Genomic DNA, 144,179 nt, shown 5'->3' with positions numbered 1-144,179 from the left:
TGAAGACTTAATGTAAGACTGAAATCTGGAAAAGTACAGAAGAAAACATAGGGGAAAGGATTCTTGACATTGGTTTTGACAACAAGTTTTTGAATCTAACACCAAAAGTGCAAGCAATAAAAGCAAAAATAAACAAATGGAACTGCACAAAGCTAAAAAGCTCCTGCACAGCAGAATGACAATCAGCAAAATGAAAAGGCAGCCTACAGAGTAGGAGAAAATATTTGCAAACCATCTACCTGATAAGGGGTTAATATCAAATTATATGAGGAATTCTTATAACTCAATAGCAAAGCAAAAAAAAAAAAAAACCAATCTGATTAAAAAATAGATAAAGGATTTGAAAAGACATTTTCTAAAGAAGACCTACAAATGGCCAACAGGTACATGAAAATATGCTCAACATCACAAATCACCAAGGAAATGCCAGTCACAACCACAGTGAAATATCAGCTCATACCTTGAGACAACAAGTGTTGGCCAGGATGTGGAGAAAAGGGAACCCTTGTGCACTATCGATGGAAATGTAAATTGGTGCAGCCACTTTAGAAAACATTCTGAAGGTTCCTCAGAAAATTAAAAATAGAACTATCATGGGGCACCTGGGTGGCTCAGTTGGTTAAGTGTCTGACTCTTGGTTTTGGCTCTGGTCATGATCTCATAGTTCATGGGATTGAGCCCCGCATTGGGCTCCATGCTGGGAGTGCAGAGCCTACTTGGGACTCTCTTTCTCTTCTTCTCTTTCAGCCCTTTCCCTGATCATGCTCACTCGCTCTCTCTCTCTCTCAAAATAAATGAATAAACTTAAAAAAAAGAACTATCATATGATCCAGTAGTCCCCCTTCTGAATATATGTCTGAAGAAAATGTAATTACTATCTTGAATAGTTATTTGTACCCCCCATATTCACTGCAGCATTATTCACAGTAGTGAAGACATAGAAACAACAAGTGTCCATCAGTGGATAAATGGATAAAGAAAATTTGGAATACATTTACAGTGGTATATTATTCAGCCAGAAAAATGAAGGAAATCCTGCCTTTTGAGGCAATATGGATGGACCTTGAAGGCATTATGCTAAGTGAAGTAAGTCAGAGAAAGACAGATACTGTATCTTCTCACTTATATGTGGAATGTAAAAATGCTGAATTATAAAAACAGAGAGTAGAGTGGGGGTGGTGACCAGGGGCTGGGGGCCAAAGGTTATAGACTTCCAGCTATATGATGAATAAATTCCAGGGATCTAATGCACAGTATGTGGTGATTATAATCAACAATACTGTATGTGTGTGTGTGTGTGTGTGTGTGTGTGTGTGTGTGTACTTCAAAGTTTTTAAGAGTGTAGATGTTAAATGTTATGACCATAATAAAATGGTAATTATGTGAGGGGATGAAGCTGCTAACTAACTTTGTTGTGGTAAACAATTTGTAATCTGTATGTGTATCAAATCATCAGGCTGTACACCTTAAACTACATATGTTATATGTCAATAATATCTAAATAGAGTTGGAAAAAAAGAGTGAATGTGAAACCTGTATTACTGATCTCAGTCATTTCACATGTGATTTTCTGCCGAGATGCCAATATTCAAGTGAACATAGCTTGCCATTTACCATAAATGCATTGAATATAGTCCATTTAAAATGGGGAAAAGATATGGGGTGCCTGGGTGGCTCAGTCAGTCAAGCGTCCAACTTAGCCTCAGGTCATGATCTCAAGGTTCCTGAGATTGAGCCCTGCGACACGCTCTGTGCTGACAGCTCGGAGCCTGGAGCCTGTTTCAGAATCTGTTTCTCTGCCCCTACCCCTGCTCATGTTTTATCTCTTTCTCTCTCAAAAATAAATAAATATTAATTTTTTTTTAAATGGGAGAATATACCAAACACCATAACATATACAGGAATATAGTGAAGTGGACAAGAGCATGGGTTCTAAAGCCAAACTCTCAGAATTCAAATCCTGATTCTCTGGCTTACTGGGTGCATGGCCATGTGCAAGTTATTGAATCTCTCTGTGCCTCATTTTGCTCCTTTGTAAAATGGAGATAATGATTCCTCCTTCAAATAATGTTATGATGTGTGTGTGTAAATTTATATAAATCATCTACAGCAATGCCTTGCGTGAGTGTTAGGCTCTTACTGTTTTGTGGCTGTTCCTAGGAAAAAGGACAGGCTATGTCAGCTTCATTAGGGCTCCAGTAGCAAAAATGCTCAAGTTCCTCCATGGCTCCTTTTTGGAAAGCTGAGAATGAGGAGCTTTACAATATTGTCAGTTGATACTTTTGCTCAGTAAATTGATTTGATTTTTTCAGTTCTCACATTTTAATATCATGCAGCTAGTAATGGAATTCTATTGTTTTCACACCAAAGTTGACTACAACTGCTGGAAGGCCAGCAAAAGCTAACAATATTGAGATGATACTGGTTGTGGAGAATTATTGGAGAAACTTCACAAAAGGGTGTGGGAGGGCCCCAATGCTACTGAATTCGGCTCCTCAGGGGAAGTAAGTGGGTGTGTGTGTATGTGTGGAGGAGGGTGTGGAGGCTACGGGGCTGGAGGCGATAGGTTTATGTGTGTAAATTTTCAGCTTTATACTTGGGGGTGATATATACCCAGAAAGGACATGCACATTCTAAGTATCCAGATTGAATTTTCACAAGTAAACACATTCAAGTAACCAATGCCTAGATCAAGAAAGATAACAGGATCAGAAGCCCTTTCCAGTCACTCATCCCCCTGCTGTAATCACTCTCCTGACTTCTAATACTACAGATGTGTTTCGCCTGTGTTTGGTGTTTATTTAAAACATATAATCATACAGCTTATACTCCTTTGTGTCTGGTCTTTATCCTCAATATTATGTATATGAGATTCTTCCATACTCTTGTGTGTAGTTGTATATCATTCATTTATCTGCTGTATATTATTCCATTGTGTGGAAATGTATTTCCAATTCCCATTCTATTGTTGGTGGGCATTTGGGTGGCTTCCAGTTTGGGGCTACTGTGTGCTGCTCTGAGCATCGTAATACATCTGTAAGTGCACTTATGTGTGTATTTCTGCAGGGCATATGCCTCAGAGTGGAATTGGTGGGTCACAAGGTATGTGGCTGTTAAGCTTTAGGTTTTATGTGATTTTTTTTTTTAAAGTTGTAGATGTGATTCTGATTCCTGGCCAAGGCTGAGAACCACTGATCTATAATATCTACCCAAAGGAAGGTTTAAAGCCACACTATCAAAGCATGGATGAGCTCATTAAAGATGTAATATTAAGAAGATGAACTACAAGGATCATCCAAACTGTCTCACAGATAATGCCAATGTCTGTTGCTTCAATAGTTCACTTGCCTTTTCCGTAGGGGTTTGGGGTGGGTGGGTTAATGCTAGATCCCGGCTCTCTCATTTTCGTTCCTCCCTTGGTTCGACCCTCATTTCTCTCAGGTTCAGCAGAGTAGAATGCTGACCGAGAACTGGGTCTGAAGGAAAGCAGTGCCAAGTACTGTTAATTATTAATGAAGTGAATTTGCATCAAACCAGAGGGGATTAAAGTGGCTTGAAATGAATAGCAAGTTCTTGATAAGGCTTTTCCTATTCTCAGGTGACTGGAATGATGCACTCGTGTTGGAGCATATTAATTTACTAGAAGCCTGCTCCCCCCCACCCCTTCTGAGTGCAGCTCAGAGCTGGATGTAAGCCCAGCCCAGGGACGACAGGTTCCAAAGCAATTTCTGCTTATGTGGCTGTGGTGAAACAGAGTGACGTGAGCACAACACGGTGGTCTGAAAAAATGCTTCAAACATACCTCAGAGCAAAACATCCTTTCACTACCCTGCCGCAAGCACTGGGGAGAGAAAAGGACCTTGCTGCGGTGCCAAACAGATCTCCGTTCAAACCCCAGCTCAGCTTTACCAGCTGTGTGACCTTGGGCAAGTTACCTAACCTCTCAGAGTCTTTGATTTCTTCATCTGTGAAATGGGATAATTATATATACCTCAAGGGATTGTATGTAAAGTGCCTGGTTCTTAATAGGCACCTAGAAGTAGCAGTTATTGCTTATGCTGCTGTGAGAGACTGTTGGGAATATCCCTCTGTGGTAAGAGAAAGGCCATGGAGAAAAGGTGGTGCTCCAGAAGCTAGCTTTGGACAGATGGCAAGCCCATATTGAAAATGGAAATGTTTCCTGCTGCTATAGATTCAAAAGTCTTTGAGTCTGTGTAAAACATAGAGGGATTAGCTACCAGAATTTTCTCTTCACTTACTACACAGGCACACAAATATGCCCAGGAAGTATAGAAAACTAACTAAGCTTGAAGATTGGTAGGAATGTCAGGGTGGCTCAGCAGGGCATTCTGGACAAGCCCATGTTATAATTAAGCATCCTCACTCACAGGAAACCCATTTAGGTGGCCGTGTTCTGCTCTGTGTGTCCTCAGTCATCCTTGATGGCAGCTGACTAGACCATCGATGAGTGTGGAAGCTGGGGCTCTTTGGTCTAGCTCGCTCATCTTTTCAGATCTAGTACAAGTGTTAACCATTTACAGAAAGTGTTTCCTAACAGTTCAGGCCATTAGGATGGAACTTGCCTAGATGGTGTTGTGATATGATCTGTGGGAGCTAACAGGCAGAGGGATAGACTACTTATCGGATCCAAGCCGCAGACACTAATTGGCATGCAAATGTGAAAGTAACAACATTACAACACTTACTGAACACTTGTTTTGTGTCAGGTATTAAGCTCAACACTTCTCTCATGTGATCTTTTCTGATAACCCATTAAGGAGTATACAATTATTTTCGCCATTTTAGAGATGAAGAAAATGAAGGTTCATGTATTTCAGTGACTCTCCAAGCTGGAAGCAAGCGCCAATCTTGTTTTTTCTAATCCCATGCCCTTAAATCACCCCCACACAGTGTCACCATTGGTGGACAGTCATGACTGTGTGGCATGAGAGCAGGGACCTGGTTAACATGTGATTTAGTAAAAGCCATGTTCAGATAGAGTGTGCTGCCATTTTTGTATGCATTACTTTAAAAAAATTTTTTTAATGTTTATTTTTGAGAGAGACAGAGCGTGAGCGGGGGAGGGGCAGAGAGAGAGGGAGATACAGAATCCAAAGCAGGCTCCAGGCTCTGAGCTGTCAGCACAGAGCCTGAGGTGGGGCTCGAACCCACGAACTGTGAGATCATGACCTGAGCTGAAGATGCTTAACCGACTGAGCCACCCAGGCGCCCCCTATGCATTTTTTGTATTTGATTATTTAGACTGGATTATTTCCAGTTGTGAAAAAATTACACTTGTTCAATTGATAGAAATTCATTTGTTTTGTGATTTAAAGGTCATTCTTTTACATTTAAACAACATATAATTCAATGAAAGAAATTCCTGTAGCAACATTATTAGAACCAGGACCATGTAATAAACATTTGAAAAGCACTTGGTATTTTTTTTTTAAATGGCCAGGTCATTAATTGATTTCTTAAAACACCCCTTATGTGGTGGGTGAGTAATAGAATAATCCATGTTTTAGGGAGAAGTTAAGGAGACCCTAGGATATTAATATGTACCCAGGTTCCCTACTGAAAGAGATAATGCAGCCTCAGAATCCAGCATCGCTAACTAGTCATTCAATCAATTCCTTGGTACTGAAAGGAAGTAACCCCTGGAGTGGCCGCACACACAGCAAAACTGTTTCAGTATTTGAACTATATGCTATTTGGAGTTAGAGACAATTGAATACTATCCTCAACACTCCCATTCTGTGATTTTAATGCTGGTAGATTTCCATCAATTCTTTCCACAAATATTTATTTTGTAATTATTATGTGTAGACATTGGGTTCCATTTTGGAGACACAGCCCTGGGCAAGATCGAGCTTACATTGGGAGGTGCAGATGGTAAATTGCACTTAACGTAGGGCTGGTGTGAGTCGTGATGAATAAACACCCCGAAGAGAGGGGATATAGCTGTAATGTGTGAAGCTTATGTCAGCGAAAAGAGCTGCTTTGCTGTCCCAGACTCTTTTCTACCAGTCACCAGAATCCAGAACCCTGAAGACAGTGGTTCTCAAACTTTGGCAGATATAAGAATCATCCGGGAACCTGATAAAATACCAAGGCCCAGGCCCTGCCTGCCTCACTTGAACAAAAAATGGGCCTCTGTGTTCTTTATCAGCTTTCCAGATGATTCTGACACAAGCCTAAGTTTGAGAACCACTGCCATGGACCAACACCACACTTTCACTGAGTATAATGGCATGACATATGACATATATAGCATATATGACATATATAACAGTTAAGTTATTTTCTGTGTTTTCTTTCTGGAATGTGGAATTGGACCTGCTACAGAGTATCTGATTTCAAGAGACTTTGGCTTGTTTGAAGGTGAATTACTCAAAGTGGGAAACTACGCTTGTGTATCTCTTTTCCTATTGGTTGCCTTGACCCTGACCTACATCTTTGGTTTATCGCCACTCATTTTCTGTGGAGGTGTTTTATAAGTAGAAACGTTTTATTGAAAAGTGCTCTTAGGAATTCAAGATGTGGGATTAAGTAGGAGATACCAGCACCAGAGCAGATTCAAATACTCGATTGAAGACAACATTCCTTCAATCGACTGGGGCGGAAGGGAGAAACCCCAATTTCTTATTTCTTTGTCGCTTTTCCATTTCCACTGAGTTGAGACGGCGTAAATCACAGCTTTCCACGTGTGATTGTGTGACTATGGGGAAGTTGCTTAACACTTCCGTGCTTCGGTTTCCTGATCTATAAAGTGGGAATAGTGATAATAATAGTGCCTACTTCACAGGGTTGTTGTGATGATCAACTAAGTTAACATACGAAAGCACTTGGTACCAGCACCTGGTAAGTGCTAAATACATGTTCTTGCTGTTATTTTGTTCATCCTACCTTTTAAACGTCTCATTCTTCCTTGTGTGCCTGTTGTTTCATTTCTGGATTATGTTGAAGCTAAAGACCAGTGGGTTCCATCAAGATTAATTCTATAAGAATTGGGAGCTCATAAAGGATGAAAATGAAATTAAACTAGTCTATGGGGCGCCGGGGTGGCTCATTCGGTTAAGTGTCTGACTTCGGCTCAGGTCATGATCTCACAGCTGGTCAGTTCCAGCCCCGTGTCAGGCTTTGTGCTGACAGCTCAGAGCCTGGAGCCTGCTTCAGATTCTGTGCCTCTGTCTCATTCTGCCCCTCCCCTGCTCACGCTGTCCCTCTCTCTCTCTCTCTCTCACAAATAAATAAACATTAAAAAAATCTTAAGAAAGAAAAAAAAGAAATTAAACTAGTCTCACAGTTACTGTCAATACTTCTTATAAACATACAGTGTTTAGAAACTGGGGATTAGAGTTTAAGAAGGGAACCTATTGTCAATCAATGTCAACGTGAAACTGCTTTGGAATGGTGGGCCAAACACCCACCTGAAATCGAGTCCCCAGAAATCCCCCAGAGGAGCCCAGCAACCTCTTACATAGATGGGCCTTTCTACCATGGCCCACATCACCCCCTGCCCTTCCCCTTCCCGGGATGTAGCAGGAGGGCCAAGGTGAGAACCATGTGCAGACTGTGTGTAGGGTCGGGGTAGGACACTGCTTCTGAGGTGGAACTTGAATTTCAATAAGATGGCTGTGTTTCCATTTTGCTTATTGCAGGCTAATATGAAAATTCTCCATCCAAATGCTTGCTGCCTGTCTGACTCTCTCAGGGTCTCATTGTGGTCCTGCAGACACAGCCCTGAGCACCTGTTCTCTGGCAAGCCTCGGTGCACGTCTCCGCTCCCTCCTTCCTCAGTGCCACCAGGGGGACCAGGTCTCTGTGCCCTCAGCTTTCCTCATCTGTCCCAGCTTCACTGTGAAGCCCTCTACTACTGCTCTACCATCCACTGTAATTCTGTGTTCTTTTTACAAGCTGCCGTTGTAAAGCGAAATGTACTCTTTCAAAAATGTATATTCATTGCTACCCACCGTCTCTGAGGAGGAGTGATATATATACTTTGCTTTCATATACAGAAATAAAACCACAACTATAAGGATTTTATGTGTGGCTAGTTTGGGAAATAAGAAGGATTGGTACACTATATAATTTAAAAAAAAATAGTTAACTTACAGTTTACTAGTTTTATGTTTGGCCACTTCTATCGTGGGCACATTTTGTATCAGGCTCCTATATTTTCATGTTTGTTCTTGCACAGCAGTTCTTAAAGGAACATTTCTTATGCTATAGTATAAATTTATTTGGTGGTCACCCTTATACCATATTAATATTAATATTTTATGAGAAATGTCCCATTTGCTAAAGAGGAAAGATGAAATATGTGCATAGAATTCATGTACCAATTTAGACATGTTTAAAATTTTTGTATCTTGAAATAATTATAGGCTCACAGAAAGTTGCAAAAGTAGTATGTAGCATCCCGTGTATCATTCCTGCAGCTTTCCCCAGTGATGACGTATTATACAGCCGGAATATGATATCAAACCATGAAATTGACATTGGTACAATACTGTTACCTAGACTGCAGATCTCTTTTGGTTTTCACCATTTTTATGTGCATTCATTAGTGTGTGTGTGTGTGTGTAGTTGTATACAATTTTATTCTGTGTAACCACCAACACAATTGAGATGAAGAACTGTTCCCTCACCACAGAGTAACTCTCTTGTGCTGGCCCTTTACATTTGCATGCCTTGGCAACTCCTAATTTCTGTCTCTCTGTCTCTATAGTTTTACCATGCTGGGGATTTTATGTAAATTAAAGCCTACAGTATGTAACCTTTAGAGAGTAATTTTGTTTTTCATTAAGCATAACGCCCTTTAGATCTGTCTGGGGTGTTGCGTGTGTTGATAGTTTGTATTTTTTATTTTTATTGCTGAGTAATATTCCATTGTGTGAATAGACCAGAGTTTATTTAACTGTCATTGTTTTATTCTCTCCCATTTTTGAACTCATTTTTGTTAGTCCTTGAGCTGCTGATTTTCTATGATAGCTCTTACATCTAAGGAAGCCAACCTATCCTTCAGTGCACTGAAATAGAATTCTAGCATGTCAGAGCTTATGCATGAATTTACATTCCAGTATATTCTCACCTCTTTCAGTAGCATTTGGTGACCAGCTATTCTCTAGTCTTTACTTTCTATCATAGATTCATCACTTTGCATCTGCTTTTTTTTATGTACTCATATACATCATCTATATGTGGAATGGTATCAAATTTTTAGCACAGAGTTCTTTGTCCAGCATGATAATAATAAATAATGAAATGTTTTAAATAATTTTAATTTCTGTTATTAGTAATGGAAATCATATTCATTATAGAAGTTTCCCATGAACAAACAAGATTTTATTTATTTATTAAAACATTTTTTAATGTTTATTTTTGAGAAAGAGAGAGAGAGAGAGACAAGAGCATAAGCAGGGGAGGGCCAGAGAGAGAAGAGAGGGAGACAGAGAATCTGAAGTAGGCTCCAGGCTCCATCCAAGCTGTCAGCACAGAGCCCGATGTGGGGCTCGAGCTCATGAACTGTGAGATCATGACCTGAGCCTATTTTGGATGCTTAACCGACTGAGCCACCTGGGCATCCCAAAGAGAAGAAGATTTTAAAATTACCCAAAATCCTGCCACATGGGAAAAACTGGTATTTAATATTTTATTGTAAATGCCTCTAGGGCCTTTGGAACATTTCAGTTTCCTATTCCTCAGTAATAAACTGCCTCTCCTCTAGACCTTACCTGTGTTAGGTGTCTAGGTGCAGAATCAGACTGTGTGTGTGCACCCTGTGCTTGAGGGTCTAAGATGTGACCAAAGGAACCAGAGCCATGTGCTCTCTCTGTTTTTCTAGTCCAGACCTCAGTGTTGAACAGAAGCCCATCTTCTTTCCTTATTGGTGAGCTGATTCAGAATTTGCAGGAACCTCGATAAATCACTTTGTATCCTCCTCTCCTCCCTACTCTTCCCTGAGACTTGGGGCACCTCCAGCCCCAAGCTGACACCCTTTCCTGAGAACCCCTCCCTGGCCCAGCTTGGCCTTTCAAGGTAAGGGTGCCCCTCTCCCAAGCCGAAGTCACCCACAGTTTCCATCTCTCGATACGAATCCCAAGGGAAAGAAGGGATCCAGCAGCAGGAGGAAGAAAAAGGTTACATATGTCGTTCCTGTCATAGAAGCCTCTGATGCCAGAGCACTGGATTTTGGGGTCCTAAAGATGACCTTCCTCAGTGTCTGGCAGAGTTCTCCCCCTTGAGGTTAGAGGGAGAAGAGGGCTGTGGTCTGACTGCCTTTCCTTCCATTGTTTTGCAATGTGCCTTTCCTTCCATGTGTTTTGCAATGTGGGTCAGATGGCCTGAGGTGAGGTGAACACGATTCCTGGCCTGTGAGGTATATATCCTGTTGCCCCTTGCGGGCATCTGGCACTCTCCAAGAGGGAGGGTTCACATTCCCATCCTGCCACTGCTGTGTGCTCACATGCCTTGCTCAGAGAAGACGTTCGGCAGTCATTATGGGCTCACCAAGTCCTTCTTCTTCCACTCAGGGGAGCAGATTGAAATGTGAATTGACATTATCACAGGGATAGCCTTAAGTTGTCTCTAGTTTATGAAAATAATGAAATCGGTTGCCAACTTGCTGCTAATATTGGTTACAAATTGCTAGGGCCCATCCCCCAATTGATCCCAGTGCCCCGGTGTCTCAGTCCTGTCGTGTCCTAGGCCTTGCCACCCTTTAGAAATGCATCATTCCTGCATTCCTGAGCTCGGATGTCCTAGTCCTTCACTTAAATTGAGGCCACCTTTTCCTTACTGCTTCTGCCAGCTGTCCTTGCTGCCCTCTCTTCAACCCATTCACTGCAGGACTAAGACAGAGTGGTCTTTCTGAAGGGCACAGCTATGTGTTGCTGGTCCTCCCTGGCTCACCAGTATTACCAGGACGGCACCCAGGGTCACTACGAGGTGTCTACTAGTTAGTTCTCTAGCCTCATGACGTCTCCCCCCAGCCATTCTAAGCCTCCAGTATTTCCCAGAGGGCAGTTCCTGCCTCCACATCTTCCCACGTGTCATTCCCTCTGCTGAGATGTTCTTTGTCTTTTGGCCTTCAGAGTCTAACTAAGCATTACTGTCTTTTGAAAAGAGGTCTGTGGTGCTTTCTAGTGAAACTCTATGCTCCCTTGGCTCCTTAGGTGAGCCCGTAGCACAGCTCTGCCGACTGTTAGTAGATTGTCATCTTGTCCACCGTGCCCTTATTACTGTACTGCAAATATTTTCAAAGAGATCATGTTCTGTTTGGTCTTGCATCCTTAGTGTCTGAAAAGAGTAGATGTTCAACACCTATTTGCTGAATCAAGCAGTATAATTAAAAACCTCCCCATGGTTTTTTGTTTTTGTTTTTGTCTTACACCGGTGTTCAGATTTAAAACAAAATTCTTTCTCAGCAGTTTTGTCAAACAGATCACATTAGACCCACTGTGTTTGTTTTCCTCAAGTTTGTGTTTCTCCCCGTGAGAAGTGATCTTTACAAGCACTGCGCCAAATAGCACTTGTCTTAGGGGAGTTTCTTGAAATACCGCCTGCGAAAGTTTTGAACGCATGTTATGAGTTGACCCCTCTTGACACTCACGATTTCTCTCATTATCAGAATAAAACTATGAGAATCACACCCGTGGCTGGATGATTCTTCAATACAGACAAAATTCTACCGTTGAATATCATTGCCCAGCTTTGTTGATACCTGAGCATGTTTTATTAATTATTTTTTGACATTCACTCTACTGGATTTTCTTCCCCCTGTAAACTGTCTTTGGTCTTTACTAGTTCTTTAAAAGCACCATTGTTAGGGCTACTTATTGTGACTTTGCCTTGCCACAGTGGCCTTATCTTTCCACTTAAACTTTAGGTGACCCAACCGCAGCGCTTCCCAAACTCGAGTGGGCATCAGAATCACCTGAGGCCTTGTTAAAACTGCTGGGCTCCGCCCCAAGTTTCTGATTCAGTGGGTTTGGAGCAGGGCTGGGAATTTCCATGTCTTAACAGGTCCCAGTGATACTGCTACGACTGATACGGGACTGTGCTTCGAACTCTGCTTTCCCGGCATGCCTAGCGCGCCAGTTTTCACAGCTGTGGCCACTCAACTCACACTTGCTGATCCTCTGGCGCACAGCTGGGAAGGAAGATAAGGCCTGTAGTGGGTCCGGCACCACGGACCAAGCGGTTCGCTGTAGTTTGCTCCATGTTCTGGCTCCCAAACTTTGTCCTTTCCTGGATTCCTTGCTGACAGATTGCTTCCCGTGGGACTACGGTACTTGGATTTCCCTTCTTCCTGTTTGTTAAGAGTTGAGAGTTTCCCTGTTGGGTGCCAGCATTTCTGGCATCTAGGCCTTGCTCAGTTCTTGCCCGGCGCTCCTCCTTGTTAGCTGGGCTTGGCAGCAGCAGGTACTCCAGGCTACCTTGTTTTTGCTTTTCAGGCGTTGAATGTTTATTCAGTTGAACAACTTTGTTGTTATTTATATGACTGTCGCTTTATTTCCCCCTTTCTTGATTTCAGTGTTGTTTTTAGGCCCCTCAGCCCCGGGCTTCCTCTCCCTCGTGTCCTGAGACTCAATTCTGGCTTTTCCTATAGGATGAGATCATGCAGTGTGGCTGAAAGGTTTTAGTGCCACCTACATCAGAACTTTGATCAAGATAAGTATGGTTGACTCTTGAAAAACATGGATTTGAGCTGTGTGTGTCCCCTTGAGGATTCGTTTTGATAAGGTGCTGGAAATGTATTTTCTCTTATGATTTTTCTTAACATTTTCTTTTCCCTATATTACTTGCTTATAAGTGTACAGTATATACTACAGATGATACGCAAAATAGGTGTTAATTGGCTGTTGAGGCAGGGCTTGGAGTCAATAGTATGCTAATAGTAAGTTATTGGAGAGTCAAAGGTTAAATACAGATTTTCGCCTGTGTGAGGGGTTGGTGCCCCTAACTTCTGTGTTGTTCAAAGATCCACTGCACAAGGGCACCTGGGCGGCTCAGTCAGTTAAATGTCCGACTCTTGATTTTTGCTCAGGGCGTGATCTCACAGTTCGGCTCTGGAGATTGAGCCCCACGTTGGGCTCTGAGCTGACAGGGCGTAGCCTGCTTGGGATTTTCTGTCTCCCTCTCTCTCTGCCCCTCCCCTGCTTGCCTTCTCTCTTTCTCAGAATAAACAAATAAATTTAAATGCATAGCTTCAGGCCATACTTCAGACCTACTGAATTAGCATCCACGTTTTAACAAGAGCCCCGGGTGATGTGTATGCACGCTGGAAAGAACTGATCTCTGGTATAGCTCCTATATGGTCAGTTGCTACTGCCCGACTAAGCGTGACTCAGTCTTAGCATATACCTTTTTTCAGCTTAATCACCACTGATGTAATTACTGCTACCTTTTGTTGGACCAATTTCCCGCTGACAGTGTGGACTATGACAAACAACCCATAATCGGGCAGGAGTCTAGAAGCGCTTTGTGTATGTTTTGAGATTTTTTACTTGGGATATTTCTTTGGCAGGACTTTGCCAAAGTTACCAACATACCAAAGGAATCTTTCTATATGTTTGTTTGCCATGATCTTAGGTGCACTTGGATGGGAGGCAGCCCGAGGCTCCATGGTGGACGAACACTACCCCACATGCAACACTATATTACAGGTGCTTAATTTAATGCTGGCCCATAGTAGGTGGCCACTGAAACATCTCTCACCAGCATTTAACTTGGAGAAAATGTTGAAAGTGGATCAGGTTGGGGGAACTAATTGTACCCCAGGGCTTGTGTGGTGAATGGGGTCAACAGTAGTGGTCTGAACAGTGACAGGTGACTGGTCTCGTTGCCCGATGTTTATCTTTCTAGGAACAGGACTCCAGCCTGTGACTAAGAGTCAGGAGGTCAGCCCCAGTCACTGTGGGGAGATGGTTATGAAGACGCATATGGAGTGTCAGGACCTCAGTCAAGACTGCCTGGGTTCAGAATAGGGCTATGTACTCAAAGGCAGGAAACTGGAACATTAAGCTGGAAAGGCCCTTATTTATTAGCAGTGCAGTGGAAAGAACATGGGTTCTGGAGTCCAACTTGGGTCCGCACCATAGGCCTGCTTCCTCCAAGCTGTGTGACCTTGACTAACTTAACCTCAGATGGTCTTCCTAGTCCAAAGAGATTGCATGTAAAGGGACTAATACAGGGCTTCAAATAGATGATTAAGTAAATGGTAGTTGTTAATATGCTTATTATAATTAAAGGCAGTCTTACTCTTAATTGACTACATGGACCTCAGGAATGTTCAGGTTCTTTGAATTCCCAAGGTTAGATCAAAAAGGCTTAATTGTGACAGTTTGTTGGAAGATTGGGTAGCTGCTGTACTTTTGGCCAGCAGCTGGGCAAAAGGGAGCATGCTTACTCAAAGAACCGGTACTTAGGTGGGTTGGAGAAGATGATGATAGTTCTTAGTGCCAACTGGGCAGCACTAAAAAACTGAGAGCAGTATGGGGCCGCTGGCAGTCACAAAGGCTGGGTTATATGCATCGGCTGCTGTTGAGGTCTGTGGCTTTTGACAAGTAGGTTTATTACTCTTGTCTCCATTTGTCCGTCTGTAAATAGGGGAATTGAAGGAGATGCCCCTGCAAGTAATGGGCAATTCATATTTTTACAGGTGTTCATAGTAAAATGGAATTGAGTGGGAATTCTGTGTGTAATTTTAATCAGTACAGTTTTCATGATTGTATGTAGCATTTGTCAGTGGTTATTTATAGACTTAAATTGAAGTGCAGCTAACCTCAGGTCCTCAGGCAGTCAGTGAGGTGGAGCCCTGGTGATAAGGGAGATGGACTGAGGCTAAATGTCAGAGTTGAATTTCATCCTTGTTCTTAAACCTCCTGAAATTCTGGAACCAGTCCCCTCCATTGCAGTAGCAACTAGATTGAAAGGGACTGTTAAACCTTCACCTGTAGTATTTCTTTTCAAAAAGGATTAAGTCTGAAAGATTGAAATGTTTTTTTATTACAATGAGTTCTTAGACGTACAATATGCATTTTCATCAGCATGCTCTTTCCGTATGGGATCTGTTTGGCTAGTGAATTTGTGTAGCATATGTGAGTAGCAGAACCTATGCCAATGGAAGAAGACTTCAGGTCACACAAGGACTAGGTGAGAGCCTTTCAAGTCTCCTGGAATCTTGTGTATTTCACTGTGTGGATGCTGTAGATGGGTTTGGTTAGTGCTTCTTCTTCTGGAGGTTGTGCAAAGGCAGCACCTGGAGGGCTTGCTCAGCTCAAATCCTGGCCCCCACCCTTACATGTCATTTGTAGTCCCAGCAAGCTCCCAGGTGATGATGATGATGTTCTGTGGCCCCAAGTTGAGTAGCATGGAAGTATTCTGTTTTCAGTATTGTCTTCTGTAGTCTTATCTTCCAACTTCTAGTGGCATCTTCCTTTTTCCCTCACCTGCTTTCCTCCTAAGGTAAGGGAAGAAGTGGCCAAGGTGACCCTCGAGTCAGCCTAGAGAGGATTTATCCTTTATTCTGAAGGTCCCATGGCTTGGATGCCTTGTGGATAGGCAATTTCGAGCATGGAAGATAAAAAGGTTTATTTCATGGCAGAACTTGAGAGTCTCTCCTTTTAACATCCTGGAGGCTGGGTGAAAGCATCAGTAGACAACTCAGTAACCAAAGGTTTGCTGGATTTGTTGCTCTTCTTGAATCACTCTGTTGGATCCCAAGGAGCAAATAAAAACAAGTGATAAATGTCAAACTTTAGTATTACAGATTTTCTTTTAGTAGTCTTCTTCATCTTGCTCTACAGCCTGTTGGATCCCAGTGAAGGCTCGCTGCTGGGGTGGGATTGAAGTCTGCAGAATACTCCAGGGTTAGGTAAATTTTCTAAGTCTAAACCACGCATCCTCAGAGCAGCCACTCTACAGAGATCTAAAACTTGATTTGGGGAAGATCCCTTACTGCCTCTTGGTCCTCTGGCAGGTAGATTCCCAGGGTGCTCACTGTAACAACAAAGCAAAAAACACCCCTGGCTCCCATATCCTGCACAGCTTTGAATAGCTGTGTGACCTGGAATTTATTTCTTCACCAGCTGGCTGCAGCTTTTACCTCTACATGTTCTGGATCTAATCCTAAGCCTGGAAGTTAAACTTCTACCAACCAGGCAGGTAGGAGATGCGGGGCGTGGTGATCTACTTCCTGGCTGTATTGTAAATCTAAGGCCTAAGGTCTTGTTTAGCCTCATTGTCGTTGTCTCTGTGGGCTGTTAAGGGGGTCTCCTCCTATTGGAGAACTGCAAAGCCCAAGGCCCTGTCTGGCTAGGATAGTGGGTGGCTAATTCAGATACTTACAGTGGCCAGCATGTTAAATAAGGGAAGTGAGCTGGGAGTGATGGTAGGGAAGAGAGGATTGCAGTGAATGGAGACCTGTGCTGTGTCTTTAGAGGACAGCAGCTAAGGAGACCCAGCTGACTGCTGCCATGTAAAAATGTTGCCTAAAGTTGCCAGATCCTTCAACTTGGCAGGAAATGCCAGAGCTCTAGGGGATTTCTCCCACTTCCCAGTGTGAGATAAAAAGTACTTTGGAAAGTGACTTCAACAATGGCTTATTGAGCCGGGAAGCAGAAATTTAGTTTATTGGCTATTGGTAATCATTTATCAATGTTCATCTGTCTTACATCAGAGGCTTTTGATCTGATTCCCCAGCTTGGGTTTACTTCAGTCTTTAGCAACAGATAAGGATTTGACAACAGATATTTTAATACTTATCAAAATAGAACTCATGATTCTGTTTCAAGCTTGTACAGAAATGGATCTAGAGAAGTATATTCTATATTGGATTCTATCTTTCTCTTGGCTTACTCCAACAGTTAGATTAAAATGAAAGAATTTAACCCAAGGATACTATTGGCATATGGAAGGTACTAATACAAATCTACAACACTTGTAATTTGAGCATAGGAAAATGAGGAGTGAACACCCCTGGTTGAATGACAATTAGTCTATCTAGGGAACTGCTGTGATTCTAAATTTTCAGTGCTATCTTTCTTCAGAGACCATGTTGAATCATTCTTCTGAAACGTGTAACAGCAAAAGAAAAAGGGAAGGGCAAGGCAAAAGACCAACTTGAACTTGATGAAAGACCTACTAAAAAGCACATGTTGCCCTGCCTGTTGCTGTTGCATTGCCTGTGCTGCTCTGGGTCTCTGTAGCCTGAAGAGGGAGGAAGATGAATAAGCAGGTACACACAAATGGGAAACAACTTACTGTGGCATTGTCTAGAGTATGTAGCAGAATCATGTTAAAGCCAAATAACTCTTCCTAAAACAATGAGCTCAAGATTTGAAGACTTAACTTGGTTATCCCTAAGGACTCTAACACAAATGGGCAGCATAAATGGGTGATACACTACATTGTTTTAAAATCAAGGGCCAACTAAAGTTAGTTTCAACAACTCTTAATGTCTAGAGTTTTTAAACTATCAGAATCCATTCTTAAGGCCTGAATTGAGTTTCCTTCTTTGTGGGTGTGATATACCCAACTTCAAAAGGTGGAGAAATTTTCTAAGAAATAAAATCCCCATTAAAAAAATGGATTAAATACTCCGGGCTAGAAGAGGCTAAGCAGTTTGTTTTTGTTTTTCATGTGGATTTATTTTTGAGAGAGAGACAGGCAGACAGACAGACACAGAGTGTGAGAGGGAGAGGGGCAGAGAGAGGCAGACAAAGAAGCCAAAGCAGGCTCCAGGCTCCAGGCTCCGAGCTGTCAGCACAGAGCCTGACTCGGGGCTCAAACCCATGAACCATGAGGTCATTACCTGAGCTGAAGTCGGATGCTTAACTGACTGAGCCACCCAGGCACCCCTGAGCAGTCCAAGTTTGGAAGTGATTCAAGCCCTTCTCAGCCAGGCAGAACAACCACCTGGCTGGGGTTATCTGGCTCTGTATGTTATGATAGTCTTGATGCCACGTAACCTTGGAGCCAGGCAATGCTGTAGATATCCTGATCTCAAGAGACTTTGGGTGGTTCCCTCCCAAAGGCATCAGTCAGCCACGTAACATTGGAGCAGGCAGTGCTGTAGATACCCTGATCTCAAGAGACTTTGGGTGGTTCCCTCCCAAAGGCATCATTAATCAACCAGAAGGTTTTTTTGCAGCATTTACCATCTTCGTTAGACTTCAGAGCCGTGGAATCCCTGCCTTTTGGTGTTGGATTTCCCGTTCTCCCCAAAGCACAGACATCATTATCTAGGTAGCTGTTTATGCTGCTTCTCTAAGAAGGTTTACTTTTACCTGCACCTAGGCCTCCTAGGATTGTCGGGCCACATGATTCTTGTCTTAAAATCCTCTTAGTTTTATAGACTCCTTAAACAAGGAGCTTGTAGCTGGTCAAAAAAAAAAAATAAACAGAAAACGTGAGTGTTTTAATGATCACACTGTGGTTACATTGGGTGATGGGTGGATCAGGTTCTGAGAACTCCAGTATCCAAGCACATAGCATGGCTACCCAGCACTGTTGGTCATTCTGTCTCTCCCTATCTCGCTAGCCATGCTCTCCAACACTCTTGATCGGCTGTCCACTTGGAACCCCAAAGAATGAGCCCAGTTTTACATAAAAGTTATATTTGACTTCCACAGAACTCTCTAGGCCACCGAAGATGGAGAGCAGACATTTGCTTCCTATTTGTAAGCTCAGTGGTTTCTCCCCTTAGCGATTCTATGAAGACCATGACTGTCCTGGGGACAGGAATGAAGCTAAGTCAGGGTTCTCCTGTCCACTTAAAATGATAACACATTTTTTCACCTTAAAATGGGAAGAAGGCTTTGGCAGGGAGATGAGAGATATGTGGGGCTTATCAAAGCAGGCCTTGTAAATATCCTGAGTACAAAAGGGACTATAAATTAGTATAATTGATCTCAAAAGGCATCTAGCAATTGTCCTAGCTAATAATTTAGCTAGAAATTAGGCTTTCTAGAAATTAGGTTAAGGTGAATGAAGTTATGTGTACCAGACTTTATTTTATTAGTGTAGTTAATAGTAGGAAATGGCCAACAAAGTGTTATCCCCTGGGGTATTACATACTCATTAAGATTCAAATGTTTTGAAAATATTTTGGAGAAAATAAAGTCTCCTCCTAGATGTGTAAAACTGCATGTAACATTACCTTTTTTTTTCTCCTGGGTTGTCATTAGGTAATAGAATTGCATGTTGCCTGTGTATTTTTTTCTTCACTCTCTTAAACTTCTTAGTATTGCCTTTAGAATCAAAGTGGTGAAAGAGTTCCTTGAATGATCTGATTCCTTGCCTGACCCTGTTGCTGTCAGGACAGATGAATGAGTATAGCTTTGCATTGTTCTTATTCCAGGGCCTGGGAGAGTTGGTTCAGTTACGGTGTCTAAAATCTAGCACATGTGGGTTTGACTTAGCCTGGTGTCACCATGAAGGGAAGTGATAAAACAGTGGGAGTATAAACAGGTGGTGGCATCTAAGAGTCAAGGGGGAGATGGCTATTCCTGGAAGTGTACTCAATATTTGAGGACTGCTTCCTTCATTTCTTAGCGTTGTCATGCTGTGCTTACCCTTGTTTTTGATTTCCTCTCTGTTCTTAGCACTTTTTTTCCTGTACTAGACTGGATTGTGACTTGATAGGAATTACATGTGGTGCCATGCCCAAGGCTTATTCCATCCTGAATGATTGGCTGCTGTATGACAGGTTTGTGGTGGAGTTCCAAGACTTTATCCATTAGGAGATGAAGTTAGCAAGATCTGCGTGATGTAACATCCTGCCAAAGTCAACTGTGGCTCGGGATGGGGCTCTACGCTTAGAGGATAATTGAGTATTTAGAGAGGTAGTCCAGGCAGATGCACCATTAAATGATAAGCTAATTCTTAGAGGTAATTTGCTAATGTATTTAAATGGCCTATATAATCTCACAATTTTATAATGTGGTTTTAATATTCCCATATTAACAAGGGGATACACAGATTCTGGAGGGTTGCTCAAAAAAATCCAGACTACCTGGTTGTATTTGCATTTCAGATAAACAACAAATAACCTGTCAGTAAGAATGTACCAAGTATGCTTTTGTTTAAGTAGGCCTCAGATATTGCATGGGATATACATACACTGGCAAATTAGTCATTGTTCATCAGAAATGGAAATTTAACATGGTATCTTAGATTTTGATTTGTTAAATCTACCCTAAATTTTGTGTAACTTAATTTGCTTAACAAGTGGCACATGTACAACTCAAAGGTAGTTTTGGTAGAGTTCAAAACTTGTTCTGATAACCTAGTATGCTGTTCCTTTTTTATTTCACTTGAATGGGTTGGGCCAGTGTGGGAGAGGCTGAGATTTGGCATGTGAGTGTACAGAACTCAGAGCAGATACTGGGTTTGTATCGGCAAGATTACCCTGCATCTAATAAACTGCTAACTGACTCATTCTGTGGGCTGTGGTAGGGGTGTTGGCTGCTCTGGTTGACAGCTTGAACGTTGTCATTTAGTTTTTTGCACCCCTGTTTTATTATCTGTTGTCCCCAACCGTTTTTTCAACTATTGAGAAATAATTTATATGCCATAAAATATACCCATTTGCTGTGTGTGTAATTCAGTGACTTTTAGTGAAATTACTGAGTTGTATGATTATAACCACATCTTCAGATGCTGGTAAAATGCCTTAAATAACTCTGTACATAGTTGGTTATGAAAAACTGAGACGAATCAAGTCCTATAAGGGTCTTAGGGTCTTTTAAAATCTAATTTTGTTAAAATCCATTGGATTGGTGTCTGAGGGGGGGGGTCAGAGCTATCTGAGGAAGCTGAGATATCAGATACAACATTCTGTACACATACATAGCATTTAGGAGGTTGGGGTTCTAGAGAGGAACACCCGAAACATGGTCCAGAAGCTACCACACTGCAGTAAAAATGGGTTGGGGAAAAGGTAGAAGCAACTGGAAATTCTGCCACCTGGTGAATAGGTAAACAAAATGTGGTATATTCAGCAATAAAAAGGAACAAATGAATGATACATGGATGCATGTTACGAATATTCTAAGTGAATGAAGTTAGGCACAAGAGGCCACATGATTGTTTTTATGTGAAGTGTCTAGAAAAGATAAATCTAAAGAAGCAGAAAGTAGATTAGTGGTTGCCTAGGGTTGGGGGTGCAGGGAAGTGAAGGGAGTATGTGTAAATGACAAGAGGGATTTTATTGACTGGATGAAAATGATTGAAAACGGGATTGTGGTGATAGCTGCTGATATCCCAAAGAAGTTATCCCATTGGGTGGAATATCTCTTAAATCATGGACTACACAGGTGGCTGTTTAAATGCAAGGTAGATGTGATTACAATAACCAGCATCTAGTAGTTTTGTGCCAGTGAACTCTTAGAGCAAACTTTAAGGGGTCATTAAGTGAATCTTGCAAGTCTTGTTTGCTATAGTACCTCCCCCCCCCCCACTGAATTAATTTAAAGAGCAGGACTGGAAGAGGCAGCAAACACCCAGGTCTGAGTGTCATAAATGGGAGTACTGGTTCAGCCACGGACTGTCTCTTGACCTCACTTGGTCTTAGGAAAACAGTAAAGGCTTTTTGTGAAGAGTAAGTTTCATGTATATAAAAGCACACTATAAAACTTATTCAAGAGAGTTATCTTAATCCTCCTGCAGTTAGAACCTTCTGACTTATTCAACAAAATTTGAATAAAAATAGAAACTGTTTTAAGGACTAGAACTCTCATGTTTTAAAGAAAGATAATCCCTGTAAGACTCCTCAAAAGTCTGGTTTTTGGAGGTGAGTGTTCGCAGGACGTGATTTCATTGACATTTGGAAAGTCTTAATTCTCACGGCGAAGACCATTGTCCTAAAGATAAGGAAATACGTGGCGGTTCTGAGGGATATTGTTGTCAAAGAAGAAGATAGACAACATGAAGATTTTGTAGACAAACTTAGGTTAATATAATGACTGACTTTTATCTTGAGGTGTTCATAGATAATTGTGTACTATTGACAGAGTTGGAGAGATCTTACATTTGTAATGAAATGCAATTTCTTTGCAGTTGTGAGTACACCTGGTAATTTTTCTCTTAGTCTCTCAAAGTTAGTATTTGAAAGAAAAACAAACTTAAATAAGCTAAAGCTTTAGGAATAATCCCTAGAAGTAAAGAAATGGACTCTGGCTCTTAATTGACAAGGGGGAGAAAAATATGAGAGGAAAAAAAGTCACTGTAAGGGAAGGGAGGAACCCAGAAATTAAAGTGAAGGCATGGTAAATAGAAAAAGAGTGGCAGGGTCGCCTGGGTGGCTTGGTTGGTTAAGCGTCCGACTTCGGCTCAGGTCATGATCTCACGGTCCGTGAGTTCGAGCCCCGCGTCGGGCTCTGTGCTGACTGCTCAGAGCCTGGAGCCTGTTTCAGATTCTGTGTCTCCCTCTCTCTCTGCCCCTCCCCCGTTCATGCTCTGTCTCTCTCTGTCTCAAAAATAAACAAACGTTAAAAAAAAAAAAAAGAAAAAAAAAGAAAAAGAGTGGCAAAGTTAAGTTGAAATTCAGTAATCCTAAAAACACAAGTGGATTAAGACACTCAGGGGTGTGCCTGGAGTATAAAATCCAATTACATGCGACTTGTAGGAGAAGATATAAGAACTGCTAAGTTGAAAAATAAAGGGGTTGTCAGGATAAATAGGAGAGTAATGCTAAGAAAACTGCCTTAGTCATACCAGACAAAATAAAAACAGGAACACAAATGTTAAAAGACCCAAAGAAGGGTGGGCATCTCACAGTGATAGGACTAATGGATGTCATGCAGCAGTTATAAGCCTAAGTGAGCCTTACCACGTAGCCTAAAGATAAAGAACACAAAAACCGACAAATGACATGAAGAAATCAGCAAAACTATAAATCCTGGTGGGAGACAGGAGCACAGTGCAGCTTTCTAAGAAAATCAGTCGGGTAGAGAGGTATGTAAAAAAAAAACAAACAAAACCCCCCAAAGTCTCAATAACAGAATCTTAAACATAAAAAGAATATACATTTTTCAAAGTGGACATAGGGTACTCTAAAAAACGAGATTTGTACAAGGCCCAAAGGTTAGTCTTAACTTGTGAAAACTAATCACAAACCACTTCAAGATCAAGATAAAAACAGTGAAGAAATAGATTAACCTCCTTTGAAAACTGCCTTCATTTTAAAAAGCTCAGGTGGTCTCTTAAGTAAAATGCTATTTCAAATTAAAAGGTTAAAAAGTTCTACATTTTATAACTTGTGGAGTGCCAAAGAAGTTTTAACAGGGAGTTCATGGTCTTCCTTAAAAATGAAATGAGTTTAAGATACAACTCTAGAATAGAAATGGGTAAAAAAAAAAAAAACCCAGTAAAGCCAAGAAGGAAGTCAATATAGAAAATTTAATAAAATAAAAATCGGCTTAGATCTACACAATCAACAGCTAAATCTCTAAAGAGGAATAGAGGCATATCTTTGGTGAGTGAGAAAATAAGAAAGGGCGAAAAAACAGTATTTGGAATGAAAAAAGCTAGCCTATACACATGGACACGTATAGTTAGAGAAACTGGTCCATGAATTTAAACTTGCCTAGTAGAGATTTCAGAGACGTATGCATATAGACACCCTACTCTGTAAATATATGTACACATGTGCACACATAATAATCTTGACCCAAGAGATAGCAAATATGAGTAAAAATTCAATGAAACAGAAAACCTGTGCTTTAAAATACACTTCTTCCTCAAAATTTAAAAAACAAGGCAGCGTTTTTTTTTTTTAAGACTTGCCATTGAGCATATTTAAAGGAAAATGCATAAAACATTTTATATGGCTATACTACAACCACATACGGCCACCTGAAACCTGTGGGCCAGTCTTGTGAACATTGATATGAAAACCCAAATAAAAATTGGTTAGGTAGTAAAGCTGTAAAACCAAGTGGGAATTTATACCAGGAATTCGAGAATGTTTGAGACACTATAAAAGCTATCAGTGGAGTTTGCTACCTTAACAAATTAAAACAGCTGTATATATCTATTCCAATCAATGGCAAAAAAGAAAGAAAAATTAAAAAACCCATTAGTGATGAAATCTCATGGTAAATAGAAACTAAGAAGGAGTGAATATCCTAGTTTGTGTTAAGTATTCCCATTCAGGTTGGGTGTGGGAGGTCCTTAAAATTGAATACAATAGGGAAAACTCCTAAGCACTTAAGTCTGAATTTGATTATTTGTGGACTGTTGATAGAAAATCCAAGAGGATATACCTGTAAGAGTTCAGCCAGGTTTTTTGAGAGAAGGTCAATATTAAAAAAATAAATAAACAACATGACCATATACCAGCAGCAATCAATTACAGAGCTAAGAGAAAATATCCTTTTAAGTATAGCAACAACAATACAAACTTGGTAAAACTACAAACCTAATAGGAAAATATGGGATCTCTTTAAAGAAAGATAAAACCTTATTGGAGGATATAAAAATATAAATAAATGTAGATAGGAGCTACATGCTCCATATCAAAGGTGTTGATTGTCCACAAATCAATCCAGGAATATATTATTAAACCAAAATCTCTCAGATTTTTAATGGAACTCACCAACCAGATTCTGAAATCCTTCTAGAATAGTAAATGCTCAGAAAATGTTAGTAAAAGGAACTTATCAAAGGTTAGGCCTTATCATGCAGCTATGGTAATTAGCATAGCCTGCTGGTGGTGCAGGAGGAGACAAGTAGATCAGGATCCAAATAGACAACATAGGAAGAGACGGGAGGTAGTTCTATTAAAAGTTAATGTGGAAATGATGGGTCATTCAATAAATCCCATTGCAAAATGATTATATGAGAAAAGTAGATTGCTTCCTCAGACTGTGTAGGTTCACAACCCTCTTGGAAGCTTTCTCTGTGTAATCTGAAATTGGTCCCCTCAGGCAGAGGCAGAGAGAGACCAAAGAAAGAGGAAGGCCAGTCCGTGGTGGTGGGTTGCAGTTGTAATAATAGTAAAAGGAGTGTCCAAAGGAGGCTTTTCTGGAGCCACAGCAAAATGCATGGATCCCCACACCCACCCTCCAAATCTTAGAATTGTATAAAGATGTCCCCATTGGACTCAGTCCCATGCACCACACAGGGGTTTTCAACATAACATCACCATGTCAAGGCTGTGTTTTTGGAGCAGTCTCTGTGAGCCGGAAAGGCAAGCAGAAGTCACATTCCAAGGACAGGGGAGGGATGAGTAGTCTTTGAGCTCACGGATCCAGTGCCTGGGTCACGAGGCTGTCATGTCTTTTTTGATCATGTTTTCCAGCAGATTGTTGACAAAAAACAACTCCAGAGAAATTCGATGTTTAAGTAGAAAAAGAAATCTTTAAAATATTCACAAGACATTGTGAAATAACATCTTTATGTCCATGAAGAATAGAAAACATTTTAAAACACAAATGACAAAGCCTAGAAGGAAAAGAATACATTTGAGTATGTCAGGGCAGAGACTTTTGTTAAGTCAAAGGACACTATTCAACACACAAGTGAGAGAAAGGGAACATGTGGGAGGATATCTTTCGCATATGTAACAAAGGATTAATATCCACAATGCATAAAGAGAACCCCTGTACCTCACTAGAAGGAGAAACCTGTAAGAGAAATACGAGTACAAGTGTACACAGTGAATTCAGAGAAGAAATTGAAATGCTTAATACAATATCTGAAAAGTTCATCTTCACTATTAACCAGTAAACTCATTTCCTCCTTATTAGAATGACAAGATTTAAGTCTGAAAAGCCTGAAGGTATGGGCATATGTCAACTGCTGGTGAGTGTGAACTGGTAGAGCCCCTTTGAAAAGGCTTTTGCCACCATGAGTTGCATGTATCAAATGCCTGTACCCTACTGACCTAGGGGTTCTGCCCTGGGTGTGTGCCCTGCACACTCAGCCTGCTGCCCAAGTAGGGCACAAGGATGTTCAGTTGGTCTCAATCTTACTTATGTGGACAAAATATAAGAGACCCTGTAAATATCTGTCAAGAGAAAAGTAAATATATAAAATGCAGTCTCTCCACAAAATGTAGTAACAAACTGTAGTTACAGAATATAGAAGTAGGTCTCTCTGTACAGTGTGGTCAGATGCTCAAAAGACATGCTTTCCAATGAACTCCTGGTAATGGTTGCTCAGTGAAAGGGGAGATGCATATTGTGGTTAAGGCTGGAGGTCTAAGGGGATTTTGGTTTTATTTATATGTGTGTGTGTGCATGTTTAAAAAAAGTGTATATGTAATTTGGGCATCGTGAAAGTACGTATGCATAGGGAAAAATGCAAAACTCAAGCTAGATTGAATTTAGGCACTTCCTTTCTTTGAATGGTGTCATTTGAACTCAACACTCTGTAGAGAAACAGATATTAATTATTTCTATGTTCCAGATGAGAAGAAGGAAGCTTAGGGTGCCTTATGACATGTGTAGGAAGCAGTGTGGTTCAGAGAAGACTCCAGCCTTTTTTCCTGCCCTCACAGTACCCTCTTCCCTGAAATTGAGTCATTTATTTTTACCAGCCATGGAGTTGGGTTTCATCTCTACTCTCCTGCAGTTTCCATCACAGTGGGGTATCTGAGTAGGCCTGTGTTTATAGAAAGGAACGAAGTTGAGTTCCCAGTAAAGAGATTAAACTTCCAGCCCCCTTTTTTCCTCCAACTGGTTTCCACCAACAAAATGGTTGGCAACAAACAGTGGTTGATAAAAACAAAACAAAAAACAAAAAACCCAAAATGTGCCTGGTTTCTTGTTACGCTTTATTTTGCCAGACTTCAAAATATCAGGAAAAATGTGCTAATCACTAACTAACATTGATGAGATTTGGCACATGATAGGGCTATTATTTAAAAAATATTTTTTTTAATGTTTATTTGTGAGAGAGTGAGACAGAGTGTGAGTGGGGGAGGGCCAGAGAGAGGGAGACACAGAATCCGAAGCAGGCTCCAGGCTGTGAGCTGTCAGTACAGAGCCCGACACGGGGCTTGAACCACTAACCATGAGAACATGACCTGAGCCAAAGTCAGACACCTAACCGACTGAGCCACCCAGGCGCCCCAGTGCTATTATTTTTAAGAAGCAATTACAGTTGCCTCAAGGAGAAAGCAAGGAAAGAGGAGACAAGCTAGGGCTTCTATTACTAGATGGCAAAATCACCTAAGGAAAAGAGAAGGTGGCTGGTTGGTTACTATGATTAACTCTTGTGTTAGGTATTTCTTACTCACATTTGAGTCTGATCACCCTCAGTAGAAAGCGTATATGTTTTTATCAGAAGAGGAAAGCCTTCTAGAAAGAGTCTGCACTTGTTTTTGTTTTTCTCATTGCAAGCAAAATTGTATATGTGAAAGAACTTTTTAAAATGTTACAGGGCATTTAAAATAATAACTTTGATTGGTAAGAAGTTTTCCCTAACTGTATATTGTTGGAACGAAGACCTTGGAACTGAAAGAAAAAGGACAGAGCTTAAGTGAATTTTGAGTTTGCTAATGTTTCAGTGGACTATAGATCTACCTATAATCTTATTTCTTTGTGAATAAGGGATATGTTTTCACTCAGGGTTTTCCCACAGTATTAGCATATCAAAAGTTTTAGACCCCAGAAAATATTTTAGGAGAAAACAAATATTAGTGTGTTCGCTTCTTACTATAAGTACTTTAATGAAAGATTTTTCGTCTGTAACATTTGGCAGAGACAAGTGGCCAGAAAATAAGTTTGATATGAGAGAATAACTCAGCGGCCATGAGTTCAGTTAAATATAATTTTGATTTCAATCTAAATGACTACTTATGATACATGGAAAAAGTGATATATAATCTGTGGTATGAGCCAAGACTTGGCAATGAATAATACATGGTGCCTTATAAATTTAAAAGAAGTATATTTAATAAGAATATAAAATTTAGAGTAGAGAGAAGTACTGTATTAGCATCCTGCACAAAGTGATTAAAAAAAAGCCATCTCATGAATAAAGTAATGAAAAGTGAGAGAAAAATTGTAAGCTATAACCTGGAATGATCATTTTTTCCCCAAAATATCAGAAACATTCCAGTTTTTCATTTATTTGTCTTGATATTTGCAAACAGGACATTTTGAGGTGCATCACACATAGAGATTACCTGTGAGGGGAAGTTAATTTTTGCTGAGTAACTCATTTGTTAGTAATTGTGTTTTGCTTTTTGTTTTTTTTGAGTGGCTGCTCTGTTTTCAAGTGAAATTGGAGGTCAAAAGTGAACAAGATGGAGTCCCCCAGTCCCACAGGAGCTCTGCCCTAGCAGGGGGAGTTTTTATAGATACAAAAGGCTATACTTCAGTGTGATAAACATAAATACCATGGCTTTTATGGCTTCCCCACTTAAAAAGAAAAACTAATGAAAGCCAACTCTGAAGCATCCATTTTACTTAAAGCCCCAGTTCCTTAGTTTTGCATTCCCAATCCTTCTCCTATATCTACTGCTTTAGAGTTTCTCTCCCAATACCCTACTTTACCTCCCATGGATTTTCCCCTCTTTAGCCTCCTTCTCAACACATGAACTTTTCTTTAGCCATAGTAATTCCCTCATCATTCTCAGAACATAACTTTCCCTTTCATAGATGTATGACTTCGCACATGCCTCTTCTCTCCACCCAACTCCCACCTTCAATCCCAGTGAGCGCCTCCAGTTTTTTCAAGACTCCCCTCAAACGCCACCTCCTCTGAATCCTTCCCTGGCTTCTCATCTTGGTTATAGCAATAATCTCTATGAATTATAGTTTTTTATTTGTCTGCTGTCTTCACTGGGCAGTGAATCCAGGAGGGCAAGAATCATTTTTTTAAACAGTGTTTGGCATGCAGTGAGAGCTTAATAAATACATTGCTGAATGAATAAATGAGTGCAATATTGGAGTATACAGAGGGGTTAGGATGAATTCTGTCAAGCTTTGTACCCAAGATCATGCAGCAGACGCCTGCACTACCTAAAAATTCTCTCTCAGTTGGGTATCAGGATAATGGATTTGGCATCACTGTGGTAATAGGTGTCAAAAACTGAAGGGCCTGAGGTTTTTCCCTGCTTGCAAGCTAACAGCTGAGCCAGCCACAGTTTCATGGATGCTGAAAGCAGTATCAGGTTCCTTAGTCAGAGACGAGGGACCTTACTACTCACGATACAATTGTCAGTGTCAGCTTCGTGTTTGTGTTAGTTACCTCCAGTCTTGTGGAGGTGATGCAGAAGTGGGCCTGGGTGGGTGTTGCACACACGGTGTGTTTATAACCCAGGTTAGGAGCTCTGAACATAGGAAACACCATCTTTTAAAGGGGACTGTTGGCAAACTTGCCCAGCCTTTGCCCCATGGGGATAAGGTACCTTTATTATCCTGGAGAGCAAACACATCTATCTGCCTTCTGCTCTGGAGGGAAACATTGTATCCATCTGCCAAAGCAGTTTGCTTTCTAGGTCCAGGGCTAGGGTAAGGCAAGTGAGGAGCCAAAGTATAACATTTAAGAGGATGGTCACTCTCCAGTGCTGGCCCTGCACTTGCACAACCCTTGGGGTGAGTGTCCGTCTGAGTTTGGAACCCTAGGTGCCACGTTTGCCTCTTTCTAGTCCTGGCTCTGTGATCCACAAATAGCCTTGAAGAGATACTCTGGAACAAAAGCTGTAAATGTCTCTGCTCAGAAGACCTGCCAGAATGTGAAATACACATGGAGAATTGTTTCCAAGCCATAAGTAATTCCCTGGTTATAAATGCATGATATTAAGTGTCTCTCCCCTCTGTACTTGTTAACAGAGCCTCTGATGCTAATACCTTGGAAATGGCTGAGAAAATCCTTAGTTTTCAAAGATAGTCATACATTTCAAAGTTCTCATAGGATCCAGCCATAGATAATCATCTAATAGCAATGAAAGTGTATGTCCAGGGTGCCTGGGTGGCTCAGTCGGTTATGTGTGCGACTCTGGTTTTTTGAGTTCATGAGATTAAGCCATGTATCAGGCTCTGTGCTGGGCATGGAGTCAGCTTAAGATTCTCTCTCACCCTGGCCCTCTGCCCCTCACATGCATGTGTGCACTCTCTCTCAAAAAAGAAAGTACATGTCCATACAAAGACTTGTACTTGAATGTTTATAGCCACTGTATTTACTGCTAGTAAAACCCAAATATCCAAATATGAATGGATAAGAAAAAATACGGTATGTCCATATAATATTCAGCAACTTAAAGGAATGGTATATTGATATATTTAAAAAAAACATAATGGATATCAAAGTGATTATACTGATGGAAAGAATCCCAAAATAATCTATCTTCATCCATCTATACTTTGATTCCATTTATGTACAGTAAGAAATGAAAATATATAGTGACAGAAAGCAGGTCAATAGATAACAGACGGGAAACGTTTAAAGGTGTTGGAAATGTTCATTGTCTTGTTGATGATTTCATGAGTATTTACACATCAGAATGTACCACGTCGTCCACTGAAAACATGGACAGGTTATTGTGTATCAACCATACCTAAATACATCTATTTTTTTAAAAGCTATTTTAGGTTCAGAAATAAAGGAAGAGTTGATGCTTGACCTGCCACCAGGTTCAGAGGAGAGGTATTTTACGTGATACCTGATGGTGTCTTACATGTAGTCTGTACTTCCTCAACTTGCATTCGGAGGGAAATTTTTAAGAATTGAAAGATAATATGTTAAAAAAAAAAAAAAAGACAGGAGCCCATGGGACCCATAAAGGGGCTCTCAGCCATGCATAGCTTGTGTGAATCAGCACAGTCAGATTGCTTTTCTCCTAATATGTACCTGAGATCACTGTCGGAAATAATAGGCCCTGGGGTGGGGTGTAGATCACTTAGGCAATATGAAGCAGGAGAGAAAAAGTCTGAGTTGGAGCTTAGGATCACAAAAAAATGTGTGTATTCTAGAAAGTAGTAGAGAGGGAGATAGAAGTGGAGATGTGTTAGGATAACTCGTGGGAATAAGTTGTTCCATGACACAGGCATCTGATGATTATTTCGTGGATGAATGGACAAGTGGATGAATATTGCCTTGGGCTGAGGATATGCCCTTCCCTTTGCATATTTACATAAGTAGATTGGTTGGATTTTCTATGGAAAGTAAATTCTAACTTTCCGACAACTGACGAACCAAAAACTACTTATGTACCAGCCTGTTGGTATACTAGACACTATTTCCTGTTAATCATAATCAACATGAATTGTGCTGTATTCTAAGACCTGTACCATTTTGAATCATGGGAATCCATCCATAGAAAATGGTCACTCTTCTTAAATGTTAAGAAGCAGTCATCTAAGCAACATTTAGAACTAAAAAACTAAGCTGGATTTTTGGAAGACCAATTCTCAACTGTGTTTCAGAAAAGCAAGAGTTTACTTTGGGTTGAACTTCTTGGATGAAGTTGGATACGAGCGTTGGAGGATAGATTGTAATTGGATTGGCAAAAGATGAGGAAGAGGGCATTCCAAGAACAAAGACTTGGGAGACAACCAGTTTGACTTGAGTGAGCATGTTTGTTAAGGATGGGTGGGCATATGGAAACCAAGTTAGTAGGGATACGGAAAGCCAAGCAGAAGAGTTTAGATATTACCAATAGATGACCAGGAGCCTGTGTAGGTTGCATTCATTTACAAGTAACACAGAAGTGACTTTAACAAATAAGGTTTTCTTTACTTACAGAAGACGCCTAGTGATGCAATCAGGGAACCAGTCCTGAGCATGCTGGCCTTCTGTTCTCAAGGTTTCCATGTCATTGTCATAAGACGGCTGCTGTAGCTTTAGGCATCACTTGTACATTCATGCTGGGGAAAAAGGGGAACATGGTTTACCTGCCAGCTCTCCTTTCCTGCCTGTATTTTTCTAAAGGGATCAAAAGCTTTTCTAAAAGTCTCTGTCAGGTTTGTGGTTTTGTTTCATTGACCAGAACTGGCCACATTCCACATGCTAACCCCTAGAAGCAAATGAAACTGAGAAATGAAGTATTGGGCTTTCCAGCCTCCACAATGGAGATGTCAAGGCAGAAGGGGGTTATTAATGGCTAATGGGTTAGTTAATAAACGTGTGCTAGAGAGCTGTTGTGGTTCTTGAGTAGGAAAATGGTGTGTTTAAAGCCTATATCCCACCCAAGATTGTTCTTCCAAAACTTTTAAGTAGAGAAAAAGAGAGCTGGGATTATCTAGATTATCTTTCAGAAAGTATTTACCGTTTTTACCTTGCCACTGTGGACATAAATTTCTCCACCTCACTGATGCTGGGTTTGGCCACGTGATTGTCTTTGACCAATGGAATGTGGGTAGAAATGACAGCGTACTAGTTCTGAGCCTAGGCTTTAAGAAGCCTCTCATGTTTCTGCTTGTGTTTATTTTGCCCCCGCCCTAAAAACAACATGCCTCCCTAGGAGCCCACTGATCGCTATACAGTGAGGGGTACATAGAGTCATGCTGGTCAACCCAAACATGTTGCAGCATGAAGTAGAGCTGGTCTGGCTGCTCTGCAGACCTAGGAGAATAAATACAAATGGTCATATTCTGTTCTACTGAGATTTTGTGGTCTTGTTACACAGGAATAGTGATGGATATAGTCCTTACATTGAGGTAATGTGAAGGCAATCTGTTATTTAAAATTCAGAATAATATTGGCACAAGACTTTTGTACTGTGCTCACACATAAATGACAATTGACATAGTTTTCTATGATAGGAAAGTGGATTAAGTATCATGTCCATTTTACAGATGAGTAAATAGAATCAGAGAGGTAAAATGATCTCCTTAAGCCCAATTGGCTAGTATTTGTGAGACCACTGTTATTTTTGGCTCAAAGCACATCTTTTTTTTTTTCTTAACAAAAATCAGTTAGTTTAGTCTCATGTCTACAAAAGTTTCTGTTGTGGTTCATAATAATACTTCACCTTCTAGCCTGGGACCACAGTGCCTGTAACATTACAGACATTTCGTTGGTTGAATGAATAAATTTGGGAATGAATGAGAGGAATAAATATTCAAGGAATACATCTTTGTTAGAGGGCAAAATCTTTCTAATCTTTTCAAGTGTCAAATGAGTAGACCCTTCCATTGTCCTACCCTTCCCACTTGTACCGTGTCATTCAAAATCCATTCTGTCATGAGGATGAAACTCAGCAAGCTGGTTCTCACCCATGCCCTTCTCACAACTTGGGGGTAGCAAAGAGATTGTATTTGTTGGGATATTAGGGGGAGACACAGAGTTTTACTTGCATAGAAAGAACTGTGTTTGTTGTGCTATCATTTGTAGTTTATGTTGTTGGCATCACTATGGCATCCAGGTAGACAGGAACGGTGAGATGCTTGGTCCCTAGAGATGGCCTAAATCATGTACATCAGCCTGTTAATATAACAGGATATAGCGAGATGAGAAAGGGAATGAAGACAGGCAAAGTTGGGGCAGACCAAAGGAGTGGGGAAAAGACAAACTAAAAATCCCCTTTCTGGGGCAAGATCTCAATAGAACTAGGGCAGACACCACTTACAGCATCATTTTTAGTGATGCTAAATTCAATTTAGCACCTTCAATTCTAAATAAATCATTTAAAATGATGACCATAAATTCAAATTAAAATAAATATTAAGAAAGTAAATAATAAAATATTAATAAGTTTGATCATCAATGTTACTAAAATTCTAATTAAATTAGATCAGCAAAATTTTCCGTGTAAGTATCTTCTCAGTGTGCTGAATTCCCGCCCAGGTATAGACAAGGAGGCCAAAGCAAACTTGGTTGGCATGGGTCCCTGAAGGTAACGTTGTAATGAGGTGTAGGGGCCAGGTGGTTTGGGGAATCTCTGAATACAAAGTCAAAGGGGCTTCTGTAGCTCCCCATGATTACTGCCTAAGCCTAAATTCTTTGGAATGGTTCTCAAGGTGTTTTCTCTAACCTCACTTTTGGGTACTTCTGTCACACTGCACGCCAACACTCTAAGAACAAACTTGGAAATGTTTTTTTTGAAACACATTTATTTAATGACTTCAGTTAATGCAGCTTTGACATAATAAAATTTCCCATATCGTAGATGGAATGAATTATCTTAAGTCTCTACTTCCTTGTAAGAGATTTATAAACCTGCACACTTGCTTTGTGGTACCTCCACCTAGAGGAAACAGTTCATTTCACTCTCCTGTTGATGGAAGGCTTGGCCATGTGTCTTAGTTTGGACAATAGAATGTCACTTAATGGATGAGTCAAAGGTTCAAGTGTGCTCAGATGGTTTGGCTTGGTCTCTTGAAATTCTGCCATCTACCATGAGAAGAACATATCCCAAGTAGCTCCTGGCCCCAGAATGTTCAAGACATCTGTTACACACATGAACTTGATATAAAGCCGGGAGTCTAGCCTGGCTCTGCCGAGCCTAGGCAAGAAATGTAGCCTACCCACAAACCCATGGGCAAGAAAAATTTTGGGCTTGTGGGCTAACTGAAATTGAGGATTGGTCATGGTATAATATAATATTAAACCATGGGAATTTTGCCTAGTGATTTGGATAGCAGGTCCAAGCTTGCCTAAATGTAATATTACAATTCTTCCATAGGCCTTTTTATAGTAAGAATTCTCAGTGGACAGAGTATCTCCTATATCTCTACTACTTTATTAAATCTAACATCAAGCACTGTGGAAGCAGAATGCGTTTAGGAAAAAGTATTACACATATTCTGAGATACGATTTTCTTTTTCATAGATTATTAAATCCCAAATACTTAAAAACAATTTTTTTAATGTTTATTTTTGAGACAGAGGGAGACAGAGCATGAGTGGGGGAGGGGCAGAGGGAGAGGGAGAGGGAGAGACGGAATCTGAAACGGGCTCCAGGCTCTGAGCTGTCAGCACAGAGCCCAATGCAGGGCTCAAACCCACGAACTGTGAGATCATGATCTGAGCTGAAGTTGGATGCTTAACTGACTGAGCCACCCAGGCACTCCCCCAAATACCTTTAAAAAATTTTTTTTAATTTAGGGTATTTATTTCCTTTATCATCATTTAAAAATACATACTTTATATATATTTTTAAATTTAAATCCAACTTAGTTAACATATAGTATACTTTATTTTTAACTGATTTTTTTTTGTCCATAAACTCTAACCAAAGATATATCTTTTAAAAATCAGCTCAAATACTAATTTGATGCTAGATGCATTGGGCGTGACCTGACCTCTGCTTAGGAATAACTTGACTGCAGGTTTTTTTTTTTTTCCCAGCTGTTTTTGAAATTGTTTCTCTTTGGCTCAAAACAAGAGGAAGTAGTAGTGTGTTTTCCCAAGTAGAGACTTGAGGTCAGAAGGCTTGGCATTGACTGCTGTCTTGCAGTTTAACATAACATCCTTTTTTTTAAGTTGATTTATTTTTGAGAGAGAGAGAGCATGAGCAAGTGAGCGAGAGTGAGCATGAGCAGTGGAGGGGCAAAGAGAGAGGGAGGGAGAGAATCCCAAGCAGGCTCCGCACTGTCTGCTCACAGCCCAATGTGGGGCTTGAACTGTTGATGCCTTCCTGACTGAACCACCCAGGTGCCCAAACATAACAACCTTGAAGTCATACTTGCAATGAAAGAATATACCTCATTTTGTTTTCTTTAATAACACAAACAACCACTCCAGTTAAGGCAATATCTTATTTGTAGAGAGGAAACCTAAATCCAAAGTATATTTCATTGTTCAAGGAGTTATGAAAAGGCTGATAAATCTATCCTTAAATATAGATTTCATAAGAATTGAAGAAAGCATCACAAAACACCCATCCTTCTTTTAAACAAATAGGACACTATGCCTAGCACAGTTTCTGGGATCTAACACATACTCAACTGATATTTCAGTCTCTTGTAGTGGTAGCAATTATTCATGCTAAGACTTGTATTGATTTGCATACATGCATAGTTCTAATTTGCAAAGATTGGGATTAGACAGCCTATTGATGGAAGTCCAAGGACAATATGGGAGAGTTGGTTGGACTATTGCTTGACCTACTAGATCCACTTAGAATATCATTTTGAAGTCGGCCTTTAAGAAGGGCCCTGCCTTCTCCACCTTGAAGCCTCCCCAACTGCAGTCCCCAGATACATTTGGTTATACTTATATACACTGTCACAACCCAGTGCTCTGTTGTAAGTACTGATTACACTGCCCCCTCTCATTAGTCTGGCATCTCCTCCAGGAAGGCCACTAGCTTTGTTCATCAGTGAGGCCACAGCACTTAACACATGGCAGGCACAGAGTAGTCATTAAGTATTTGAATTTGGTTTGTTGAGTGGATAAATGGAAGAAGGAACAGATCTCAAGAGGTTTGAAGCTTCATTGCTTTTCACTGGATTCATCTGATTTCCTCTCATTCTCTGGACTAACTTGCTGGCATCAGGAAACCATTAAAAAGTGGAGCAGATGGGGGGGTGGGGGGGTGCCTGGCGTGGCTCAGTTGGTTGAGCATCTGACTCTTGGTTTTGGCTCAGGTTATGGTCTCATGATGGTTTCGTGTGTTCGAGCCCTACATCGTCAGGCTCAGCACTGACAGTGCAGAGCCTGCTTGGGATGCTTTCTCTCCCTCTTGGTTGTCCCCTGCTTGCACTTGTGTTCGTTCTCTCTCTCTCTCTCTCTCTCTCTCTCTCTCTCTCAAATAAATAAACTTAAAAAAAAATGGAGCAGAAGGAAAAGGTTCAAGGAGCCAGGGTCTTCCCACCTCTCACAACATGAGGAAAGGCCCTCTAAACCTATCATTTCTTTCCTCCTTCCTCTACCACACACCCAAGGAAGGTTTGTGAGTGGGATCGCACCTGCTGAAGATAGACACTGGTGATTTCTGCCATAGAATGGGGGCTGCATTGGAGCCGGACACGGATCAGAATATAAAAACTAGAAATTCTTCACATTCTCTCAGAGTGTTTTTCCCCCTGTTTGAAGTTATTGTCAATCAAAGAATGCATTCCAAGGTCGTAATAAAATAATTCAGGGATTTTTCACTCCATTGTTCCCTGATTACTGCAGTCAATCAAGAAGTCATTTTATGTTATTTCAACATGTTACTTGGTTTACTCAGCTGCATACCTAACAGGGTCTTTGATTAAACACATGGTGTGGAATTCAGAGAATCGTCTCACTTATGTAAGAGACTGTCCCTTTGCAAATGACCATCTAACAACCCCCCCCCCCCCCGCCAACAGAAGCACTTCTTATTTGAAAGAATGGAACCCAGCTTTACAGGAAAAGAAACATATTTCCATTCCCGTTGGGCGCATTGTCCATTTTCCAGTTATGTTTTTCTTTGTACAGTATAGTTGCCAGGTGAATGAAGGGCTCATCCACATACATTTTCAAGGTTTTTTGTTGTTGTTCTGCAGCGATTCATTTATTACTTTTATGGTAAGCTGGGGAGTGTGGTGGTACTTGCAGCTGTTATCCTCTGTTCTTGCAGTCAGTAGCACAGACTCACTGGGGATCACCTGCCCTGTTTACCCTCAAGCCCACAGTTGGCAAAAACTGCTTTTACTATTACAGCTATTCAGCTGCAATTAACAGGGCACCTGAGAATTTGCAAACTCTTCAGTCCATTAGTTGGTGCAGTGTTTGTGACTGCAAAGAAAGCTCGTGTGTCTCCTTGTAATTACTTCGATTTATTTTACAACGGGATTGGCTGGATACTTTCCAACTTTCATGTAGCTTTAGAATCCCGTTGACCTTACCTTGTGGAATGTCCTGGGTTTTATTTGAGTGGCTCTCAACTATGACGTTCCCAAGCTTGCATTTGCTGTGTTGATTTTCACATCATCCTATATTCCATTTTTCTCTATTGGCTTTTGACACCTATTTATAAGATAATGTGACAAAATGCTGATAGAATGAAAGTCCTTGATTAACGGGATCGGCACTTGTATCACTTATTTATCACCACAGTAACGACGTACAACAAACACCCTTCGTGACATACAACCACATCCATTTATTTGTGTGATCCAGGCAGGGCTCACGCTTGCGGCTGCGTTCGGCTGCTGGTTCACCAAGGCAGCTTCGTTGATACTGGCCGGCCTTGCTCACATATCTCTCAGTGTGCTAGCTGTCAGCTGAGCCAGGATGTACTTGGCTGGGAAGACAGGAGCGCATCACTTCCGCTCCAAGGGCCTCTCACTCTCCGGCAGACTGGCCTAAGAATGTCCTCACAGCAGTGGTGGAGGACAGGAGCACGCAAGCCTGCGGCACAAGCCCTAGTCGCGGCCTCTACGTGCATTGGCTTTGCTCATATCCAATAGGTCAGAGCACGTCCAAGTGCAGGGGGAGTCCGTGGACATAGCAAATCATAGGGAAGAGGGCATGGAAATAGGACAGAGGGGAGAACTGGAGCTAATGTCTACAGGCTACTCCACAACCATCCATTCTCAGCCTGTGTGAAGCCTGTCTCCCTTCCATCCATCACGCATGCTTTTCCCCTTGTCTGCCCCTCACAGATCCAGTAGCTTGCCCCCTCTTTTGATCTTTTGCCCACTGTCCTTCTCTCTGTTTTCCTTTCCCTAGCTTCCTTGAAGTCATTACCTCCTTCTCTTGTTTCTCTCCTCCCTACCCCCTCTCCTTCTTGCCCAAAGAGAAAGTAAAAACCTAAAAATCTCCTGCACATGGGTAATTGTTTGAAAGGAATACTTTTCTTTTCGTCCCTGGAGCTCTCATTACTGATTAACTCCTTAGAAAAGGAAATGCTGAAACCTCTCTTTCTCCAGAAACTTAACAGTGTGGGTGGTTCTGGTGTGGGCAGGAAGAGATAGTCAGACTTAAGTTGTCCTGAAAGGAAAAAAAAAATCTTCATGAACCAAACACAGAAGCAAAACCTAAATAGATCTCCCAACATTTTTTTTTGAAGTTTTCTCCCAAATTTACCAACTGGAAATTTGAACTGGGCTTTTCTTTTTAATTAAGGGTTTAGAATAGATGTAGATGCAGGTGGTATTTTGGTTGGGAGTATGTGGTGCTAATCATTGTTGCCATAGCTACCCGAAAAGTGTTCCGCAGAATATCACTTCATGTTACAACTTGAAATAATAAAGGCTGTAAAAGTTCTATGCTTCTCATATAGATTTGATTTAAAGGAAAAAAAGAGTCTGCTATATTCAGGATGGAATCTGTTTCTTAATCTGTCCCTGAAAATATGGCCCAGTGTTCAAAACGGGTCACTTTGGGGGTAAGTACATTTTTTTGAGAGGTTTAAACTGAGTTCAGCTAGCTACTTCCACAGACTTGGCTTTCAGTATACTAATTGGATAACAACTTAGCAAAGTGAGATATTAAGGTGACTTATTATGGTAAACACTTACTGAGGTTTCAGGCTTCTAACTGGTTTCAGGGAAAAGAGCCCTGCCTTTATATAAAGCTCATACAATGTGCCAATCCTTGATTCAGGAAAAAAAGTAACAAAAAAATTATGTAAAAGTTTCACATACAATACCCTGTGCTTCAAGAATGCTCAAAGGCATTTTCTTAAATTCTGCTTCCATTAATCTGCCTTGGGACAGCCTGGGCTGGCTTCCATGTGCTTAATTCAGTGCACAATGGTAACTGTACTTCTCAAAACATACTCCATTTAAGAGAGTGAGCACTTTGATGTGATTCCCTAGCTCTCTGACCCAAGCCTACTTTGCTGCAAATGAGACTGAGATTTCTTTTCTACCTACCTCCCTGTTTGAGTGGATCATTTCCTTATCAGTTCAAGTCTGAGAGCCTAAATTTCCTCATCTATTAAAGTGAGACTCTAATACCCACCTCCCAGTGTTGTGAGGGTTGATGGTCAGTGTGTGTGAAGGCAAGCAGTAAGGTCTTAAGTACCCTGAAAATATAAGGTCTCAGGAACACAAATGTTCTGGTAAGCACTGGGAAAACCCAGATTGCCCCCAAAGAACTTTGGCCAATGGTAGGAATCCTAGGTGAGGGCAGCGTTATTGGATGACAATTAAAGATAGTGAGATTTAATGCTTTCTATTTTCATGGCATGGATTTCAAGGCCTTCACAGGTACGTGTAGTCTCCAGTAAGATTCAAAATTCACACATTGTAAGCCAGCTCAAAAGTCTAGGGTCAGGGAAAATTGAAGTTTCTTGAATGAGAATCTGAGGCTGCACCATCTGAAGGGTTGTATCTTTTTTAAGTTACTTTTTGAGATATAATTGATATACAAAGTTACGTTAACTTCAAGTATACAACATAATGACTTTATTTGTATAAATTGCAAAATTACAAACACAGGAAGTCCAGTTAACATCATCCATTGTCATACATAGTTGTAATTTTTTTCTTGTGATGAGAACTTTCAAGATCTACTTTTAGCAACTTTCACATATACCCATCAAATAGTTATTAACTGTAATCACCATGTTGTGCATTCCTCCCCGGGGCTTCGTTATTTTGCAACTGGAAGTTTGTACCTTTAGACCTATTTCGCCTGCTCCCCACTCCCAGATCTGGCAACCACCAGTCTGTTCTCTGTATCTGACTTAGTGTTGTTGTTGCTTTTGTTGTTTGAGTCCACCTAGAAGTGAGATTGTATGGTATTTGTCTTTTTGTGACTTACTTCACTAAGCATGATGCCCTCAATCTTCATCCATGTCATTGCAAATGGCAGGACTTCATTCATTTTTATGGCTGAATAATATTCCATTGTATGTAGTACATCACATTTTCTCTTTCCATTCATCCATCAAGGACCCCTGGGTTGCTTCCATGTCTTGGCTATTGTGAATACTGCTGCAAAACATGGCACATAAATGTTTTCAAGTTAGTGTTTTTCTTTCCTTTGGATAAATACTGAAGTGAGGAATTGCTGGATCATATGGTAGTACTAATTTTTTTAAATGTTTATTTAGTTTTGAGAGAGAGAGAGAGAGAGAGAACGCGCGTGAGCTGTCAGCACAGAGCCCGACGCAGGGCTGGAACTCAGTAACCGTGAGATCATGACCTGAGCCGAACTTGGATGCCCAACTGACTGAGCTACCCAGGAGCCCCTGTATTTCTACTTGTGATATTTGAAGACTTCCATACTCTTTTCCATAACTGTTGTACCTTTTGTGCGCAAGGGTTCCTTTTTCTCCACATCCTTGCCAGCATTTGTTATTCCTTTTTTTTTTTTTTTTTGATGATAGCTATTCTAACAGGTGTGAGGTGACAGCTCATTGTGGTTTTGATTTGCATTTCTCCCATTACTGATGTTGAGCACCTTTTCATGAATCTTTGGGCCATCTGTGTGTCTTCTTTGGAAACATGTCTGGTCTGTTCCTGCCCATGGTTTCAAGTAGATTGATTTTTTGCTATTCAGTTGTGTGAATTGTTTATACATTTTGGATATTAACCTCTTATCAGATATCTGACTTACAAGTATTTTCTGCTTTTCATCAGGATACCTTTTCATTGTGCTGCTGTGCCCATGCATTTTAGTTGGCTCTAGTCCTACTTGTTATTTTTGCTTGTGTTGCTTGTGCTTTTGGTGTCAAATACAGAAAGTAATCGCCAAGACCTATTTATGAGTGGTGTAAGATAGTGGTCCAGTTTCACTCTTTAGCGTGTGGCTCTCCAGGTTTCTTGATAGCATTTATTGGAGAAATTGTCCTTTCCCCATCGTATATTCTTGGCTACTTTGTCATAAATTAATTAAACCCACCATTTATGTGGGGGGTTATTTCTGCGCTCCCTATTGTGTTTCCTTAATCTATATGCCTATTTTTATGCTAATACCATACTGTTTTGATTACTACAGTCTTGTAATACAGTTGGAGATCAGGAAGTGTGATGTCTCCAGCCTTGTTTTTCTTCCTAAAGACTTCTTTGGCTAGTAAATGTCTTTTGTGGTTTCATACAAATTTCAGGAGTTTGTTCTAATTCTGTGCAAAATACCATTGGGATTTTGATAGGGATTGCCTGGAATTTGTAGGTGACTTTGGGTAGTGTGGACATGTTAACAATAGTATTCCAGTTAATGAGTATGGTATAGTGTATAGATCTTTCACCTATTTGGTTAAATTTATTCCTAGATAGTGCATTCTCTTTGACTCAGTTATAAATGGGATTGTTAACATCTTTCTGATAGTTGTTAGTGTATGGGAATAGAAGAGAGTTTTGTATATTGATTTCGTATCCTCTAACTCTACTAAATTTGTGTATTCTAACAGGTTTTTTTGGTGGACTCGTGAGGATTTTCTGTATATAACATCATGTTATCTGCAAATAGTGACAGTTTTTTGTCTTTTCTGATTTGGATGCTTTTTTAGGGGTTTTTAAATGCGGGGCTAGATGATGTTTCCTCTATCTTTTAGAAACTGTAACATCTTTCCAGTTCACTTAGTTTCTCACACTAACTTTTGAAAGAGGCTGCATGGCATGTATTTGTTTATTTTGAAATTAAAGTGAGATTAAAGTTATTTTTGTTTGAGGGGTTCTTTGAATTTTTGGCACCCTCTGAGAACCCAAGGAATCACAAAAACAGGAATTGAGGTCCTTTGTCTGGAGACTGCAACCAGACTCACGGCTTAGTAGCCAGGAGGGTTCAGAGTGATTGGTTGTGTCTGCTAATGGATCACGGGGATGTTGGCGCTGCCTCTTCCTAGTCCCTGTTCGAGTGAAACAAACAGAGCTGGTGTGATTGATACACACAGATGGTTATGTTACTCCCTGGAGAAAGGAATTCAGCTCCTAGGTATCTGGTAGAAAAATCTCTTCGTCATTTGACATGGCTTTATTTACAATTACATTAGTAGTAGTAGTAGCAGCATGCTAAATCAAAAAAAATAACTCCTTGTGCAATTATGAATCAGATTCAAGAAAAGGTTACAGAAATAGATTCATCTCTAACATTTTTTCTGTCATGGTGATCTAACATAGCTTGAAAGATTTAAAAATGCATTTGCACCCTATGCATAGACACTTCATATAATGTTCAAGATAGATAATACAGAGCTGCAGTGTTGAATATGGTAGCCACTAGCAATATATGGCCACTTAGGCTTAAAATCGCTTAAAATTTTTACGCGCTCTGTCACACTAGCCATATTTCAAGTGTTCAGGAGCCATATATGGCCAATGGCAACTGGGTTGAAGAGTGCAGAATCAAAACATTTCTTCCATTGCAGAAAGTTCTATTGGACGATGCTTGTATGGAGAAGGATGGGGATATTTTTCCCCATTAAACAAGTTATGAGTTATCCTAGGAAAAATGTCAAGAGCCGTTAGTACTTTTTGTCCTTAGAGAAATATAAAATATTCCTTTTACTTCAAAATTAATAATGACTCATAAAACTTTATTGAATCGGTACAACAAATTGTAAAATCTGAAAATAGTTTCCTATTATAGTGTGCAGAGGGAGGGAATTTGGGGACAGTAAGAGGGACAGAAGCAAATTGTTACCTAGAAACCCACGCACACACTGGGACAGATGGGGAAGGAAAAGGATCCATAAACATGAAGGCTCTGAAACAGAAAGGGGGAAAGAAAGGTGGAGGGCAGGAGGAAGGGAAAGAGAAACAGGAACCAGAGGAAGAGACACCGATTTCAACCACTCTAAGGTGAGTGATCCCTGGAGGTCACAGGTCAGAGCTCCATATTGCTGAGAGTTTGCACCTTTTATCTCTTGACCAGAGACTTGATGATTCCTTCCTCCCGGTATTTAAAATGCTCTCAAGTGGGCTCCTTGGGGCAGATGTTTTCAAACCTGGACGCTAGAGTCCTACCAGAGTGATGATGGTTCTCATCCTGTGGTTCCCAGGGCTCAGGCAGCACTGAGAGCTTGTTACAGATGCAAATTTCCCTGCCCCACCCACCCACTCCCTGAATCAGAAACTCTGAGGGTGGGCTCCAGCCCTAGTTTTTATTTTAATTCAAGTATCATTAACATTCAGTATTATATTAGTTTCTGGTGTACAATATGGTTTCATTCTATACCTTTCTCAATGCTCATCAAAATAAGTGTATGCTAATTCCCTTTATTTTACCTATCACCCTACCCACCTCCTCTCTGGCAACCTCCAGGTTGTTATCTGTAGTTAAGAATCTGTTTTTGGGGGGGGGCTCTTGGGTGGCTCAGTCGGTTACGCTTGACTTCGGCTCAGGTCATGATCTCACGGTTTGTGAGTTTGAGCCCCACATCAGGCTCTGTGCTGACAGCTCAGAGCCTGGAGCCTGCTTTGGATTCTGTGTCTCCCTCTCTGCCTCTCTCCTGCTCATGCTCTCTCTCTCTCAAAAATAAATAAGCAGTAAAAAAAAAAAAAAGAATCTGTTTTTTTCATTCGTCTCTCTTTTTCATTGTTCATTTGTTTTGTTTCTTAAATTCCACATATGTGTGCAATCATATGGTATTTGTCTTTATACCCTCTAGGTCCATCCATGTTGTTGCAAATGGCAACATACTCATCTTTTTTTTTTTTTTTGGCTTTGTATTCCATTGTGTGTAAAGATAACATCTTTATTCATCTTGGGATGGATACTTGGGTTGCTTCCAAGGTTTGGCTGTTGTAAATAATGCTGCAGGAAACATAGGGGTGCATGTATCTTTTTGAATTAGTGTTTTCTTCTTCTTTAGGATATACCTAGTAGTGGAATTACTGAATCGTATGGTAACTCTATTTTCATTTTTTGAGGAACCTCCATACTCTCCTCCACAGTGGCTGCACCAGTTTGCATTCCCACTGACAGTGCATGTGGATTCCTTTTTCACCACATCCTTGCCAACGCCTCTTTCTTGTGTTTTTGATTTTAGCCATCTGACAGGTGAGTGGTGATATCTCATTAGTGTTTTTAAAATTTTTTTTTAGTGTTTATTTATTTTTGAGACAGAGGGAGACAGAGCGCCAATGGGGGAGGGGCAGAGAGAGAGGGAGACACAGAATCTGAAACAGGCTCCAAGGCTCTGAGCTGTCAGCAGAGACCCCGACGCGGGGCTTGAACCCACGGACCGTGAGATCATGATCTGAGCTGAAGTCGGACGCTCAACCGACTGAGCCACCCAGGTGCCCCTCTCATTAGAGTTTTGATTTGCATTTCCCTGATGATGAGTGATCTCTTTTCTTCTAGGAATTTTAAGGTTTCAGATCTCACAGGTCCTTAATCCATTTTGAGTTTCTTTTTGTGTATGGTGTTAGAAAGTGGCCCAGTTTCATTCCTTTGCATGTACATGTCCAATTTTCCCAGCACCATTTTTGAAGAGACTGTCTTTTCCTTGTGTATTCTTGTGTCCTGTGTCATAGATTAATTGACCATATAAGCGTGGGTTTATTTCTGCACTTATTCTATGCAATTGATCTCTGTGTCTATTTTTGTGCCATTAGAACACCGTTTTGATTACTAGAGCTTTGTAGTATATCTTGAAATGTGAGAGTGTTCTTTGTTCTTCTTAAGATTGCTTTGGCTACTCAGGGTGTTGTGGTTGGATACAAATTTTAGGAGTATTCTAGTTCTGTGAAAAATGTTGTTATTTTGATAGAGATTGCATTAAATCTGTGGATTGCTTTGGGTAGTGTGGACATTTTAACAATATTCTTGCATTACATGATCATGGAATATCTTTCTATTTCTTTGTGTCTGCCTTAATTTCTTTGATTAATTTTTTATAGTTTTCAGAGCATAAATCTTTTATCTCCTTGATTAAGTTTATTACTAAGTATTTTAGTCTCTTTGGTACAATTGTCAATGGGATTGTTTCCTTAACTTCTCTTTCTGCTACTTCTTTATTTATAAAAATGCAATGGATTTCTGTATGTTGATTTTGTATCCTGCAACCTGACTGAATTCATTTATCAGTTCTGGTAGTTTGGTGGAGTCGTAGAGTTTTCTATATATAGTATTATATAATCTTCAAATACTGAAAGTTTTACTTCTTAGCAATACAGATGCCTTTTATTTCTAGTCTGATTGCTGTAGCTAGGACTGCCAGTACTATGTTGAATAAAAGTGGTTGAAATTGGGCGTCCTTGTGTTGTTCCTGACCTTAGAGGAAAAGCTTTCAGTTTTCACCATTGAGGATGATGCTAGCTGTGGGTTTTTTATATATGGCCTTTATTATGTTGAGGTATATTCCCTCTGAACCTACTTTGTTGACTTTTTATCATGAATGGATGTTGTACATTGTCACATGCTTTTTCTGCATTTATTGAGATGATTATATGGTTTTTATCCTTTCTCTTATTTATTTGGTGTATCACGTTGACTGATTTGTGAATATTGAACCACCCTTGCCACCCAGAAATAAATCCTATCTGATCATGGTGAATGATTTTTTTTTATGTGTCTTTGGATTCCATTTGCTAATGTTTTGTGGAGGGTTTTTGTATCTAATTTCATCAGAGATATTGGCCTATGGTTCTTTTTTGTAGTGTTTTTATATGGTTTTGGTATCAAGGTAATGCTGCTCTCATAGAATGAATTTGGAAGCTTTTCTTCATCTTCTTTTAGAATAGTTTGACAAGAACAGATAATAAGTTTGCTTTAAGTGTTTGGTGGAATTTGCATCAGAAGCCATGTGGTCCTGGAATTTTGTTTGTTGGTAGTTTTTTGATTAGTGATTAAATTTCATTTCTTGTACTTAGTCTATCAAAGTTTTCTATTTCTTCCTGATGCAGTCTTGGGAGGTTATATGTTTCTAGGAATATATCCATTTCTTCTAGGTCTTCCAATTTGTTGGCATATAAATTTTCATAATCTCTTATAATCCTGTGTATTTCTGTGGTGTTGGTTGTTACTTCTCCATTTCTCATTTTATTTCAGTCCTCTCTCTTTTTCATCAGTTTGGCTAAAGGTGTGTCAATTTTCTTGATCTTTTCTAAGAATCAGCTCCTGGTTTCATCTCTTTCATTGTGGTTTGTTTATTTGTTGTTTTTTGTTTGTTTGTTTGTTTTTGTTTTTAGTCTGTATTTATTTGTACTCTAATCTTTATTTCCTTCCTTCTACTGGCTTTGGGCTTTGTTTATTCTTGTTTTTCTAACTCCTCTTAGGTGTAAGGTTAGCTTGTTTATTTGAGATTTTTCCTTCTTTAGATAGCCCTGTATTGCTGTAATCTTCCCTCTGATAACAGCTTTTGCTTCATCCCAGAAATTTTGGACTGTTGTGTTACCATTTTCATTGGTCTCCATGTATTTTTTGATTTCTTCTTTGACTTCTTGGTTGACCTATTCATTATTTAGTAGCATGTTATTTAGCCTCCATGTTTTTGTGCTCTTGCCAGATTTTTTTGTGACTGATTTCTAGTTTCACAGTGTTGTGGTTGGAAAAGATGCATGATGTGATTTCAGTCCTCTCGAACTTACTGAGACTTGTTTTGTGACCTAATATGTGATCTCTTCTGGGGAATGTTCCATGTGCACTTGAAAAGAATGTGTGCTCCTCTGTTTTTGTATTGGAATGTTCTGAATATATGTGTTAGGTCCACCTGGGTGCAATGTGTCATTCTGAGGCTGTGTTTCCTTCTTGATTTTCTGTCTGGAGGATCTATCTATTGATTTAAGTTGGGTGTTCAAGTCTCCTACTATTACTATATTATATAAATTGATTCTTTTATATCTGCTAATAACTTCTTTATGTACTTAGGTGCTCCCATCTTGGGTGCATAAATATTCTGGCCCTCTGTTTTAAGAAGCCCTCCAGGGGATTCTCCTTCATATTCATGATCTAGTGTGAAGATCAGTGTTGCAGAATTACAAATGAGAATGGGAAGGACTATCAACTCCTTGAATTTTGTTTTAGAGAGAGGATCCCTAGTTTCATCAAGATCTCAAATCTGTGGTCCTGCTACCCACTAGAAGCTAAAACATTGCCTTACATTCTAAACTATGAGGGAGCAGAACCCTGTGCCAAAGTGAAATTTACTCTGTTGTAGTCTGTGCCTTAGCCACATCGAACAGCCCATTACCTAAGAGGTCAGATGAAATCAAGGTGAGAACCAGCTCCAGTTGGAGTCTGACCTATTTGCCTCCTCTTTTAGGAATTTAACCTGATTTCTCTAGTGATTAGAGAACCTAGTGATTAAGAGGTTTTAGAGTCAAGACTTAGGGATTAGAATAGCACAGACTTCAAAGAAGTAAAGATCTTTGGTTTCCAAACCCTACCTCAAGGACAACAGAGGCATTTGAAGGATGTAAATGAGAAATCCAGCCTTTCCCACCTGGCATGTTATATTATTTGCCTTGGGTGGTTGGGGATTTTCTAGGTGTAATTATTTAACATCTATTAAGCAAGGCCATTTATTAAGTATGGCGCCCCATGGGACCTGAATACACTGTAACTGATGGTGACAGCAAAGGCAGCATCCTTTCCAGTTGGTGCAGTCTCAGGGTAGCCTGGTGTTCTATTGTCTCCATGGTGGTCCGAAGCTTATGGGAGATTTTGTGCTTGAGGTTATAATGCCTAATAGTGATTTCTCCGAGTTTTCAATTTGGAGAGCGATTGGGTACACTCTGGTGGTTCAAGCATCTGTTACAATGGTGACTTATCCAGTTCAACATTAATCTCAACCCTGTGGGACTCCAAATCTTCAAAGAAGTATTTAATCAGTACATGTGGTATTAGAACTGACCAAATGTAAGGACTGCAGTTTGCATGTGACCAAGTATAGGGAGATAGTACCAAACAGAAGAAATTATGATTTTCTTTTTTCTTTTTCTTTCTTTCTTTTTTTTCGCAATGCATCTAAATTGTAATAGCCAACACGCATCTACAACCATTCTAATAAGTGATGTTTATTGACGATTCAGGGTGGCAAGCATTGTTCTCAGTACTATACATTCTCTTATTAAATTTCATACCAACCCCCTCAATTAGATATGTTGTTACTCTCAGTTTATTAATGATGACCTTGAATTTACAGAAATTGAGTAACATGACTGCTGTTTCACGGTGTATTGTTCGTATCAGCTAAAAGCTCTAACAAACAACCTCAATATGTCTGTGCTTAAAGTGTGTTTCTTATTCATATCCAGTCCCATGCAGGTTAGTAGGGATGGGGGAAATGAAGCAAATGGAATTCTGTTTCATGCAGCTATCCTGGGTTCCTTGCTCTTGGGTCTCCATCCTTCTGTGGGTCTCAGAAGTTTCTGATGGGCCAGGCTTGGAATGGCACACATCACTTCTCTTGCAGAACTCAGTCACAGGCCATGTGGAACCACACTGGAGGCTGAGGAATATAGTCCAGATGTGGGGCTCAGGAAGAAGAGGGTGGCACGGATGCTGTTGAGGACTAGCACCTTGTAAGCAGCAGAGCCGGGGCCCAAACTCAGTTACCTAACTTGAAAACCCTCTTCATCACGGAGGCCTCCTTTATAAATAAGCATGTGCATCATGTTTTGCAGACGGGGAAAACCACTTTGTACCGTGTAATAAGCCAAAAATGATCAGATTATGTTTCTACTTCTGATGCCCGATTGAGAGAGATCTTGCACATTTCTTCTAAGAGTGGACTCATCTAGTTGAAAAAAACTTTATCCCTGACTTTAGTTGATGTCTGAAGAAATGGCATAACCTTTTGTTGATTTGATAATCACATAAAAATGGCTCTTTTTATACATGAACACACTAATACTAATCTTAGTTTTTGTTTTATTAAACACACATGCACACTCAGGCTCACTCACACATATCCTCATACCGTCCCTTCTGAAGTGTGACTGCCTTGTATTTTATTGCAAGGAAACTTCTTTTATTTTCTTAATGCTTTTATTTCTCAGGATTTTCTTTGACATCACATCGTTTCTCATTTGCTAATTTATTCTCTTGATAAATTGGCAAGTATTTCACCTCATGCAATAATTCTGTTTCTAAAAATTCAACATATAACAAATTATTTCCAAGTCGAATCTGTTTGTCATACAGAGGAGGTGCTTGCTGTTTAAAGAACACCCCTCCTTCATGATTTCCTATCATGTTCTGAATAAACGGCACCAACACTTGAATCAAGTGAGTAGTTCCTATATAACTTGCACATCCTAATTAATAGCAGGTATTTCAAATTCACATGCTTTTGTGGGCCCTACATTTAACAACTACATGAAGTGGCTATATACAAGGCAGTAGGGAATGGTAGGCTCTAAGGGTAACTGGAAAACACATGCCCCACCTAAAGGTATGCAGAGTCACTGTTATTAAATCACTGCTCCGGTGACAAACAAACGGGCATATGGGCTAAACTGACCCAGAACACTTACATTTAGTGGAGCATGATAGAATTTTTATCTATTTTGTAAGGCTAGAATACAGATTTCACAAGATATTACTTAAGTTATCAGTAGAATCACCAAATGACTGTTGAAAATAAACTTCTTTTTCTAATTATTATTATTATTTATTTTTTTTAATTTTATTTTTTTTAACTACATCCAAATTAGTTAGCATATGGTGCAACAATGATTTTTCAGGAGTAGATTCCTTAATGCCACATACCCATTTAGCCCATCCCCCCTCCTACAACCCTTCCAGTAACCCTCTGTTTGTTCTCCATATTTAAGAGTCTCTTATGTTTTGTCCCCCTCCCTGTTTTTATATTATTTTTGCTTCCATTCCCTTATGTTCATCTATCCTGTGTCTTAAAGTCCTCATATGATTGAAGTCATATGATACTTGTCTGTCTCTAATTTAGTTTAGCATAATACCCTCTAGTTCCATCCACATCAATAAAAGAAAGGACAAGAACCATATGATCCTCTCAACAGATGCAGAGAAAGCATTGGACAAAATACAGCATCCTTGATAAAAACCCTCAAGAAAGTAGGGATGGAAGAATCATACCTCGAGATCATAAAAGCCATATACCAAATACCCAATGCTAATATCATCCTCACTGGGGAAAAACTGAGAGCTTTCCCCAAAGGTCAGCAACAAGACAGGAATGTCCACTCTCACCACTGTTATTCAACATAGTATTGGAAGTCTTAGCCTCAGCAATCAGACAACACAAAGAAATGCATCCAAATTGGCTAGGAGAAGGTCAAACTTTCACTTTTCGCAGATGATAGGATACTCTATATTATTATTATTATTTTAAATTTTTAACTTTTTTAAAAATTTATTTCTGAGACAGAGAGAGAGAGACAGAGCATGAGCGGGGGGGGGGGGTGCAGAGAGAGAGGGAGACACAGAATCTGAAATAGGCTCCAGGCTCTGAGCTGTCTGCACAGAGCCCGACGCAGGGCTCGAACTCACGGACTGCAAGATCATGACCTGAGCTGAAGTCGGACGCTTAACCGACTGAGCCACCCAGGTGCCCCTTATTATTATTATTTTTTTTAAGTTTACTTGTTTGGAGAGAGGGAGAGAGAGAATCCCAAGCAGGCTCCACACTGACAGCGCAGAGCCTGACCTGGGACTTGATCCCAGGAACCATGACATCATGACTCGAGCTGAAACCAACAGTCTTTTTTTTCCTTCCCCTCTCCCATGTCTTCTGTTAAGTTTCTCAGGATCCACATAAGAATGAAAACATATGGTATCTGTCTTTCTCTGTATGACTTATTTCACTAAAGGGAGGGAGCCAAACCATAAGAGACTCTTAAAAACTGAGGAGAAACTGAGGGTTGATGGGGGGGGGGTGGGTAGGAGGGGAGGGGAGGGTGGGTGACAGGCATTGAGGAGGGCACCTGTTGGGATGAGCACTGGATGCTGTATGGAAACCAATTTGACAATAAATCACATATTAAAAAAAAAAAAAAAAAGAAACCAACAGTCTGATGCTTAACTTACTGAGCCACCCAGGGGCCCCTGAAAAAAATCAACAACTTCTGGTTATGGATTTGCTACCCTTTTATAATCAATACCAATTTATGGTGGCTATTTGTATTACCTTCTTTAAAAAGTATCCCCTTTTCCCAACACTTAACTTTTTTGAAAGAAATATTTAAAGCGTTTAAAACAGGGGGCCCAGGACCAGACCCATCATTTTATTTTATTTTATTTTATTTTATTTTATTTTATTTTATTTTATTTTATTTTTTTTTTTTTAACGTTTATTTATTTTTGAGACAGAGAGACAGAGCATGAACGGAGGAGGGTCAGAGAGAGAGGGAGACACAGAATCTGAAACAGGCTCCAGGCTCTGAGCAGTCAGCACAGAGCCCGACGCGGGGCTCGAACTCACATACTGTGAGATCGTGACCTGAGCCGAAGTCGGACACCTAACCAACTGAGCCACCCAGGTGCCCCGAGACCCATCATTTTAATCCTTATTTTTCTTGCGAATGAATCCATTCTTGTAATACTTCTCTGCATGTTGGGTGGAGTAGTCAGTCTCCTATGGTGGGAATGTGGTTAAATAAGTAATTGTCAATATTCACAGACTTTTTACTTATAAAACCAACAGCTTCATGTGGTTCATAAAATGAAGATTCCAGTATTCACACAGAACTTTGAAAATACATGTTCTTCTCTCTGCTTAGGAGTTAGTGGCTTAAGATTCATTTCCCTAATTAATAAAGATAAACTAGCATTTTAGCAAAGAGATCTACAAGTTGGGAAGAAAAGACACAATGCTATTTTCATTTCCACTCTGAGATTTTGTCATTTGCAAAGCCAACATGATCATAGTTTAGAACCAGGTCACTGAGGCCTGGGTACATATGATGAGGTAATTGATTAGGCAACTTTTGTTGACTCCATACCAACGGTAGAGGCTTGTCTCACTTTGCCTTTAAATGGGAAAGTTTACAATATGCCTTTATTATTTTGCCACAGAGTTATGAAAAGTTGCCTCCTAGCAGCAGAACATTCTTTGAGACTTAGGGGGCACAAACTCCATTACATAAGTCCACCACCACATCAATGTATTTCTCATTGATGGATGGAGTAGTGGAGATAATGGTATCACACAACCCAGTCATAGTGGTGGACATAAATAGTGTAGAGAATGGAAAAGTAAATGAAAGAAAAGTTGAAGGGCTGATAGAGTCTGTTACATCCTTAGAAATTCATATGAAACACATGAAATATTACTAATTGGAATAAGGAGCTTTCTTTTAAGATTTAAGTAATCTCTACACCCACCATGGGGCTGGAGCTTACAACCCTGAGAGCAAGAGTCGCACACTCATGGACTACGTCAGCCAGGCACCCCTGGAATATGGAACTTTAACAGTGCCCACCTTAACACTTGTGTGATTCTGAGTTCTGGAGAACCATAAACACCACTTGGGAAACTCTTGGCTGCCATCACTCAACTATGTAGAAAACACTTAAATTTGAGTGGGTAGTAGAACAGGTCATTGTCTCTAGAAAAAAAAGTAAAGCATAGTGCATATACACCATGAGTTGAGAGGCCTAAGTAGATATCAATCAGGCCTACTTGACCTTTTGGTAAAGTGAGTAGGGAGACAAAACCAGTGAACTTTATAGAATTCTAAATCTAGTGACTCATGGAGACTCAGGTTGTGAGTAGGAGCTGTGGGTATATTGCTGGTTCATGGGTCTTTATGGGAAGGAATGCTGAAGTTATACCACAGACTTGCAGTTGGATATTTTCATTCTTGGTTAAACAATGCAGGACTGTCCTCACACAGAAGTGACAGGTCCAAATGGCTTCCATGATGAAAAAAATGGTATACGTAGGAAATTGCTAAGTCCGTCCCCACAGAGGTTTGTGCCTTCTAGAAAAGTGCCAGAAAATATGTAATTGAAGAACATTGGAGTCTTCCATGTACTACCCCCTCCATCCCCTCACCCTTCAACCCCAAGTGCCATTGACTCAGGAATAGCAAGAGCAAACATAGTTTACTAATGAGGCAACCCATTATCTTAAGAGTATATGCTGTTGGGAGGCAGTGGCCACTCACTAATTTGAAAAGGAAACAGGCTCATTGGACAGAGGTAAGTGTTATAATCATGTCCCATAAAGACGCCACCAAAGAGGAGATTATCATACCATAATCTACAGATATGTAGGCTGTCAGAATGAGTTTGGTAGAATGACTGGAACCTCAAAAACCCAAGGATGAATTACTAGGAGGAACTTCTATTGGGGCAAAACCTCAAATAGCTAACCACCATGCTGAACTTATAACACAGCAAGTTACTGCACTCCAGGCTAAGGCCATCACTTTGGCTTACACAAATGTCTTGTATTCTTCCTTACTTGCCAGGTCATGAACAATTAGGATAAAGAGCATGTGTTCGGATATGGCTCAGGGTTCAGAGTCCCATAATGCTAATACTGAAAAATGAATAGGTGCATGACTAGAATGGATCCTGCATGCCCGTAGTCATGACCCAACGTAAAACATCAATATGACAATACACTGACTTGAGAGGAACACAATTAGCAGGTAAGTCACACAGGTCCTATGGGGTTAGCAATGGAACCTAACCACAGTAGATCTCTTGTCCAGATGGGAAGCTCCAGCTTGTATGCAACTATGGAAGCTGTAAATCGCAATATCAACTCTACTGCTATTCTTTTGGCATTCCCTTTGTCCACCAGTAACCTCTGTACTTGAGGCTGCTCTGCTCTGTGACCCAGGGAGGCTGACCTCTTTGAATTGTACCACCCAGCCTTCCTTGCTGTGTACCTTCTGCCAAAGAGAAGTTCCCATAGGACATTGAAGGCTGGGAGAAGAGAGCGGTATGACGTAACTCACTTGCTTATGTGAAATCTGTGAAGAGTGCACTTGCACATCCAGGCCTTGTGTATGGGACAGCTGCTCATGTGTTAAGAGAGGTGCAGGCAGTATTGCTCTGAATGCTTGTTGCCTAATGGCAGCCGTGGCATACTGTGATATTACCACAGTAACACACTCTTAAGCAGAATGCATTTGGAAACCCTGTGGCTTTTCATATCTACAATGGCACACATATTCTATCCCTCAGGGTTTTAATATTTGCTTGGGTATAGTTAACAAGTATCAAGACTGGTGGTGTGTGGCTTATAGCTGAGACAATTTTAACATTCATTCATTAATTCAGCAAGGATTTATGGGGTCCTTCTACAGACAAGATACTGCACTAAGTGCTGTAGGGGAAAGGGATGGATAAGACAAATCCTGCCTTCACAGAAATGACAGTTCATTAAGATAGAGATGGGGTATTGGACATGGGCGGAGGATACAGTCCACAAAAACTATAATATATACAGCACTGGTGTATGCCATATGATTAAAAAGTATAAAATACAGAAAGAAAGTTTAAAGGATTGTGGGAGTGAAAAGGGGGGACAAATAACCAAATAGAAAGCAGGAAGAAAAGACAATTAGTAAGTTCTGGTGGATCTGGGGCTTGAAAGGGAGGTAGGAGTCCAAAAAGGTGTAGATTGGTGTGGAGGAGAAAATGTTCAACACAGTTGAAGATCTGGAAAGGGGAAGTTGGGAAGGGCAAGGGAAACAGTGTGTATGCTATGACCAAAAGATGAAGAACTTTAATGAGGTCCTGAAATTTAAATCAAGTACAAAAATGGTACAAACATACAATTTTCTCAAACATGGAAACCTATCTCGACAGAGACTAGAAAAGAGGCCAATGTTAACAGTAGTTATTTTTTAAGTAGAGGGATTTTGAGTGTGTATTTTATATTCTTCTTACTTTCTAATCTGAGTAGAACTTCAGTTTGATATGACTATTAAGTAGAATAATGAAAATAGACAGGGGCATTTAGGGAAGAGTTTAAATTCAACTTTGACAAATTGTGTCTGACTTGTACATTTTTTCCCTGTTAAAATGGGAGATGTATCATTGTTGACATTGTTTTGTAAAGAGGAGTTATCTAAGATGACATTGTGCTAAGCCTACACTGAGTCACCTGTTAAAGTACTCATATGAGCTTCTAAACTAGGGGCTTCTAATGAGTTTGTGATGGTATTTTGCACTCCTTTTGGGAAACTCCCCCATCTTCTTAGCCTACCTTTTCTCCAGCCATTGTTGTGGCAACCAGCTTTCAGCACATGGAACCCCCTGCAGGGATTGGTCTTGGCTGCCTGCATCTTGCCGCTTGGCATTTGGCTGCATTGCACTTAAATCTGTACCGTTCGTAAGTACAAGGAAGTTAATCCCTGTGCTAGCCCTTGACATATAGGGGCTGGAAACAAGTGGGAGAATGCCCCTCTCTTCTCTTCCAAGCAGACAATTCTGAAAAGTTGTCCTGCTCCGCTTCTTAGTAGATCCCAGTGGGTTTAAGTTCAGTCGCTAACCTCAGTAACTAGCTGCATAACTCATGCTCGTATTAGCTCTTTTTCCTTCCCTATTTTACTCTTCTCAGTCCCCCTTTCCTGGTGCCTGGGATCATGTCCCGATGCATACTAACTTGTCTCAAGAGTCTGCTTTCTGGGGGCACTGGGGAGGGAGACTCAGTCAAGGACAAATAGCATGCTACCCTCTCTCCCTACCATATTTCATACTTGGCTGAATTTACTTTGTAACTATGACCTTTTGATTGTGAAATCTATCCTTCCACTAATACAAGTCTTTTGTTAGGGGTATTAGAAATGACAAAGGAAGCCAAAGCCAGTGCATGTGGTCTATATGATTAGTAGCTGAAGGGATAATCTACTTCAGAGATTGTTGAGTTCCAAACTTACCTACACCCAGGGGTCATCTGAGGAGCTTCACAAATTATTAATACTATTCTCCAGAGACTGATTTAATTGACTTGGGGTGTGACCTGAATGGTGACATTTTAAAACATTACTAGGGGATTCTGTGAATGGACAAATTGGTGAACTAGTGGTCTAGATCAGATTTTGCGGTCTGTAGCTTGTGGGCCGAATCTGGCCCATTGCCTGCCTGGTTGTGTATAGCCCATGAGTCAAGAATAGTTTTTATAATTCTAAATGGTTGAAAGAGAATTCAAAGAAGAATACTATTTCATGACAGCCCTCCATAATCATAATGACAGCCATACAAGACATAGCTCCTATGCCAAGGGACAGTGTGTTGACTGAATTGTGTGGGTTACTATATTTGATTGTGTATGAGCATGTCACGTCAGACTTGGAGTTTTGAAAAGATGGGCAAAACATCCCACCCACATGTATTTGCTTCCCATCCACACTTTATCTTAGCAAAAACGTAATTGAATATAGGAACCATAGCTTTTGCAAAGGTAAAGCAGAATAAGGAATTTTCCAGTGTGTTTCTTTCTGGGTAGTCTTGTGTGTATACATGTATGGTTCAGTTTTAGCAGAATTGGAAAGCCTATTTCTCTGTGACGAAAGTTTTAGCGTGGATTTTTCCAGTTTGTCCCAGTGGTGGTAGAGGTGGGAGGGGGAGTAGATGGGTCATCTTTAAAAGGTTAAGTTATGGTGGTTTATATTGATTGTTTCTTCTCATTTGTGTGAATGAATGGATTACAGGAACGGGAACAAGTAAGTATACGATGTGTTTGGCCTTGAACTGTACAGGGAATGAAGTCACCTAGGCTGGACGATAGAGGCTAACAACAGTGCTGTCAGTAATGAAATAAACTGAAGTCTACTCTGTTAGTGTGGGCTGAGTGAATCACAGAAATGTTTAAAAGCCATTGGCTACCATTGCATGCTAGCAGACTGATTCAGACCCTCTTTATTACATGGCACCCTTCTATCTATTTATATTGCTGATTACAGGAAATCTGAATAAAGATACAATTTAGCTGCAGCCAATGATAATTATCTGTTTTGAATCCATACCTTTAGGGCCATCGGGATGTAACATGTGCTTGTGTTAGTATTAGGTGGAAACATTGAAGTGCAAATAGGTTTAAGGATTTTTGTCACAGAAGCATTGTCACAGGAAGGAGCCAAAATGGAAGTTGTCCCTTTGTACAGTTAAGTACACAGCTCTCCTCTCAAATGTTTCATTATTTTAATTGCAAAGTTCTTGGAGGCCTTAGGAATAAAGCATATTGAATCCAAATTGAGTGATCAATTTTTGTGCAATAAAATGAGCATATGACATTTGTCTATAAATAAGTGACTGGCAGTCATGGATACAATAAAACTGGTAGGTTTAAATATGGTGTTTAAAAACTTAATTAAATGTGATCTCTGAATTTCATGTACAAATTACTCCCTCAGGGAAGCCATGCTATCGGAGTTTGATAACCTAGCCTGCTTAAGAAAGCTGCCTTAAATTTAGAGAAGAGTTTTTAGCTAACTACAATCTTGTGTTAAATGTTAAATTTCTTTTTCTTTCCTGAAAAGGATGAATGTTTCAAGGTAGTGTAAAAAAAAAAAACAGAAAAATATTCCTCCTGAGATGTGAAATGGTCACCCCAGTTGACCAATAACATTCTGAATGATGGGGAGGGGGTACTATGAGGAAACAGCCTCTTCTTGTTAAAACAGAATCCAGAACTTAAAGGCTTAGCTCTGGAAAGTGAATCTCCCTGGCATGGGTGTAGTGGGGATGAAGAGACGTTTAACTCAGTGGCCCGATTTGGTCATATGAATGTTACCTTTCTCGTAGGTTTTTTTATCTGGCTTCCTGTTCACCTGACCCACTGACGTTGGGTGTGCTTGGTGGTTCTCTCTTCAGTGCCTTGGTCCAAGCAATCATTGGTTGGAATGTATACTTAAATTTTATACTAGAGAATACCAGGGACCTACCACAGATACAAGGAATGTGAAGAGTCTGACTTACAGAAGGCTCTGATCCCCTCACAGCCAACCTTCTCCGATAGGCTTTCCGACCCCATTTCATCCTACATCAGTTCCAAGGACCTAGCCTGCTTCCCCTTTCATCTCTTGGCTGTTTTTTCTTTCTACTTCTGCACCATGTTCCTTCCATTTCTGAGGATGGGTCTTGGTTATTGATAATGGATGGATGGATGCTGGGGTGCTTAACACAGATCCTCCTTTCAAGATTGAGACCCTCATCTCCAGCTGATGGGGGTGTTGGTTGCAGATGGTTCTCATCTTCCTCTTTAAGCATTATCCTTGGCTAAAGGATATCCTTGTCTCATCCAAAGTTAGGTCCTTTGTCTAAGGGTAGCCTTCATTCAATGACTTAAAGGTTGATGTAGAGGCACAAAGGTGTGGCCCCCTTAGCTTGATTTTACATAATTCTGAAGTTCCATTTCAGCTCCAACATGCCCCCATGGGATTGGCTGAGGCCTCTGTTGCAACTGCATCACTGCTCAACTTCACCCTCTGCCCAATCTGGCTTCCTTGACACTCTTACTGGTGGTGTTTCTGAGAGCACTTCCTAGTCAAAGTCTCTCACAAATCTTGGTCTCAAAGTCTGTTTCCAGAGGAACCTAACCTGGATATTGTGAATACAAGTCTTTGTTCCAAATAATAGAACTCACCCTTGAGGTGAAAAATCAGTTGATAATTTCCTTATAAGGAAATTCCCTTATAAGGGAAACTGAAACTTAGATTGCCAAGGTCACAGAACAAGTAAACAGCACAACCAGATGTCTCAAACCAAATCCCATATTCTTACTCAACATGATGTATTGGTTGTGTACTTACATCAAAAACTCGTTATATTTTTCAAACAAGTATAAAATAATACACACATGTATCTCCAGTATCCAGATTTGATTTCATTTTTTCCATCTACCTTCAAATCGTTTTTAAAGAAATAGAGCATTGCAGGGGCGCCTGGGTGGCTCAGTCCGTTCAGCATCTGGCTTCGGTTAAGGTCATGATCTCACGGTTCGTGGGTTCATGCCCCGTGTCGGGCTCTGTGCTGACAGCTCAGAGCCTGGAGCCTGCTTCAGATTCTGTGTCTCCCCCTCTCTCTTTCCCAGTAGTGCTCTCTCTCCCTCTTTCAAAAATAAACAAACACAAAAAAATACAAATAGAACATAATAGACACAGCTGAATCTTTTTCTCTCAACCTTTAACCCTCCATTCTTTCCTGATTATTTTTCAAAAAAGGAATGAGTCAAATAACAAATAAAATTGTATTAATAAATTTAGAGGATATTCTCACTGTTAAAGATAATATTACTGGGTTGGCTAGAAGGAAAAATATAGAAGTTTATTTTAAATTTGAATAAATATATTTCCCTTAATAGATTTTGTATATTTATCAGAACTCAGTGTTTTGCCATATCCTTCTTCTATATCCTAAAGTCTGATAAATCTATCTATTTTCAGGGAAATTAAGCCCCTTGTGTTTCTAATTCATACTTTGCTGCCCATCAGAATGTTGTGTTGCATAGGCAATTGGCATCTGAAAAAGCTTTTTCAGCTTTTATCCTTAGGTTGAAGAGGTGGAATTTGTCAGCAAGAAATAAAATTAAACACTAAACACTATTTGAATTGTGAATATAAATATTACAGTGTGCCAACTCATTCTCAAGTTGAGAAAACATGTTCTTTTCCTCCTTGCTCATTGATGTCTTTGTCTTGCCTTTTTCTTCATTCTTTCCCTTCCTCACCATTATACTATTAAGACTTTGAACATGGGGTACAGCTCAGAGCTGTTAGTGGCTTTAGGCTAAAGAAGCTTGATGATGCCTCTGACTGCTATGATAGGATTCCCAGAGATAGCAAAAATTTGAGGATGCAAGCTCATTTATACTGGGAAAGGCAGGTGGGGCTTGATGTTATCAAGCACAAATTGAATTGGCATTTGTGTTTTATGTCCCACATGACTGTGTCAGCAATTGACAGAGGGACAAGGGGCTGTCCAAACTGGACTGTGTGCTGGAGTTGGATTTGCAGGACTGATGTCCTGGAATAATGACTCTTTCCCACCACCTATAAAGTACTGCTTCTATCTATCTTACCCAGGGCTTGGACAGTTGAGCCAAAGATAGCAATAGGGCATTGATCATGGAGAGTGTTACAGAAGGGACTTACTTGTACAAGACGTGGAAGAAATGCTTTAGAAGCATAGTTTTAAATGATTGCCTCCTGAAGTATCCCCAGCAAGAGTGACACTACCCAGACCAGTAAATAAGAGTTTGAATGCTGTGTTGGGTGATTTAACAGTAGCCAGGACATGTAGCTCAAGGGACAATGTTTAATTGAGATGTTGGTGGGATTGGGGTTTGGTGGTGATGATGGTGCTAAAAATGAATAGCCCCTCTCCTCCCATTCAGTTACTCATTTAACAAATACTTGTGCTATCTACTGTGGGCCAGGAAATTATGAAGGCTTGAGCCCATTGAGCTTAAAGGGATACAGAAATTATAGTGTTGTGATGTGAGCATAGGCTGCTGTGGGAATCCTTGGGGGGGACACTTAATCCAACCTTTGGTTTTGGAAGAAGTTTTCCCAGAGGAGGAGGAGTGATCTAGGAGAAGGATAGGGAATAGGGAGTGGGAAGGGTATTTCAAGGAGATAGTGAAGCATTGGTAAAGGCCTGGAGGTGAGTGAGACCATGGCTATTGGGAAGATTTTTCAAGTATGGCAGTGTACTGTTGTGCTCAGATGAAACTTACTTTTAAAAGAATATAAACAATATAGAGGAGAGAAGCTAAATGCCAGGAGTCTGGAGCAAAAAAATTAATTTAGAATTATCAGTAATTTATAAAAAGCACAAACAAAATCCTTTGTTCCAGTTAGGCGCACATAATTAAAACCCCACGTATCAGTTGGAAGCATATCCTCGCAAAGTGTCTCCTGTTGACGGTTTTCCTGGTAGAAGACTTCCTGCTTTGTATTACCTAACTTCACAGAACCTGTGTGTCTCTCTTAACCGACTGAGCCACCCAGGTGCCCCTGTCCTGTATGTCTCTCAAATCAGTATTTTTTTCAGTGGTGCTGCCTACAGTAAAAATTTTATCTTCCAATCTCAATACATTATTAATAAAAGGATGTGCAGGAAAAAGTCTTGAGTTGCATTCCAGACTCATCTGGCATGGTGGTACTCAACTCTGGCTGGACATTGGAATTGTCTAGTATGGATGCCAGTGATCTCCCAAGATTCTATTGATCAGGGGTGCCACCTGGGTATGGGGATTGTTAAGAGCTCTCCAGCTGATTGTATTGTGCAGCCAAAGTTGGGTACCAAAAAATTGGTGGAATGTCTGAATCAAGTGTGGACGTTTGGAAAAATATACCAAAATGTTAAGAGATGAGATATACCTGCTTTGTGTCGCCTGTGCTATGTGGAATATCAGTGTTCCTGCAGGGACATTCTGCATTAACAACTCGTTGAACAGGTGATGAAGAAACAAAAACTAAACATTGTGCATCCTCACTATTTCTGTGTGCACACATTTTACTGTGTTTTAAGTATGCTTTAAGAAGTTGATTGGGGGGGGGTTAGATTGAAATGTAACATGACAATTTTTTTTCCATTTAATATAATGAGAAACCCCTAGAACAGATAATGGGAAACTCAGGAACCGATTGCTGATGTTAAGAGGTAGATGGCTGTATTTTTTTTTTTTAACATCAGAAATGTTGCATTGAATTTCTTGGCACGTTGTATAGTGTCAGTGAGGTAGTTGAAGATATGTAGGGTAGTCTAACTCCAGGGAAGTCAAGGATCTTGAGGGTGCACCAGCCCAACAGAGAGCGAGGTTGTGTACTACTCGTGGCGTCTGGTGTACACGTGGTGAGCGCTGGTAGTAGCAAGTCTGATGCGCTTGTATCTGTGAAGAATGTGACAGAGAGCACCTCTGATCTTCAAAGTGTGGAGGAGTCCCAGGGGCCATCTAGGGTGGGCTAGTGGGATGGGTATGGCTGTGTCTGCTCCCCCGTTTGTTGGTAAGGTGATCCTTTGGGGGGTGAGACGGTGCCAGGAGGAAGCTAATAAAAGGTACATCAGGGAGCAAGGTACTGCTATAGTTGTCTTGAGCTCACTTCCTCTGGGATGCCTCAGAGGAACTGCATGGACCACACTTCACAATTGTCCTGTGGAGGGGTCAGGAAGATGGCGTATTTGTCCACCACCTCCCATCCCTCGCCGGTGGAGGCTGGCTCCTGAGGCATTTGTCACCCAGTGTCTCCCGCCTGCCCCCTGCGTGGACCAGCTATGCTGCTGTGGAGCGGGGAGGAGGGGGGTGGCAAATGCTGCCCAGCAGAGAGATGTGGGCAGCCGCAGCCTGCACGGGAACCTCCAAGGGGCCTGGAGGGAGGCCCAGGAGCTTGGCATGTGCGCTCCCAGCATCTGCTCTGTTTCACTTCCTGCCACTTCAGTTACAAGTAGGCCTGCTTTACCTACTTTATACTTTGGTTTACTAACTACATTTTTTTATTGAAGCAAGTGCCCCAGGGCTTTAAAAAACTTTGAAAAATTTGGGACACCTGGGTGGCTCAGTCTGTTGAGCACCTGACTCTTGATTTCAGCTCAGGTCATGATCTCAGGGTCATGGGATTGAGCCCGTGTCGGGGTCTGTACTGAGCATGGAGCCTGCCCGGGATTCCTTCTCTCTCTCGCTCTCTGTCCCTGTGTCCCTCTCCCCCTCTCCCCCTCTCCCCCTCTCCCCCTCTCCCCCTCTCCCCCTCTCCCCCTCTCCCCCTCTCCCCCTCTCCCCCTCTCCCTATTCCTTCTCCCTTTCCCTCTCTTCCTCTCCCTCCCTCTTTCCTCCTCCCTTTGCCCCTCCCCACTGCTCACATGTGCCCGCTCTCTTAAAAAAAAAAAATTGAAAAACCACTCCCCCCCCAGGAATTTTGAATTTGGCAAAATCTGGCAGGAAGCTGGTCAACTATGGCAGAGGCTCAGTTTGTTTTCTCAGGCCATTATTAGTTGGAAAAGTACTTATTTTTGAAAGTAATGAATCAGCTTGATTTTAGTTGGTTTGAAAATAGTAACAATAATCATGATTAATTTCCAGCTGTTAAATGTTTAGTATAATGCCCAGACTTTTTTTCTATCACAGATTTTTAAGTCAATAAATACAATTACAGAGACTGATAGTTCAGGTTTTGATTCCTCTATTATACTAAATGATCGTGACGTGACTGATTATGGTAAAATTGCCAAATCAATGAATTATAAAACTGTACATGGAAATGATTAACCGAGATGCCCTGCTAGGTTTTGTTTGATTATCACGAAGGATGAGGATGAACAGAAATTTGGTTCAGGAAGTTTGCAAGGGGTTTTTTCATGGAAATAAAATTGGGAAGAAATTTTCTAAGTGTTTTTCCATTTCCTTCCATCTTACACCCACCTTTTTCCCCTTACCTTGTTAATAATTTTAACAAAGGTTTTGCAATTGACAGGAAATAATGGACTTGAGTCAGATCCCACCTTGGCTGAAGAGGGGAGAAAGGCTAAGAAACAAAAATGTGATGAACCCATAATAGCAGGATTTCTCAGCTTTTCTGTCTGTTGCCTTGTAATGCACTTTGTAGCAGTTTGTTAGGCGTTGCCATTTGGAATATGGGAAAAAACAGCAAGGATGGAAAAGGCTGAAAATGAACAGCTCTGCTAAGCAAAACAGACAAAAAACTAGTTCAGGTGTCCCATCAATTTTATGTGAATGGTCACCACCACCTGGTTCAAAACCAAAGCATACAAGTTAAAGGGGCCTGTAAATGCACAATATATTCCTTATGTGTTCAAAATGCCAACTTGCTTCCCCTTATCTGCAATTGTTATCCAGCCAAAAAGGCCAAAAATAACAGCATAAAAGAGACAAATTACAAGATTGGTTTTTTGTTGTTGTTGTTGTTGTTGTTATAAGGGAAAGATTTTATTAATATTGGCCAGTTCTTTTTTAAAAAAAATTTTTTTTTAATGTTTATTTATTTTTGAGACAGAGCATGAATGGGGGTGGGTCAGAGAGAGGGAGACACAGAATATGAAATAGGCTCCAGGCTCTGAGCTGTCAGCACAGAGCCCGACGTGGGGCTTGAACTCACGGACCACGAGATCATGACCTGAGCCGAAGTTGGCCGCTTAACCGACTGAGCCACCCAGGCGCCCCTGGCCAGTTCTTTTTGTAAATGTTTAAAGAATCTGATTCAGAAAGAGATTGACTCAAGTACTTTAGACAGAGATGCCCTGAATACAATAAATTGGTTGTTTGGATAGTTTTTTTTTTCTTTTGCCAGTAGTTTGTATGAAGAGTTGACCATGTGGTTGCATAGTTTTCAATTTTGGTAAAGAAAATTGAGATAACTGGATGAACAAAGTCATTACTCCATGCTCAAGGCTGTCTTTAAGGAGACACCTGCTACAATATTTGTCCTGTAGCCATTGCTATATGGTCAGTGTATTTATTAATATTTAAGAAATGGGGGCAACTGGGTGGCTCAGTCAGTTAAGCGTTCACCTTCGGCTCAGGTTGTAATCACGGTTTGTGGGTTTGAGCCTCCCCTGCTTGTGCTTTCTCTCTTTCTCTCAAAATAATTAAATAAAAACTTAAAAAATATTAAGAAATGAAGGAAGTTTTATTTAAAGCATTGTTACCACAATTTACTCTGAAATTTGTATCTTCCCTGTATTAGTAAGTGAAAGTGACTCTTAATGTGATCCTATTGGCCTTTCCTTGCAGGATGGTCTTAGTGTCCATGTATTTATTTAGGGATGGAATCATCATGGTCCCGGGATACCAATACAAAAACAGTTGTAGGGGAAATAATTCTTCAGCTTCCCTTAAGATCCCTCTCATAGATCCTTTATGTAAGTACTTTCTGTTGGGCCAATTTAAATACAGTCAAAGTCTTTTTATAGGAGTGCTGAAAGAATACAGGAATAAAAGAGAAATGTGATGGAAATCAGATACTAAAAACACCTGCATGCCTGTTACTTGGGTAGTAGTAAACATGTTTTCGTTTTAGGTGCCTAGCTGGAGTCTTAAGAGCATTTGCAGGGGTGCCTCGGTGGCTCAGTTGGTTAAGCATCTGGCTTTGGCTCAGGTCATGATCTCATGGTCTGTGAGTTCGGGCCTGACATCGGGCTCTGTGCTGACAGCTCAGGGCCTGCAGTCTGCTTCAGACTCTCTGTCTCCCTCTCTCTCTCTCTGCCCTTCCCCTGCTTGTGTTTGCTCTCTCACTTGCTTGCTCTCTCAAAAATAAAAAAAAAAAATTAAAAAATGAAAAAAAAGGCATTTGCAGAGCTGGGGTTCCAGGTGAGATGTCTGGGGGCTGGGGGTGATGTGGCACTGTGATCGTTTCTAGACTGAGAGCCACCACCGGCAGAGAGTTCTTAGAGGACTGGGCCTGAATCAGGTTCAGGTGGGTCCACCTGAGTTCTCTGCCATGTACCCACTGGAAGCTCCCAGATTAAGGCCTTTGACACCAGACTCCAACAGAGGGATTTTTCTTCCATGCCACTTTGTGTGGTTTTAGCATACAGTGGACTCGTCAGGATTGATCAGGCCTTTGATTTTTGCATGGCTGTGTTAGTGGGGGACAGATCAACGGACATGACCGTGGCATTTCCTGCACCTGTTGCCAGATGGAAGATGGCTGTAGGGTGAATGAGGAAGAGGCTGGAAACAAAGCACTCTGGCCATGGTGGCTGCTAACAGAGGTTTGCCTGATATAGTAAAGGAGGCCCAGGTAAATTTGAATTTCACATAAATGCCAAATAATTGTTGCAGATATCGCCTGGGACATACCTATGTGAAGAGGTATGTTTATCTGAAATTCAGATGTAACCAGGTATCCTGTATTTTTTGTTTCACCTGGCAGTCCTACCTTGAAAAGATCTCTGTAGGAGTCTGTGGCCCACAGCAAGAATGGCTGTGAGCCTGTGGTAGCCCATGGCTGGCTGGCTGAGGACTAGAGAGATGGCCACGCCGAAGCAAAAGGAGCGGTCCACCACAGTGGAGGGGGTTTCTGGTCTCTGTCTTGTTTGCTGGGACCATTTAATCCTCAGTGGACCCCCAGGTCAAGAATGTGGATGGAGATTCAGAACCAAATGTAATTTGATTTAGAAAAGGAATGTGGAATTATTGGGCTTATGTGTCCTGGAGCAAATTCTCACTGACTTAGTTTCTTACTAGATAAAATAGGACGAATAAACATTATGTACTTGATAGGCTTGTCTCAAGAACTAAATGAGCTAACAGAGTTGGAGCCATGAATACAATGCCTATCTTTTAATACTTACGAAGGGCTCAAATATGTCTGTCATCGTCGTCATCGTCATCATCGTCATCATCATCATCATCACCATCAGAATTGCAGAAGGCTAAACAGTAATTTCAGAATATCCTCTGAGTTATCTCTAGAAGAATTACCTTAAAATACAAATTCTGGATTGAACAGTCTCCTTCCATAGCTTAGGTTTTCCCTGAATCTCAATTCTTGGCCTTTCCAATCTTTATCCTATGCCTTGATAGATCAGAAATTTGCATAATTGGCTGCATGGAGTAATGCAGCTTTGGTTCCACTGTTAGACAAATGTAAGACCCTCCAGTGTTCCCATTCAAGATAGGGTGGTATCTGCCAAGAATCCAAAAGGAAAAAAACATTTCTGTGCAAGGTTTTCCTAAATATTATTATCCTGAAACAGAATCTTGCCCACTGCCTATGGGAGAGATCTGGCGAATATAGTGGAGGGTTGAATTATTGTTAAAATCAATAACCACAGGGGGGGCGCCTGGGTGGCGCAGTCGGTTAAGCGTCCGACTTCAGCCAGGTCACGATCTCGCGGTCTGTGAGTTCGAGCCCCGCGTCAGGCTCTGGGCTGATGGCTCGGAGCCTGGAGCCTGTTTCCGATTCTGTGTCTCCCTCTCTCTCTGCCCCTCCCCCGTTCATGCTCTGTCTCTCTCTGTCCCAAAAATAAAAATAAAAAACGTTGAAAAAAAAAATTTTTTAAAAAATCAATAACCACAGGGAATTTGCTTTATGATGGTATCTCCAAGATTGATTTGTAATACACTTTAGAATATTGAGAGTGATGATCACAGAAATTTTTCTGAGACAGTGAAAATAAACCATATGAATACTGTTTTGGGGAAAACTTCTTAATTTCTAACCAGCTTCCTCAGTCTCTGCATTGCTGAAAATCTTAGCTTTGCTAACAAATGGGAAGTAACTGAAGTTCTAGAAGCCATTTCTTTCTGAAGTAGTTGTATATTTACAGAAGAACTATAAACTTCGAGTGGTACAGTGAGTTCCCATATACCATTCACCCAGCTTGTGAAGGTCCTTTTACCCTTTAGTTATTCCTATTCCTACAATTTCCCTGGGTACTGATCACAGTAAATGAGGTACACTCATGTCAAAGAGACTTTCTTTGGAAGAAAACTCTAAAGAATGCCAACAAGCATGTTTCCTACAAAGCAGTGGGACGTGAACCTTTTCCTCTTTTCTTTCTTAGAACTGGAAGAAAAAGTGTTTACTGTTAGACCTTACCAAAATCCAAGTGGTGCCCTTGACCAATTGAGACCAAGGAAAAACCTTCAGTGCGATGGTCATCCAGGCATTGAAAATATGAATTTTCCTTTTAATATGCTTAAATATATTTAATGGGGAATGACTTTAAAAAAACACAAAGCAGATTGGTAATGATCAACTGAGAAGTAAGGAGACAAGTGATAAAATTTGCTGAACTGCCTTGTAATTTTGTTACCCCATCCTGTGGAAATCTGACAGCCTGGATTACAATCACCAAGTAGCATTTATCTAGCTCCATCTTCTCCCCATGCACATGGAAGCTAACTCTCTGATTCAACTCAAATAATTCCGAAAGGGTTTAGGACCCCTCAGGTATGCACCCAGTGCAAACCCATCGACTCTTCTGTCCCATCTGCCTTTTGCCTCTTCCTCTCTTTAATATGGTGACTGCTGGAAATGTCACAAGCTGTTGCTGACAAGGCTCACCGAAGGCTCTGCTGCCCCCAAAGGGGTCACACCCTCCTGTGTCCTGTTGGTGTCTGCCTCGAGGGTGGCCATGGGAATCGTCAGGGTGGTGTCATCTGTACTAAGGGCATTGCTCCTGTTGCTCCTGCGATTAATGGCATCGAGCAGCTGACGACCTGCCCCTGCAGCTCCTGTAGGATTTCCCTCTTTCTGTAAGCAGTCGTCACTCTAACCTGGAATGTGAGTATAGGGGTGCAGGGCCAGGGAGGATAATTTGGATTGATAAATAGTACTCAAGTCTCTCAGTGTTTTTGGAATTCCTTAGTTTCTCTTAAGGCATACTCCTGGCTGTATTTCCCCCCAAATGGCCCTGTGTGTCCAAACTCAAGTAAAATGAGGTCATAGTTTGAAAGAAGCAATTTTGTTGTCTAATTATCTCTTCTAGTTTGTCTAAATATGTATATTTCTCTATAGAGTGAGGGTCTCAAACGCAAATGACAATAGGGGCCACTTACCTAGCTTAAATTAGTGAAATGAATCAGATAGAGATTTTGGCAAATTGGAGAGAATATGTCATGTCTTAAAGGGGCCAGCTTTTCAGCTCCATGACTGCTAAGCATGGTTGCTGGGGAAATGTTGCCACTTTTTCTGATTTTTCAAAAGAAGCTATTAATCTAGACATTTATTTGAAATCTTCTGACTTTTGAATGCCATCAACTAAATTTACCATTTTTAATGAGTACTGTGCAAGTCAAACAAAGTCTATTTGCTGGCCTGGGCCCCCAAGCCTCTTGTTTGCCTGCTTTAGTGTCTAACTATTTTATGTCAGCAAGAGTGGAGAAACAAGAGGAAGATAGCATCCTTAGACAAATGCTTAGGTCATCAGCATCATTAATTCTTTAAGCTCACCTGATGCAAAGGGCATTACAGTGACAAACAAGCTTGCCATCTTTATTAGAAAATAGTAATAACAATTTGAAAGAAGTTTAAGTGTCAAGCACTTTAAATACAGAATTGTTAGTTTTTAGAGCGACCCAGTTGTATTTCCATTGTATCCCTAGTTGGTGGAGAAGGAAATTAAAGCTTAGGGAATTTAAATAGTTTTCCTATGTGCAAACCACACACATCTCGGAAGTCACGGAGCTGGAATTAGAACCAGGGACCACCCACTCTGTACCATGTCACACTGGCCATGACACACTAATGCATAATAAGCACAGGTTGGGAAAGAACCTCTCTTTTCAGTAATGGCAAGTTACCAGAAATTAATATTAACTTGCGTGGAAATGTATGTATGTCAAAAGAGGACTGTCCAACCACTAGCACTGTGAGAATCTTCAGCCTTGGAGAGTTCTTTCCTGTAAAGGACTTTTTCTTCTTGGACTCTTCCACCTCCCCCTTCTCCTCCTTTTGCTTTTCAATCTGGCTTTTAGGTTTTTAAAAAATACTTATTTTTGAGAGAGAGAGAGAGAGAGAGAGGGAACATGCAAGTGAGCAGGGGAGGGGCTGAGAGAGGGAGAGAATCCCAAGCAGGCTCCCCACTATTGGTGCAGAGCTTGATGTGGGGTTCCATACCACAAACCAGGAGATGATGACGTGAGCCCAAGTCAAGAGCTGAACGCTTTACCAACTAAGTCACCCATGTGCCCCGGCTTTTAGTTTTTTTATACTAAGGATCCAATGAATCATTTGATTACTTTATAAGGAATCCTAGTTCCACTTAGGCTAACATGTCACTATTACATTCTTTGTGGAAGAATTTAAAAGTGACTTTGATATTTGGTCACCCTAGAATCTAATGGGCTCAAAGGGCTGTTGAGACACCTGAAGAATTTGCTGTTTGTTTTATTTTCCCATTCATAAGGCACAAAGATTGCAAAGAACAAGGAATGCATTTTTATTTCACTTCAAATTATGAGGGATCAATATAAACAGGTGTATCTTTGTTAAGAATTCCCACTTTAATGGAAATGTTACAGTTTGAACTCTTAAAAAAGCTTAAATTGCTTTAAAGTCATTTATGGCAAAATCTAGGTATTGGGGAATTTGAAGTCCTGTTTCTCTCTAAGTGCTGCTTTCAAGTGCAAGTGGCCTTTTACTTCTCCTGACAAAGGGGAAAGTGTGAATTATGGACTCACTAAAAGGACGAGGGAATGGGCAGGTTGACTTCCCAGCTGTCTTCCAGCTCTGATACACATTTCCTATTTCCAAATCTTGCCTGCATGCCTTTCCCTTTTGATTTTACAAATGTTGGATTTGGCAAATCTTGTTTTCCTACACTTTCTTAAAGTATTTCTTGTAGAACTTTATGTGGGCATGTTGTTGAACAAATGATAAAATTCTTAGAACCGTCTGTAAAGGTGACCTGGGACAGTATACAGATAAACAAATGTGAAAACCCTTTCTAAGGAAGGGATAAAGATGATGAAGACTACAGGAGGCCAGCATTTCACAGACTTGTAGATTTTGTTTATTCTTGGGCATACAGACCGTGAACTTGCCATAGTGCATATTCACATTGCAGTTGCGCGTGTTACTCAAAGTGGGGTCCGTGGAGCAGCAGCATTGGCATGTCATCCAGGAGCTTATTTGATGTGCAGTCTTAAGCCCTACCCTAGACCTTCTGTATCAGAACCCACATTTGACAAGATCCCCAGATGACTCACGTACACATGAAAGTTGGAACTTTGTTCTTTCTAGTGCACCCAAATATCCTTTTCATTCTGGGATTTTCAGCACTGAACAGAGAGCCCAGTGGATAGTCAGAACTTGATGGATATTTATTGACTGATGAGTTGGCTCTTATTGTTTGGAGATTTACTCTAGAGCCCTGCTTTATTATGTTTAAATTCTATTTTTATTCTTTTTTAAAAAAAAATTTAATGTTTATTTTTATGAGGGAGAGACAGAGTGTGAGTGGGGGAGGAGCAGAGAGAGAGAGGGAGACACAGAATCTGATACAGCCTTCACGCTCCAAGCTGTCTGCCCAGAGTCTGACGTGGGGCTAGAACTCGGGACTGGCGAGATCATGACCTAGGCCGAAGTCGGACACCCAACCAACTGAGCCACCCAGGCTCCCCTATTTTTATTCTCAATTGAGGTAAGTTGGTATACAATACCATATGAGTTTCAGGTGCACAACATAGTAATTCACCAGTTCTGTACATTACAAAATGCTCACCACAGCAAGTGTAGTTACTACCATCTGTTGCCATACAAAGTTATTACCGATATTATTGACTATATGTCCTATGCTGTACCTTTCATCCCTGTGACTTAATTAAAATGCTTGATACAGGAGAGAGAAGGGGAGATGCATTGCTGGAGTGATGACCTCAGGAAGGTGAGGAGATGAGACGGGAAGCACGGTGGGGGCATTGGCCTTGGATGGATAGTGTTGGAGTTGCTGCTTCCACAGTAGCAGGAGGAATGTAAAGGAATGTGGGTATAGATGCGGGGAGGTTGGAGTCTGGGTTTGGAAAGATTGTGAATTTCTGATTCAGCTGCACCAAGAAAATGGATTTAGGGGTTTGGAGGATACTTGGAACCAGTTCTACAGATTCAAGCATTCCCTGTACTCGATCTTCCCGGTTATAATTCAGTGCTAATCCTCTCATTGTTGCCTATACTTCCACACAGCTTATTCCTCATGACTTCCCAAATATGGGTTCATCGAAGTGGGTATTAGAGAAATTAGGTCAGGAAGAAGACTTTTCTAATGGCACAAAAACAGTTCCCAATTGTGCAAGTTGTTTGCTTCAGAAGCATAGGTTCCTTATTTGGTGAAGTTGAAGGTAGAATCACTGTTGTTTGATTTGGACCAACCTAGGGTAAAAGCATGCCTTTAGAAATATGAGAAAGCCCTGGAGATCCAGCTAACTGAATGTAGAGCTTCATTGCATGAGGGATCCTCAACTTTCACTGTGCATTGGAAACATCTGGAAAGATGAAAAAGAAATACTGACACCCGGCTACTACCCACCCATAGAAATTTATATTTAATTACTATAGGGTGTCATCTGGGCATTGGGAAATTAATATTTCCCCAGGGAATTGTGTGTAGCCAAGGTTGAAGAACTGTTGCCCTAGAAATAGTCTTCCACAGAGCTTTTTGAATAATTGAATTATTAGTTTTCAGGATAAGTAAAATGTTAAAGCCATTCAAGAGTATAAGCTTGAGTCTCTAGCATTCATACCTCATGAGCCAGAGCATGCTGGTCCTGGGACTAAGCTTGTGTGTCCAGACAATTATGCCATATTCATTGTAGTAAGCCGATATGTTCTGTATTTATTCCTAACCTAATCATATAGGGTAACAGTAGAAAGACAGGTTTGATAAAGAGAGTGAAGATTGATACTGATGAGTCCTGGAAAAAAACTGTAACTTTTAAAAAACTTCTTAGTTGACAGTCATTAAAAATAATGGAGTTTCATCCAATACTTTTTGGTTATTTCATTCTGTTGGAAGAGAGATCATTACATAATTTATCACTTTTAAAGCTATTACTCCTAAATAGAACAGTTGTAAACTGTATTCTTTCTTTACAGAAGGGTACTATATCTGCTGCATATTTCACATATCATTCCTTACTGCCTTTTGGAGTTTTTTTGAGCAACCAAAAGTCCTCTGGTTTAGGTTAGGAAACAATTCTGTTGATGAATTTCTCTTCTTCCCTCCTTGGCCCATCCATCTTGATGAGTATAGCCTTTTACTCAGATGCAGGCTTTCAGTGGGGAAGATTACATCATTGCAGATGATGTCAGTGTTAGCATGTGGCTAATTTGGTTGAACTGACTTTATGAGCACATTAGAGATCTGCTTGATCAAATTGAAGTACATTTACATATTGTCCTCTTACTCATTCTTAATTCCTTGAGGGATTTTAAGCAAGCCTGAGATCTGTACTTTCTGGCTACGGTTTCTGAAAGGGGCTTCATGATTTCCTCAGCATGTCAAAGTTCAAGAGAGTTGGAGAAAACAGAGGAGACTACTGACAAGTGAAAATGTGGTGACAGTGAGAGATTGGGGTCTGCGAGCCGATGGCAACATTGTATGGATGTGGCATTTGCTTAGAGGTTGACCCTGTAGTGATGTCATATCCTGACGTACTACCATGTGGATGAAGATTTCTTCTGCTCTTAGTTGAATACTGTTGTAGGATAAAAGAAAATGGCTATGAGAGAGAGCAAAACACAGTGGTCGGGCATTCTTATTCTACCTCATCATTCGGGGACCCTGCATGACATCGCTCTTCAGTTTCCTAAAACATGGTCCTCACATAGATGCTTGAAGCTTGGTTCTGGAACGTCCATGTTGCTGCTTGTAGAAAGGAAAGAAAAGAAAAATTTGATAATTTGTGACATAACCACACTCACCTACAGGGGAGACCAGGGAATATGGACTTTATTCTGGCAGTCGTGTGTGTGTGTGTGTGTGTGTGTGTGTGTGTGAGATTAGCAGCATAGAACATGACCCCATCTTATGCCACTTGAGAGGCAAGAGAGTAGGGGTATTTATACACTGAGTTCTGACAAGTCAGTGTTGGAGGGCTTTTCCTGGTGGGGCGCTAATTCTTTGGAACTTATAACTTCCTCCATGTGCTAAGAGTGGGCTTTGGAGGCCAGAAAAAGCCTTCAGGTAAAGACAAGTAAGTGTTTGCAGTTGCAAGTCTGCCTTCAGGAACTGATGTGGATGGGATCCTGACAACATCTGGTACAACATTATTCATACATTATTGGCATAGCATTGATTTTATAACTTTACCTCTATTAACTGCCAGCTATTCACGTACTAAACCTTCAACACCAGAGCAACACATACGTCTAGTTCCCTTAAACAACTTAGAGCCATGGAAACTCTTGGTGTTCAAATAAAGGTGACCAATTTTATAACCATAATTTATAAAACCTGGATCTGGTTTCACATGGTTGGTGTAATTTAGGAAGGGTACAGCATGATCGGGGTGAGTGGTTGAGTACTAACAGATTGAATTGGGAGTTCTTTACAAGGAATTTTCAAAGGATTGGGCAGTAAAAACTAAGACTTAGTTTAAACATTTGTTCTTTAGTTTTTAAACTTTATCAAAGAAACTAATTGCTGACTCATTTAGTTTCAACTCATACTGTAGTTTGGTAAAGGTAAAACACTTTTAAGTTTAGAGATGTATATTAAAATTTTCTGGTATGTCCAATTAATCCTTAAGTTCTAAGAATCATAGATAATAGCCGTATTTGCTCAAGTGCATGATATATGTGGCTTAGTTTAAAAACTAAAATTTGCCTTAATAAATTCACATGAGCATTGCTATCATTAATTGCTGCTGTGTGAATGTAGCTGCAAACAGTCATTGTGTGGAGGCAGGAAAAAAAAGGATCAAAATGTAAGGTGTTCCTGTTTGAACTCATATTCTGAAAAGAAAGAAACATAAATCAGTTATTAAATTCTGAGGTCAAGATGGCCCCCTTTTTTTTTGTTGGAGGATTGGAGGAAATTAACATGCTACCATGATTCCTTATCCATAAATAGCTAAAAAAGAAGTTAGAAGGTTTATGCGATTTCCCTACTTCAGTTCAAATTAAGAGTTCCACCAACAATCTAGTTGGGGGAAAAAAAGCTGTTGGAAAAGTGAATTTAATTCTAGTTTCAAATAGATTGACATGCAAACCTAGCTTATTCATAGATTTCTGAAATGTGCTCAACAGAACCTTTAAATAGAGCTCTTATAATATGAAGGAATTTCACTGGAGGGATACAAAGCATATTTTAGACTGAGGTGACCTTAATCCGCCCCCAAGTTATGGTATAATTCTCTTAAATTTTCGAAGACCCTTGTAGAAAATGCTGCTGGAATCTGATTTGGGGTCCTCACCTAGTCTCTAAGCAGAGATGGAGCTGCTAATACTTTTCAGTTCAAAATTTCCACCTCACCATTTCCCCCCTTTTCCAATCAACCGTTCAGAGAAGAAGTAGTGATGGTAGAAGGGTTGGGAATTGGTTGTTTGCAATTTACAAAGAATCGATATCCTAGACCTTATGCTTCTGTCAAGTTGAAATGCTATGATTCTGAATTCCCCCCTCAGTCCATCTAATTTCTAGGTAAAGACTCTGGTCCCTCAGGAAATTTGGTGGGTTCCAAATAACAATTTATGAACAGAGACCACCAGGATTAGTCTACTCCTTCTTAAAAACTGTGGTAAAATACATATAACATAAACATTAGCATCTTAATTATTTAAAAGTATACAATTCAGTGCTATTTAGTATATTAACAGTGTGCAGCTATCTTCTCTCTTACTAGTGCATTTTTATTACCCTAAAAGGTGACCCTGTATCAACCACTTCCTCCCCCTCCCCCTGGCCCTTAGCAAACACTGAAGTGCTTTCTGTCTGTATGGATTTGCCTGTTCTAGACATTTCATACAGATGGAACTGTGAAATACATGACCTTCTGTGTCGACCTCTGTCACTTTAGCATAATGTTTTTGAGGTTTATCTATTTTATGGCATGTGTCAATACATCATCCCTTTTTATGGCTGAATAATATCCCACTGGTTGTATATTTCACGTTTTGTTTATCCCTTCATCTGTTGATGGACATTCAGGTTGTTTGCACCTTTCAGTTGTTGTGAACAGTGATGCTATGAACATCCATGTACAAGTGTTTATTTAAGTACCTGTGTACAGTTTTTGTAGTGTATGCTTAGGAGTGGAACTGCTGGGTTGTATGGTATTCTATGTTTCAATTTCTTAGGAATCAATCCTATTGATTTTAACTCAGAGCAATGATGTAACACCTTTATTAGTGATCCGTTGCCTGGCAGTGTCTTAAAGTGTTCATAATTACTGTTTGTTTGTGGTAGTGGAAATACTAAATTTAGATGAAGGCTGAGTCCCATAATTCAAACGTTTTGTTTCACATTCACTGTAGTTCTTACATGTGACAACATAGCAGTAAAAAAGATGAAAAAACCTTGATTTTTGGGAATTGTTCCAGTGTGTACAAGCGATTAAATTTGACTGTTAATAACATAGTCTTGAAGGAACAGAGGTTCTTATCCTTAAATGCCAAACATCTCAACCTCAGAATTAATGGTATTTTGAGCCTGATGATTCTTTGTTTTGGGGGCTGTACCATGTAGTAGAGAGTGTTTAGCCTCATCCTTGACTGCTACTTGTGAGATGCCATTAATGCCATCCACCTCAAGTTGTGGCTTTCAAAACATTGCTAACTGTTAGCAAAGTTAAATGTCCCCTGGGTGGGGGGCAATGCAAATGAACGCCAAGGCTGTTTTGGAGGCTCTACAATGGCACTGATAGATATCCGTTTTTTTTCTGTTTTTTTACTTCGCCATCCTTAATGTGCAGCGCTCATTTTTAAGGTCACCTCATAGTGCAAAGATGGCTGCTGCAGCTCCAGCTCCAGCTATATATTCCAGGTAAGACAAAGGAGCTGAGTAGGACACCTGTGAAGGCATTGTACAGCAGCCCTGCTAAAAGACCTCTCTCTACATCTTTTTTTTTTTTAACGTTTATTTATTTTTGAGACAGAGAGAGACACAGCATGAACGGGGGAGGGGCCGAGAGAGAGGGAGACACAGAATCGGAAGCAGGCTCCAGGCTCTGAGCCGTCAGCCCAGAGCCCGACACGGGGCTCGAACTCGCGGACCGCGAGATCGTGACCTGAGCTGAAGTTGGACGCTTAACCGACTGAGCCACCCAGGCGCCCCAAGACCTCTCTCTACATCTTATTGGCTACCTTTATCTGCAGTGAAAGCTTGGGCAAACATTTTATTACTAAGCTTACTTCCACAGCCAACAAAATAGTTATTCTGTTACTTTCTTCACCTTTTCCTTGGTATGTTGTATTGTCAACTCACAATCTCAATCACAAAATGGCCGTTGGATTTCTGATTGTTGAGATTTTGTTGGAGATTACATACTGATGAGGGGTGGTGGCTTCTCCTGAGGGCAATTGATTTTTGCAGTGTCCCTCTGGAAAAAGGTTTGTCCTGGCATAGGAAAGGTGTTATTGTTCTGGTATATAAAGGGCTTTAAATGGGCTTAGACTCCATGACATAAAGAGAGAAGGTGCAATTTCAGTGCTGTAAATCCAGTTCACTTGGACATGGGGAGTTAAACCCTGCTTGCCAATCTTGTGTCTTCATTTGTAGTTGAAGCCCAAGGTCCCGTCAATAATATCCCCGAACCTGAAGATACAGGGGGAATTGGTAGCAATCGGCAGCATGTGTAGCTGTCTGAGGCAGAGTGGTTTTCTCACAAAGCTCATCAGAAGCCGATGTAGCCAAATGGTCACAGGATGGGAAGGCCAGAAGGAAAGGGAGGGCTCTTTCTGGGGTATTGTATACCACATTGTATACAGGGGCACGTGAGGGGCACTTGAGGCACAGTCACAAGAAGTAGGTCTGTGGCAAGTAGGGATTATCACACTTGAAATATAAAAGGAGAAATGAACCGTTGTCATCATTGGTAAGACTGGTGTTGTGGATTGAACTGTGTCCCCCCTGAAAGAATTGTGAAGTTTCAAACTGTGGCATCAGTGAATGTGAGGTTATTAAGAAATATGGTCTTTGTGGGTTTAATCACGTGAAGGTGAGGTCACACTTGATAAGAGTGGACCCGAATCCATCTGGTATGACTTGGCTCCTTAAAAGAAGAGCAAACAAAGACCCAGAGACCCAGGAGAGAATGTCATGTGAATCGAGGGGCAGAGATTGGAATGGTTAATCTGTAAGGCAAGAAATGCTAAACCATCAGCAGCTAAGAGAGAGGCTTGTAACAGATGAACTCTCAGAGCCTCCAGAAGGAACCTACATTGCCAACCCCTCCTCTTCAGACTTCTAGACTCCACAACTGTGAGAGAATACATTTCTGTTGTTTGAAGCGACCGAGTTTGTGGTACTTTGGTACAGCAGACCTAGGGAACTAATGCAGCTGGGACATGTGTCTGACATGCATAAAATAACAACTTGTATTCACTTGGAGTCTGTCGAGTCACATTTGTCTTCTCTGTGCTGTTTAATGTGAATCATTGTGGTGGCTAGTACAGGTCGCAGCTCCCTGGCTTGTCCCTAAAATGCCCTAAACAACTTCAGTTGTGGGGGCTCCCAGCTAATGCTTTTTAAATAGTATTTGTTTCATAAGCTCCCACCTCTGGGATTTTCCATGAGATGAGGTACATGAAAGCACTTAATCAATGATAAAATAGCATACAATTGTTAGTTACATTTGTGTGGTCCGTATTATTTTATAATAGTGCACCTGAAAAATAAGTGGTCAGAGGTATGCCAACAAATGTAACTCAATTTTTAGGCAGTGTGGTTCCAGGGACAAAGTGAATAATGGTGAGAAATGAGTATCTAAGCATACCTCTCAAGAAACCGCACTTAAAATCGCATCTGGTTATAAAATTCACCCATTAAATAAAATGGTCAGAAAAGCACCTGGAATGTGAAAATGCCAAACAGAGCGCACTGAAGCTTTGCTTTTCTGTGATGTTCATACAGTCAAAGCCTGGCATTCTGTGTGCTTGACAGAACGTTTCAGAGCCACCGTAGGCTCCCAGCAATGCGTGACCTGCCCTTTTCTGTAATGGAGAAACGCCAAGAAGATGGTGCTCCCACCTCTCTTAAGATAGTCTCATAAGCAAAAACGTTAAGACTCATAATCTAAGCTTTGAGAGAGTGTTCTTATTAACTAGGAATAAAAATAAGCAAAATGAAGGATACACTCTAAGTTCCCAAACTTAGGCTCAGACATATTTATGCCCTGAGCTATGAAGGCTGTAGTGGCAACAGCTCAAATGATATGGTCTAATGAGTTGGAAAAATGATGGCTTGGTGGTTGTATTGCTGAACCCTACGGCTGACAGCCCGGGCAGAGCCCTAGCCAGTGGAGTATTCCAGAAAGATCTATAAAACGGGCAGAACAGAGTCATGATGGAAGAGCTTTTTTAATGACAAAAAAAAAAAAAATTGATGCTTTATTTTCTATGGTTCGGTTATTTCCTAGGGTATGCCTAAATTTATCCTAACCTTTTTGGAGTCCTGTTAAAAAAAAAAAGGTGGAAGTGGGGCTGCAAATTAATTAGAAAATTGTCTTCAGAGGGTAGAGCACACCTGTTTTTGTTTTTTTATATTAATCACATAAACATTTATTGAGCACCTATTACATGTCAGAGACTATGCAGAGGACTTTACATACATTATTTCAATTAACACTTAAACATCATATGATAGATTTTTTTCAGCTTTCTTGAGAAATCATTGACAAATAAAAATCATAGATTTGCAGATGCTGTGAAATGATTACTACCCCCAGGCTTGTGAACACAACTATCACCTCATGTTGTTATGGTTTTATTAGTTTATGTATGTGGGGTGAGCACACTTAAATTCTAGTCTCTTAGCAAAATGTAAGTATACAATACAGTATTATTAGCTACAGCTACCATGCTATGCATTAGATCCCCAGAATTCACTTGTCTCGTAACTGCAAGTTTGTACCCTTTAACCAACATTTCCCCATTTCCCCTCCCCTCTGTTTCTCTTCTACTGTTGAGAAAGTAAAGACGTGAATATTGTGAGTAAAACAACTTGTGTTCTCTGCTTGATTACTTTTCAAGAGTTCTTCACCTCACTTGGCAGCATGTATAAACAGGTCTGATATAATTTCAGAAAAGTCTTCCTTAGGTTGTTTAGATGAAGGATATCCTCTAACCGATGTTGTTTTTTTTCTTTTTCTTAAGTTTTTTTTTTTTTTTTTTTTGAGAGAGAAAGAGAGAGAGAGAGTGCGAGCACGTGCAGATGCACACATGAGCAGAAGAAGGGCAGAGAGAGAAGGAGACAGATTCTGAAGCAGGCTCCGGGCTCTGCGCTGTCAGCACAGAGCCCGAAGCGGGGCTCAAACTCACTAACCACGGTATCATGACCTGAGCCAAAGTTGGACACTTAACCAACTGAGCCACCCAGGTGCCCCATGTAACCAATGGTTTTTTATTCTCCCTTTCATATAATCATTCTTCAAGTGTTTAGAGATATTACTCATGTCTATCCTAAATATTCTCTTTTTCATAGTTAGTGTCACTAAATGCTTCAACTGTTCCTCACATAAAAAGATTTTCTGACCTCTCCCCCTTCTCGCCCTACTCAACTCTGAATGATCTCTAACTGATCAGATCCCTCACTTAAAATGTAATTCCTGTAATAGTGTGTAAGTCTCCAATTGGAACAATTCTCTCCCTTGGTCTGGATGTTAGATGTTTGTCAAAGTAGGGTGTAATTGGGAATGTTAGCTGTTAAGGAAGTTAAGTCACTCTTTTGAGTGATAAGGAGCTTAAATTATAGTCAACTGAGACCATTGTGTATAGTGTATATGGATTTCTATGTTAGGTCTACTGAAATTGTGATTTTTTTTCCCCCTAAGTTTTACTTGACAATGTTAGTTCCAGCCCTGGTATCCTGCTTAATTGACATCTTTAGTTTTCTATTGTCAAAAATAGTATTTTTCTCAGCTATTGGTAATCTTTTGGGTTTTCATTATCTTTCTAATAGATACTGAGGACAATTAAAGAGGATGGGAATGAGAAAGTGATGTGGTCCAGATCTAGGAATGTCCCTGTAGGGTAACAAGTCGTTAATCTAGAAGATTCCTATAAAACAAAGATTCAGTTCCATCTAGTGTATTATTATATAGTATACAATTTTCCATGTACTCAAAAGAATTTAATTCTGATCCAGAAAATATTTATTGAGCAGAACAGGGGTCGGCAAACTACTGCCAATTTGAGCTGGCTTCCTGTTAATGAAAATAAAGTGGGGTTGGAATACATCCATGCTCATGGGTTTGCCTTCTTTGTATGGCTATTGCTGTGGGTTACAAGGACAGAGCTGAGTAGCATGGCCCAGAAAGCCTAATACACTTGCTATTTGGCCTTTACAGAAAAAGTTTGACCTCAGAAACAGAAGGACTTCATACCTGCCATTGTCTTTTCTTTTGCATGATCAGTTTCCCCAATATTACCAATAGCATGCTCTAATGTCTTCCATCTTAAAAAAAACCCCAAACCAAAGTATCTTGATTGCTCCCCATTTTTAAAAATTCTTTTACAAAACAAAACAAAACAAAACAACTCAACACTTGAGTTGTCTCTACTTTGTGTCTTTGCTTTCTCATCTCATTCTCACTTGAACACATTCCAATGTGGCATTCAGCCCTAACTACTGTTCTGCGATGACTTGGTTCAAGTTCCCGGAGGGATGTTCACATGGCCAGCCCTGGAATTAAACATTATCACTTCGCATCTCACTTGACCTGTCACTTATGTTCGGATGCAGTGGAGTTTCTCTTTCTTAAATCACTTTATCTCCTTGGCCTGCAGGACATGGCTCTCTCTCACTTGCCTTTGTGTTCTTTTCATCTTCCTACTTTTAAACATTGAAGTGCCCTAGAGCTCCATCGTTAGATCTCTTCTTTTCTCTGTCTTCATGCACTCCCTGGGTGCTCTGACTGCATTTCATAGCTCTAAAGACTGGCTGTCTATGTGATGACTCCCACATTATCTCTGTAGACTGCATCTAGGCTGAACTCCATTGCCAACCAGACATCCATACCTGGATGAGTAATAAGCATCTCAGACTCAGCAGGTAATTAAACAAATTCACGATATCCCTTACTTGAACCAGCTCCTCTTCGAATCCTCCTCCTTTTTGTAAAGGTCAACCACATGTGTTCATTGTTCATATCAAGCATACAGGATTGATTGCTCTGGCTCTTGTACTCTGTATCAATCCATCAGCAAGTCTAGCCAGTTCGAACTTTCCAAATACACCCCCAGATTAGACGATCTCTCATCTTCTCCACTGCTGCTGCACTGATCTAAACTACCATTATCTGACATTTGAATTATTTCAGAAATCTCCCAACTAGTTTATTTGCTTCTACCCTTGGCCATGGTTTACCCAGGCCCCATAATCTTTTCTAAACATGGCAGTCACTTTGATAATATAAAATGTGAGTCAGGTCATGTTTGTTCTTTGCTCAGAACCCTCTAATTGCTTTCTCTTATTCGGAATACGTTTTCAAATCCTTCTGTAGCCTACAAGTCCATACTTGACGTAGCCCCTTTCCCTTCTCTTATCATCTGTAAACACCCTGCTTTGCTCTTTGCTCTTTGCTCTAAATCCATGCTGCCCTCCTTGCTGGTGTGCATGCATACCTAGTGTGTTCCAGCAGTTGTCTATACTGTTCTCTCTGCTGGAAACTCTGTATTCCCAGAGAGTCACGTGGCGTCTGTCCTCACCTCGTTCAGATCTCTGCTCAAAACTCAGCGGGAAGACTTACCACAACATCTCTCCTTAAGTTTCTATTCTCTTAGACTGTTTTATTTCCATAGCATGCATGTCTACCTGACCTATTATAAGACATAAATAAGCCAAAATCATTCTAAAGTATATAAATATCAAAGACTTTGAAATAAAAAGCCTTAAGTGAAGAATGTCCTCACATAAAAGGTTCGGTTCACCAGGAACATGTAACAAGTCTAAATATATGCAATTAACAACACGGTCTCAATATAGCAAACGTGGGTAGAAATGCAATGAAAATTTCACAAATTGACAAATACAACTCTGAGTAATTGATAAACCAGACAAAAATTGTTAACAATGGAGAATTTTTAACAATAGACTCTTGATCTAAGACATATATAAAACCCACTGAACAATTGTAGAATATAATCCTGCAGAATACAATTTAAATAAAATATGACTACCTACTAATCCATAAAGCAACCCTGACTCCAATGCCATTGAGAATTGATTAAAAGATGGTAATTTTAAAAAACTTTCCTTATATTTCAAAAACTTAATTCTCTTCTAAATCGTTAATGGATTAAAAAAATTTTGTGTAAAATTTATAAATACTAAAAAATTAAGTATAAAAGTTGAATACATCAAAATATATGGGATGTGGCTGAATAGATAATAAGGGCATTTATAACCTTAAATCCTTACATTAAAAAAAGAAGAAAGGCTGAGAATCAATGAGCTAATAAGCATCCAAGGACAATTGGAGATTTTAAAAAGAATCTTACAGGAAGTGGAATGAAGGAAATCATGTATGTATTATTATATAATTTAATGAAAGAGAAAACACATTAGGGATAAACAAAAAACACAAAGTTCTTTGAATAGACTAATAGAAAACTTCAACCAAAATCAATAGCAAAAAGAAAAATATATAAATCAGTCATATTGGAGGTAGAAAAAAAGATAATTATAAAATTGATAGTAAAAGTATACTTGAATTACTTTATGCCAATACATTTTATATTACATAAAATGATTTTTAAAAAATTAAACTAAAACTGAGGGAGAAATAAAAACCTGAGTAGACTTGGCAATACTAAAAAACTTAGGGACACCTGAGTGGCTCAGTCAGTTAAGCGTCTGATTGTTGATTTAAAAAAAAAAAAAAATTTATTGTCAAATTGTTTCCATTCAACACCCAGTGCTCATCCCATGATTGTTGATTTTGGCCCGGGTCATGATCTCCTGGTTTGTGAGTTTGAGCCCCGAGTCTGGCTCCATGCTGACAGGGTGGAGCCAGCTTGGGATTTTCTCTCTCCCTTTTTCTTTGCCCCTCCTCCACTTGTACGCATGCTGTCTCTCAAAAAAAAAAAAAAAACAACTTTAAATAAAACTAAAAACTTAAACAGTAGGTAGAAGTAGATATGCATCAGGTGGTTTTGGAAATGCAAATACTTTGGTTTTTTTAATGTTTATTTTTGAGAGAGAGTGAGTGAGAGACAGAGCATGAGTGCCTGAGGGGCAGAGAAAGGGGGACACAGAATCCGAAGCAGGCTCCGGGCTCTGAGCTGTCAGCACAGAGCCTGACATGGAGTTCGAACCCACAAACTGGGGGAATCATGGCCTGAGAGAAGTTGGGCGCTCAACTGACTGAGCCACCCAGGTGCCCCAATGCAAACACTTTCTTAAAAGACAGGTCTCATGGCTCTTCTTGATTCCATAGGCATAGAGGTATTAAAAACCAAAAGTGGGGTTTCTTGGGAAGTAGAAAATACACAGTTTTGAACTGGAGTGGGAATCCAGTCTTTTTTTTTTTTTTTTTTGATAGTGGTCTTGATTATTCGGTACAGTTTTTGTCACATTTCTTTACATCATATAATCCTTCAGTGTTTTGGAAAGTGAAACAAAAATATGTAAGGTTTGATTTTTGTACTGTTCATTAATACACCTTGCAAAAGAGCTCTCTATGGCTGTGTATGTGTGCACATGTGCTTCTGTGTGAAGCAGACATTTTTAACATGCTAAATTGAGTTCTCCATTACCTCATTTCATATTCTATTCTCTTTCTTGGAAAAAATGATCCAGTTATAGTACCAAAGTGCAGAGTTTTAAAATAGAGTGGAAAACCTGACAATTGGAAAAGATCTGTTGTTTGATCAAAGTCCTTTCTCCTCTTAACATAAAAAAGCACCACAATAGTGTTAGAAAGTTTATGTGTGGTTCTTACCTAGACAGTTTATAGAAAAATTTAATATAAAAGAATTAGGGTTACCTTCTAATAATAATCCCGTGAAGCCTGGGATGAAAAATAGTGGAATTATGATCTAGAAAATCTAAGGGAAAAATTCTATCTCACTGTACGTTTAAGATTTTGAAGTCAATATTCACAGCTACTGGTTGTTGTTGAGAAGGATACCTGTCCCTTCTCCTCCTGAGGTTCTATTGGTGAGAACAGACATGGCATCTGACTGCTGATGTGTGTTGGCTAATGCAGTTTGAATCTGAAGTTGAGTGGTCACTACTACTCTCCCCATGAATCTGGACTTACATGTGAAGAGGTCTTGATCTATAGAGCAGTTTCACAGGCCATTGGGAGGGGCCTCTAGGCCTGTTTCACACACCATAACCAGCAGGATGGTGAATGCCCGTGGTGGCCCCCTCCCTTACCCATGAACACTGAAGGGTCCTTCATAAAGAATTAGGGAGAAGAGTGAAGACCGCTTGTTTCACTTGAGAAGAAGTTCATGAGAGCAAGAGCACAGACCTGCCACCTTTCATCTTCTTATTTCCATTGTCAGAAAATGTCCAACAAATATCAAGCTTTGACCAATTAAGCTAGCCAGGCCTGTTCTCTTGGGAAGAATAAGGGATACAGAGAGGGGTGGAAGTTTGCTCTGTTGAGACTTTCCAAAAATGTGAAATTCTTGGCAGAAGCTCTTTTCCAGACAGGAATATGGGATTTCTCCTATGCTACTCTTTCTCCCATGCATTAATTAGTTTTTGCTGTGACACAAACCACCACAAAACTTGGGAGCTTAAAACAGTAACCATTTTTGTAGTTGGTGATTTTGTGTGTCGGCCATTTGGGCTGGGCTCACCTGAGTTTTCTCATGTGTCTGGGCTTTAGCCCTTAGGTCAGCTGGGAGCTTGTTGGCTGGTCTGGGGTGACCTCAGCTGGTATAGCTTGTCTCTGCGCCATGAGGTCTGTCATCCCCTGTCAGGACAGCCCAGGCTTGCTCAGATGGTGACAGGTTTCAGGAGAGTAAGGCCCAGCCTCAGAACTAGCAGTGCCATTTCTGCCCCATTCTGTTAGCTAAGTCAAGTCACAGGGGCAGCCTGGATTCAAAGGATAGGGAAATAGACAACACTTTTGGAGTGTAGAAGCTTCTGAAGCACATTGCATAGGGTGTGCATGAAGGGCGGAGATTTGGGGCTGTTTCTTTAGGCGATATACCATGCTCATATAGCTCCATTCACAGCCGGTGGAGTATGCTACCACCCAAAAACTGTGTATAATATTATTTTTAATTAGGGCAAGTAAATACTTACTGACTTGTCACTGTAGCTTTAGGACTATGTTAGGAGCTACAATTAACCCTAGAAGGCACATATAAAATGGATTTAGCCCTTGTAGATGACATTTTTAACCCCAGTGTAAAATGGAAACATTTTATTTCTCAAAGTTGACAGTAAACAAATCTGAAAATAGGTGTCAATCTTCTGGAACTCTCAAAGGTGTATAATTTCAATCAGCTTTTCTATCCTTCACCCTGGGTCACATCCTGTCAGATAAAGTACAAGAGTTTCTAAATCTTATCCTATGATATGAGGAAAACATACCGCTTAAAAAACATGTAGGAGATTCAGTAGCCTTTGGAGATTGCCACATGTGCCTGAGAGAGAGAGAGAGAGAGAGAGAGTGCGTGAGCAAGCAAGCGAGCTCAAGGGAGCAGTGGTATAATGGTAAAAAGAAAAAACATGCCTTGGTGACGAGTTATTTTCCCAGTATATGTGGCATTTGTTGGCTATAAACAATAGAAACAAAGTTCATTCATTCTCATTGTGTTAGAATACTTTGGAACAGAAGAAAAAACAGTAACTCAATTATTTCAAGCATTTTGAATTTAGTTTGCCTTTGAAATAGGGCAACCCTTTTATTGTGTAATTGAAACCACTTTATCTTACCACTTGTTTTTAATGGCAGCAGTAAAATATTGTGTGAGATTGTAAATATTTGAGAGCATTATAGACGATGCATCAAACTTTCATAAAGGGTATAACCTTGTTCTGTCAGGGGCAAGTAAACACAAATTAATAGAAAAATTAGAAAAGGAACCCACTACCATGCCATTTATTAAAAATAAGAAAGTATGACATTTTAAAAGACCCCTATGAAACCAAATATTTTAATATAGTGGAGAGTCTGATGTTCTGTAAACAACACTGGATTTGGATTTGGGGAACCTCAATTCTTTCCTTGATTCCATCACTAACTTAGTGTGTGGGCTTCAGGTAAACCATAACACCTCTCTAGGTACCATCTCAATCCATCCGTGTAGTGGAGGTTGTAACTCCAGCCTTATCCCCTCACAGGAGAGTTGTGAAGCTCGAACAAGCAATTAGGGAAGGACTGTGAATTGTACTGTGTGCCATGCATGGTACGTTCATATAGTCTGGTGACAGATAGATTTTCCGGCAAATTTTTCTTCCAAATGTAGACTTAAGATGGAGCTCAAGTTTCAGTTTGATCAAAAGGAAGTCAGGTTAAACTTGTAAGTGGTATGAACTTCAAAAATTAGAGAACACTTTATTTATTTTTAATTTTTGTTTTTTTTTAATGTTTTATTTTATTTTTGAGAGAGCGCGAGCCGGAGAGGGCAGAGAGAGAGACAGAGACACAGAGTCTGAAGCAGGCTTCAGGCTCTGAGCTGTCAGCACAGAGCCCCACGTGGGGCTTGAACCCATGAACTGTGTGAGATCATGACCTGAGCTGAAGTCAAACGCTCAACCGACAGCCACCCAGGTGCTCCAAGAATGCTTTATTTTTAAGTTTTGTAGTGAAGTTTATAAAGAACTAGCAATGCGTTGCAAAACTGTGATTATTTAAAGCATCTTTTTTTGAGGGGGAGAAATGTACAACTTATTTTATTCTCCCCAGTGGATTGTTAAACCATCCCCTTCCTGGAACTCACACTTGGGATGATTTGTAAGTAGGTCATGGTTTTTTTTTTTTTTTTTTCTTCCAGCAATATGCCTCCTTAAAGAGGAAAGGAAAAAAGGGCTTCCTTTTTTCTTTATTCGTCATTTTCAGTATCATACCCCAAACTTCCTACAAGACATTTTCACATGCCCACTGGCTCAAAAAATAGGAATTCATTACCTTCTCCCTGAAAATGAACTCTTGTATGAATTATTGATTTTTGAAAATGCGGCCAGCATTCTAGGACTCAAGGCTCAAAACCTTAGGCTCACTGTTGATTCCTCCTTGCCCTCCGGCCTCTCCAAGTCCTGTTCTGCTTACTCTCTTCCTTGTCTCACTAACATTAGGTCCTGTTGATGTTTTTGGAAATGCTGTCAGATCTATTTCTCCACATCGAAAAGCCGCTTGGCCTCTAGCAGGGTTTGCGTGTTTCCAGCACAGAACAGTGCCTTCTGCAGTAGCCCACGTGTCACGCTGCTAATTGATCACGAAGGTATGTCTAAAGGATACTGAGGTCTTACTTGAGAGTCTTTCTCAACCTCAGTGAGAGGCAGCCCTCCCTAGCAATTGGCATTTACATGAGAAATAATACCTATTTGTCATACTGGTTCTGCATGACGAAGTTCGCAACCCTTGGGCTGGCGCTGAGGATTTTCTGTAATTAAGTTCTAACTTACATTTCAGAATTAACTCGACTGCTTCTTAATAAAAACATTCTCCAAGGAGACTCCTCTATTTAATGTTTGCTTTCCTGATTCTGCACTGTACTCACACACTTCCTCCACATGTCACCAAAACTTAGCCAGCTCTGTCCCATCCTTTTTACAAAACTCTTCTAGGGATTTCTTCCTAATCTGATTCCTACAGTCCTTAGTATCAAGAGTGTGGAACTGCTTTGATCTCTTAATTTTTTGTATGCATATGTTACTTTCCTAAAGTACTATGTTAAATAATCATTATAGGGACAACTGCAGTAGCAGCTCCAAAACTTCTGAAGCTAAACTCAATAAAAGTGAATTTCTTGTTCAAGACACAATCCCGGAAAAAGAGAGGAGGTTCTTAGCAAATACATTTTGTACGCATTGTATGCATTTGGAAGGTATGTTTTGTTTATACCACTGGTTAACATTAAGGAGTTGTTTTGGTTAAAAAGACTTGTGTTAAAATGCAAAGGATGTATATACTTACTATCAATTTTTTAAAAATTACATAAGTATAAAGAGTTAGAAGAAGAAGACTCTCCTCCATCCCCAATCCTGATCCTTAGATGAGTCACGAACAGTTTGATCTATATGTCTTTAGAATTTTTCAGTGTTTATAAAAATGTGTGTATGTTATGTCCAGAGACTTATTTTTAATGGGGTCATATCATACAGACTTCAGTGTGCTCTTCTTGTAACTGTTCAATCTGTACATTGTTGGCATTATTACGTATAGAGTCACTTTCTTCTAAAGAACTACACATTCCATCATATAGGTATGTTTTAATTGATTTACTGTATATTTTATTGATGGGAATTTGGAACGAAGAGTTGACTTTATAAATTAATGTCATTAGGACAGCATACTACCCATTTGGAAATGGGCTCAGGCCACAGCCACAATACACTCTGGATAAATTGAAGATTTAAATATTATGTAAAAAGGAAAATGACTAGAAAATAAATCAGGGGAATACTTCCATTAATTTATGGGAGGGAAAGACTTTCACAAGAGTTGTCTAAAATACCATTGCTAAAAGAAAAAGTGAGCAGATCAACAGATTTAATTTCCTAAAAGTGAAAATGTTCTGACTTAGAGAAACGCTGTAAGTTATATGAAAGCATACATAATGTGGAAGAGTAGATTTAGAATTTTGGTTGGTAGACAGTTTATGGATCATCTAGAAGTAACATGTCGAAGAGCTCTATGGCATTCTCCACACGTAGTGCTTTTGAAGCCTTGCAACAACTCCTGGGGTAGCTCCCAAACACTGGGCTGGCCTATTAACTTGTGACCATCTGTAGACATAAGCTAGTTGCTCATTTATCCTGATTTGTGGGGTTCCCATAGACCAGGATAACATGTCCCAAACTCTCCTCATTTTCAAGCCTAATAGCTTAAAATGCAACTGTAATAGTAAGGAGGATAGCTTTCATTAAATTGTTCCCACTTGTTAATACTTGGGTATGGCTTGATTCCAGAGGGTGGCTGTGAAGATCTAGACGGGAGGAGTAAGTTTTGAAGGGAGACTAGGAGAATGAATAATCAGAACTCCATTTCAGAGTAAGTGGGCCTGAGTGGGGCATTAGGTTAAAACACTGCCAGAAGTTTGGCAGGACACGTTTAGTGCAAGTAAGCTAAAATGTTGGAGTAAACACTAGGAAGATGGATCCTGAAAGAAAAGTGACTGGCTTCACAATTGTTCCTGAGATGGGCAGTGCATTTCTTCATAAATGGACAGTTGCATTTTTTTCAAAGAAATAGTCGAATCAAATTCAAATTCTCTTGAATATAAAATTAAATGTCTTGTTGGAGCAGAGCTTTGAGAAATTGACAAGGTGGTTGTGGAAGGGTATTTTGTTTCATAAACTGTGTGACGGAATATCAATTCTGGGGATAAAAAAGTGCTGTTCATGTTAAATGCCTGCATGCTTACAAGCCCAATAGCAAATTAGTCCCTCTCTGGCATTTGGTACTATATATGATAAAAAAACAAAAAAACAAAAAACATTTTCAATGTTTGTTTCAAGGACTTATCCCAAGTATGATTAATGTCTTGGAATTATCTGTAACTAATTATGCTACTTAGCAGTTTGAATGTCCCATCGGTGTGAAATCACTGGAACTATAATAGCATGGCACATATCAGAATGCCCTGATTTATTATCTGTCAGTGATAAGTTTGCATTCACACCATCTGGGATGATTAGTGATTATTTACTGTCCCAGGAGGAAGCTGGTGAGAATGTCCTTTGTGTGGAAATAGATTACATTGGAGATTCATAGGACTGGCTCCCTGGCTACCCCTGTGAATACGAGTATATTTTCCTCCCAGCTTGACAGAACTTTATTTACAAAGGTGTAAACAAACATTCTTTCTTTGGCCTTGGGAGGAATCTTTTTTAGCCTCAGAGCGATTTACATGTTTGCGTTTTGACTTGGACTTGACAGAGCAGTGATTTATAACACCTCCCTTGCTTCCTTCTCCATAGTCTAATTTCGGCTAAGACTTGGGGCAGGTGGAAGGAACTTCCACTTTACAATTTTAGGAAAATGGGCAAATGGTATGAAATCCAGTGTTTGGACAGATTTTGGTACCACTGGATTCCTTTAAAAAATAAAACACCTGGACAGTTAGGGATTTGGGAATTTGCCTGTATTGTAAAGGTGGCAGGTGTCCAGCATTTGTCTTTAAAGCATGTTCCCCACCCCAGTTGTATTTTAAATGGAAATAAGGTTTCTTTTGACAATTCCTGGCATCTTTCACAAGATAATTCCTTCTAAACCTTATTTGCCAAAGAATATAATTTGATTCGTCTCACAACTTTGAAAATATTTTCTTTTGGGTGTCTGCGTTAATGCTAATCAATGATGTCAAGTTAGGCATTTTAGTAGAAAGGCAAATGTATGTTCAGCAAATTATCTAACCCTTTTTGACACCATCTCCCCTCACTTCTTAAAGGATAAGTGCCATTTCTTTGCAAATTCCTGTAACGTTATCTTAAACTTTTTTTTGAGTTTATTTTTGAGAGAGAGAGAGAACATGAACATGAGCAGGGCAGGGGCAGAGAGGGAGGGAGACACAGAATCCAAACCAGGCTCCAGGCTCTGAGTTGTCAGCTTCAGAGCCCAACATGGGGCTGGAACTCACCAACTGTGAGATCGTGAACCGAGCCAAAGTCAGACGCTTTAACCGACTGGGCCACCCAGGTGCCCCTTGTTATCTTATGGTGTTTATAGTGTTGAATTTCATACAGCTAGCTTTCTCTAGAGGGTGCTTTTTGTTTATTTGCTTGCTTCTAAGAATCCTTCCTGAGTCCTATTTCATTTACTATTTCTTACATTAGCAGTTGACCCAAGTCTTAAGAGGATGGGTGATTTTATTTCTTTATCTGTAAAGCTCTCCCTTTGAAATAGCTTTCGTGTTTAAAATCCTACCAACTCATCAGATCCTCTTTTACACCCAAGTTGCAATCCTTCTTGTTTTAAATTAATTAGATTCCCTTACTCTGATATTTTTGTTAGTCATTTTGATGGCGATAGTTAGGAAAGAGGAACAACCAGCACTGCAGCAATTATTGTTCTTTGTCTCTGGAGGATAAACCTTTATATGGTAAAAAGGTACATTTTGAATAACTGAGATTTTCTTCCTTGAATGTTTTGCCGAAACAATGAAATCATCTGGAATGGGGCCCCTGTCTGGGAAGACTTATTTGGGGTTTTCAGATGTGGAAATCAAATAAATTAAATCCCACGGTTTGTATTGAAAGTTTATCAGCCACCTTCACTCACTAGCTCACTCTCATGGTTGGGTCAGTGCACTTCTGAGCATGTCTGCAAGGTGATGCAATTCGTGAATGAAAGCTGACCCCAAACGTGAGAAACACGAACTGGGGAGCTACTCTTTGTCCCTTTTACTGTTAAACGTTGCTTAAGACCAATATGGCCTTGTTGTTGGCATAAAGATGGCATTGGTACCTGGCCATGTGCGTATTCAGTTTGTTGAGTCCCTGCATCGTAAAGCTAGGACTTGTTAGGGGCTGTCCTTAGGAGCACAGACTTTTCTGTTAACCTCTGGGACCACCATGTCTGTCTCTTAACCTGATGGAAGACAACATCCCTACCTGCAACAGGTGACCAGACAAAAGCTGTAGCAACAGCTTGAGAGAAAGCCTTACTGGGAGCCAGGTGGCAGATGGGGTCACCCGAACCTTAACAGAAACTCACACGAGCAGTGTTAGTCGTAGAGTTGACTCCAGAGGTAGAAACTATGATATCACAAGGAATTTCCTCTCCAAGGCTCTAAATGAAGAGGCTTCGAATATAGGATCCCATCTATTGGTGCTGGGAGTGAATTGTCATATTTCAATAGCAAGCATTTATATAAAGTTAAACTTCAGTTTGCAAATTATAGATCTATAGAGAGACATTGCTTGTCTTTAAAAAAATTTTTTTTAAAATGTTCTTGAGAGAGAGACAGAGATGGAAAGAGTGTGAATCATGGAGGGGCAGAGAGAGTCAGAGACACAGAATCCTTAGCAGGCTCCAGGTTCTGAGCTGTCAGTACAGAGCCCAACGAAGGGCTCAAAACCAGGAACTATGAGATCATGAGCTGAAGTCACTCAACCGTCACTCAACCGTCACTCAACTGACTGAGCTACCGCCCCGAGAGACCTTGCTTGTCTTTTCCCACATAGTTTGTACTGACTGGGGAGTATCATCTATTCAAAAATCCTGTATTATAATCAGTTTAAATGCTTTAATCAGTAAAGCTCATTAGATGTGGGCCAAGATAGTATCTTGCATATTTATTATACTATATACTATATATTTTGGTTTTAAAATACTCAGTACAACCATTATGAATGAGTTTTTGCTATAAAAATAAAGCTCTGCATGTATACTATATATAATACCTCTGTAACATATATAACGTCTAAGAGAGTGAAAAGGCAGAGGGTACAGCATGTATTTGTGGGATGGTGGCCCCATTTACTGTCCGTGTCTTTAGGAAGGTTTAATGTTTAGCTTTGTGAGCAAAAACAACTGAAAAATAATTCTATTGTTTTTTGATTAGCAAAGTCAGTAAAAATATTATATATCAGGGACCCTATATTTAATTCTACCTTCCTATTTGGAACAACTTTCAAGTTCACTTTTGTTTTATTAAGATCTTGAAGGCATAAGAGCCAAATTGGGTAAGTAGGCTGTCAGATCTGATTGGAGAGACACCTTTATAAGAATCGTGCTAGAAAGCATTAATTATGATCCAGCCAGTTCACATTATGGGTTCTAAGAATGAAAGCACTTGATATACTCAATAATTAATTTTCTAAAATGGATTGTTTTTCTTAGATAGATGAATAATTATGTATTCAAATTATTTCAAAATGAGGGTGACATTTTTGTAGAACCTTTCCTCAGTTTATAGATGATCTTGATTGTAAAAAAAAAAAAAAAGGGCATTCCAGGGGAAGGAAAGTGTTAGGATAGGAGAGACAAGAATATTTCAACCTGGATTTTGTCAGTTGCACAGCAATGCCTTGGACAGTCACATGACTTCTCTTTGTCTAGCTTTTACTTATAACAAGTGACAGATGGTGTAGATGCCTGTTTTTTTTTTTTTTTTAAAGATGCCTGCTCAGAGCACGGCGACTGTGGGTCCCACACAACACAACGTTTTATCTTTGGCTCCCTATCATTTGGGCTGCATGAGCAGCAAGTCACAAAAAATCCAACACCACTCCACCAGGTGTATACAGTGAAGATATGTAGTTGCTCACACCTGGAGAAATGCAACGGTGAGGTGGGCTTCAGGGATGCCTCATCTAGTGGCTTGGGCTTCGTTTCCTTGCCATTCTCTTCATTCGGCTTCCTTCTGAGTGTTGGCTTCTTGTGACTGAACATCACATTTGTGTATGACAGCATGCAGAAGTAAAGAAGGAAGAGTTCCTCTGAAAGCTCTCCCAGAAAAATGAAGAATGACTGACCTGGAACCCACACTGTCACCCCCACAAAAGGCCTCTCTTTGGAAATCCTATTGGCCCTCAATGAGCCACATGCCCATTTTTGAACCAGTAAGTTTCAAGGAGGAAGGCTAGATTATATTTAGTCCATTTAGGCCTGTCTCGGGACCTGGGATGGGGACAGCTGCCCCTGAGGCACATGGGCTATATAGGCAGAAGAAAACAAATTGGGATACTGTTTGGAAGATAGAATAGGGAATAGATTCCAAGTGGGAAAGCAACACTGTATACTATAAGCTTAATGACACTTTTTTTTTTTTTTTTTTGGCTGTCTGCTTACTATAAAACACCCATATGTACCACCTCTTGCAAGTGTCCTTCCTGCATTCTGGACCTCACTCGCTAATCTCCAGATTTCAAAGGTACCTCAGTATCTTTACTTAGCTGAAAAACATCATGTGACTTAAAGACAAGGTAGGACAAAAAATGAAGATATCTTCAAGAATTATCTGTATTTTGGGGCGCCTGGGTGGCTCAGTCGGTTGAGCGTTCGACTTCGGCTCAGGTCATGATCTCACAGTCCGTGAGTTCGAGCCCCGCGTCAGGCTCTGTGCTGACAGCTCAGAGCCTGGAGCCTGCTTCAGATTCTGTGTCTCCCTCTCTCTCTAACCCTCCCCCGTTCATGCTCTGTCTCTCTCTGTCTCAAAAATAAATAAACATTAAAAAAAATTAAAAAAGAAAGAATTATCTGTATTTTTTATGTAGGTGGTAGTTAGACACTTAAATCTTTGTTCAACCTGGGCTACAAGTCTTAGGCTGGTCAGGAGAAGGAAGAAATTATATTCTAGGACAAACCTCCCAAGGCTCCTAAAAGCTACACTGCACACACAGATGAATACATACCATCAAAGTTGCAGAACATTAACATTGTGAGACAGACTGCCAGATGTGTGCCCTAGGGAATGTTGAGACATGCTAATTCCATCCCATTTCCCAGTGATTAATAAACTTGATCAGTTTATGTTTAGATGTTGGATGTGTGTATGATACATAGGCATATCTATATGTATCTATCTAAAGCCATGGCAGCGTATACTTTTCTAATTATGCGAGCTGCCTTCTTCGAGTTACTGAAGCGCGCACACACACACCCACACCCACACCCAAAACAGCATTGGTGTTTTGAATGCTTTGAAGTCATGCTCACTCCCAAGCTTCCTAGATAATGCTCAAAGTTACAAAAATGGATTTGATAACACATTGTTAGATGAGTTCCTCTTTCTTTGTAATGCTAACAGTAAATTGTAAAATCTCTGAGGCTGCTTCTAGAATAACAACATTGCTGGAGGAAGTAACTTGATTTTAGAGGATAAAAGCCTCCAAAGAGAGCTCACTGAAAATACTAAGAATAATGATCACCCCTTCCCTGAAATTCAGTTTTATCTCATTTATCTTTACTCCAACACTGTAAATAAAAACTTCCGTTCTTCAGATGAGGAAATGGAACCTCAGAGTCATTTGATTTTGTTTATTCTTGGCCGCACAAGCTTGCACGTGGTAGAGTTGAACCATATTTTTGTTTTTGTGCTTTACCACAGCTGGCGTCCCGAATTGATGAGAGGCTTATACAGCATCAGATTCATAAGTAGAATACATGGTCCTGCTGTTGTATGATTGGAAGGCCCCCAAAATATTTCTGTTTCTTTGTTTTTAGCAGGTACAGAAATTCCACCATTCGTTCACACCATTGTTTTTAAGAATGCTCTCTCCTAGCATTACCAGTGCAAAGGCAAACTTAGGGGACGTGCTCGGTATTCTGCTGTCACGTTAGTGTTAATGAGTTTTATTCCCTTTGGAAGACAGGAGTCTCAGAGTAGAGGAATTCTGGTTAGGGACAGAGCTGATAAGAAAGTCAGAGCCTCGTCCTAAATACCAATTTTGCCAGAAGGCAGCTTTTTTCCCTAACTACTTTAATGTTGCCTGTGAGAGGCAGCAAGACTTACGGGTGGCCTGGAGTCAGATTCCTTGAACTTAAGTTTGGACTCTGCCACTTTGTAGTTGAGTGGCAGCTGGTTGGTTCACTTCTTCCTCCCATGTGTAAAATGTGAATAACAGTGCTTGCCTTTTGTCCTCAAAGGGTTCCTGAAATGGTCGTGTGAGATAGAATAAGTGAATATGTGCTCAATGCTATAAAGGTCTGTAAACTTTAGTTATCAGTAGTATTATAAAACATGAGGTTTTTGGGTGCTAGTCTAGGATCTTAAGTGCATTTCGAAAATACAATATTAAGTGTGGAGAGCAACATACTTCTATTGATTTACCACAACTACAGCTGCATGCATTCTCTTATATAAAAATGGTAATTTGGTGCTCATCTTTCTTTTGTTTGTGTCTTTCCACAAGAAACTAGAATCCTCATTTTCATTGCTGTCAGTCTTGCCTTAATCAATTGACAGTGTTTCCTACCAGAGAGCTTTTAGTTTTCCCTGGCCACTCTAGATAGCTAAAGCTAATAAAATCTGGGTCTCTGTAAACCGTCACCAACACCTTAACCATTCTGGTAATGGAGGGAGAAACCCTCCCCTGCATCTATCCACGTTGGCTCCTCTGAGACACATTTCGTGTAAGGACCAAGAAGACAGTTCACTCTAGAATGTTACTAGTCTCTGAATTAGGCTAATTCTTCGTTGTCTTGTAGGTCTTAGCATTTTCCACAAATGCTGAGCTGACATTTATTGGGTCTTGGGCTGTTGAGGATCACTCTCCCTTTTTAATTAACATAAAATTTAGAAGGAAATAGAATGGCAGAATTGCTTCCCTGGGCAATAATAAAATACTGTCTATGATATATAAAGATAGTGCCTCTGAAGCCCCATCAATTTGGCATGCTTTACTTATTTCTATACAGATAAAGTAACAGTGTTATAAAATTTCAGAAAATGGAGGATAATCACCCATAGTTTCTCCATCCCTAACACCATAACTTAGACTTTTATATTTGTATATGCCTTTCCAGTTTTTGCCTGAATATGGAAAAATAATTATAATCCTAGTGTACATTCAATTTTTGTCGCTGTGACTTCACATGCTCCAATAAGAATTTTTGTGTCTTGGGTCTATACTTACCATTTTTATTACTGACTTGAAATGACCACCTTAAGTGTAGAAAGACCAGTTTTTAATTTGTTTCTTTTTTTCCCTTATATAAATAGCACTGTACTGAGGAGTGTGTACCTTGGAGCGTTTTCCCAGTCCAGCAAGAGTGACTTGGACTTTGATCACTCAAACAGTCCTATCCAGTTTCTTATGCTCAACGATACGTAATTTCAAGATGGCTCACTCAACGCAGGTTGCAGTTTTGAAACAATGAAATTTATCCTCGTTTCAGGGTATTATTTCTATGGCCATGGACAAAATAGCATCTGTTGGAACTAATTAATCAGCCTTAGCTTTTTTTTTTTTTTTAAGTACGGGACTGTTGGTCATATTGAGAACCAAAGAGACATAGAGAAATCAGCTTTGAGTTTCGGGAAGAGTCTTGGCTTTAGCCTTAATCAAACACCTTATTTAGGTATGTCCCTTCCTCTTATCTCTACATCTCCCTTAGGAAGGACCATGTTTTGACCAACACAGTTACCACCCTCTCCTTCTACAGTTTACCTACATTTATAATTTTCCTGTCACTGCCGTTTCTTAAGTTGCTCACATGACTAAACTGGGAGGAAGAGCTCCTGTCTATAAACAAGTTCTGTAAGTTCAGCTCTGCAGTAGTTTCCTTTCCAGACACCTTCAAAGAGACCGAATGTCAACATCACTGAAAGATAAATGTTAGTAGGATTTCCAGAAGCCCATGTGATACATACAGACTTTGGATCCTTACTGTGCCTGAATAATATGGTCTTTGATACATTTCAAATATCTCATTTATTTGATGGTTCAGGGTTGCTCAAGCACCTAAGAGATAAAAAATAACCTTTCCCAAGCTTTTAAATATCTTTCCTAATCTTTCCTGTATCTTTTTTTTATTCAGAAATTTTTTTAATGTTTATTTATTATTGAGAGACAGAGCACGAGCAGGGGAGAGAAGAAAGAGAGGGAGACACAGAATCTGAAGCAGGCTCCAGGCTCCGAGCTGTCAGCATAGAGCCCGACATGGGGCTTGAACTCAGAAACTGTGAGATCATGACCTGAGCCGAAGTCAGTCATTCAACCAACTGAGCCACCCAGGCGCCCCTCCTGTATCTTTTAAAACAGATTTGCATTTGACTTTTGTTCACGGTTGGTATGGTGAGGTAGAATCCTCTGTAAAGTGGTACAGATTCCAGTTGTTGATGCTGGGAAGTAGAGCACATCGTGAATCCATGGCTAACATAGTGAGGAGTGTAGAGATGGGAGGGCCAAGGTGTGTTGTATTAGTCAACACTCAGAAGGCTGGGGTAACTAGGAGATGGAGAAAGTGGTGGCCCTTATGAGGATATATGACAGATCGTTGAATGGTTACACAGGAAATCTTGGGCGGTTGATGTTATATGGAAGTGTATGTAGTCTGTGTATGTCCAGTGAGGAAATAACTCATAATACTTAGAAGAGGGACAGATGTGTGTGTTCATGTGTACACACATGTTCTTGTGTATGGCTTTATATTCCATACACATAAGATCCACAGATCTTACAGAAAGTTAGCTTCAAAATGGTTTTTGAATAAGTGAATAAGTGAAACAGGATCTTGAGGGGGGAGAGTGGGAGTTTTGCAGGCAGAACAAAAGGACAAAAGATACTTGAGGAAGAAGTACCGGCATGAACAAGATATAGAAGCATGAGCCATCAAGGGCTCCTTCCTAGAGGTTGATGTGGTTGTAGAAGAAAAGTGTGTGACATGGAATGGGTCGTGGAGATTATGAGTGAGCATAGAAGGAAATGAAACTGGGTTATAAAAGATCTTGAACCCCACATGTAGAAGCTTGGTTTTTATCCTGTGGATCAGAGGGAAGGTAACATCAGCAACCTATGTTTTAGAAGGATTACCATAGTAATTCATGGAGGATGTATTGAAGGTACCTGTTGCCTATTGTAATTTTTTAAAGAACAGCTTTGATAATTAAGCTGGGCTGGTATGTGGTGAAAGGAATTCTGAAAGTGGATCTCTTCCTTCTTGGCCCACACTGCCTTCATCAAGTAGACACTGATGGCAGCAGTGGTTATATCCAGGACTCCTTTGAGCAAAGTGGCAACTAGGAGAAAATCTATCTTTTCAGCCCAGATCATTCTGCTAAGCTTTAGATCCTTTTATCTGTTCACTATGTATCTGCACTAGGTTGTTTAACAAGCATCTCAAGTGCAAGATGTTTGAAACTAAATTCATGCTTTCTTTTCCTAAGCTGCCCCTCTCTTAGATACTTTGTCTTTGTAAATGCTACTCACACCACCATGTTGCCTGATCTCCAAACCTGGGTGTCTTTGATAAATTCTTCCTTGCTATCACCTCCTCCCCCTACTCCAGGGCTAATAAACCTCAAATATTCCTAAATATCCATTGATGGTACACCCTGTCTTACTGTAGCCCTTTGGAGAGCTTATTTACTTAAATATTAGCAATTATGTGTTAGGCCCCATGAAGAAAAGAACCACTTATGTTTTGTCAGCTCTAGTATCTCTAGCACCTAGTATTATCACTGGCACATGGGAAATTTGTGAAAATATTTATCAGCTAGGGATTGATCTCCCTTTTTCTAGATTAACTTACATGTCTTGAGTCTAATGACTCAGGCAAAACAGCTCAGAAGCTCCAAAGCTACCCTGAATCTTAGAGGCTCCAATGCATGCCTCAGGTTACTTCCTTTTAGTGGTTAGCGGGTCTAGGGATGCCTTTGGATCTCTAGGTTCCTGGACAGACCCCGAGCTGTCCCTGTCTGGATGGGATGTTCTGTACCCAGTTTGTACAGTGAGGCTTGTAAGTAGGGTCTCCATAGGATGCATCATACATATTTAGTGGCTGATTGGCGGTTTGGCTGCTTACAGCACCATAGTGTTCTCTCATTTATTATTCTACATTTAGTGTAATTGGGAATTGTCCAGTTTAAATTATAGGACCATAAATTCCTCTTTTTTTATCCCTTTCTTCCTTTGCTTTTCTTGATCAAAGCATTTAAAGCTCTGTGAGCTTTGGGTGAAAGATAATGGAAAACTCTTGGCTCTATTCTTTTCTCACACTGCCGTAGTCAAAAGAAAACAGGAAAGATCTTTCCTCAGTGAAATTAAGTATTAGTATTATGGATGAAAGTCCACTGAGGTATATAATTAAAAGATTATCCCAAACAACCATACAGACCTTGTCTATTCTTTGACACTCTGCGGGCTTCTGTTTTCTCCCAGTCCATCAATGTTTTTTCTTTTTCTCCTCATCCATGTTGGATTCCATGGTGCACCATTTCCATAACCCTGTTCCATTATCATATGGAACTCCCTTGCCCCCCCCCCCATATTTTTGTCACTCCTATCTGGATAAATAAATCCATCTTTGGGTAAACTTGGTTCTTGTACTTGTTCCTCTTTAAATTAATGGTAACTTTTCTTAAGAGAATCCTCTACACTGCTTGGAACTTTCGCTCACTTTCTCTGATTAGCTCCCTCTCCCTAACAACTACACCAGTAGTTTGCTGCTCTCCACAACCTTCTGCCTACCACATGTCCCTTCCACCCTACTCTCAACCCCTACCTTGCCTTCTACTCTAGAGACAAAGAATCTTCTCAGAGTGAAACTGAATTATCTTTTCAGTTCAAAATACAGCCACTGGTATTTGCTCTTAGACAACTCTTTTTCCCTCTTGAATTCATGGAGATGTTCTCCTCATTTAAGGCAAAGACCTCCACTTGTTCTTAGGATCCTACTAAGACCCCCAACTTGATTTATGTTTCAGGAGCTCCCTTGTATTTATTCCTATGTTGCATCTTTGACGTTTTCTTTCTATAAGTTGAACACATTCCATTGACTTTTAAACTAATTCATTTCTATCATATGTGACATCAGTAAACTATTTCTTCAAAAGGTCTGCAATATCACTGTGATGGATATTTCTTAGTTACATCTGAGCATACTTTGAAGCAGTTATTTGGTAAAATTGAGTATTTTCTCCCCATTGAAACAGCCATGCTTTGTTTTTCAGGTTTTCATGTTACCATCTCTTGTTTGTTACATTTCTGTCTTTCTGGCTGTTATTGTTTCATTTGCTGGCTCATCTTAACTTGCCAGTAAATGTTGAAATTTTTCAAGATTCAGTCTTGGCCCTTCTTTTCTTATTCTGTACTAGTATACTATACTATGTACTAGTTCTCAATACTGGATGATTACTAAAATCATGTAGAGGGCTTTGTTTTTAGTGTTACTGACATATAGCTGACATATAATACTGTATAAGTTTAAGTTGTATAATGTGATGATTCGATCCATTGACGTACTGTTAAATGACTGCCACAGTAAGTTTATTAACATCCATCACCTCACATTGTTAAGAACTGTTTTTTTTCCCTTATGATTGTGCTATTTAAGATTTACTCTGAGCAACTTTAAAAATAAAAACAGCATTGTTAGCTGCACTTACCATGTGGTACATTACATCCCCAGAATTTATCTTATAACTGGAAGTTTGTAGCTTTCGACTCCCTTCACCCAGTTCCCCCACCTCTACCCTGTCCCTGCCACCTCTGGAAATCACAGATATGACCTCTGTTTGTATGATTTCAGTTTCTTTAGATTGCACATGTAAGTGAGATTATATAGTATTTGCCTTTGTCTGACTTACTTCACTTAATTATAATGCCCTTAAAGTTTTTTATGTTTGGGCTATGTAAATAATGCTGTAATGAACATGGGGATGAAACTTATTCTCCAGTGTAGTGATTTCATTACCTTTGTGTATATACCTTGAAGTGTTGTTGCTGGATCATATGGTAGTGTTATTTTTGTTTTGAGGATCCTCCATACTGTTTTCCATATGGTTGTACCAGTTTACATTCTCACCAACAGTACACAAGGGTTCCCTTTTCTCCACAGCCTCAACAGTATTTGTTTTCTCTTGTCTTTTTGATAGCTATTCTAACAGGTGTGAGGTGATACCTCACCGTGGTTTTGATTTTTATTTCCGTAATACTTAGTGATGTTGAGTACCATTTCATATACCCATTGGCCATTTGACTATTTTCTTTGGAAAAATACCTATTCAGCTTCCTTGCCAGTTTTTAAATTTGGGGCTATTTGGTGGTTTTGTTTTGTTTTTTTGTTTTTTTTTTTTTTTGCTATTGAGTTGTATGAGTTCACTATATAATTTGAATATTAACCCTTATCATATTTGTGGTTTGCAAGTGTGTTTTTCTCATTCTGTAGGTTCTCTTTTCACTTCATTGATGGTTTCTTTTGCAGTGCAGAAGATTTTAGCTTGATGTTGTCCCACCTGTTTATTTTGATTTAGTTGCTCAGGCTTTAAGTGTCATATCCAAAAATCATTGCCAAGACCCATGTCAAGAAGATTTTCTCCTCTGTTTCCTTCTAGGATTGTTATGGTTTCAAGTTTTAAATTTAAGTCCTTAATCCATTTGGAGTTAATGTTTATGAGTGGTGTAAGGTGGGGGTCTAGTTACATTCTTTTACATGTGAATATCCAATTTTCCCAGCACTGTTGATTGAGGAGACTTTTATTTTTATCCATTGGCTGACTTTTCTCGGCTTTCTTGTTAAATATCACTTAATCATATATGTGTGGGCTTATTTCTCAGTTCTCAGTTGTGTTCAATTGTTCTACATCACTTTTTAGGCCAGTACCATACTGTTTTGATTACTATAGCTTTGCAATATAGTTTGAAATCAGGAAGTGTGATGCCTCCAGTTTTGTTCTTCTTTCTTTGGATTTCTTTGGCTATTTAGAGTTTTTGAGGCTCTATATAAACTTGAGGATTGTTTTTCCTATTTCTTTGAAAAATGCCATTGGAATATTGATAGGGATTGCTTTGAGTCTGTAGATGGCTTTGGGTAGTATGGACATTTTAACAATATTCTTCTAATCAGATATGGGGTATCCTTACATTTATTTGTGTCATCTTCAGTTTCTTTGATCAGTGCCTTTGAATTTTGTGTAGATCTTTGACCTCCTTGGTTAAATTTATTCTTAAGTACTATTGCTGATGATGTTGTAAATTGAATTATTTTCTTATTTCTTTTTCAGATTATTCACTGTTAATGTAGAAAAAATTACTTATTATTTAGTATTATTTTTTAATTTATATCCAAGTTAGTTAGCATATAGTGCAGTAATGATTTCAGGAGTAGAACCCAGTGATTTATCTCCTATGTATGACACCCAGTGCTCATCCCAACAAGTGTCTTCCTCAGTGTCCCTTGCCCATTTAGCCATTCCTCACCCACAACCCCTCCAGCAACCCTCAGTTTGTTCTCTGTATTTAAGTCTCTTATGTTTTGTCCCCTCCCTGCTTTTATATTTTTTTGCTTCCCTTTTCCTATGTTCATCTGTTTTGTATCTTTCCCCATATGAGTGGGGTCATACGATATTTGTCTTTCTCTAATTTCACTTAGTATAATACACTCTAGTTCCATCCACGTTGTTGCAAATGGCAATATTTCATTCTTTTTGATCACTGAGTAATACTCCATTGTATATATCTACCACATCTTCTTTATCCATTTATTTGTTGATGGACATTTGGGCTCTTTCCATACTTTGGCTATTGTTGATAACGCTGCTATAAACATTGGGGTGCATTCTTGTATGTTGATTTTGTATCATGCAACTTGACTGAGTTTGTTGATTAAACAGTTTTTCTAGTGGAGACTTTAAGTTTTTCTATATATCAAATCATGTCCTCTGCAAACAGAGACTGTTTTACTTTTTTCCAATTCATTTTACTTCTTTTTCTTGCCTGATTGTGCTGGCTGGGATTTCTTGTACCCGTTGAACAGGATTGGTAAAAGGGGGCACCCTTGAATTCTTCCCAATCTTTTTTTTCCTATACACTCTATAGAATGTATGTATATATGTATGTATTTATTTTTAATTTAATTTTATTTAATTTACATCCAAATTAGTTAGCATATAGTGCAACAATGATTTCAGGAGTAGATTCCTTAATGCCCCTTACCCATTTAGCCCATCCCCCCTCCCATACTCCCTACAGTAACCCTATGTTTGTTCTCCATATTTGTCCCCCTCCCTGTTTTTATATTATTTTTGTTTCCCTTACCTTATGTTCATCTGTTTTGTATCTTGAAGTCCTCATATGAGTGAAGTCATATGATATTTGTCTTTCTCTAATTTCACTTAGTATAATACCCTCCAGTTCCATTCACATAGTTGCAAATGGCAAGATTTCATTCTTTTTGATTGCCGAGTAATACTCCATTGTGTGTGTGTGTGTGTGTGTGTGTGTGTGTGTGTGTGTGCGCGCGCGCGCGCACACACACACACACACACACCCCACATCTTCTTTATTCATCCGTCCATGGACATTTGGGCTCTTTCCATACTTTGGATATTGTGGATAGTGCTGCTATAAACATGGGGGTGCATGTGTCCCTTCAAAACAGCACACCTGTATCCCTTGGATAAATACCCAGTAGTGCAATTGCTGGGTCGTAGGGTATTTCTATTTTTAGTTTTTTGAGGACCCTCCATACTGTTTTCCAGAGTGGCTGGACCAACTTGTATTCCCAGAATTCTTCCCAATCTTCAAGGAAAAACTTTAAACTTTTCACCTTTGTCTATGATGTTAGCTGTGACTTATCATGTATGACCTTTATTATGTTGAGGTACATTTCTCCTATACCTAATTTGTTGAGACTTTTTATCATGAAACGATGTGGACTTTTGTCAAGTGAGTTTTCTGCATCTATTGTGGTGATGATGTAATGTCTTAGAGAATTGGATTTGCTAATATTTTGTTGAAAATTTTTTGCATCTGTGTTCATCAGGGATATTGGCCTATAATGTTCTTTTCTCATAGTGTCATTACCTGGCTTTGATATCAGGGAAATGCACGAGTCATGAAGTGAGTTTGGGAGTGTTCTCTCCTCTGAGGTATTTTGGAATATTTTGAGAAGGATTGGTGTTAATTTTTCTTTAAGTGTTTGGTAAAATTCACCAGGGAAGCTTTCTGGTCCTGGGCTTTTCTTTGGTGAGAGATTTTTGATTACTCACTCAGTCTCTTTACTGGTATGTTCACATTTTTTAATTTCTTCATGATTCAGGCTGGACATACAGTCATACCTTGCAGATATTGTGGGTTTGGTGGCAGACCATTTCAATAAAGTGAAAATCATAATAAAGTAAATCAAATGAATTTTTTGGTTTCCCAGTGCATATAAAAGTTATGTCCATACGACACTATAGTCTCTTAAGTGTGTAATAGCATTATGTCTAAAAAACAATGTGCATACCTTAATTGAAAATCTTTATTGCCAAAAATGCTATCATTATCTGAGCTTGCAGTGATTCATAATCACTGATCACAGATTACTGTAACAAATATAATAACAGTGAAATAGTTTGAAATATCATGAGAATTCCCAAAATGTGTCAGAGTCAATGCTGTTGAAAAAAAATGGCACCAGTAGATTTGCTTAACGTCCAGACCTTCAATATATTAAAAACAAAATATCTGTGAAGCACAATAAAACAAGATAAGCCTGTACATTTCTTCGAGGTGATCCACTTTATTGGTCTGTTGCTATTAATAGTAGTCTCTTAGGATCAATGGTAATTTCTTCTCTTCCATTTGTAATTTTACTGATTTTGGGCCTCTTTTTTTTTTTCATGGCTTATTTAGCTAAAGTCCTGTGAATTTTGTTAATCTTTTTGAAGAAACAACTCTTGGTTCTGTTCATCTGTTCTATTGTTTTTCTGTCCTCGGTTTTACTTCTTATCCTCTAATCTTTACTCATGTGGAGGTGTTTAAATGCATTAGTCCCACCACAACCAATTAATCACAATCTCTGGGCCCAAATAGCAGTTTTTGGAAAAACATCTCCTCAGGTGACTCTAATGAACAGCCAGGGTTAAGCAGTGATTTAGGTGATCTCATCCCATCTAGGTTTTTTTTTTTTTTTTTTTTTTTGGTAATGATCTGTAGGAAGATAACATGCAAATCTCTATCTAGCCCAGACCACTTCACAGTGCTTCTCCTATGTGTTCAACTATCTACCCAATTTCCTTCCAGAATGTCTCAAAGAAACCTCATACTCACATTTCTGATTCTCTTCATGTGTTTTCTGTTACAGGTAGAGTTAACAGACTTGTCATGCATCTCCTAGAGAAGCTGAAAACAAATGAATCATTGTTAATATTCATCCCCTTTTCCTTCTGTATCTATTCCACCACCAAGTCCTATCAGTTTCACCTACTAAATCCCCTGAATCCGTTACATCTTCCTATTTTGATAACCTGTGTCCTAGTCTACAGAATCATTTGGTATCAGACTCCTGCAACAGCTCATAACTAGCTTTCTCATTTCCAGAGAATTCCTTGTAATTCTCTTCACTGTAGCAACTAAGCGGCTGATTTCAATGCACATATAATTCCTCCCTTCAATTAAATAGATAGAAAACCTTTCCCTAAATGTACACTGCTGTAGGTAGAAAGCAAAATCACTGTAACATGATCATACCAGTTTAGGATTCTTTAGGATAGAATGTTACTTGGGTTAACTTAAGCAAATGGAAATTTATTGACTGAATATTGGAGCTTCTCAGAATTGGTGGTAAGATGAGATGACTTGAAAGCAGGAAGGAAGGAAAGCCACTCTGTATGTATGGGGGTTGGGGAGGGGATGAGAGGCTAAGCAATGGAAACTGTATTTTTTCATATTCGAAGTCATGTGCTTGTGATATGGCTTCCTACTTAGTTCCGTGATGAATATATTGTACAATGCAGGGCACTTTTGAAAAGGAAAGGGAATGCTAATTACAATTATGCCAGGAAAAGGGCCACAACTAGGATTGTCTCAGGCAAACTGGAATCTCCAGTTAACCTAACAAATGATTACAACTCTGGCTGACAGGTTGACCCCCCACCCCCCACCAAGGACTCTGAATGAAAATCATGTAGCTACATTGTTTATGAATTCTTTAACCATAGAAACAATGAGATAGTGTTTATTTATTTATTTATTTATTTTTTTGTAAGTGTTTATTTTTAACTCACTAGAGTTTGAGGTAATTTTTTATGTAGCAAAAGATACCTAATCATTGTTTTAATGTAATTTAGGAAAAAATTTCTTCCCCACTAGGGCGGTGCATCCCTAAGGGCAGAAACTGTTGTTCCTTCTGCCATTTTATGACCAGAATTTTTGTGAATGAACTCGAGAACAACCGAACCCCTATAATTGTATTGTGTCTAATTGCACTATGCAGGAATTACTAACTGGTTCTCTTAGAGTGACTTACACTGAGACTTTCAGAAAGTCACGAGCCTACAGGCATTTGAAAAGCAGAATTTGTTAATTATTAAAAGAAAACGTCCAGCTTTTCATGTGCTTAATTATCTAGTTAGATCCAGACTTTATTTTAGAGAGCCATATTATTTTCAATGACTGAATAGATGAGTCAATCATAAAAAAGCTGTCATTTTTAAACCATAAAGGTTTTGGAAAGGAAAACACTGTCACAAACAGGAAGTATGCTATGAATAATGCAGTTTGAAATAATCACAGGCAAAGAGCTGGGCCCAGTTAAACTAGACAGTAACCTTCCACTTATGAAGTTGTTTTCTATGAATGACTTTTGTAGCTTGGGCTCCTTGATCTTCATGCAAAATTAATGGTCATCGAAGTTTCATGGTCTATAAACTGAGCCACTTCAGCTTTGTATCCCCCATATGACACATTGAAGTGTGACCAGAAAAGAGGAATAAGCCGAGGCAGAAATGAGAAAATGGTAGTGGGAGAACAAGGATAGAAATGATATAGATAGAAACAAAGCCCTTGCAAATTGGCATTCTTTTGCAAAGAGTTTTCCCTACTCTGGGAGAAGTGGTGAGTAGAAGCAAGGAGAAAAATACAAGACTTGATGAGGTTACTTACTCAAGACAGGTAAGCCTCTTAGTGAATAGAAACAGTGTATTGGTTAGATACTGGTCATATTGCTCAGGAAAATGTAGCAGAGTAATTTTATCATAACAAAGTGGAGGGAAACCTCTGAATGAGACAAGACCACTGAATACATGAAGGAGATTTGTCTGGTTTATTTCCATTTGTTTTTCCTAGCTAAGCACACCAGATTTCAAAATGCAGTGAACCCTTGGATGGCATGTTGTAACTCAGTGAATCATTATTAAAAGAATTGGTTTCATATGCCACCATGTCTTACGGATTTGTTATTTCTTAGGATACTAACTTCGAGTGAGTATTCCCTAGGGAAAACCTGATCACCTGTACCTTGCAGGAAAATTCAGCACTCAATAACTCCTAAGGCCTTTCAGACTTTACAACTTACACTGCTAGTGTTAAGTGACATTTGTTGATGAACAGGCATTACTTATAAACCACTGTCCTATTAAAAAAATAAAAGCACATGAGCTTGTTTCTCTGTTGAAAAATAAAGACATTGAGTACCACAATAAACTCACAATTCCAAAACCCATAGTCACTTTGCGTTCTTCATACTGGTCAGGCTGAGAGCCACAAACTTGCACCCCCATGTGTTACGTGACAAAACCTATGGATTGTACAACAAATTGCCATTTTAAAGTCATTGCATTGCATTTCAGAAAAAAAATGCATTTAAATGTCATATAGTCCACAAATGATACTATAACAATCTATGATGTTGCTACATTTTTTTAGTTAAAAAGTCAACTATGAGTGATGTCTTTTTTTCCCCTAGGAAAAAATATAAACAGTAGTCCTCAAAAAGTTGCCAACAATCTGATTTGTTTGAATATTCAGTATAGAATTCATGTACAATAAATTTTAGTCATTCTTTTCCACCAGTGCCCAGTAATCTCGTACAAGTTGTGCTGCAAGGCTTCTTACCTTATCAAGTGTTGAAAGTAATTAGTGGTAGTCTCAGAGACGGAAGTGATGTTTGCCCTGCATACCCCTGCGTCTAGGCATACTTGATTAGGGTTCTCTAAGGGTTTTGCTTTATCTTAACAGTTTTGGTACTTTGGATAACTTAAACTCTGAGTTTAAACATGATGTATTTTTTTTAAGCCACTTGCCTTAGCCAGTTACTTTGGTCTATCTTGTGATCTATTTTTTTTAATGGAGTGGTATTGAATTATGATTAAGAGTACAGGGTCTGGAGCTTGACTGCTTAGATTTGAATCCTTGTTCCACCACTTACGGGCTCTGTGACCTTGAGCCAGTTACTGGATCTCCTTTTCTCAGGCTGTGTCCAAAGGGGATAACATCTGCACCTTAGCATTGCTGTAAGGATTAAATGTGTTAATACATTAACGTTCTTAAGGGTGTCTGGTACACAGTTAAGTACTTACCAAAGTTAACACGTATTTATTAGTTCATCCCTGGAACTCCCCCTTTGATTACAACTACCGAGCAGGAGAAAAATACACGTTGACGAATTTCACTTTGTCTACCTCTTAATCTTTTCTTGAGGAGACCCTTTTGTATGCATTATATTTTAAAATTTACATAAAGGGTAAGGAATGAAGACAAGATGCTTATACTGGAAAAACAGATTTGTGGAAATCATGTTTTTTATTTGGGAAGATTTTAAAAATGTTTTTCTCCTTTATGTATTATAACAAGTCAAATTATGGGAAATAGAAATATCAATGCCTCTTAAAAGAAGACAGCCCAGGAGCACCTGGGTGGGTGGCTCGGTCAGTTGAGCATCTGACTTTGGCTCATGTCATGATCTCGTGGTTTGTGAGTTTGAGTCCTGCATCGGGCTTGCCGCCCTCAGTGCAGAGCCTGCTGCGGATCCTCTGTCTCCCCCACTGCCACAGTCCTCCCCAGCCTCCTTCCCTCCCCCGCTCAATGCTGTCTCTCTCAAAAATAGATGAAGCATTGAAAAAATAAAAAGACAACCCAAAGTGTGAGGTCGCTCAAAAAAAATGTTTTAATTGGTAATAGAAGTGGATCTCCTGGATTGCTCTCTGCTTATGTTCACTTAGTGCTTTTACAAATGTCCAAATATCACCACTTAGAAGTATTGGGTTGCTGTGGCATTTTTTCTCCTTTTTTAGTATTGAATTAGTATGACTATCTCACGTCTATGGTGGTTTTTTTTCTCCCCCCTTCACCTTCAGAATCCTAGAACGTCAAAGCCAGTAAACAGATGTTACTGTCAGTGATCTTGAGAAGGAGATGGAACATAAATTGCTCAATTTTTCTCTGGTTCCAAATGGGAAAGCAATGGGATGCAGGGCAGTTTTTCTTTCTTAGTCTCATGAGGGTGTCTACTGGGGGTGGGAAATTAAAGTAGCCTTTTGTTAAATCTTTAAAGGATCCTGATGTGGAAACCATGATTGACTTCTTAATATTTCTTTCACCCCAAAGGGCTAATATTCTCATAGCATTTTAGTTCGGCTTTGGCTTTCTTTGTCTCTTTTGACAGTATCTCAAGTTTTACAGCTGTGACTACATTATTAAATGAGAATGCCAAGCAAAGAGAGTGCACACCAGTCAACCAACATTGAACTCAGATGTCAAAGTTCTATCAAGGAAATGAAATAAAGTCTTTGACTGTTTCCCGACATTCTGCCGTTGGCCCTGTGGTTGTTTTATTATTGTATTAAATCAGATTCCATCCGTGAGAGATCACAGACATTAAAATATTTTTCTAAGTAGGAATGGTTGATTAAAATACTGGTTTTTTTAGAAATGTAGTTATTTTGGTAAAATATTTATTTGCCTAATTGAAAACCTGAATGTAGATGTGACAGTTAATGAATAATTTTTTTCCCCTCATACTTCTCTCTCATTTCCCCCTAGGCAGCCTAGTGCCCTTTTATTGTAAAGTGTGTATTGCTGTTTTGCATATGTATATTTTACTTTAAAGGTGATCCTAAAATTTTCATTCACCATTTTTTCCTTAGGCACCATGTATTTTGGAACTTTCAGGTCATTAAAATCTAGGTTTTCAAATACTCACGTTCTAGCCTTAATTAAAGTGACATCTATGTGATATGTTAATTGACGACCTCCAAGAAACCTCTTCTGCCTGAAAATGTATTTCTTATTGATCCCCAAATATTGCCTGCGTCTCAAAACATATTTTAAAAGATCAACAAACTGAGCAACAGAAACATCTGTTACTTTAGCCAAAGTGTCACTCTATGTTTCTAGAAGGTGTCTCACATCCTACCTAGTGCAACTGGTTTTGCTGGGCCTCTGGAGATTATTATTAAATGATATGTCAAGGGTAGAGTTGATTATACTCCTCTGTTCAAGACACACCATTGGTCAGTGAAATGTCTCTGTCGTGTTTTCTTGGTCTCTTTATTTTCCTTCCCTTTTCCTCCTCAGTCCCTACTTAGACTCTTCTCTCCTGTGTATAGACAAACGTTTAATCAGTTGAGGTCTACCCTTCATTTGTATGTGCTCCTGAAAAAATACATTGTTGGGTGTGTGTGAATTTTTTAATAAAAATATTGATAACATGCTATGAACCTCATTATCCTTTTCAGCACCATGATGTTTTAATATTCTGTTCATGTTACTGTGTGCACGTCTACTCTATTGCTTCAAACTGCTATATAGGAATCTTTGCAAACATTCATCACATTTTACTTAATCATTCCCCTGGTGATGAAACACAAATTATCTCCAACTCCTGGCTACCTCAAACAATGCTGTCATAAGTATCCTTGTACATGTCCCCTTACAGATTGTAGGAAAATTTCACAGGGGCACACAGCCACTGGTGAGAGTTCTGAGTCAGATGGTGTAGGCACACTTAACTTGTCTAAACACTGCCAGATTGCTTTCTAGAATATCTGTGCCTCTCTATATTACCACATGATCCTTCACACTTGGAATTAAGCACTGTGGCAAATGTGTTTCCAAAGGTGGCTGTAGCAGTATCTCCCAGCCCAAATGCTTTTCTACAAACTTGCCACTGACCATCCAGAAATCAAGTCTAGGGGCACCTGGGTGGCTTAGTCGTTTAAGTGTCCGACTTCAGCTCAGGTCATGATATCACAGTTTGTGAGTTCAAGGCCCATGTTGGGCTCTATATTAAATCTGACAGCTCAGAGCCTGGAGCCTGCGTCACATTCTATTTGTCTGTCTGTCTGTCCCTCCCCTGATTGTGCTTCTGTCTCTCAAAAGTAAATAAATAAACATTTAAAAATTTTTTTAAAAAGTCAAGTCTAGTTCTCCTTCCCTTGAAGGTGGGGAGGCTTTTGTGAGTGTTTTGGCCCCAAGATCCTGGCAAAAATAACACTGTATGACTTTGGAGGTCAGATTATAAAAAGTGATTCAGCTTCTACCTTGCTTGCTAAAACACTTGCCCTGCATCCCTCAGCTGCCATGTATGAGATCTGACTTCCCTGAGACCACCATGCTGTGAGGAATCCCCAAGTAGCCCATGTGATAGACCACCAGGAGATGGCTGCGTGAGGCGGAAGATAGGTGTGGTCATTCCCTAGTTACTTTAGCTGCAGACACCTTCTGACCTTGGGCCAGAACTTCCTAGCCAACCCCTTCCTAAATACCTGTCCCACAGAAACCATGAAAAAGATCATAAAGTGGTTGTTGCTGTTTTAAGTAGCTAAGTTTTATGATGATTTGTTACACAGCAATAGTCACAGGAATAGCAGTTGTATGGTTTTGCTAATAGGTAAACAAAGTGTACATCTGTCTAATTACTGGCAATCTTCAGCATCTCTTAATATGCTTGAGTTACTTGATTTCTTCTTAAGTGCCTGTTCATTTCCTTTGCCCATTTTTCTGTTTTGTCCTTGTTTGATAGGTAGTCCGTTGATATTGCAGATAGTCTCTTCCTTTTATATTCCCCGTCAGTTTTATACATTACAGATTACTTCTCCTTTTCCTTTCTCTCTGTTCACTTTAGCAGTGAACAGAATTGTATGACAGCATACAAGTATTTTACCTTATAAATTGTGTTTTTTGGATTTTGTTTAAATCCTTGCCCATCCCTCAGTTATGAGTTTATTTTCTTACATTGTTTCGCTTACACTTTACTTGTCATATTTAGGTGTTTGATCCTCTTAGGGTCAAAATTGTGTAAGGTGTTATGTAGGAATTTAGTTTGATTTTCATCAAAAAGGGTTTCCCAGCACTGTATACCAACCAGTTTATTCTTTGTTCTGTGATGTGTGTATGGCACGATCCTTATTGTCTATTTGGGACATGGGTCTGCTATGGTTCTGTCTAATGCTTCACAACTCTGTTTTGTTTGTTTTTGCAGCAGGACCATTTTGTCTTTTTTATTTTGACTTTTAGTATGTCTTAATATTTGGTAGAGCACTTCCTTACTCCTAGGTCATCTTTTTTCAAAATTGACTTAGCTATTTATCGGCCTTTAGACTTCTATGCACACTTTAGAAGAGGTTTATCAAGTTTATCAAAATAAATTCAGCTGGAATTTTTATTGGAATTGATTTGAATATAGATGAATTTGAGGAAAATTGACATCTTTATAATATTAAGTCATCCATTTGAGAACATGGAATGCTCTTTATTTCCTCAGATTTTGTTTTATGTTCTTTCATTGAGCTATAAAAATTTCCTCTGTAGCAGTTGTGGGTATTTTGGTGAACTCATTCTTAGAAAATTTATAGAATTGGATTCTGTTGTTAATGTTATTTTATATTTGGTATTTTGGTATATATAATGTATTTTCTAGTTGGTTGCTGATACAGGAAAATCCTTTTGCTATTACATTTGGTCACCTGGCTGAACTCTCTGAGTAGTTGAGTTTGATTTGGTTAGATTTTTTTATGAGGTTGACCACATCATCAACAAATGACAGTTTTAATTAGCCCCTTTATGAGAAGGTAGGCCAAGTTAAGTTCACATTTTTAAATTGGATGTATTTAGAGTACATTTCAAGAAGAATGTTCAGTGTTATAGGGCTTAATTATACTCAGAGAAGAATTTTATTGAATCAGAACTATGACATGAAGAAGGAAATATTTCACACTTTCTTTTTAGGAACACAAGATAGAATTCACTATTCCATTTTTTTTTTCTTCAGTGGTTGACCATGGAATTTTAAAATGGCCTTTGGAACTTTCACAAGATTTTATTTAATTTCAGCAGATGTTAATGGAACACTATTATGTCCTAGGACCCAGAAAAGTAAAAGATAAAATTCGCTGCTCTAAAGTTGTTTACAGACGGAAGGCTGAGGGTTGAAGAAATAAAAAAACAAATAAACTTACCTAACATTGTGAAAATTGTGAAAGGGTGTTACCTGATCTTGGAAGAGGGTGTGCTGAACTTTCTGGCTATTTGAGAAGGGTTTTGAAGGCATATTTATAAAATGTTCAAGTGTTAGTAATCCTCATTCTTTATCACATTTTCCTTTGGTTTGACCATGAAGGTGATAGGGAATCAGGCAATAAATCTTCCTAATTACTTTTTTGTTAATTTTCTAGATGACATTTATTAAAATTGTAAACAGCCTTTTCATGACTACAAACATACTAATGATTAATAACCTCTCATTAGGGACAGAGAAAACTTGGCTAAAGTTCATCTGAAGTTTCAAAGATTCTGCCAAGGAGTTCAGATAGTTGAAGGCTTCTGGTTCTGAGCTTCCAGATTGGAGCAGGCATGGGAGTAAGAAACTAAAAATAGCTAACCAAATGGTTGTGATTTAACTAAGAGTGAATGAAAAATTCACTTAATTTGAGTTTATTCTGCATTATTATACCAAACGTGCTGTGATGAGAAGTTATTACTCTTACGAACATGCACAAAAAGAAGGTGAACTAGATTGGCAGAATTGATAAGTTACATCTACCAGTATGGGTTGAAATCCTGTACAAATACACAGGTGTTAGGAAGAGCACTCTCCAAATGCAAACGCACACAATATAAATAGCCAGGAATGGTACTTGTCTCCTAAGTCCACGCTATAGTGTGCACTGGATGATCAACTGAATCTACTCTTAAAAAAGAAAGAAAACTTTACTGATCATAAGCAAAATAAGTCAATCAGAGAAAGATGAATACCATATGATTTCACTGATGTGGAATTTAAGAAACAAAACAGATGAATATATGCGAAGTTGAGGGGAAAGAGGAGAGAGGGAAACAAACCACAAGAGACTCTCAATGACTGACGCAAACTGAGGGTTAATGGAGGGAGATGGGTCGGGGGTGGGCAGTGGGTATTAAGAAGGCCACTTGTGATGATCACTGGGTGTTGTATGTAAGTGATGAATCACTGAATTCTCCTGAAACCAATATTGTACTGTATGTTAACTAAAAATTAAAAAAAAATAAAAGGTAAGGATTGGCCTTGATGCCCTTACCTGTTCTGATTGTTGAATGGTCACATGTTCATCACTTACATGAGTTTGCTTTGGGGAAGTATGGACATTCCATTGCATGGAAAGCTTGGCACTGAGTGCCTTATTCCTTCCTTTCCCCAGTCTACTGTTAGGTGATATGTTTATGTGCCTTAAATTTGAGTAATGACATGGTATTGCTTAGAACTATGTAAGTATGTCACATAAGGAATTCTTGTCTGCATACTTCACATCAACTTGGAAACATCTTTAAAAATCTTACAAATGCTTGCAATGAATTTTTACTTATTTAGTCAGCCAACAAATGTTTATCTTCCAATATTTACCTTCCAATTGGTTGGTAATAACAACTTAATTACACTGAGGAAGATATAAATCTATAAAGCAAAAATTTAATGAAATGCTTTGCATAATTGGAGGATGAGATTTAAAAATGGAAATCATGTTTTAATGAGTGCAGTCAGTAATACAATTCTTCCATTTGGAACTGTTTATCATTGTGAGATGGATTTTCCACTGTGATATTTATTAAAACCAAATATCTGCAACAACTGACTTAAAATCGATCACCAAATGTTAAACCAAGATTTTAAAAAAATATCATTCTCATAATGGTAGTGATAATTTTAGTGAAACAGTGAATAAATAACAAAAGTATCAAAGATTAATATAGGAAGTTTAAATTAAAATCTTTCATGTTCATTGTAATTGTATTGCATAAATCTTATATATAAAATGTGTTTATATGCTATTCTACACAAAATTTAGAAATAAACATCATTTGGAATGCATGCTAATTTCTTTCTTTACCAATTTTATTAAAATATAAGCTCCATGAAGGAGGGTTTTTTTTTTCCTGTTTTGTTCTTTCATGTATTTCAAGAGTCAAGACTAAGGGTTGACAAACTCTTGCTCATAGGCCGAATCTAGCCTGCCTCCTGTTTTTGTAAAAAAAAAAAAAAAAAAAAAATGTTTTACTGGAGCACAGCCACACTCATTCATTTGTGTGTTGTCTGTGGCTGCTTTCACATTATAACAGGTGACTTGAGTAGGTGTGACAGGACCATATGGCTTACAAAGATGGCCATTTACTATTTGGGCCTTTGTAGAAAATGTTTGCTGAACCCTGGTCTAGAAGCATGCCTAACAGATAGTAAGTGCTCAGTAAGCTCAATGATCACAAAAAGGTTGGAGACTATAGTTTAAGACCGTAGATCTGGTGGCCTCTGCAATTCAGGGTCAGCTTGCAAGATTTTTATGCCCATTGGTTATGTTTGAATTTGGCATAACTGTGAAGAGGTAGTGTCTAAATTTAATGATTCTGCCCTTTTTCTTACATTATAGAATGAAAGTTTTAGATTCCTATTTTCACTGAGCAGATAGCCAAGAGCTAGCATTCTGCTCTGGAGTGTTAATTGTTTTTGAAGAAGTGGGATTAGAGGGAAAGTGAGTCATTTAGATTTTTTACAGGCAAATGTGATGGACCAATTATTTACTAGTAGATTAATGGATAAAGAATATGGGAGATTAGGTATAGGTAAAATGGAGTATCACACGGCCATAAAAAGGATGAGATCTTGCCATTTGTGATGACCTGGATGGACCTAGAGGGTATGATGCTAAATGAAATAAGTCAGACTGAGAAAGATAAATGTCACGTGATTTCACTTGTGGAATCAAACAAAACAAAACAGAAGAAGAAACAAAAAGTAGAATGAGACCTATAAATGCAGAGAACAAAATGATGATTGTCACAGGGAAGTTGGGTGTGAGGGGGTGGGCAAAATGGGTGAAAGGGACAGGGAGATACAGGCTTCCAGTTACAAAAGGAAAAAGTCATGGGAATAAAAGGTACATCATAGGAATAATAGTCAATGATATTGTCATAGCGCTGTATGGTGACAGATGGGAGCTACACTTGTGACCATAGAATAACTTACTGAGATGTTGAAACACTACGTTGTATACCTGAAACTAATGTAACATTGTGTGCCATCTATACTCGAATAACGTTTTTTAAAAGACTAAAAAAAATTAATTTACAAAAACAATAAATACTGGCAAGTTTGGGCACTGACCACTCTAAATAGAAATCTACTGTAAGTGACCTTGTATTCTTTCCTATACCATGATTTTCACTTCTCTACAGAAGTACCATGTGGCATGTTAGAGGACCTAGGGTCTTGATGGGGACTCCCCTGGGCATCCTAAAACCTTGGATTTGAGAAAGCAGTAGTTCTCATTCAGTCCTATCTTTGACCCAGTGGAAACACTCACACCACATCTATAGAAAATGGCTGTATAGGCCTGGTTTGAGTTTCTTTCATGACAGATAACTCATTAATTCACAACAAAGCCCTTTCTACTACTGACATCTCTGGTTGTTAGGATTTTCTCTCTTCGGTTGAGCCTAAATCATAATTATAACATAATTTCATTTTCCTTGTTTAAATTCCAAACTAGTTGGATATGATAGATAATATTTTTTTTTCTTAAGATAGTTATAGCTATTTCTGTTCTGCTTTTTTTTGAGGGAGTTTTAAAAAGAAATGGCATTGTAACCATTGTTCCAATTGCAGTGTAAAAAAGAAATTTTAATATGCCAGATTATAGGATGTCCAACTCAGTAGCCAGAAATTGGAGCCATTGTGATAAAAAGAAAACTGTGTAATCCCTCCTCTTCCTTTTTTCAATAGAATTAAAGTTTTCTCATGAACTTCAGGTATCTTATCTTGATATTTTGCAGAATGATATTATGGCTTTCAACATTGGAATATACACGTGAGTAGAAATTATATTTGAAGGCCTATATTATTTTTTTCTACCTTGCCTTTTAATGTCCTGGAAAGGAAGGTGAAAATCATTAGCATACTTAATGATTGCTGAACTTAGAAGCCAAGGGATTGAACAGTGAATATTAGAATGATTTCACCATAAACCAGCTGGCCAAAGAGCAAAGAGGCCTGAGACCACCTCACAGGAGGGCAGTTGGAGCAATCATCCCCTTTGTAAATTTGCCTTAAAAAAAAACTGTGGGCTATTTTTACTTTCTCACATGTATTACTTGTATTTTTAAACTTGTATTTTCTAAATAATGTACAAAAACCATAAGGTATTTACACAATCAGAAATGTTTTCATTTAAGACAAGAGCTTAGAGACTCCCCTACACCCTTATCAACCCTGAAATAACATGGACAAAATGCCTAAAGAGGTACAGATAAAAAGGATGCATCAATGTGATAAAGTAAAAATAGCCCCTTCTCGTACCTGGTTTTTACCTGTAAAAACATAATAATGAATAAATAGGTGAAAATTTGATGAATTCTTGTTGTTTCAAAGCTACCTGTTAGGAGGAAGAAAGGTTTGTGGATGAAGTGAGGATGGAGGGAACTAGAAACGTAAGAATTTTAAACCGTGGAGAAATGTTCTCACGCACTTGGACGTCTCTCAGCTCTAGCCAATACCTTTGAATTTTGCATATTTGCTTTTGACATGTTTATGTTTCCCATTTGAAAATGTTGAATCATATTTACTTAAGTGTAGAAATGACCAATGAACTTCTCAAGTTGTCAAGCCTCCTTGCCACCATGTAGACTAAGCTTAAACCTAACTGGACAGACGTCCCCGTTTTATTAAAGAGTTTTTTAGGGAATGCTGGCCCCTTTTTAAAAATCTAACAGGTCTGCACATCATTGAAAGTGCTTACTCAACCAGGTCTTTGTTGATTGTGTAAAAAATTAAATGTACCTACCTTTCTGAATGCTATGGATGTCACAATAACACTCTCAGGTTGGGGGTGGGGAGGCAGTGAACGGAGATTGAAGTTCAGCGGATCCCTACCTAATAACTGGCTTCGAAGAACTGATGACTTCTAGAGAGTGCTGGAGCACTGGTCACTGGGTGCAAGGGGCCATACTGAATGCTTGTTTGATCAGCGCTAACACTGATAGTTGAAGAGTTAGATTAAAGGACATGGAGCATGGCACTAATGAAGGAAACTCTTGACTTCAGGAGGGCATCTAAGATGTTGTGTGTTGTTTTTCATGAGTGTGGAACCCATGCCACTGAATCCAAGGGGGAGAAAAAGAGGACTTTGGGTGGACTCTACACAGGGTGTGAAATAGCCCTGAATTTGCATGGTAAAACAGTCTCTTTACTGTTTTGTTTTTTTGTTTTTTGTTTTTTTTTTGAGTTCATCTCAAAAAGTTCTCAGTTTGATGCTAGTGAGTCTTTACGGCCTGTCTTGGACTTGCCAGCTTCCCAGTTTAGCACAGAGAAAGCAGGCTTCAAACAAGACCCTCAGCAGGCCAAAGAATCTAGGTAGCGGGCAATCTCACAGTTCTTTTTCACTATAACTATTATTTTAATGTTTGTTTATTTATCCAGAGAGAGAGAGAGAGAGAGAGCGAGCGAGCGAGTGAACGCAAGCGGGGAATGGACAGAGGGGGAGAGAGAGCGTCCCAAGCAGGCTCCATGTTGTCAGCCTCCACTGAGGGCTGCAACTCACCGTGAGCTGAAATCAAGAATCGGGATATTTGGGGCGCCTGGGTGGCTCAGTCGGTTGAGCGGCCGACTTCGGCTCAGGTCATGATCTCGCGGTCCGTGAGTTCGAGCCCCGCGGCGGGCTCTGTGCTGACAGCTCAGAGCCTGGAGCCTGTTTCAGATTCTGTGTCTCCCTCTCTCTCTGCCCCTCCCCTGTTCACGCTCTGTCTCTGTCTCAAAAATAAATAAACGTTAAAAAAAAAAAAATCAAAAAAAAAAAAAAAAGAACCGGGATATTTAACCGACTGAGCAACCTAAATGCCCCTGCCTATAACTATTTTTCAGTTTAATTTGATACATCACAAATGCTGCTAGATTTCCATTTATGTGTTTATGTATTTATTATTTTCATTAAAGTATAACATAATGCACATAAATGACAAAAGTGTGTAGTTCTCAGATGGAACATACTTTAAAAATTTTTTTTTGTTTTAACTTTATTTTAAGAGAGAGAGAGAGAGAGAATCAATTGATTCAAGGAAGGATGGAAGGATGGATCCAAGGATAGAAGGAAGGATCCAAGAAAGGAAGCAAGGATCCAAGGATCTCAAGCAGGCTCTGTGCTGTCAGCTCAGAGCCCAATGCGGGGGTCCAAACTCATAAACTGTGAGGTCACGACCTGGGCCGAAACTGAGATTTGGATACTTAACCACCTGAGCCACCCAGGTATCCTGGAACACATATTTGTAACCAGTCACTACTTCTGTCTGCCTGAAGGTTACCACCATCCTAGCTTCTAACACCATGCTTATTTTGCCTATTTTAGAAGTTTATATAAAATACAATCCTATAGTAGGTGCTCTTTTGTGTCTGGCTTATTGTGTTCAGTATAATTTACCTGAAATTCATCCACATTTTTGCGTGTGTGGCTTATAGATGCTCCCCGTTATTCACTTTGTGGCTTAATTCACTTCATTCTGAAGTGTCACAGTCCCTCTAGCTGCATGCAGGGAAAAACCAGCTTGAGTCAATCAACAGACAGCCAGGAGCTTCGACATTAATAATACTTGAGGAAACCTTGATGGAGGAAGTTAAGGGTAAAGCAAAGGAGATTAAAGAGGAGGGACTCCAGGTTACCTCCTTTAAGGTAGGCAGTCTGTGGACTGATGGTTAAATCAAAGGGAAAAGTGAGAACTGTCTTGTGTGGTCACCCCCAGTTCTATGAATGACTGTATAGTATGGTGTTACTTCTGGTTATGGACTGTGCCTCATTCCCACTCATTCCAGATATGGTGCACATAGGTAAAGGAAAACGATTGTGTGTTGCATTTATTGATAAGGAAGAAAAGAGAAGGAGGAAAGGTTAGTAAGGAGGGAAGGAGAATGGAGAAAGGTGGAAAGGGATTCCCCTTGCCATGGATTACCTCTTGGGACCTCAGCCAAGAGCTGCTGGTAGCACTTAGGCATTGCACTGATCTCTCTGTGATTCCAGAAATGCTGCTCCCTTATGGATTCTATGCAATACCCGTGCCTTTATCTTCTTTAATCCTCCTAGAGATAGGCTCCCAAGAGTTTTTAGCATATTGTTGGTCTTCAAGGAAGATGATGTTATTTTCTGTCAGAACAATTCCTCTCATTTGTTTCCTCCTTGTAATTCTGGCTCATTGTTCTTCTCTTTCCACCTCCACTCAGGACCAAAAACCCAACCACATTTCTTTTTTTAATGTTTATTTTTTTATTTATTAGGTTTATTCATTTTTGAGAGAGAGAGGGAGACACAGAATCTGAACCAAGCTCCAGGCTCTGAGCTGTCTGCACAGAGCTGGACGTGATGCTTGAACCCACAAACTGCAAGATCATGACCTGAGGTGAATTTGGACCCTTAACTGACTAAGCCACCCAGGTGCCCTCAAACCACATTTCTAAGAGAATTCTACCTCAAATTACTGTGAACTGCATTTTAGTTAAATGGAAGTAAAACAAATGTATTCAGCTAGTTCCTTCCCTGTGCTCCAGCCTTAACCCCATTATTCACCAGGACGAAGTGTCTGATATCTGTTACTTACGTTGTGACAGAAATGAATTATACTGAAAAGTCAACATTTGGTGTCCCATGTTCAGTCTTGAACTCTAAATTCTCTTTATGTTATTTATACTTTGGCCTTTGTTTCCTGTTAAAGGGATTCCTGGTCTTAGCATATGAAGGGACATTTGGTGAGGTGAAAAGACCTTCACTCAATCTATTCAACATTCAAAATATGTCCAACACCTATTATGTAAGAGGACCTGTGCTGAATGATAAAAATATATATTATTCCTGATATTTATATTAAGACTAACTTTGAAGGTAAACCTGGGAAGGAGAGAAAGATGGGTTGAGTATTTTCGAATTTGGTTCGCTTCTTGGCCTATTGCTTCTTGCTTCAGCCAGATAAAAGCTTGGGGAGGTCTCTTCCTCAGCTCTACGGGCTGGTCACTAATTCCCTAGGTCCAGAAATTAGAGGCTTTTCATGGCAGGAATTTCCTTCTTGGTGGGACCAATGTAATAGGGAGATTCTGATACTGAGTAGGAGATAGAGTTATAAGACCCAAAGGTCCTTCCAACTTGAGGATGTAGTGATAAGTGTATTCCAGTTGTCCAAGGGGACAGGCAGTTAATTATATGCTACAGTTGTGTTGTACAGTACTTCCTTATTTACACATAACTCCTATTGACATTTGATTCTCATAGTAAACCTAGGCGAAGCACACGAAATGGCCTCCACTTAAAATTGAAGGAAGGCTGGTCTACCATGCACTCTATAACTGTAGGTCTTAAGATCATAATCACCATTAATATGCCTCTGACTCTAGGATGTTGTTTGTTATTACTCAGCTGCCATGGCCCAGATAAGAAATTAAAATATGCTAAGTCTCAAAACAGTCCTATATGTTAAAATACTAGAGGAAGCCAGGAAAGTGATAGTATAAAAGCTTGCTGTGGGTTTATTTATTTATTTTTTAAGGATTATTTAATTTTTTAGTTTTTAATTTTTTTTGCATAGGCTCCATGACCAACATGGGGCTTGAAGTCATGACCCTGAGATGAAGAGACACATGCTCTACTGACTAAGCCACCTAGGTGCCCCAAGTGTCTGTGTTTTTATAGAAAAAAAAAAAAAAGCTCTATACTAGGAGAGAATTCCTTACACCTCAGAGGTGTTAGGAAAAGTTCTGGAATCACCTGCATCTGAAAGACCTTTTAGTACTTTTGATTCTGTCTCGCAAGTCAGGCCGAACAATATCTGGGACCCAGTAGAGAGCAAGTTCTTAGGTTGACAAAGGATTCATTTTGTCTATTTCCTATCTTCCAGGAGGTTCAGTGCTCAATTAGTGATTCTTGAAAATAACTGGATATGTAGAAGTACTGTTTTTATCAGTGCTGTTAAACAGATAAGTGGACCAGACTTCACCTAGTGAGATCTATTTTCTCAAACTCAACCTCTAACTAGATTTGGCTGAAATCCATTAACATTTTCAAATGATATATCTGATTGATCGATATTTTGTTTCAAAATGGAAAAGAGAGCCAGAAACCAATTTTAAGGCATATTTTATTAAGCAAATAGATTTATGAAAAATACCAGCTGCATCTTAAATTAATCATGGATGAAGTAGACAAATGCCAAAGGTTGAAAGATGGAGTTGAAACAGAGATCTTATTTCAGTAACTAAATTTTATCAAAAGAAATCCAGTTAGGTTAGGTATATCCACTAAAATAGCTACAGCAGCATGTTTGACAAAGAGATCACAATGACAGATTTAAGGGTTTGATAGAGTTGGTGTTTCATATCTTTAGAACTGATGTTCTTACAGTTTAACCTCTGATAACAGTACTGTATTCATAATGTAACAGAACTGTAGAGAAATAGAGATTTATTTTTTGTATGTGCTAATTCCTTTTTCAGATCTTTATATGAAGGTGCTGTAGTGGATTTGATGTGATGGGTAATATTTTTAGGACATAGCAATTTCGAAATAGCCTTTTAATTTTATTTTGATAGTGAGGATTATATTTTGGATAAGATTGAGTTTTATGTTTATAGATTAATTTTTAGTAATTTTCTTTTAAAATAAGTATATTGAGTGCAAATTCCTAAAGAAAATACAGTATGTTTCCATGTCCATACCCTTTTGTTAGCAACATTAATTCCAAACTCTACATTGGACAGAAATCTAGATGAATCACTGTTTGCTTTTTAAAATTTTTTTATCTGTAATTTGTTGAAAATGTGCCTAGTTTTTACTGCTCAGCTGAGAATACTCTGATGAAAAGCAAAACATTAAAGCCTATAATTAGCTATTTATATTTTTCTCCTCTTTAGCAGGAATGTCCTTTAAGTTTTCTCCTGGTTTGAAGATGGCGTAAGTTCCCAAAATAATGGATAGGACTTGGAATGTGAAGTTAAGAACAGTGGAAATAATTGAGGCACGATCATTCAAGGCTGTTTTGTATTCATATTTGATATCTGTTATACAACAAGAATTGAGGGGAATGCGATGCCTTCTTGCCTCCTCTTTTAGACGCATCAGGGCCTCTATTTTTAAGACACCAAATAGTTATTTGGTGGAATGAGTAGGTAGTAGAGTGGACATGGCATGGGCTTTGAATAGGCAGTTTGAGTTCACATTTACTTCTTGCCGTTCACTTGAAAACTTACCTAAGTTTGAGTTGCCCCCAAAGCTGACCCTGACACAAGAGTTTGAGTGTGTTCTAGTTATTGTTTGCGGAGTAGCAACCCACTACAAAACTCAGTGTCTTAAAACAATGGCAACGTTTATTTTCTCACAAGCCTGTAATTTAGGCATGGCTCAATGGGAACATCTCCTCCTTGCTCTACTTGTCTTCTAGCTCAGGGCTAGAATTGCTTGAAGACTCAGTCAAATGTGTGGAATCAATGCTGGCTGCTGGCTGGGAACTTAACTGGGCTGTTGACTGGGGCACCTACATAGGGTCTTTGCATGTTGCTTTGTTGTTTCCTCATGGCACAGTGGCTGCCTTCCAAGAGTGAGCCTTTCAAAAAGGCCAGGGAGAAGCTGTACTGCCTACCTGGTGATCTGGCTTTAGCAGTTGTATTGTGTCTCGTCTGCCATAATCACAGACCCTCCCAGACTGAAAAGGTAGAGACATATTCCACCTTTATTTATTTATTTTTTACTCCAGCTCCTGATGGAAGAGTGTTAATGGCGCATTTTGAGAAAAGTACGTGACATGGGATATACTGATGCAGCTATCTTTGGAAAGTACACTCTGCTACAGGGTACAAGTAGTTATTTGGGAGATGGTCCCGGGAAGGCCCTGCAAGGAATGGGGAAGTGAGACAGGAAGGGAGAAAAACCACTAAAGGGCATATGAGTGAGTTGGTTACCACTGGGGCTCAGTTCCAACCAGACCTTGTAAAGACCATGGAACACACCCTGGAATTGTTTCACTTAATTAAGGATAGGTAAGGTGGGGTATTTGTCCACCAACTCCTGTCCCTCATTGATTAAGGGTTGCTTTTGTGGTATTAACTCTTGAGCTCTTCAAGTCTGCCTTGCAGAGTGTTGAACATACTCCTGTAACCAGAAAAATTCCTTGGCTTGAGTGACACGGGGGCTTGCTGTAGGAAACCATCATGTTAGGAACTGTCCACATAGCTGTAGGTGATTTCTGGGGCAGGCCCAAGGGTGATCCATGAGACATGAACAGCTTCAGCTACCAAAACACTCCCTAGTCCCCTATAAAATAGCATTTCATCATGGGGGTTATATTGTGATGTGTATCATAAAATTGAGAAATAATAAATTACTGCTTTTTCTACTGATGCTTTTCCATATTTAACTTCCTAGTTAAGTATGGTGTTATCAGACCATATTAATACTATCACAGGGCCTAGTTCTGATCTGTAGTGGGGCTTCTTTATAGTCATAAAATTGTCTAAATTAGTTAAAAGCTGGTTTTCCCTGTTCTGGGAATAATAGGGATCTTCTGCAGTTACGAGGAATAAATCCCTAGCTAGAACTGGGCTGAAGTTGGGCACAATAAAAAGACAGTAAAAATAAGATAGCATGCTATTGGTTACTATTTGAGAATGCCTGTGTATTTTTCTGTAAGTCATTTACTCCTTGGAGCTTCTGTTTCCTCATCTGGCAAATGGATAAAATGATGCCTAATTCATAGGGCTGTTGTGAGCAGTGTATCAGATGGAACGACATCACCCAGATAGGGCAACCTGAAAATGCACACTCAGTAACTGTCAGAGAGATAGATGATTACATAATTTATCCAGTAAGTACCATTTGTAAAATGTTTGTGGTTTGTTATGTTTATGGTCAATTTAATGGTCACTGTGCTTGGTTTACATATTTCAGTGGGCCATATTTGTCTTAAATGTATGTGACATCTTAGAGCTAAAAGCTTTAAGTTAAAAGACTTGGCCATTAATAACAGGTCTAACTGCCGAGTGGTTTAAGATTTTGATAGAGCGTCTGATGGTTTTAAGAGTAGAAGCAGGCCTGAAAGAATGATCCTGCCTTTTTTGCTGCCATTGTCATTGCTTTTGCCTCTGTCTTTGTGTGTGTATGTGGGGGGTGTTACGTACATGCACACATGCATGATGTGTATACTGTTGTGTATTGGAAAGAAGAAGTGAGGATGAGATAAGATCAGATGGAAGAAGAAAAAAATCGTAGAGATAGAATAGGGGTGAGATTTGTGCTGTTGGGATGTGCAAGGTCAGGACTGATGTCAAATTGTCCGTCAATAATTGAAGAAGTTCATGGGGGTTTCGGCATGAGAGAGGCAAGTAGGTTTATTAGCCCCGAGGCAATACCCACAGCTCCTATTGAGAGAGATAGGGACGCATTTTCATTTTGAGAGATTTAGCAGAGTGTCGATGTGGGTAATATTAACATAGCTGTGCCAATTTAAATGTGCTTTGGTGTAATTTAAGCCACCCACACAGTTTTCCTTTGAAAACACAAACATGTGACCCTCTCAAAATTGGAACCCACGCTCATTGCTTGTGCTCTGGACTCTTGCACACTTACTTGGCAATCTAGTAAGTAACCTTTCTGAACTCTTGGACCTTTGCATGCCTGTAACTTTGAAGTCAAGAGCATACCATTTATTAAATACAATTTTGCACTTGCACTTGTGATTTTAAAAAAACAGAAAATTGAAATAAAGTGTTTTTCAAAGGCAGGCTTCCTGTTGGCTTTATTTTCTCATTTTTCCTTGCCCCATGGCATTTATACTATTCTAGGGATTTCCTTTCCTTGACCCAGGTACTCTATGGGGAATGAGAGGCATCGTCTCTTTTTTTCATGGTGTCGTGGGTCAGGAATTTAGGCGGGGCTCCACTGGGTCATCCTTCTCAGAATGTTGCCGATTTAGGTCACTCACTGGTATTCAGTTGGTAGCTAGTCTGGTCTGGAGGTCTCTGATGTCTGGTACCTTGGCAGGGATGTCTGCAAACATGGGCTCAGCTGGATCACTTTTCCATTGTGTACCCAACGCCTTTGCACAAGGTCTCTCCGTCACCACACTTCAGCTTCCTTGGTGGTGGTTCAGAGCATTACAAAACAGAAGTGGAAGCTGCCAGGCCTTTTAAAGACTAGGCCATGAAGTAGCCCACTGTTACTTCCACCTTTCTTGTTATTTGTGAAACAGGAAGAGGCCTGCTCAGATTCAAAAGTTGGGGAAGTAGATCCTATCTCTCAGTGAGAGACATGTAAAAAAAAAAAAAAACAGTTTCATCCATCTTTAATCCACTACAGTTGAATGTTTAAAAATAACTCACTTATAGAATCTTTGTCCTTCTTAATCCTAAGTGTAAGTCTCAAAGAGAGATCCCAGAAAGATGTAGAATTACAGAAGTGAATCATACCATGCCTTAGAAAACAGAATCTGAAGCCAATGTGTTAGGTCTTAAATCTCGGTTCTGCCACATTCTAGCTGTGGGACTTTCAGCAGGTTGCATAATCTTTTCATGCCTGAATTTCTTCATTTGGAAAATGGAGTGATAGTACTTACTTTATAGAGAGAGTTACATAAAGTAACACATGGGAAGAATTGAGGAATTGTACCTAGAACATGATGAACGTTCTGGGAAGGAAGGGGTTCAGCAGCTAGTCTGCAATTCATTTCTCTTGTGGGGAACATTCACGGGAAAGCAAGGAGGCAAATGACCTGGCTTAATCTCCTTATAAACTTGCTAATAAATGATCTGGTGAACAGACTAATGGTGTTTGCAAGGAGGAGTGGTGTCTATGGACTGCTTTTGGCAGGGTGTCTCTGGTTTAGGATTCCTTGTGGTAAACACATCTAGGGTCCATGGATTTATGGGGCATGGCTCTCTGGAAAATGTCACGTGAGCGATGTAACTCTCTGACTGTAAATGGACATGTTTCATAACATAAAATACTGCTGTTTGAGGTGACTGCATACCCAACTTGGAGAAGTCCTCTTTGAACACAGGTCAGAGAGTACATCTCTAATGTGGGAAGGAAGCACCTGGGAAGCCTGGGTTCCATATCCTGAACCTCTCCCTGCCTAACCTATGCCTCTGGGTGCTTGTATCCTTGAAGTTATTATAAAGGGTGTTACTGGGTAATATCTCTGACTCATAGGAGTCTGATTTGGTAGTCTGATTATATTAACTCAGGCTCTGTAGATGTTAAGTAAAACAATTATTAAAATGACATACAATTTTAATTTTGGGTTTTTCCCCATGGAAAAATGAGGGAGGAGGAGCAGTCTTAAATATTTATCTGCTTTTACCAATTTTATTTTAATTAAGCTACTGGAGGCCCCACTGGAATGTATTTACTGAGGGCAGAATATGTTATTCTTTTGTGGGTACCCATGTTGTGGTGAGCCATACATTTATTGTATGGCTGATGTGCTTTAGTTTGATCTTGAGGCTGGTTGGCATATTTCAAATGATTCAGAAAGACCAGCTGTGGTATTAAGGGATTCATTGGTATAATTTTCTCTATTACATTATTGTCGATTGTTATAGCCAAAATTCTGAACTAAGGCCTTTCATTTAGAATGTGTGAAAGCATAGCTTCTCTGTTTGCTACCTTGTTGGTAATTCCAAACAGGTTTTAATCCAAAAACAAGTTCTTTTTGGTTTAGGAATTTGCATTAACATTTGCATATGGCTATGCCAGGGTTCCAAAACCCTCCACATGTCAGGGACCTACCGTTTAAATGCAACCCAAGAAGAAATACCCAGCTGCTCTAGATAAGCAATTTATAGAGTACTTTTACTGCCGTTTACAAAAACAATCATATGTGGGAGTGAGGAAACCCACCTAGGTTCTCTGCCCCATTTCTCTCCCTTCTTGCTGATGATCTTGAATTACTGATGCGAAGGGCCTCTGCAGAAGATGTCTGGGATGTGTTTACTTTGTCTTGGAGCTTACTCCATACCTAAGTAAGAGATAATTATGTAAAAAGGTAGCCTAAACTGTGTTCTTCTGTTAGAAGGGCACTACTGGGCAAGTGACCACAGTTTAGCCTGGGTGGAAGTGACACAGTGACAGTGCTGAAAAGTTGTATTTGGTTGGACGGTAGGATTTCACAGAGTCATTAGGGGTAAATAAGAGAGAAAACTAATACTGCCACAGATGCACGGATGACAAATAATCTCTTACAAAACGTATTTTAGAGATTTACCTCATTTGATCCACCAGTGACACCAAGAGATGGGTTGGACAAGAAAATGTTGAGTTTTTGTTAATGATAAACCAAGGCTTAGAGAGATCGATAAGCCCATCTCATGTGGTAGTGAGCAGAAGAACTGAGGTTCTCTATACCCTGAAACCATGTCTGTCTCTCAAATAAAAGTCACCTCATAGATATGCTGAGTGAATTCAAATGAACCAGCTTTGACTGAATGGATGTACAAGGCAGAGTGTTAGAGGCTTGGGATAAAAAGGTGATTGCCATGCCCTGTCCTTATGAATCTTGTAAGCTTGAAGAGAACAAAAGGGAGGCATTCATTTAGATAACCTCACCCAAAGGCACAGTGGTGAGGTGTTATGCAAGTGACTTGATTTGTCCAATTTTTCAATGATATAAATTAGAAACTCTATGTATGTGATGATATCCCTTTGGATAGAGGGGAAGAAAGGAATAATTTGTACTCGATTTTCACAGATGCCAGCTCATCATAATAACAATGATGCTCTTCTGTCTGAAAATGAGTGGGACTATCGCTTAGTTCCCTGGGGCATTTAATTCCAGTCCAGTATGATTCGTAGCTTCCCATGGAAATCTGGCATAAATATTTAGAGAAGAAATCGGACTAGCTGCTACTAGGTATTGTTATCACTGTATGAAGACTGGGTGCTTGAACTAAGTGTGGCTTTGAAATGTGAGTTTGTCCTTATGATGTAAATCAGGACTCAGTCCTCAGCTGTTTTCCCTGAGTACACACAAAGCTTGACTGCAAGCTCCAACGAGCTTTCATAGTCTTCTCCAGCTGTCTTGGCAACATTAATTCCTCTAGAATCCAATAGAATGTATTCTGGCTTTACCCAGAAATATTAAAAAAAAAATAGAAAAACAAAACTGTACTTAGGGGTGTTGGTTAAGATAATGGGACAGGGCATTTGATGTGAAAGAGTCTTGGATGTGAGGATGTGATACCTTATTAGGTCCAAGTTTAGTTTTATAGTGTAGGACCTAATTCATGAACTTTGAACCTTTATTATATGATAATGTTTGGATAGTATACTATGACTACAAAAAGAGAAAATGGAAGCTTGGAGGTTGCAGTCCAGGGCCGGTGTGCTGGTCTCATCAGCATTTCCTGTCATTTGTCTTGCCACTTTAGTTTTTGGCTTCCATTGCAAAAGATGATTGCCACCACTTTGGTCTTCGCAGTCATGTTTCAGACAGCTTAAAGAAGAAAAGATAGGTGATAGCACCTGAATCATTGTTTTCTAAAGAGATCCTGCAAGCCCCACCTGGAGAGTTCTGTTTCCATCTCCATGACTACCACTATGTTTCTTAGGCTGAGACTTGTAGGCTTCTTCATTCCCTCATTTTTCCCTCCCTACATCTCTGTATACCTTTCTCTTTTCTGTCCTATGTTATTACCATCTGTCACACAAGGTCATGGGGAAGAAAAACAGTAAATGGGCAGTAGACAATGACAGTCTTTGTGACAGATAGGCTTTTCTTGAATAAATTGTATCTTCTTCTAAACATTAGTGGATAAGAGAAGGCGATTTCTGTACAGTCTTTGTTCTTACTCCACTGTGACCAAAAATAAAATTGTGCTTACCATACATCTTGGGGTGGAAATGATTAGTAAATTTGCTTTTCCTTTTTAAAATTTATTTATTTTTTCCTACCAATATGGTCGCTTGTTATTACTAGTACACTTCAGGGACTTTCCCCCCTGTCCTATGACCAATGCCTTCCAGAAATGAATTCCTTAGTGTTACAGAGTTGTTAGTCATAAAATACCTTCGCATTTATTGTCTCATGTTTCCTCCAACAACCCTGCTATTGTGAAGGTAGCTGGGCAAAAATTATCCCAACTTTACATCTGAGGAAACTGAGTCTCAGAGAGTTTCAGTGGTCTTCTCAAGGCCATCAAGGTAATACATAGCATAGTTGGCATTTAAAATGAAGTATTCCATTTTTAAGACCATCCCTCTTTGCATTATACCAACTTATTTCATATTTGATGGGGGTTTTTAGGTGGCTTGTCCCAATTGCTTTCTTTGAGCCTACTTAGTTGTACCTATTCATTGGTAAGCTCCCTCTGCTTCCCATGAGTCCACATTGTTGTCTCATAGACTATTTCATATCCTTTTGTGATCCAGCTTGCTGTGGTCAGCTAACACTGAACATGGATTTTTGAGGTAGACTTGGAGGGTTGATATTCCCTTAAGAACTTTGATTCCCTAACTATTTATGCATTTTGAGAGGTTTGTAGGGACAGGACCAAATAATGATAAGGCATGACTAAAAGTTACACTTGTATGAAATGCCTAAAATTAGGCTTGGCCAAGGGAAATTGCTGGATGGACTGATGAGCTGTGTCACTTCCCCTGGTATGTTACCTGAAGATGACTGTGTTTCAAAGGCTTTTACTAGGTTACTGGAATCTGTTTCTTGCTGAGAAGAATAGGAAACTATTGGATTGATATCTTACCAGAGGGTACAAATAAATCTTGCCCAGACTACTTGGAACTATCTTCCAGCTCCTTGACTCTCTCTTGTGATTAGAATACTGGCTTTAAATGACACTTCAGAATCAGGAAAGAACACATAGAGTGAACACTGTTTTGCATTTGTGTTAATGTTCCTCTCACTGTCACTCAGAAGTTGACTTTCAAGAGGGGGCAGGGACTGAGGCATTATAGAACTACTACTAGTTATGGGAAAAAAACCTAATTAAAACATAATCTTCCCCAGGGACACCTGGTTGACTCAGTTGGTTAAGCGTCCGACTCTTGGTTTCACCTCATGTCATGATCTCACAGTTTGTGAGTCCAAGCCCCACATCAGGCTCTGTGCTGACAGTGTGGAGTCTGCTTGGGATTCTCTCTCTCTCTCTCTCTCTCTCTCTCTCTCTCTCTCTCTCTCTCTCTCTCTCTCTCTCTCTCTCTCTCAAAATAAACATTAAAAAAATAATCTTCCCCAAACTCACCTTCAATATGTTTATAGCATACTTTACATCCATTTCCTAGAAGTTGATGGATACATCAACTCATATGTTTTTCTGGGATATGAAATGTATGACAGGCATCTTCCTCTTCACCATACTCCACATAGGGTTGTTATCTTCCTTCTAACCTTGAAATTGAATATGGCTATAAATATGGTTGTCTGTTTTAATGAAATAGTAATAGATCCATTGTCTCGAATCATACTAGAGTTAAGTGAAGCATACCATTTGAGTTGTGTGGCTCTTTTCAACCTACTTTGCATTATAGAGTAGCTAGAGGATGGGAGAGACAAGTACTGAGAGGTTTCAAATAAGGGACTGCCATTTGAACAGCAGCAAGTTATGGTGGTAGTGTTCGACAGAATGAAAATAATGCCACTTGAGGATGCTTACTCAGATGTATGGATGCAAATAATACAGTGGTCAAACATTCTGTTAGATGACATAATCACGTTTGAATCCAAATCAACTCTGTGAAGTTAAGCAACTTTCAGGAGTGCAGAAATGCGTGGTTCCAAAGGCTTTCCATTCACACTAGACTGTGAGTGCTGTACCCTAGATTTGTGTAGTGTACAGCTTAAACAACTGTATGTAACAACTCTCTATGTTCATATTGTATTAAGTCCTTTAAAATGCTCAATAACTTGGGGGATTGAAGATCCCCATATTACATTGCTCTAATTCCATTGATTAGCTTTGCTTTCTCATATGAAACGTTGCAACAAAAAATAGTGTCAAGAATTAGTTTTTTTCCTTCGGTTTTTTAAATTGAGATATAGTATTATATTAGTTTCAGGTATACAACATAGTGATTTGACAAGTATATATGTTACTCAGTGCTCACCATAACTGTAGTTACTATGCGTCACCATACAAAGTTAATACAATATCATTGACTGTATTCCTTATGTTGCTATTTATATCCTCATGATTTAATTATTTTATAACTGGAGGTTTATACCACTTAACCCGCTCTGCTTTCAATTTTTATGTACAAAATACTAGGAATAGAAAAAAAAGGAAAAGTTCTGTAGTAATTTGAAGTTTTTTTCCTACTGTTTTTACAGACAAGATTTTAAAATGCAAACCATTTGAGTATTAGCCATGTGGTCAGATAAGAGGTACTGAAAAGTAGGCAATACCACATTTAGCACATTGACAGGAGTCTCTTTGTATTAGTGAATATTGAGGAAGTTATGTATGGGGGCAAAAGGAGTTGTGTAAAACACAGCCAGCAACCAAATGCTCTTCATATGGTTGCTCTTCAGTGTATTCTTACGTATTTTTCATCAACAATAGTTTGGTAATCTCATTCAAGATAAAAATATATTCATTTTTATAAGTCCCCAGTACCTAGCACAATGCCTTCTAAGAATAAACAATAAATTATTTTTATTTCAGTTTAAGCAATAACTGAAAATACATAAATCCACATACCAGAATTCTCTAGGCCATGTCACATTGCCAAAAATTGATCAGACTGAGTGGTATATTCTTCTTCCCTCTCATACTATTCTTTTCTGTCACCTTACTATATTATTGATAGAATTGAATGTTATAGAATAGCTTGAAGGTCTGAGTTCTTAAAAATATGTATGTTTGTAATTTTATTTGAAAATTTTGTTTGTAATAACATTCTTTCAATTGTCCATCCATCACTTCACTGAAAAAATTATACAAAATCTGAATCAAGAAGGATTTTATTGCATAACGTTCATTATAGTATTAATTGATCTAAAAATGAGGGCCTTGGTTGCTATTTTTAATCTCTTAATGGCTCCACTGAATTACTTTTCTTAAGGCACAGAAGACCACTTTATTCTTTAGACTGCATGCCCTAGAATCAGAAATTCCTCTTATTTGTTTGTTCTATAAACACAAGCAAGAACAAAACATGAATTCAGCAAGAAGACACCTCTGCAGTTTTGGGATCTGAGGCAGGAGGGAAAATGGGCTGAAACAAACCTGCTGGTCATGGTTTGAGGTGGTTGAAGGAAGCTTGCAAGTTGTCCTGTAGGTTTCCTTCCCTGTTCTCCCATTTTCTTTGCCATTGGTAGGCTAGAGTGTGATAACTGCTCCTTGTTGTTGGCAGTACACTATGGATCACTACTGAGATCACTGACAATGGATAGGGACGGCCTTCATCAAAGCAAGTCAGGGCAACTCCCGCGAGAGAAGTCATGGTGTCATCTCCTGGGATCAAATGGTCAGTATTCTCTTATTTACTCTTACCCAGGAAGCTGTTCTACAGGTCACCTGGCAAATGCACTTTTCCTTCTCAGATCCTATACTCACAACTGACACTCTAAAAATGGCATGCCACACATAATTGCCCATGTCAGTTGACAATCGATTTTGTGGGTGACCAGTCAGTTTCTTTGATTAGGGTGCACAGTAAATGTGACCAGGGTTACTGGTTGATTTCTCCTTTGTGGTTACATATTGGATCACCATCAGGCCTGAGTTGTGAGACCCAAGAACAAATGCCATAAGAAGATACGATACCATATTGCCATGTTAAAAAAACAAAATTCAACTGAGTAAATTTGAAGACCTAATTGGCTTTTTATTAAGTGATTGATGAATGGGGCAGTATCCTGTCTAACAAGTAGGGAGATGCTCTGGGGATTTATAAAAAAATAAAAAGTTTTTATACATAGGAAGGTGAGGCAAGGAAGTTCTTAGCAAAAGAAAAGAGAGGATTGTTTCAAGCCTGGACATCATCTATTTTGGGAGAAAAGAGTGGCAGGATTTTTATCATAAAGCTGATGTCACTAGCACTGATCAGGAAATTTCATATTGATAAGAGATCACATTCCTGGTATAGGTTGAAACTGTAAGTCTTGGTTTGCAGTTGTGAGAGCAGATGGTTCCATTTTCTGGTAAAGAATGCAAAAGAGAGCTAAAATCAAGCAGGGTCCTGGTTTCCAATCAACATGATACCATTTTATACCATCAATATATTTATACATTTTATACCATCAATAACCAAATTTGGTGGGATGGGAGCTAGTAACACAGACTCGTGGGGGTCCTGTAGTATTAGTATGATTATCAAAACAGAGAGGAAAACAGATGTCCAGTTATCAGAAATGGAATGTTAATATGGGGACTGAAACAGGGTGAATCTCAAAGAACTCTGGGCTTGATTCCAGTATCGCCACTCAGTCTGTCTGCTGTACCATGTTCTGTACCTGAGGCCTAGGGGAGGGCTTGGCCTACAAATGGGAATCAGTGATCCTTACCTGAAGATGGTGGACGGATGCAGCTGTTGGGAATTATACTGGACCTGATATATCTTGGCCAATGGAGCTACAAATAGGTGTGCTTAGCCACAGGGATATGGATGAGCATGTGTGTACTTCAGAGATTCTTAAACATGAACATGCAACACATCATTGGAGGTCTTGTTAAAACACAGAATATTGGGCTCCGCCTTCATAGTTTCTAATTTAGTAGGCCTAGTGTCAAAGAATTTGCATTTGTACCGTGTTTCTAATGGGTGATGCTGATACCCGTGTTCCAGTCGTCGGTGTAGATAAATGATATTTTATTATTACTGAAAGAACAATAGAATAACCCTTTCTGGCTTCTGCTTCATGAAAGCGGACCAGGCCATTCCCTTATGTTTTACTTTGCCCCTTCATGAGAGGGCAATAAAATGATGGTAAAGGAATAAGCCCCAAATATAGAAGAGAACCTCAGATGAGTAGAAGAAAGAAATGTATGTTATCCGAGAATGAATTTATGGCGGTTTATAGATAAAACAAAATGGCATCCAGCTAGGAAATGAGAAAGGATCTGTGTCATTTTTCTCAAATGAGCCTTGGAGAGCTCCAGGCTCAGAGTTAGCAGCAACAATGGAAACCGGAAGTTGAAAGGGTAATTTAAAAAGGGAGTGGAGTGCACAGGAGGTGATTACATGAAACACCACCGACAGAATGATTGTGATGATTGGCTACCTGCAATTTAACATCTCAACCTCACAATGCTTAGCAGGCAGAGGGTAGGTCACTCAGCATTTCGTTCTTTTAATTTAATGTTTATTTATTTTTGAGAGAGAGAGAGAGACAGAGCACAAGTGGGGGAGGGGCAGAAAGAGAGGGAGACACAGAATTTGAAGCAGGCTCCAGTCTCCCAGCTGTCAGTGCAGAGCCCCACATGGGGCTTGAACTCAGAAACTATGACATCATGACCTGAGCCGAAGTCGGACGCTTAACCAACTGAGCCACACAGGTGCCCCACCCAGCATTTCATTCTAAGACAAAAATGAAAACAAACCACAAAGACTTGAAAGACTTTGAAAGAAAATGAACTAATTGAGAAGAAATCAGACTACTCTGATGGGTGCTGCTATCATCATTATTGAATCTGGGGGCCTTGTAAAATGAAGTCTTGAAGTTAATAAGCCCCAACTATGTACAAGGAGTTTGTTTATCCATGGAGAAGTCTGCAGTATAAGATTTCTGTATAGACCAGCAAGTGGTTTTAAATATGAAAGTGTAACAGGGAGGCACCTGGGTGACGCATTCGGTTAAGTGTCAGACTCTTGATTTCAGTTCAGGTCATGATGTCACAGTTTGTGGGTTCGAGGCTCTCATCAGACTCTGCACTGATGGTGGGAAGCCTGCTTGAGATTGTCTCTCTCTGCCCGCACGTGCTTCTCTCTGTCTCTGTCGAAACAAACTTAAACAAAAAAGAGAACATATAATCGAAAACCACAAGGCATGTGACAAAACAGAAATCAATAAATGAAACCAATTGACTCTAGAAGAAACATAGTTATGGAAACAAAATAACAAATTTCTGGTGGGTAACTTCAGAGTGATGAAGGGATACTGACTATAATACAAGAGGAGAAAAATATGGAAAAGAAAATTAAGCAACAAGAAAGAGCTCTTGGGGATTAAGTATGTGATTGTCAACATGTAATTTTAAATAGAAGTTTTAGAGCATGAAGTCAAGAAGAGCTCTCAGAATAGGGAGAAAATGCATAAAAAAATAGCGAATAGATAAGCAACACAAAGGGTCCATTTGGGAGGACTAACATCTGGCTCGTAAGAGTTCTAGAAAGATAATGGCAAATAAAGGGTAGGAAATAATCCAAGACATATTAGAGGTACTTTTCCTAAAGCTTAAAAAAGAAAGGCTTATCATCTTGCAGGAATCCAATGAATGTGGAGTAAAGGAATAGAAAAAGACCAAGAAAGACCTGTTATAAAATTTAAGGACACAGCCGATAAAAGATCAAAAAAGCTTTGGTGAGGAGGGACAGGAGTTTATCTGAAAAAAAAAAAAAAATCAGATTTGCATCTGATTTCTCTTTAGCAATCTGGAAGATAAGAAACAATGAAGAGAGAAATAAAAGGGAAAACCATTTTAAACTTAGAATGGTATACCCTGCCAAGAGGACTAAAATTAATATTACCCAAAATTGGAAGGAGGGTAGAGTAAAATAAGTTTCATAAAGATTTGGGAAGACGACTACCAGAAAAAATTAAAATTCCATTACAAATAGTTTGTTTCTGGAGAGTGGACTGATGTATGTATGTTGAAGAACACAGGAGGGATTGTTGTTTTTCATAATAAGTTTTTCAGATTTATTCATTTTTTAACCAAGTACATGTATTTTCCAAAACTAAAAAGGAGTAAACAAAATCCAAAAGTTCTTTGCCACTGAAGGGAGACTGCAGCTTTAAGATAATATGCCTGATGTACACATGATTTTTATTATGAATTCTTCCATTAAGGAAACCTTGTCTGAAATAGCTGCCTGTTTTAGAAAAATACCTTAAGAATTACAGTGCCTAGCTAGCTGTTTATATCAGCACCAACAATCCTTTCCCCAGTTCTTTAAAGCCTATCTGCTTAGCAATATAGGAATCCAGGAGTCAAATTAAAGAGGGGTACTTTCTTTTCTTCCTGTAAGAAGTGAGCTCAAGGCTTAGAATTTTGAGAACTCATAAAATGTGCAAATACAGATGATAATATTCCAGTATAGAGCACCAGTACTTAAAATGAAAGCATAAATGAAATTAGCTTTTTTATATGCCAAATCAGAGAATGCCTTACCCTGTGATCCTATTGTACATACCCTGAAATACGGAGTATATTGGTCAGCAATGAGTGCAGCTTCAGAAAAAGTAAGCCCTCTTATATCTAATTACTTCCTGTAACAGAGGGGGAGGGGCTTGGCAAGTGAGAGGCAAAACCATGATAACAGCTGATTCCAGGAGAAGTCACAGATGTGGAGGGGAATGCTATGTTAGGCTTCATGACTGGGAACTAGTACCCAGGTTCCTGAAGAATTTAATTCAGAGAGGGGTGCATTAATGCACCACCATTCCCTAGAGGAATTGTTAAGTGGGATCTTTTAAGTGTAAGTTTAGAGATAAATTGTCTGATAACCTCATCTGTCGTTTGTGATGGAGTAGGGGACCTTTCTTAAAAGGGTGACGTTGCAGCCACTCTGGAAAACAGTGTGGAGGTTCCTCAAAAAATTAAAAATAGGGCTACCCTATGACCCAGCAATAACACTGCTAGGAATTTACCCAAGGGATACAGGAGTGCTGATGCATAGGGGCACTTGTACCCCAATGTTTAGAGCAGTACTTTCAACAATAGCCAAATTATGGAAAGAGCCTAAATGTCCATCAACTGATGAATGGATCAAGAAATTGTGGTTTATATACACAATGGAATACTACGTGGCAATGAGAAAGAATGCAATATGGCGTTTTGTAGCAACGTGGATGGAACTGGAGAGTGTTAGGCTAAGTGAAATAAGTCACACAGAGAAAAGACTGATACCATATGTTTTCACTCTTAAGTGAATCCTGAGAAACTTAACAGAAGACCATGGGGGAGGGAAGAGGAAAAAATATAATTACAAACAGAGGGAGGGAGGCAAACCATAAGAGACTCTTAAAAACTGAGAATAAACTGAGGGTTGATGGGGGGTGGGAGGGAGGGGAGGGTTGGTGATGGGTATTGAGGAGGGCACCTGTTGGGCTGAGCACTGTGTGTTGTATGGAAACCAATTTGACAATAAATTTCATATTAAAAAATATGTGTGTGTGTGTGTGTGTGTGTGTGTATATATATATATATATATATATATATATATATATAGGCTCAGATCAAGGACTGGAGAAAGAGGCCCGTAGAAACTATGTCAGCAAGAAAACAATGCCTCAATCTTATCACCACAAAGAACTGGATTCTGCCAACAGCCTGAATGATCTTGGAAGGAGATTGTTCTCAGAATTCATGATGCAATGAGGGGTGTCTGGGTGGCTCAGTCGTTTAAACATCCGACTTCGGCTCAGGTCACAATCTCACGGTTCATGGGTTTGAGTTCCGCGTTCTGTGCTGACAGCTCAGAGCCTGGAGCCTGCTTCAGATTCTGTGTCTCCCTCTCTCTCTGCCCCTCCCCTGCTTGTGCTCTCTCTCTCAAAAATAAAATAAACATTAAAAAAAAGGGGGCAATGAAAAATAAGCTGAGGAGGAGGGTGAGAGTGAGCAGAAACCTTTGACCACGTCTACAGGTAACTCCATACATTGGCCAATTCTGTCCCCAACTGGTTCTGACCAATTTGACTCCATTTTTGTATTTATATATTTTCATGTGATAAAAGTTATGACCTATTACATATTACATTAGTTATATATTAAATACTTATTTACATATTAAATGAATGACTGTAACAAGGGTTGAATTGGCACATGGAGACACAGATGTCAGAATTTAAAGTGAAATAGTTGGAAGAGAAGATGACTGGTGGAGAAATAAAATAGGCCCCCTGTAACAGAGGAGGGAACTTCCCTCTAGATACAAGGAAATCCAGAGATGGTATCTGGATCTTAACAAGGAACAAATTGACCACAATATTGGGAGATAGTCTTCAATTAAAGTGTACTTTCTTGAGTGCTATGCAATTCATTACTTATAAAACATGAAAGATGGGGAGAACACAGATAGATAGGTTCATATTAAAAGAAAGTTAAGACCTGTGAGGAGAGGATGAAGAAAGTGCAAGTGTTGAGAATAAAGGAGAAAATACCTAAGGATTTAATAATGATCTTTGGAAATAGGATAGAATTTCTATGAAGCATGGACCTTATTATTATTATTTTTTTTGAGAGAAGAGAAGAGGAGAGAGGAGGGGAGGGGAGGAGAAGAGAGGAGAGATGAGGAGAGAGGCAGAGGGAAAGGGAGAGAGAGAGAACTTAAGCAGGTTCCACCCCCAGCATGGAGCCCATCTTGTGGCTTGATCTCGTGACCGTGAGATGATGATCTGAGCTGAAATCAGGAGTCAGATGCTTAATGGATTGGGTCACTCAGGTACCCTGCATGGGCTTTATTTTACACTGAGGACAAAACAGTATGAATGTTACTCAGGTAAAATTTAGGAAGAAGCTCTCTTATTAGTGCTAGCATAAGGTGGACAGCAGTTAAGTGCCTTTTGAGGTTTAAACAATACGGCAGACATCATTCCTAAGAGTAACTCAATTAATGCAGCATTCATTGAGAATAAATTGGTAATTTTTAGTTTGTGATTGTATTAGCATTCTCCAGAGAATGGAAAATAAGTATATCTATGGAGGTGGGAAGAAGGAGGGATTGATTGGTTGTAAGGAAGGAATTGAAGACATGGTTATGGAGGCTGACAAGTCCCAAGATTTGCATTTGGCAAACTGAAGACCCAGAAGAGTTGATGATGTCGTTCAGTCTGAATGCTGGTGCACTAGAAACCCACAAAAAGATGTTTCAGTTTAAGTCTGTCGGGAAGGATTTCCTTTCCCCTTCTAGGTGCACTAAGATTCAAAGAAATTGACATGAGATGGATTAACAGAAGAAAATCAAATTTAATATCATACACATGGGGAATCAACACAGATAGGGAAATTGCAGAGACAGGCGCCGTGAGGTAAATATGGCATTCTAAACTAACCAGTAGCCGCTAGGGAGCTGGGACTTTAAAAGGAAGGAATGCAATTCATAAGAAGATGAAAAAGAATAAATGTTTGGTAAACAAATGTTTGCTGGGCCATTCAGATACACTGGGGCACAAGGACCTCAATTAAACAGGTCTTTCTAGGTCCTCCCTGTGTACTAGACCTAGTTCATAGTATAATGTAGTTTTATCTATGGTGATAGGTCTCTTCTTGGAGCAGGTCCTCTAAATTCTTTTTTAGGCAGTTGAGAGAGGTAAAAAAAGCTTTTCTCGAATCTGCTGGGTTTCAATTGCTTTTAACTCAAAATAATTTCAATGCCAAAGTGGCCCATTTTGGGGTGTCCTGCCCTTGGCACCTGTAAGTCCAAAGGCAGGAGAGAAGCAAAGTTCAGCTCCAGGGAGTCAGGCAAGTTTCCTGTAACTCAGCCTTTTCACTCTATTCAGGTCTTCAGTTGACTAGAAGAAGACCACCCACATTAGTGATATATCCTGGTTACTCACATGCAAAAGTAAGACAGAGCAAGTATTACAAATAGCAGTTAATATTTCTATGAGGCAATATTGGAAATAATTGAATTAACATGCACATAATAATGCTCCATAAAAACATTTTATGAAATGTAGAGCTTCAGACAGATGTTAGTGGATAAAATGATGTTAGAAAACTAGATGATATTATCTTCTGGCTCAACCTACAGATTTTGAAGTCCTCTACAGAAACAGATTAATACAAAGAGCAAGTCAATTAAAACATTAAAAATGAACAGAGTGATAGCGTATGATATAATGATCATAACATTAAATGTGAACAAGAAAGGTCAATAGCTATATTAAAATACCAAATCAAAACAAGACACCGAAAACTAATACGCATTGACAGATAAAAAATAATTGGATCGTGTAAGGGCTATTTTATTAATGCAGAATATGAGATGAGTTGTATTCTGGTATTAGAGAAAGTAAATTCGGCAAGCAAATTGTCACAATAAAAGGTAAGGAACGCAAACCCAAATGTTGAATTCATGAGTGGCTAAAATAACGTCTAAAAAATAATACAAAATACAAAAAACAAACCTGGCTCTTATATGGACAGAATTCTGATTGTCATCACAGTTAGATCCTGCTCATTTCATTTTCCTCATTGGCTTTATATTTGTTAGACACCGTCCTGTCACTTGGCAGTATATCCACAAATACACCTCAGTTTGGTATGACTCCTTCAATCTAATCCTGGACCTCAGGAACACAGCCCATGATAGTTTCTGTATTTAATATCGGAACAGGACTAACCAAGAAAATAAAGACTCGAACTAGAAATTACATTATGTAGCAATTCAGAAAAGAAGATAAAGAAGAAAACTTGGTCTTAGCAAATGGAAAAAATGGATTTTAAGTCTACCCAACTTTTTGTGGAAAATAAACACATGTGGGCACAAAGATGCTGAGAGAATCTGCCACGTTTTAAGGTAAGTAAAATTTGTAAATATTGGAAAATATGGCACCCACATAGAAATAGAGTACTCTGTAACTAATTCCCAAATCAGGAAGTGTCATACAATGATAGGAATAAAAAATGAACATGTAACATCAAAATTAATGTGTCAGCCCAAATAGTAGATAAATTTCTTTCTTCCTTAGTATGCTTGTTAAGAAAGAAATACAGAAAAATTAAGTCTAAAATAGAAAAATAAAGATGAGTAAAAGGAAGAATTACACTGAAAAAAAGAAGGGAAAACTATGTCATGATTGATAACCAGTAA

This window comes from Panthera tigris, chromosome X (genome assembly GCF_018350195.1).
Source record: "Panthera tigris isolate Pti1 chromosome X, P.tigris_Pti1_mat1.1, whole genome shotgun sequence".
Classification (NCBI taxonomy): Eukaryota; Metazoa; Chordata; class Mammalia; order Carnivora; family Felidae; genus Panthera; species Panthera tigris.
This window is presented reverse-complemented; position numbering follows the sequence as displayed.